This window comes from Chanos chanos, chromosome 9 (assembly GCF_902362185.1).
Source record: "Chanos chanos chromosome 9, fChaCha1.1, whole genome shotgun sequence".
Classification (NCBI taxonomy): Eukaryota; Metazoa; Chordata; class Actinopteri; order Gonorynchiformes; family Chanidae; genus Chanos; species Chanos chanos.
Genome location: NC_044503.1, coordinates 27,377,439 through 27,506,983, shown reverse-complemented (window position 1 = coordinate 27,506,983; position 129,545 = coordinate 27,377,439). Strand labels below are relative to the sequence as shown.

General features: G+C 41.7%; 15 protein-coding genes across 24 annotated transcripts; 7 read left to right on the top strand and 8 right to left on the bottom strand.

Moving 5' to 3' along the window:
• Window positions 1–15,189: 15,189 nt before the first annotated feature.
• Window positions 15,190–23,060, bottom strand: si:ch211-79k12.1 (carcinoembryonic antigen-related cell adhesion molecule 18). Its single transcript, XM_030784552.1, has 7 exons — window positions 22,983–23,060; window positions 21,483–21,604; window positions 20,239–20,461; window positions 19,346–19,500; window positions 17,075–17,219; window positions 16,212–16,353; window positions 15,190–15,528 (listed from the first exon to the last, which is right to left on the bottom strand). Exons 1-7 carry the CDS (start codon window positions 23,038–23,040, stop codon window positions 15,441–15,443), a joined length of 933 nt encoding a protein of 310 aa, XP_030640412.1. The 5' UTR covers window positions 23,041–23,060; the 3' UTR covers window positions 15,190–15,440.
• Window positions 23,061–26,213: 3,153 nt separating this feature from the next.
• Window positions 26,214–29,933, bottom strand: LOC115820849 (zinc finger protein 79). Of its 2 annotated transcripts, XM_030784546.1 has the most exons (4): window positions 29,794–29,933; window positions 28,910–29,195; window positions 26,829–28,041; window positions 26,214–26,729 (listed from the first exon to the last, which is right to left on the bottom strand). In XM_030784546.1, exons 1-4 carry the CDS (start codon window positions 29,812–29,814, stop codon window positions 26,483–26,485), a joined length of 1,767 nt encoding a protein of 588 aa, XP_030640406.1. In that variant the 5' UTR covers window positions 29,815–29,933; the 3' UTR covers window positions 26,214–26,482. The 2 variants fall into 2 exon arrangements, with proteins under 2 accessions (XP_030640406.1, XP_030640404.1); XM_030784544.1 differs by having other exon boundaries at window positions 26,214–28,041.
• A 2,943-nt stretch (window positions 29,934–32,876) lies between these two features.
• LOC115820509 (zinc finger protein 431) lies at window positions 32,877–36,426 on the bottom strand. The gene is made up of 4 exons (XM_030784119.1): window positions 36,209–36,426; window positions 34,533–35,252; window positions 33,325–34,295; window positions 32,877–32,965 (listed from the first exon to the last, which is right to left on the bottom strand). Exons 2-4 carry the CDS (start codon window positions 35,248–35,250, stop codon window positions 32,912–32,914), a joined length of 1,743 nt encoding a protein of 580 aa, XP_030639979.1. The 5' UTR covers window positions 35,251–35,252; window positions 36,209–36,426; the 3' UTR covers window positions 32,877–32,911.
• Window positions 36,427–39,912: 3,486 nt separating this feature from the next.
• On the bottom strand, window positions 39,913–42,672 carry znf576.2 (zinc finger protein 576, tandem duplicate 2). Its single transcript, XM_030784525.1, has 4 exons — window positions 42,498–42,672; window positions 42,107–42,222; window positions 41,677–41,820; window positions 39,913–41,337 (listed from the first exon to the last, which is right to left on the bottom strand). Exons 1-4 carry the CDS (start codon window positions 42,646–42,648, stop codon window positions 40,549–40,551), a joined length of 1,200 nt encoding a protein of 399 aa, XP_030640385.1. The 5' UTR covers window positions 42,649–42,672; the 3' UTR covers window positions 39,913–40,548.
• Window positions 42,673–56,612: 13,940 nt separating this feature from the next.
• Window positions 56,613–58,648, bottom strand: LOC115820701 (trypsin-2). 2 transcript variants are annotated; one of them, XM_030784349.1, is made up of 5 exons: window positions 58,595–58,648; window positions 58,282–58,430; window positions 57,433–57,704; window positions 57,105–57,226; window positions 56,613–56,762 (listed from the first exon to the last, which is right to left on the bottom strand). In XM_030784349.1, exons 1-5 carry the CDS (start codon window positions 58,646–58,648, stop codon window positions 56,613–56,615), a joined length of 747 nt encoding a protein of 248 aa, XP_030640209.1. The 2 variants fall into 2 exon arrangements, with proteins under 2 accessions (XP_030640209.1, XP_030640208.1); XM_030784348.1 differs by having other exon boundaries at window positions 57,105–57,241; window positions 57,445–57,704.
• Window positions 58,649–60,318: 1,670 nt separating this feature from the next.
• On the bottom strand, window positions 60,319–61,374 carry LOC115821544 (zinc finger protein 569-like). Its single transcript, XM_030785359.1, has one exon. It carries the CDS (start codon window positions 61,372–61,374, stop codon window positions 60,319–60,321), a length of 1,056 nt encoding a protein of 351 aa, XP_030641219.1.
• Window positions 61,375–64,387: 3,013 nt separating this feature from the next.
• On the bottom strand, window positions 64,388–80,017 carry LOC115821543 (uncharacterized). Its single transcript, XM_030785358.1, has 5 exons — window positions 79,627–80,017; window positions 77,018–79,030; window positions 76,094–76,369; window positions 70,130–70,522; window positions 64,388–68,679 (listed from the first exon to the last, which is right to left on the bottom strand). The coding sequence occupies exons 1-5, from the start codon at window positions 80,015–80,017 to the stop codon at window positions 64,388–64,390; spliced, it is 7,365 nt and encodes a 2,454-aa protein (XP_030641218.1).
• Window positions 80,018–80,568: 551 nt separating this feature from the next.
• Window positions 80,569–83,620, bottom strand: LOC115820700 (ataxin-2 homolog). Its single transcript, XM_030784346.1, has 3 exons — window positions 83,038–83,620; window positions 82,380–82,805; window positions 80,569–82,185 (listed from the first exon to the last, which is right to left on the bottom strand). The coding sequence occupies exons 1-3, from the start codon at window positions 83,291–83,293 to the stop codon at window positions 81,410–81,412; spliced, it is 1,458 nt and encodes a 485-aa protein (XP_030640206.1). The 5' UTR covers window positions 83,294–83,620; the 3' UTR covers window positions 80,569–81,409.
• Window positions 83,621–86,602: 2,982 nt separating this feature from the next.
• Window positions 86,603–88,137, top strand: LOC115820702 (trypsin-3-like). 2 transcript variants are annotated; one of them, XM_030784351.1, is made up of 5 exons: window positions 86,603–86,642; window positions 86,867–87,026; window positions 87,374–87,624; window positions 87,749–87,885; window positions 87,988–88,137. In XM_030784351.1, exons 1-5 carry the CDS (start codon window positions 86,603–86,605, stop codon window positions 88,135–88,137), a joined length of 738 nt encoding a protein of 245 aa, XP_030640211.1. The 2 variants fall into 2 exon arrangements, with proteins under 2 accessions (XP_030640211.1, XP_030640210.1); XM_030784350.1 differs by having other exon boundaries at window positions 87,374–87,627.
• Window positions 88,138–90,630: 2,493 nt separating this feature from the next.
• Window positions 90,631–92,162, top strand: LOC115820091 (trypsin-3-like). Of its 2 annotated transcripts, none has more exons than XM_030783559.1 (5): window positions 90,631–90,670; window positions 90,895–91,054; window positions 91,401–91,651; window positions 91,776–91,912; window positions 92,013–92,162. In XM_030783559.1, exons 1-5 carry the CDS (start codon window positions 90,631–90,633, stop codon window positions 92,160–92,162), a joined length of 738 nt encoding a protein of 245 aa, XP_030639419.1. The 2 variants fall into 2 exon arrangements, with proteins under 2 accessions (XP_030639419.1, XP_030639418.1); XM_030783558.1 differs by having other exon boundaries at window positions 91,401–91,654.
• Window positions 92,163–94,655: 2,493 nt separating this feature from the next.
• On the top strand, window positions 94,656–96,191 carry LOC115820096 (trypsin-3-like). Of its 2 annotated transcripts, none has more exons than XM_030783567.1 (5): window positions 94,656–94,695; window positions 94,920–95,079; window positions 95,428–95,678; window positions 95,803–95,939; window positions 96,042–96,191. In XM_030783567.1, the coding sequence occupies exons 1-5, from the start codon at window positions 94,656–94,658 to the stop codon at window positions 96,189–96,191; spliced, it is 738 nt and encodes a 245-aa protein (XP_030639427.1). The 2 variants fall into 2 exon arrangements, with proteins under 2 accessions (XP_030639427.1, XP_030639426.1); XM_030783566.1 differs by having other exon boundaries at window positions 95,428–95,681.
• A 2,486-nt stretch (window positions 96,192–98,677) lies between these two features.
• On the top strand, window positions 98,678–100,213 carry LOC115820095 (trypsin-3-like). Of its 2 annotated transcripts, none has more exons than XM_030783564.1 (5): window positions 98,678–98,717; window positions 98,942–99,101; window positions 99,450–99,700; window positions 99,825–99,961; window positions 100,064–100,213. In XM_030783564.1, exons 1-5 carry the CDS (start codon window positions 98,678–98,680, stop codon window positions 100,211–100,213), a joined length of 738 nt encoding a protein of 245 aa, XP_030639424.1. The 2 variants fall into 2 exon arrangements, with proteins under 2 accessions (XP_030639424.1, XP_030639423.1); XM_030783563.1 differs by having other exon boundaries at window positions 99,450–99,703.
• Window positions 100,214–102,699: 2,486 nt separating this feature from the next.
• On the top strand, window positions 102,700–104,236 carry LOC115820092 (trypsin-3-like). Of its 2 annotated transcripts, none has more exons than XM_030783561.1 (5): window positions 102,700–102,739; window positions 102,964–103,123; window positions 103,473–103,723; window positions 103,848–103,984; window positions 104,087–104,236. In XM_030783561.1, the coding sequence occupies exons 1-5, from the start codon at window positions 102,700–102,702 to the stop codon at window positions 104,234–104,236; spliced, it is 738 nt and encodes a 245-aa protein (XP_030639421.1). The 2 variants fall into 2 exon arrangements, with proteins under 2 accessions (XP_030639421.1, XP_030639420.1); XM_030783560.1 differs by having other exon boundaries at window positions 103,473–103,726.
• Window positions 104,237–106,719: 2,483 nt separating this feature from the next.
• Window positions 106,720–108,255, top strand: LOC115820088 (trypsin-3-like). Of its 2 annotated transcripts, none has more exons than XM_030783551.1 (5): window positions 106,720–106,759; window positions 106,984–107,143; window positions 107,492–107,742; window positions 107,867–108,003; window positions 108,106–108,255. In XM_030783551.1, exons 1-5 carry the CDS (start codon window positions 106,720–106,722, stop codon window positions 108,253–108,255), a joined length of 738 nt encoding a protein of 245 aa, XP_030639411.1. The 2 variants fall into 2 exon arrangements, with proteins under 2 accessions (XP_030639411.1, XP_030639410.1); XM_030783550.1 differs by having other exon boundaries at window positions 107,492–107,745.
• Window positions 108,256–121,494: 13,239 nt separating this feature from the next.
• On the top strand, window positions 121,495–123,048 carry LOC115820271 (trypsin-3-like). Of its 2 annotated transcripts, none has more exons than XM_030783783.1 (5): window positions 121,495–121,534; window positions 121,706–121,865; window positions 122,190–122,440; window positions 122,590–122,726; window positions 122,829–123,048. In XM_030783783.1, the coding sequence occupies exons 1-5, from the start codon at window positions 121,495–121,497 to the stop codon at window positions 122,976–122,978; spliced, it is 738 nt and encodes a 245-aa protein (XP_030639643.1). In that variant the 3' UTR covers window positions 122,979–123,048. The 2 variants fall into 2 exon arrangements, with proteins under 2 accessions (XP_030639643.1, XP_030639642.1); XM_030783782.1 differs by having other exon boundaries at window positions 122,190–122,443.
• The last annotated feature ends 6,497 nt before the right edge of the window (window positions 123,049–129,545 follow it).

The window sequence follows — 129,545 nt, the reverse complement described above, 5'->3', positions numbered from 1 at the left end:
GTGTGTGTACATGTGTATGTGTGTGTGTTTGTCTGTGTGTGTTTGTCTGTGTCCACTGAGCTTGTATGTGTTTGTGCATGTATATGAGGCATGTGTGTGCATGTGTGTGTCAGAGACTTGAGTGACCAGACCATGGTCATGAATGTGTCCTGCATGATAACAGCGTTGCAAGAATGGAGTATGTGTTTTTGTGTGTGTGTGTGTGTGTGTGTGTGTGTGTGTGTGTGAGGAGACTACTGCAGAGCAAGTGTCTAGTGTCCCCAACAACCCATGGGAACATAGCCACAAACACTCACACACACACACACACTAATACACACTCAATACCCTGCTGATATGCACGTAAGCCTGTGTGGTATATTATTCGACAGAGAGGGGTAGACAGCAATATATAATGGATAAAGAGATAAACAAGGCCTAAGGGAAAGAAAGAGAGAGATGAGAGAGGGAGAGAGAGAGAGACAGATGAGAGAGTGAGTATGAAGGAGAGATACAAGATGGGTTGGGTGAGAGGAGAGAGAGAGAGAGGACACAGAGAACTGATCTCTATCTCTCTCTCTCTCTCTCTCTACTCTCTTCTCGTGGTTTTGATAGCGACGCTAAATGAAGAAATTAAAAATGAATGCATGTAAACTGCTCTAAACTTCCCCTTTGCTGTAAATAAAAGCTCCCATTGGAATTCATACAAATTGCATGGTGACTTCTGATGGAAATGGGGGAGGGGAGAGGAGGAGAGGGAGAGGAGGAGAGAGAAGGAGGGAGGGAGAGAGAGAGAGGAGGAATGCAAAGGAAAGCAGAGGAAAAGGTGAAGGCTATTTGTGGGGGGAGGGGCGTGATAAGGGATGAGGGAAGAGGGAGAGAGAGAGGTGCAGAGACGGAGGAATGAGAAACAAGGAGGCAGAACGGATAGAACGGAGCAAGGAGAGAGAGAGAGAGAGAGAAAGAGAGAGAGAGAAGAGAAGCAGAGAGCAGAGACTGAGGAACTGAGATGGAATGGAGAGAATATTCCGTTCAAAAAAGTGCAGCACTGCACATAAGCAAAATGCACAGTTCAGCAAGCCCTGAGAGATGAGAAAAGATGGGGAAAGAAAGTGGGAAAGAAAGAGGGAGGAGGGAAAAGGGGAGAGAGAGAGAGAGAGAGAGAGAGAGAGAGAGAGAACCAGAAGAACTAAAAGCGAAGAAAAATATCAAGGGGAAAAAAAAAACAAGGGGAGAGACAGAGCACACAAACTGTGAGAGAAGAGTGAGACTCATTTTCCGTATGCAAATGAGGTATGGAGGGAAGCGGCTGGAGGCGTGAAAATCTGGACACCTGCATCCAATGAGATGTTTCCATAGCACACCTGGCCCCAGCATCCACTGGCCTGTTAGCCCGTAGGGCCTCCAAGCCCACACAGACACAGAGGTCACCCCCCCACCCCCCCCTAAACACAAACACATTCACACTCATACACACAGACACATACACAAACGGTCAGAGAGGCCTAAAGCTAACCACCACTGATGGTCCTTTCCATCAGAAGAGAGATCCGCCCACTCTGCCTGAGCTTGCGTCAGATTGGCTCATTGTGTGAGATGAGTGCGGCAGGATGGATGTGTTCAAGGATGTGTGCGTGTCAATGTGTGTGTGTGTGTGTGTGTGTGTGTGAAAGAGGTCATGCTTACTGAGTAGATAGACTAGAATTGAGACCGTACAGGAGCAATAAAACCATTCAAAAGGTGTCACCTGGTACACATAGATCTATTTAATGGTTTCACGCTGATTAAAACCACAGAGTGGTAGAGAGAGAGAGAGAGAGGGAGACAGAGAGAGAGAGCTGGTAATGACAAGTTGAAAAGGGCCAAAACAAGCAAAGAACAGTTGGTATTATGATTATATAGGCTATATATATAAATATATAAAAAGAAGAGCAATAGAAAAGAGAGGAAAAATGAGAAAAAAAAAACAACAACCAATGAAAAAGTCAGACAGAGAGAAAATGTTCTTGGTAGACTGCTGAAACATCCCTGAGGAAAGGGGAAAAGAGTGACTTTTATATGACCTGACATTTCCAATGCGCACAGACGAAGCTTGGCTGTATTTAAATAAATAAAACCTCAAAACCCAAAGGTCTCATAAACAAGATCAGCTCTTTTGTGTGTGTGTGCATGTGTGTGTGTGTGTGTGTGTGCGCGCGCGTGTGTTGCGTGTACATGCATAAGAGGTAATTAACTCAAACATACTGTGTGGCATAAACCCAGTCTTTCTATCACCAGTTTTACGTTTCTAATAAATAATCTTCTCTAATTTCAGGCACAAATATCCGGTGGTCTGGTGTGTCAAATAATCTTCTCTAATTTCAGACACAGATATCCGGCGGTCTGGTGTGTCGTTCCACCTGTAATCAGATAGACTAAGCGATGTACGGTTTCCAGACCTAGATCATTAAAGCGAGGACTGAATCAAAATTTAACTCCACGTCTTTCAAACCTCGGGTCCAGTGCCGAACCCTGTACATCCTAATCATCATGCCTCACAAGTTTTTGTGTTTAAATAAAAAGTTCAGTCAATACTACAACCGATCTGGCAAATCTGTCCTTTCAATCTATCCGAGAGGCACAAATAGACGTGGGCGGACTCCATCAGACGGTCTGTGGATGATGATAACTTTATTTCTGACCTAGATGAATAGAAGGACAGGTTTTGCTCTCTACGGAAAAGAAAACCAAGACAGCGAAGCCAAAAGTCTTCCGTCCTGCTTCAGAGACAGATATAGTCCTGCCTCTGCTTATGATCTTTTCCTCTTTCTTTTTGTCTTCCATTTTACGATTTTGACTAAAAATCCCGTAGAGATGGATTTCCGCAATAACTTGTCGTCAAGGTCAAGACGACTCTGCTCCGTGCATCTCGACCGGCAACAATTTCGGGAAAATAATCCCCTTGTTAGAGGAAGTAATCTCTTTCCATCTGAGCACGGATGCAATTTGGCCGCTCACTCGCTCGTCCTCAGCCGAAGCAGAACCGCAGAGCGCCTAAAACTCACGGAATAACGTCGGAACTGTACACTTTCATTCTTCTGAATCAGGGCCCCACACAATAACCGAGGCCTCTGTTTTAAATTAGGGGGACTCGGTATTCTGAGGATGTGGCATTTGAATGTGATACTATCATTTCTTGGGTGAATGACCGTAGAAAAAAACAGCAACTTGAAAAAGGGTAAAATTGGTTTGATTCGTGATACTCGCGAAACGTTGTGTGGCGGGAGAGTCTCTGTCTACTTACACTTTTTTATCGGCGTTGTAATGGTTTATATTTCTTCATCGCTTAGCTTTTTATGGCGTTTTCACAATTAGACTAGAATCAAAGTTAAAGCTCAAACAACAGAGGTTTTACACCCCCGCCGACTTAATCTTCCAGTAAAACGTTGAAAGTACCTGTAACTTGGTTTAATTGCGATCTTTTTCGTGTTTATTTTTTTTTCTAGCAGAGTAAATTCATTACAACCAGTGAAGGTTTATTTACGGTTTTGCTAATTAAATGGATCAAAGGCTCACTTGTAATCCCGGACTCATTGTTTTCACACTGACGTGTTGGGAAAAGGTATGGGCTCTGCTGATTCTGCAGACAGAAAAAAAAAGAGAGAGAGAGAGAGACGACGCTCCAGCGCAGTAGCTAGTCTGGCCACGATCCAGAGCAAAGTTGGCTATCAAAGCCGCATCTCATATTGCGCAATCTATTATCTCAGAAACCCACAGATCCGTTATCACTGCCCGCATCTTTTGTTCCAAAAAAAATCCGCCTTTCATCTAAGGCCTGAGTGGATTATGGTGCTGCTGACCCCCCCCCCCGAGTCTGTTTTCGTAATGTAACCAGAGATCCCGTGTTACTTCATTTTTTGACTCAGTTCAGGGAATTCCTGAACGGAGCAGAAAGTTGAATGTCGGTGCTTTTCTTTTTAATCGGCGTTTTTGTTGTTGTTTGTTTGTTTGTTTGTTTGTCTGTTTTCCAGCTGGATTCAAATCAGAGCCTCCATTAATATCGCAGTGAGTGAGGGCTTTCAGTTACCAGCGGGGCCAATGAATATGTGAGTAGGTGTTTTTGCAACCAGAGCACAATATTGCCTCTAGTGCCTGGATGAGAGTGGGTGACATGCCTCTGACCCAACACTCAGAGAGACAGACAGTAAAGGGGGTGGGCGGCGTATAGAAAAATGCCCCCCCCCCCTCCCCGATTTGATCATTTGGTCTTTTGTGTCACAGCCCTGTTCTCGTTGTTAGTGTGGTCACCTACACAGCCCTCCCACTCACCTCTCCAACTCTGTTGGTGTGTTTTGTCGCTCCGTTTTTTCTCTCTCTCTCTCTCTGTCTCTCTCCCTCCCTCTCGCTCTTTCTCCTCTCGCACTTCCTGCACTCTGTTGGACTGTTACTCTTTTTGTTCTGTCTGAGACTGTGATGCTGTTCCTAATCTCTCCCTCACTTTCTTTTGACACAGCAAACTCTTTCATGTCCCTTTTCTCTCTTCTTCCCAAAGCATGGCACATGCCATTTTCTCTCTCTCTCTCTGTATGCTGTTTTCTCTCCCCTTTTCCATGAAATCTTGCGATGATTTGGTTGTTTGTTTGCTCCCAACCCCCTCGTTCTTCAGCATCTCCCCCACACTCACACGGTTCGTTCGACTGTATCGTACACACAGAGATCTCCTTGACTTTCCTCTCTCCCCCTCTTTCTCGCACCATTGGTCAGTACTGTGGATGGGCTGTTTCTCACACAGTGATGGGCTCTAGCTTTTCTCTCTATCTTTCTCTCTCTCGCTCTCTCTTCCCTCGCTCTCTCTTTCTCTCTTTCCTTCTCTGCTTCAGCAGTCCTCTCTTCCGTGTGCTATTCATCGATTTAAAAAACAAACAAACAAACAAAATTGCACGTATATCTAATGGGGAAACAAAATCATGAACACCAAATGAGGATGACAATAATACTTTCCTAGCATTGGGAATTGTGAAAATAAACTGTCAAAGATACAATACAGCATATCGAACCCTCAGTACCTTCCCTTTATTCAGTACCTAGTACTTTATGCCTTTTATCTATTCATAGAGGTCTTTAAGGAAATTAACTGTTTATGACCTTTGGTCCCTCTTACACACGCACACGTGCACATGCGCGCGCACACACACACACGCACACACACACACACCTGAGGCAGAGACGGTCCACTCCTACCGCACGTTCACCTCTCCAGAGACCTTCATTACTAGCCATTCACTGGCTCTTATCTTAATGTGGCTTGGGCAGAATTAGCCTGCTGCTCAATAAGTCTCCACTCTTTCTCAGGCACTCCACTCAGGGCAGGGGCCTTGTCTCGGTTCAAATGGATCCTTCATCCAATCAAGATTGGACAAGGCTTTAACGGTGCTTGAGTTTGTGTAATTATTATTGCCAAAGCCTTTAGAAAGGCTCTGAGGTTGTTGTGTGTCTTCTCCCTGGGATGAGTGTGTGTGTGTGTGTGGGTGTGTGGGTGTGGGTGTGGGTGTGTGGGTATTTTAACTGTAAAAGTGGGGACCGAAGGAATGGAGGGTACCACAAGTACAGAAAGTTGTGACAAATTCTCTGTTTTTGAGGACTGACTGCTGGTCCTAAAAAGATAAGGCATTTCTCTTTATAAAAGACATTGTTGTTACTGGTAAAGTGAACAGTGTGAAAATGTTTCTGGCCAGGGTTAGGGTTAGGTTCTTATTCTTTACTTTTACTAAAATGGATGTCAGTGGTCGGTTCCCAGTTCTATAGTATGACAAACATATGTGTGTGTGTATGTGTGTGCTCAGCTGTGTGACTTGTGCAGACTGATTCCCGACAAAGCCAGCAAAGCTTCCTTTGATATTACGCTTGACAATAGAGTGTGCAGGGGTTGATTTAAGGAAGAGAAAAAATGGGTTAGGTACAAATAAAAGGAAGAGAAAGAAGAAAACAAATACACGGGGGTGGAGAACAAATTTGTAGGTGTGTGTATATGACTGAGAGAGAGCTAAAGTGAGAGAGCAAGCGAGAGAGAGATCAGAAAATAATCATAGACTGAGATTATGAAAGAGGAGAGAGAGAGAGAGAGAGAGAGAGGGTGAGTGGAGTTAAGAGGATGTCAGTGTTGAAGAGGTTTGAATGCCACCGAGGTGAACATTCCGGACTATTGGGAGCTTTGTTGCCATGACTGTGATGTGAACTCCATTCGTTTTCATTTGATGCATTGTGCTGCTTGCTTAACACCCCCTCACACCCTGCTCACCATGCCACCTGTCTCCAGACGAGACCCCCGCCACACACACACATCCACACATACAGAGAGAGAATGTGAGTTGTATCATCTAGTCTTACAGTCCCTAAACAAATAGTGAATAGACCAGACATATCATAAATACTGAAAAAAAAACACTGAAGAGGATTTGACAAGAACATGGAGAAGCAAAAGAAAAAAAAACAAAAATTGAAAAGGACATTATGATTCCTGTAAGCAAACAGGGTGACAAACTACTATAGGGTCTTCTTTAGAAAAATGACCCTTGACGTCTGCCGAACAATAGAGACATATGATTCTGTTGGATGGAGGCGGCGTTATATGAGAATGTTCGTCATTACATGACAGAGAGCTATCGGAATAATCACCACTGATAGCACGCGCGCACCGGGCAGGGCGAAATAGAGCCATGGTTACGTGAAATGGCTGCGCTTTCACAGCTGAAGTGAAACCGTGGTAAACAGGATGTGAGGCCTGGAGAATAACTGGAAAAGTTATTTTTGTGAAACAAAAACAGCGAGAAAAGAGAGAATGACTGAGCCGTCTAATGGGCTGCGGTCAGACGAGAGCTTCATTAGAGTGAAATACTGTCAGAGAGCGCTAACACCTACACTAAACGAGAATGACTTACCCTCCCGTGAATAATGGCACCATAAAATACACGTAGATGGATAAAATTTACCACTGTTATGCTCTCTCTTTTTCTTTTCCTTCTCTGTCTGTCCACTAGCAATGGCTATTTGAGAAGCAAATCCGATCTTACGTGTCCATGCCAGCGTTACCACAGTTTCACATCACCCCCTGACACGCAGAACAAAGACACTGCCAACTTGATACAAGCACTGTTTGCACTCTCCTCAACTACAACAGCGCCACAATTCAGCGAGTTCTTTGTACGAGTTCTTTATAATCGAAACAGTACAGAATAAAGGTGATCTAGCCCCCCCCCCCCCCCCCCCCCCCAGTTCAGACGGTATGTTACTTTCGTTTCTCCACAATGCCCGGGAAAAGGGGTAAGCCAGGAAGTTAGTGTAACAGTAAGTGCCAAAATCCTGCCTGTGCCAGAGAAATTTACCGCGGTTTGAGGCTGAATATGCGTGTAGGAGGCGGTTTCGCTTATTTTAATGAAATGTCAACATCTTTATTTCACTAGGGGAATTACTTCCATGGGTTTAGATCAAAGGATAAAGCTTGGCTTATGCTAAAGGTTTCCTCTGCGAATTCCAAAGCCAAGTGTCAAGCTGAAATATTAATTTCGGCACGACGTACAATAGAACAGAAGAAAGGTAATGCTTCTCGTAGCCTGCTCCTCCGTGACACAAACCTTAGCTGACAAGCATCTCAGAAGGCAATTGGGGCTTAGCGAGGTTTCGCATCAGCATTAGTGGTTTTGCATTGGAAATTTCTAGTCTCGTGAAAGTAAAGTTGGGCAAACAGTGTCAGCTATCTAACAAGGCTTCCAAATTAAACTTGTCATTGATATATGTGTGTGTGTGTGTGTGTGTGTGTGTGTGTGTGTATGTGGGTGTTGCGCGTGTGTGTTCATACACAGCAGAATAGCACAAGGCACAAAAGTGTTGTTGTAATATGTTTCACTTTTACAGTTGGAAGGTATTTTCACAAGATTGCAGAAATAAAAAGAAAGAAAAAAAAAAAACAACCATGGCACCCAAGAAAGATTAAAAAACTGACTCGAATAGCTTGCATAATAACTCATAAAATAGCTCTGATCACACGGACGAAGCAGAGGAGAGTGGGGTAATGGAAGAAGCTTCAGAGAGAGAGAGAGAGAGAGAGAGAGAGAGTGAGAGAGTGACAGAGAGAGAGAGAGTGAGAGAGAGAGAGAGAGAGAGAGAGAGAGAGAGAGAGAATGTGCCAGCCACCCCCTCACAGCAGAGGCTTTAAACACAGTCTTCAGTGTGTGTGTGTGTGTGTGGGTGTGTGTGTGTCCCTCAGGCCAGTGCTACAGACACGATACACTAAATCTCTCTCCCTCTCTCTCTGACTGTGTCTCACCATCCATTACTCTTCCTCCATTCCATTTCTCCTCTCTCTCTCTCTCTCTCAAGCTCTCTCTTTTTCTGTCAGTCAGCTTTTCCCCATATCCTTTAAACCCCCCCTTTCACTCTTAATCTCAGTCTTTCTATTCCTAACATTGCCTATGTTCTTTGTTTCTATACCTCATTCTTTTCTCATTCTCCATCACCTCCTTCCTTCTTGTTGTGAGGTAGACACATAGTCTCTGTTTCCCTTTCTCCTTTTTTCCTCCTCACCCACTCACTCACTCACCCACTCACTCACACTCCTCCTCCCTCTCTTCTTCTCCTTCATCTCAGAAAATGAGCTTTTCTTTGGCAGTGAGAATGAAGATGTATAAATCTGTTATACAAAGTCTCTCCCAATTTTCTTGATAAAAGGGTCTGATAATCAGACGTCTCTACCCATCCATTTCTCTTCTTCATCTGCCATACGCTTTCCCCATCGTTCTCTCTCTCTCTCTTTCTCCTCCTTCTCCCACCTCTTCGCACACTCACTTCTCCTCCCCCTCCCTCTCTCGCTACCTCCTGACACATTGTAAGATTAATGATAGTGATCACCACACTGCTCCCAGTCCAGTACGACCAAAGAGAAGGAAAAACCCTAAACTGTAAGCACTCATCATGCGTGAACACACACACACACATACACACGCACACACACAAACACACACACACACACACACATACCCCTATGCATAATGCACACACACTCACACACATATACCTACATGAGCATTTGCTCATGAATGCAAACTATCCTCTGCATACAGAAAAGGGTACACAAGATGTCTGATATCCACACCACATCGTCAAGGTTGCATTTTCACACAAGTACACACACTCACAGTTAACACTTGTTCTGCTTTTCTTTCACGTCGTACATGTTCTCACATAACCAAAGCCGATATTTCAGCAATCAACTGGACATAACCTTAGGCAGTATACTGGATGTGTGGTGAGTGGTGACACAGTGAATAGCAATTCAGTGAGTCTATAATTTGGTAGACAGAGGTTAAACAGACAAATAATAAATGGATCACACTTTGCATATCTGACTATGTGTGAGTACTTTACATTCACTACTTCACTAAACATTCACTACTGTTATTTGGAATGATCTAAAATGATTAAGTTAACTCAGTTCTTTGAATATAAGTGAGCTTGTGGTTACGATTTGAGCAAAAATGAAAGAAAATGAAGGACTCATATACTGTCAATCGAAGGAGGGAAATCACATTGTTTATAATATAGTAATTGTTTTAAAGGGGATATGAGTATACCACACTGTAATGTACAAGGTTGCCAGTGAGTAAAATAGGTAAAATATAGTAAAACAGGTTCTCTCCAAATCAGGACACATCGGATTCTCCTGTTTCAGCTGCACTTTGGTTTAATGGATCGGCTTACGTAGCAGGTAGTACTCACTCACCCAGCGAATATATTTTAATTCTTAGCATTCCTGTCAAGAGCATTACACGGTTTGATTTAACAGAGAAATGAGCAAATGCAGTCTCGCGTATGCAGAAATCAATCCGAATGCCTTGACGACGACAGATGCTCTTATCATGGGATGGCAAGCATAAAATACGTTGCCCCTGTTGGGGATTGTATGGGACAGCGAGCGCTAGCGCGGAGAATGCAAAGAGGGACCTCAGAAGAGGTCCTGAACCGAGTGCTCGACTATTTTATAAGTATAAAGCATTCGGTTTATATCAGTTTCACTTCCGACCGCATTTTAAAACGTATTTAAGACAGCCAAACAAAGCCTCATGATTAATTACGTAGCCTGTTCGAATAAATTACCAACCACGGATTCGAGAAGGACCTCTGCCAAATATGAACAGAATACAGTGGAGAGCGTTTCTTTCGGGCTACGCGTAGCTTGGATACCCTGGAGACGATTTTTAAGAATTTCAACTGTTCAACTCGTACTTCTACAAATGAATAAATCTACTGTATTTGATCCCATGCAGCTCGGGCATCCGCTACGTTCATCTGAGATCATTCAATCAATAGTGTCTAGTGTTAAATTCAGCGGAAGCATATGAATGTGGTGTTGGTCATGATGAAAGACGTGAAACGTGGGGGTGAGATGTCCACTGTGTCAAAAAACTCGTAAAATATCAGTGAAACGGAAATTTTAGGGACTTTCTGCATGTCTGACAAAGAGAGTCCTTCCGTCGTATTTTCACTTTCGCTAAGCATTCTTTCTTGGCTAACGGCCAAATACAAAGACAGGTTCTTTACCTTAACGGTAGTCCAAGAACACCTCCTTCAATATTTGCATATAACCACTGAAAGTTTTGTAAATCACGGCGTTGGGAAGTAGGGAAAATGTTATAACGCATGACAAACGCCAAACCGCAAAGTACGCGCATAAACACAAATGCACCTCTACACACTATGGCGCGTTGACACGCGCTGCTTCAACATGCTCTCTCGCAAAACCAGTGAGAAATACCCTGAGGTACGGATTTTCAGTTCTGAACAACTGTCGTCCACACTTTCAAATCTGAAACGTCAGACATTTGACATGTCTTGAATACTTTGAGCAGGTGTTTTCAACGTATTCTACATGGTAAACACACGAACGTTATGCACTGCATAACACTATCTTACCTGTACGCACGAAGGACAAGAGGAGTATGATGGAGAAAGGAACGCAGTACTTCCAAGAAGACGTTAATGCCATCGCTGTTGATATTCCCTTTTCTTTACCTTCCTTGTTAATTCCTCTTCCGTACGCAGGTGACAATAACATGTGCTACGGATTATGTCAACGGCTTTCTCTCAGTCCAGCTTTAGTTGAGTTTGTTGTGTATTACATACTAATGATTGCTGTCACACACCCACTTCTGAAGGGAGAACTGAATGAAACGTTGGTGGATGGTCCGGTTTTCTTGGTTAGTTCACGAAAACGCCAATACTCTAAACGATGACTTGGTAGGTGGGACAAATCTGAGCGTCGACCAATAGAACGTAGCAATGGGTGTCCGGAATCCTGCGCTAATTTATGGGTGGGGTTTAGAATGCAATTTAAAGAGAAAAGGCTATCGGCTCTGGGGGAAAAAAACAACTTTTTAAAATAACCAAAGTCAGTGTGCCATAAATGTGATCAGCTGTTAACGTTAGGTATATTGCAAGCGGGTCAGAGGAATGCACTGTGCGCGATAATGAACGCTTATCATTTATTGACCAAAGTCATAATGGAAACTGTTGTGTATTTTAATAACTGAATCAATGTAACAGTAGGTTAGTCTGGTTTTACGCAATTATGACGCCACACCATTTTTGGCCACGTGTAAGACTGGGAAATATTTTAATTGCCTGTGTAGATGCCTATAGATTCCCTAAAATGTGAAATACTGGCATTTGACATATGAACAAACAGAAAATCAGACAATTTAACACCAAGGTAAAATGATGAGGGGGAGACTCACCCTAATTCATCATTTGGAAATGAGTTTAGTCAGACTTTTTACATTATCAACCACCGAGTAATTAACCATCTTAGAGCTATTTAAATGCTGTGTAACACTCAAGATACTGGGAAATCACTCACTGAACAAATTAAGAGAGCGAAAATTGGATAGGATGAGAATTGGTTCTGACACCAGATAGGAAGCACCTGGCTCGGATGTATCCGATGCCAACGGCGCTGAAGTCTCCAGTGCCACTGCACGCTCCGTCAAATCGCTATCTTCCTCGGGAGCTCTCTCACTTTGTAGTTACCGTAGCTGACGCGCTTTTATCGTGCATAACCAAGGGGCCTTGAGTATATGCTTACAGAGTTCGTAAATCCTTACTTCGCCGTTTATTTGGCGACACCATTTGGTAAATGAGAGAACAGCAAGATGTGAGATGAGCGGCAGTTCATATTGTTGGCCCTGTTTCCACTAACCAGATGAGACGCTCGACGGGTAGGCCAGTAACGGAAAACCGACATGAACAGGATGTCTCTGTCTCACTACATTCCTGATCATCTTTTCAAATATCAGTGTAATAAATACACACCCCATGTTTAATTCAAAAGCATAAAACACAGAGGAAAACGCCTTTTACGGGTCATGTTTTTCGGTGTTAATTTTTTCAGATACGAAAGGTACACATATAATAGACTAGTAGGCAACTGTCACACTCAGGTTCATCAGACGGGAAGTATCTGTTAAGCAATAGCCTTCTCATTTCTCAAACGAGCGTTTCCATTGCTAAACTATCCCACCGCGGGCTATCAAAGCACACTGCTATCACTGTTATGGCATCTCGATGCCTTCGTTGCTGTGCCTTTTATCTATAAATGCCAATGTAAGGCACTGTCTGTGTAATTTGTGTGCCCCTTTGTTTGAACAAAAACCTGGACTGCAATAGTCCACTGTGTCCTTGAGGTATTTTCAGTTCCATGACATGGCAGTAAAACGTTGCTGCAACAATAAACAACGAAGACTGTTGGCAGAGTCAGCTATTGTAAGCCTAGCCCTCAAGCTGTTGTGCTTGGTGGTTGCAACATAATTGTTAGTGTCATGAATATTCAAGCCGGCTGACCTTTGTACCTGTGAAAATGCGGAGCAGCCGGGTTGAGAGTTAGAATTTGGCTGAATGCCAGAGTATGACATTATGGACTTTTGTCTCTGTTGTCTCGCTTTCAGCTCTTCACTAAACACGACTGCAGTGTAAGAGGAACCGGTTTAGTCAATGGTTAGCTGCAGACAAATTATTTCAAAGGTTTTCATGTCTGAAAATGAAAACGTTTAATCAAGGCACTATAGGCTATATTCTGTTCCGTCAAAACTCACCTGCTTCCACCTCGGCTGCGAGCCTGTTTTGCAATTTAGAAGTCATGTGAGCAATGGCTACAAGAAGAGAAAATGGGAAACCTGAACGGTGTGTTTAATGCCTCTGCTTACGTTGCGCACCGTGGCTCGTGCCTCCGTTAATGGGGTGTCATTGTTAAACCACAGTGTCTCACCCGTTATTAACGCCGGTGTCTGGTCACACACACACTGGTAATAAAATAGACATATAATATCAGACATAAAGTCGTAATGAAGTGAGTGGCTATGATAACGGTTGCAGTAATGAATTGTCGCGCTCTGATAAGGTACGGGCAACAGAGAATAAAATTAGGAAATGAAGTGCAGTGAAGTGCAAATTAAGAATGGATTGAGCGAAGGCTATACGAGGCCATGATATCTGTAAACAACCTCAGAAAAGAAACTACCGTCGAATTCTCTAGAGAAAAGGCCGAGAGGAAAGCGTTGGAGTAGACTTTCCAGTTACAGTACACTGAGATGCCAGGTCTCCGTGGTTGGTTCTCTCGCATTTGTAACAGTATGGGGAGACAGCGACGAAATCTATCAAATAAAATAAAAAGCTATATTTAAAAAAAGCGATAAAATCATTTTAAAAATCTTATTATTCAAGCTCATGTATTATTGTTGTTGTTGTTATTATTATTATTATTGTTGTTGGCAATTCCAAAATTTGAACATTTTTATGAACATACTGGATTTTTTTCTACTAACAATTATAACAAAATATGTAACTAATGACATTAACTCAACACAGGTTTTGTTTAGCCTTGTCTAGAAATCACCGGTCATGTGACTTTATAGTGTGGTTATGTTTGTAACTGTGTCCTCTGATGTTTCTTTCTTCTGTGTGAATGGTGAACACTTAGGATCTTATTGATCAGTGCTGGTAACATCTGGATGGAAATGGCAAAATGGCCAATGTGTGTACGCACGAGCGCATACAAATGGCACCGACATTCAAATTGTTCATATACCTGTTCTTTGGTGAGGCGAACAATCTGTTTCTAGGCCCAATGCTGTTGTATTGTTTACAGATTTACGAACCGGCACAAGTAAATATTTTTTAACGAGGTGTCCACAATTTTACGACAGTTGGCAACCCTTGGCCTTGGCGAGAACATCAAATAGTTTAGTATTACAAATGTTCTTGTATTTCAACACTTACATATGTAAATCAAACCAGAAAGAGAATAACTGTTGTTAATCAGAGTTTTTACGTCTGCCAATGCTAGACCAAAAGAAAGCCCCTGTAGGAATAGCGCGAGGAATACTATCAGGAATACTATCAGTGGTTTATATTTCTGAAAGTATCCAAAAAGAAAAGGAAAAACCGTCGTAATGCAGCTGACTTTAGTGAGGATTTTGGGTGTACACACACACTCACACACACACACACAACCGCTTGGCCTTAGAGCGCTACGCCCCAGAACTCTTATCTGTGAATATGACAGTTTATCTAAATTAAATCTGCGACAACACCCGAGGTAGGGATTCCGTTTTGTAAAGCAGTTTATTAACGGCATGTATATCAAAAGTACAGACAGAGGATCAATCTTAGTGCAATAGTTACAAAGTGCATCCATATTTCATCAATACAGCTTAGATGTCTATGTCGTTTTTTTTTTTGTTTGTTTGTTTGTTTGTTTTTTTTTACTATATTTATTTTATTTTTTGCTGTGCTTTTAAGTGCAAGAGAAAGGCGCTTCCAGTAACACAATAAAACCCTCAACATGTCAACATCTGGTCTGAAGATCTCAGAGGATGAATGGTTCATAACAAAGAAACAGAAGTATAATATTACTGGAAAAAGAAAGCTTTTTTTGGTTTTACAGATCAAGGCCATGAGAGAAGTCGGTGGACTCTGGTGTATTCAAGGTTGCTTCACACAGACAAAAAAAAAAAAAAAACCCACACACAATTCAAAGCCTACTCTGACGAGTCCACACAAGCACAAACATAGCCCTTTCTGTCTATGAAAGAAAACGTGAGTCTTGCCTCTCAAATCAATACAGAGAAAATTACACCCTTTTTTTTTTTTTTTTTTTGGAGAGCTCATCATGTAACCTCGCCAGAAAGGAACGGCCTCAGAAACACAATCATTTATACCAATCATGTATACAACCCATTTTTTTTACAGATATAATATATTTAATCTCACTGCTCATCCAAGACTCCCTGTGTACGTGTTCCATTCCCACCTGTCCGCCTCCATCCATAATCAAAACCACCACTTATCCTCTTCTGGTGACCTCTTCCTCCCTCAACTCCGCACCAACCCACAACTCCCTCATCTTCTCCACTGCTCTCCGCCATCCATCTCACTTCCTACACCAGGGGTTGTTTGTCTCCGGTGGTGGAGGGCAGAGACTCCACACTGGCCGTATAGATAGGTTTCTTCTGGGAGCGGTCATCACTGTAAGTGAAAGAGAGAGAGATAGAGAGAGAGGGAGAGAGAGAGAGAAAAGAAGAGAAATATATTAGGTGAGGTTTACAAAGCGATGCAGCGAGAGAGAGAGAGGGAGAGAGAGAGAGAGTGTGTTTTAGGGAGAGATAAAAATGAAAGAAAGAGGAAGCGCAGAAGAAAAAGAGAGAACGTGAGAGACGCAATTATTGGCAGATAGACCGGCTTGTCGACAGCCCACGGCGGGTGTGAAAAAGTAAAAGGGGGAGAAAAAAAAGATCATAGACCACACGATACACTCAGCGTGTACGCAGCATAACGTGCCCCTGACACGTGTTCTACAGTTCTACAGAGACTGTGTCACTTTCCAGGTCATTTCCATAACCCTACATTAAAATCATTTTAGCAACAGCCATTGACACCAATAATTGTATCAGTGATAAGTGGCTTGGGTCATTTTCCATGTACATGTTTGTAAAACAAACAAACAAACAAAAAAAAAAGGTTACACGCTACAAGTAAAGGTCAAACTTGGCCTTTACTAACAACTCGCAATGAGAGCAAACAGAAAGCAATTAACGGCCTACCGCTAATAAGGGAAATTCGATCAATTGCGCCCAGCCGCTGCGTGGATAGAGTTGGACTCCGTCCGACGCGTGCAGGCCCGCGGCGCGGGCGTTTTACATCGTACTCACATAGGGCCCTTGCTCTTTCTCCTCTTCGCCCGGCGACAAAGGAAGGCCGTCATAGACAAGACGGTAACCAGTAGCATCAGGCCCGCGGCAGAAGTCATGAGGATGATTTTGCCGTTGGTGGATTCGTACCATGGAGCGTCCTCTGTAAAGCCACACAGACACACACAGTCAATAAATAAAGACGCAATTTCATAAGCACATCTTACGTTTTATGCGTCTTTTTTGTCTGGACCCAGATTTTGTCTAGTCCACATTCTTGTGCTGCCAGTGATTTAGCTTTAGCGCCTAACTCGTTATAATAAATATGATTTCACAGATTATAATTAATATGAAGAGGCGTGATAACTCATCGAGGATATGGACATTAAGGAGGGAGGGGGGGTCATTTTTCCACAAGTCATTGAGTGCCGTAAATTGAACTGGCAGTAATGTAATTAGTGGACTCTCCGCAGTGACGGTCTCCTGCTTTGTCCGTGGTCATCCAGACAATTCGCTTTTGTAGCCGTAATGTCCTCTCCTATTTTTAAGTCTTTTCAAGATCCATTCATTCCTACAATTTCTTTCCTTGTGTTCTTGTTCCATGCGCTGATGTTTCACGCTCCTTCACTTCACCCGAATACATTGTTCCAAAAACAATGTACGCTCAGTGGCCCAGTTCACGTTATGCCTCTCATCTTTTTAATTACACTTTATTACGACACGCCACGGCTCAGTACTTTTACTGTCTGTAACCCTTTACTGGAATTTCCATAAAACCAATAGTCCCTCTAACATCTCCCTTACGGTGGCATTCCTATACGTTTAACACTACACACATGTCATCGCTGAAAATTGGTTTTGCGCCCCCTTGTGGCAGTTCTGACCTGGCAGCACAGTGATGCTGATGGTGTGGCTTTTGAGGAGGGACTTCACATTCGGATGGCGGGCTGTGCAGGTGTACTTTCCTCCATCCAGTTCTCTCACCTGGTCCAGTTTCAGCTTGTTGGAAGGCAGAATCCAGTCTCCTCCCTAGAGAAGCACAAAATGGAAAAAAAAAAAAGAGAGAGAGAGATAATCCACAATTTGAGCCTGTCACGTGAATGTGTGTCTGCATAAGAGGTGCGTGTGTGCGTGTTTGTGTGTGTGTGCGTGTGTGTACATGTGGACAGAGTATGTGGCTAAAGTATGAAAAAAAGTTGGAGACAGAGAGAGCTGCACAAGAACAATGTGTGGGAGACAGGATAGAATAAGAGTTTCCAAAAAAGGTCATTCTTCTAGAAACAATGCTGAATGTCACATGCGGTCACCATTCAGCCTTAAAACTATGGAAAAACCCCGTTAAATCTCAGCATGAAGAAGCTCGAGTTTTGGCAATTAACCTTGATAATATTATCAGCTGCCGAATAATTCTGCAATGTACGGTTTAAAATGAAAAGTAATGAGCGTGAGAGAGAAATGAGGAAAACTAAAATAACCATAGCACACAAAAGAAGGCAAGAATTAGAGTCCACGTAACAATGCTAGAGAAATGAGAGTAACTGCAAAAAAAAAAAAGGCAACAAAAAAAAAAAAAAAAGATGGAACACATAAGAACCATACAAATGATTTGGCACACAAGGAGAGGACGGATTTATGCCGCTTGCCAACAAAGTCCATTTCCGTTTGAATGGGGGGGGAATTCAGAAGATTCCCTCTTCGCTGCCAAGCCGAAGCCAGCACAGCACTGCCTATGCTAATTCACTAACTCCTTCCAGCATTCCCAAACTTTTGTTTTTGGACATTAACGCTGACTGATATGGAGGTAGCTGTTGCCGCTCAAATTATTTTTGAAAATTTAGAGATCACAATGGAATTGTTTTGTTTGTTTGTTTTTTCCATTGTACACAATGGAAAGCATTTTCTGTCTAACCTCAATGTGTATGTGTGCGTGTGTGTGTGTGTGTGTCTTGCGTGTTGAAGTGAGAGAGAAGGATTGAGAGAGAGAGAGAGAGAGACAAAGAGAAGAGAAGAGAGAGAGGAAGAGGGAAGTGGGGAGGGGGATAGATAGACAGATAGACAGATAGAGAAAGAGAGAGACTGACAAAGACAGAGGGAGAGGGGAGTTTCAGAACATTTGAATCAAAACAAATCATTCCATGAGACAGAACAGCGCACTGGAGTGGAATCTCGGGAAAGAGATCCGCTGATTACGTGACGAGTGAGAATGATGAAGTTCTATAGAGATTATACATTCAATCACTCTTCAACACAAAACCACTCGCGAGAGCAAATCTGATTGGTCATCTCTCCCGTCTTAAGCATTGTTAAGCATGGTGAAGTGGCTGTAATTCAAGCAGCTGATATCAGCACAATCCAAAACCGTAATTACAGCTTTAAGACAAAACAGATTTACATAATTATGCTTGAGGACTCAACAATTTATCTGGCAGACTGCTAGGCGAAATGTTCACAGGGAGGATCAGACTTCTCAGCTTGGCATAACATAACTCACCAAGGAACGAAAACGCTTGCCACTTATAATTTAGAATATGAATTATATGAATCTGATGCAACTATAGATCAACAAACCCAAAAAAGTATTTTGTTGTTTTGTTTGTTTTTTGTTTGTTCGTTTACTTTACTCTAAAAAGTCCTGATGCGTGTTTCCAACTCTGATTCCAAGGTACGGTTTCGTGTTGCGTAAGCAAGTTTTCTATTGCCTAGACTTAACTAAGCAAAGACAAATCTCAGTTACTCATTGAATATGTATGAGAAATAATGCAGCTGGGGTGTAAAATAAATTGCACAGGCCTTTCTAACCTATTTGGGGTTAAACGTGTGCTCCTAAATTTGTATGCATTTTATTACAGCCTAGTCTATGAGAAAATAAGAGAGCAGATTCACTCAGCCATTACAAATCATATTAAATCAGTTCCAGCGACGTTTAAGCATTCTCCTCACGCCCTGAAACAGTATCCAGTTTTTAAGAACTCTTCCCCAGCGTTCTGGGGACACATGGACAAATGGCGGTGTCCAAAGCAATGTGAGTTCATTTGAGTATAAAAAAGACTGGCGTCGTTTTTGCTGTCAGAACGGGAAGAGGAGAGGAAAGGAGAAAGAAGGGAGATGACAAAAAAAAAACAGAACAGAGCATTTTTGTTTTCTCTGCTGCTTACCTCCTTCATCCAGGTGTACTCTGGAGTCTCTGAGGAGGAGGCGGAGCACTCCACCTCCACGTTTTCACCTAGAGACACTCGGAGGTCTTCCAGGGAGGTTAAGTAACGGTTGTAGGAGCTAACACCCTCCCTACGCACGGAAATCTCTCGCATATCTGAGAGAGAGTGAGAGACAGAGAGAAAGAGAGAGAGAGAGAGCAAGAGAGAGAGCTGGATTAGACAAGCAGGTAGGTTCAGGGTTTTCAGGTTAATCCCCGTTGATTTCTCTAGGCAGCAGGTGGGAACACACACCTCATGCGTGACCTTGAATAAATGACTACAGCATCTTGAGCACACTCAGAGAAATCCGACCACGACACGTCCTAGACACATCACCTCCCAGAAAGAAATCAATAGTTCCAGTAATGGGTTATTTAGTATCGGGGGGGGGGGGGGGGGGGGGGGGGCTTCTCATATAATGAAGTGATGTGCAGTGATGATGTTATTATTTTTTTCCCTCCTTTTTGTGTCTTTCCCATGTTCCCTGGTCAGTCGTTTTCAATCTTTCGCTATTATTGATTTGGCTCAAGGCTTAATGTGGATCCAATCTCAAGATCGTACTCAACTGTGTCATAGCTCCAGTGAGGATGAAGTTTCCTCCTCTTCTGTTTGTGCAGTCTATAAAAGCTATCTTCTCTAGTTCAAAAATCACACGGAAACTTTACCCTATGTTATATCTTACGCTAAAAAGAAACAGCTAGAGTCACTAAGGAAAGACCGAGATCAGACTTGCATATTCGTTTTAAATTCTTTGACGGGACAAATTAGAAATTGTGTCTCTGTGACACAAAAAATGTGAATCAAGAATCCGGTTTTTAACTAAAGACTGCCCTTCACAATGAGTTCACACTTACAGTGCACCGGGATAAAGAGAGGCTCGGAGGAGTTCAGGGTTGCCATGGCGACATCGGGGGTGCAGCGGTATGGGCCGGAGTAACGGGTCTGCATGCTGCTTATCAACAAAGTCAGTTTCCCATCCTCACGTCTCACATTAGTACTATACCAGTAAGAGCACCAGCGGCGGAAGGAGTACCCTAGTTCATCCTCTTCTTCCAGTTTGTACCACTTCTCCATGTACTGTGTGAGAGAGAGAGAGAAAAGATGACAAGTGGTTATTAGTCATTTTTTCATCATCATTCATTGTTTGTTTCTGCCTTCAATTAGGCTCAGTTTTGACATTTTTCGGCAACAAAATAATTAAACACCTTGAAGCTATTTGAGTAATTAGTTCCGCACACTTTAGAATTCCTAACTGGACGTGGAACTGAGAATAGGTGCGAAAAAAAATCAGTGATTGAACTAATTTAGAGATGGGGAGGAGAGGGGGACCATTATTAGTTTCCCCCATGAGAGTAATAAAACGGAAATCATATCAGACAGACAAAGTGAAGTAGGGAGGAGAAAATAAATAAAAAACATCTGCTGGTCACTTTTTTCCAAAGCATCCCAATTAATCCATAAAATCTACTTCTCCCAACCACCAGACAGACAGAATTCTGTGTAGTAGCAGATGTTCTCAAATCTCACAAGCCCTTTCACTGCCATGTACTAATTAAAACCAACAATTATGATCCTCCGAGGCCCCATAAAAAATACACACACGCACACACACTGCCTCCTGGTAAGTGAAAAGTCTCCTTCTCTTATTCCTATCAGTATAAAGAAAGAAACATCTTAGGTTTTCTAATGCAATTTACGGAGAGAAAAGAAGTGATGCTAAACATGGATTTCAAAAATATTCCTTTTTAATTTGCTAAAATTAAAAGCTTAATTTGTAAAACATTTGAAAGTTACAGGCGCGCAACCTAAAATTAAGGGAGAATTCGCAAGTCATTGTTGATAGCAAACGGCAGCGCTGTTCTGGAACTATCTACGGGGGGGTGGAGCAAAGTGGCACAACAAAGGCATAGCGCGCGTTCCGACTTCTGCTGCGTTAGCAAACACATAACAAAGTCGGCCCTTCTTCCTTGTTTCCACACTTAGCAAACACAAAACATTGTGCAAGTTGAAATTCGAAGAATGTGTTTTCATCTCAAGCGTGTATAACCCAACACACGGAGAGCGTTTGTTTTTCTTTGGCGCGTGAAAGTCAGCTCACCTTGGAGTACATCTCAAAGTGGACCATGCTCATGTTGTACTCATTCTCTGTGTCCACACACTCTAGAGACACAACCTCTCCCTCCAGAACGGGGTCTGCTGGACCTTTCAGAACCAGAGCACCTAAAAAACACACAGAACACAAAAACTATGGTAAACCAACTGTTTTCATGGCCCTTGTTTCATCGAATGGACATTCTTTTAGTGTAAATGCAGATGATTTCGTGAGTCATGCATGACATTAAAAAAGTTTATTTTAAGGAAGGAGTCTAAAGACTTAACAGTCTGATAAAGGTTTCTAGATTGTTTGCACATTGATAAAACCTTGTGCATTTGGAAAAACAAACATTCTAGAGTCTAGTTTGCACTACAATAACATTTCCTTGATTCCTTTGTTGCTGGTAGTGTTCTTTTTCCAACATGCAGGCAAAACAGGCATTCAAGTCGCAACAAATATGGTCACATGGAAAACAGGTTATTCAGCTTTGAGGTGATCTGTGACAGCAATAGGTCTTTGGTTGAGTCTTGCTCATTGAGACGGTCAGAAATCCAAGACACACACCAACATACACACAAACCATCTTGTTTACAAAGTTTTCCCACGCAACTAAAACACAACACATGTCAACAGTGTAATATTCTCTTGTTTAAAACACCCCCTCATATGAATCAATATGTAATCTATGCATTTACACTCATTTTTCTTGTGTTTGTACTTGTTCTAAAGTATAAAATATATTTAAGATACACTTCTCAGATTTCATACTTAGATCCGTAATAACGTTTTACACATTTTCATAGCAAGAACTGCTTTAATGCTACTTGTATGTTTGTTATTACAGCGGACCTTTTCGTGTTTAACTACACCTGGTGAAACTAAGGGAATTTTTGAAGTCTGAAAGGTTACCAAACAGGATGTAGCCGCAGGAAGGCGGACTGAAAACAAGAACTGGTCAGATGACCTACAGTTACCTTTTCATAAACATTGTATGACGACACATCACTACTTTCATTTCTTTTGTCATATGAAAAAGAACTGGCTTTCCCTTTCGATGAAAATTCCAAGTCGCGACAAGACTTTTTTTTAAAGGATTATAATACGATAGCTTATAAATCCAGTCACATGCACTGTTTTATATTTTAAAACAGAAAATGACAAGAAACTATATGCTTTGTTAGTGAACATGAAATGACATAAACAGTTCTGTTATATGTCATGCGAGCTATTAAATGTCAAAAGGGACTCTGAGTTCCAGGTTGAAAAGAATACAGCTGATAAAATTAAGCTTTCTGTATCGAGCAAGGTCAACGTGAACTATTTATTAGATTCTTATTTATTACAACATAATTACTTAAACCTGAAAGGAACGCACAGGCCATTCGTTTCATGTAAACATGTTGTGTCGAGGTGTGAAGCAGGAAGAAGGATTCAATTCAAGGACTCAGTTAATTCAGTGCAAGCCATGAATTAAAGATAATATTAAAACAATAACATATTTACCAAAGCCAGGCCGAAGGCATGCCAGAACCACAACTGCAAGAACGATGAGTGCCTTCATTTTGACTGGAGTTACCTCTTCTCTTGCACTAACAATCAACTTCTGCTGAACTAAAACTTCGTTAGAGTTATTTATTTAAGCGGAGGTGGGCGGAGCTTACCTTCCTGCATATTAAAATATGTGCGCACTCTTGGGTGCTTACAAGTTTTTAAAACTAACGCTAACGTTTTCGTTTGATTGTTTTTCCTTTGTATGTGGTTTGTCATTTGAATGCATAGTACGACCGAGAACCATTTCGCAGTTTTTCTTTTCAAAGATAAACATACAGTAACTCGAGATGGCGTGGGCTATTGTTATGAGGAAGAGTAGCCTGGCACGACTTTGCTTTTAAAATCCTGGGTAAATTGCAGTAATACAGATGCAGACGAGTAGTTACAATTTGAGGAATGTATTTGTAAAGTTACAAATCTCATACATGGGGGGAATAAATATGTTAGAATATTATAGAAGCTTAGGTTTTAGATACATCGCACACTTGAAGTTCAAGGACCAGTTGTAATCTTCATTTCCGCGCGTCACTTGTTTCCAGGCGCAATTCAGGTCCTCAAGTCTCTGCTTTTAAATACCGCAGTAGGCAACTTTGACTGAGGTCAACGGTCATGCCACAATCACGCAGTTCAATTAAATGGTCCTTACTGGTAAATAAACTCGCAGTTAGAAAGGAAATGATATTGCTGCTGCACAGCTAGGGGTGGTGTCTTGGAAAACACCATCAATTATTGAAATGACTATAAGTGCTCATTTACTAGGGGATCGAATTCATTTGTATGGTTCATGCATCTTTATTTCATTTTAGCAGTGAGAGGTAGCTGTTGGACATATCGTTCCTCAGTAAGGCTGACTGAAAAACTGTTTTATCTACGTAAACATACAAGGAGAGCTGAAGATGGAGCACCTTAAACTTTCCCAGTTGTAACTTGCTCAGGTAACCAAGCAAACGAAACAAATAGCTAATAAATGCTGTCTAAGCGTCAGTCTACTTCTTTTCCGCTACATTTGTGTGCGTTACAGCGAGACCAGACAGACACATATTCATTTTTGTGAATGAGCCGTAGCATGACTCTGCACAGCGTTGAGGTTTCAGTTCCCATCAGTGTCATTTCAAAGGTAGTTGAAGAGAGAACCAAATCCATTTTCTCAATTCATGACGGGAAACTCGTCTGACAGACACAAATACAATAGAAATTTAACCTTTCTATAATTCATTTTATTGTCTCTTGCAGTGACCGTTGAAAACCAGTAGAGAAAGGTGCATTCTAGGGAATTTCCATATATTGCTTTACAGCTGTTTGGCAACAACGTGGCGTTGCTGTCGGACAATGGCACATCTTCAAATTCTATGCACTCTTCCTTTGGGAAGAGAAAGGCAAGAGGAGGAATAAACGGTTTAATTATCACCAGCGTCTGTGCACAGTGCATTACCCAAGCCTTTACGAATCGTTAAAAGTAAAATGTATGCTGCTACACTCGTTATATTCTGTAGTGGAGATCAGTGGTATCAAAACGTTGACTTAAACGTAAAATAAAAATGAAGTTTGGGTAATTGCCAAGAGTCTTCCACTCCAAAAGTGAAAATGTAAACTATTTCAAATACCGCATGCACATATCAGTTAAGTGTGAAAACCCTTAATATGTTTCAACACTTCGGTTCAAGCGTGAAAAGTGATAATAGAGTGTATTGAATTTCGGACACTGGCAGATTCAGTGCTGATCGAGTCTTTTGCACTTTCTCTGACCGCCTCTAGCATATGTCCAGGAGAAAATGAGTCCGAAAACGATGAATGCAATATTTGTGTGTTTGCATGATAGCAAGATCAATCGAATTGTTCCAAGGAGAAAGAAAGAAGAAAGACGTTCTTTTAAACGTTCTCAAAATGTGTGGCAAATGAAGGTCAACTTACAGTGTAGGATATTATGTGGTCAACACTTTTTAATACATTTGCTGTTACTTGCCATTTAAAGGTTTGAAATGTGCTCGTACTCGCCTTCCAGACCATTCACTATAAATACGACACTCTCTAAAAACATCATGATAAAAACGACAGTTTCCCCAAGACGTGAGACGTGTTTTATTTCCAGAAATTCAGCAGGAAATGAAAGGAGGGCAGTTTAAAAGGAAAGCTGAGGGACTACACAGCCACTGTAACATGGACAGAGACAAAAAAAAAAGGTAATAACGGTTGTACAAAGAATGAGATACAATGACGTATTAACGGAGCACACAATCATGTATTATGCTGTTTTGATCATTTCATATATAAAAACCTGACAGATTTTTGTAGGAAAACACAGAGAGAAGAGTACTTGGGAAAAAAACGCTGTTGTATGGCGTTGTAAAGTCGATTACACGGACTAGTTTTACAGGTAAAAAAAAAAAAAAAAGTCTTTTGCAGCTTTTAAGTTAACTGTTGACCACTGGGTGGCAGTGTTACACAGACGAAGCAACGCAACAATTCAAAAAATAAAACGGATATTGAAGGATATGTAACAATAAGGAGTATTTTGGCCATTCTACATTTTAACATATACACATCTCCCTAATTGTGCTTTCAATTCTCATTGAATATGATACACACGAGGGCACGTCATTTATTTTCACATCCAAATTAGTCCTGACGTTCACTATGTATTTTTTATGCCCCGACACCGCCTACTATGCAAATTAAGATCACTTGTTTCATTTAAAAGTACACTGGCACAACTCTGAGTAATATTCGTATTACATAACCAAAATTATTAGTTCCTCACATGGGTGCAACCCCGGTTTCTGTATTTCAGAAACGGTCGGAGATGAAATCAGTCTGTTCATAGCCCAGATTGATTTAAAAATTGTGATTACTGATTAAAAGTCATGTGTGATTTGGGAGGCACTGGTTCCGTGCTATGGCTTTCATCAGGACTTTGCCTGTCATAATTACCAGCCTACAGGCACTAATGAGCTAATATATGGTTCACCTAATATAAATATAAGATAAATACAGTTTGTATTACAGGCTTTTTGGCAATATGGACCGCATATTTAAAAAAAAACAATGTACTGGTGAATACTGGAAATACATATATATATAAAGATTTTCATGACCAAATATAAATGCCAGTGGTGCAGTTACTACAAGAGCAAATTAAAAGGACTTGATTTTGATATTCAATTTTGTTTTTAACCTTTCTGACAATGCTCTTTGTTGTTTGCTGTAGTGATTAAAGTGCAATTTCAAGTACAATAGCTTTGTAACAAAAACGCATTAAAGGCCAGATTCGGGGATTTTAGACTTAAACTTTGCTTGAGCAAAAGCAGTGGCAGTTTAAACATTCTTACACATCTCAGAGAGTAAGCTGGACCATTCAAAACAGACATAATGGACATTCAGGTACCCTCATCCCTTTCTTTTGTTTCTTGTCCCCTATTGTTAGGCCAGCAACCTTTTCCTGCAGTCTGCTCTACCTAAGCCCTGTCCTTACTGTGTCCTCCTCCTCCTCCTCCTCTTCTTTCTTCCCTCTCTGCCTCCTCCGTGGAGTAGTGCTCCAGCATTTGGTGTCGGTTTCTGGAGAGGGCGTCCCGAAAGCGCAGGCCACAGTCCTCGCATGCGTAAGGCAGAGCCCCCTTCTCCGTTTCCCTACCAGAGCCCTCTTCTTTATTGGCGCTGTTCTTTTCCTCCACGGGTTTGGACCGGGCCTGGTGTTCAGGGCCTCTGCTAAAGCCGGACTGGAGAGTGCTCGAGGTCGCCGTGGAGGCGGCACCGGAACCAGAACCGGAACCGGAACTGCCACGGCGACTCAGGTCGTCGGGCAGATGGATAGACAAAGAGTCAGAGGCGGAGGACGCGTTGGCTCCGGCCAGGCTGGGCCGTCCGACCGAGTTGGGCTCGGAGACGATCCCGTGCACGGTGCGGTGATGAAAGCGAATCCCCGATCGGTTGGAGAAGCTCTTACCGCAGAGGCCGCAGATGAAAGGTCTTTCGCCTGTGTGTATGCGCATGTGGATCTTCAGCGCACCTGACTGGGTGAAGCACTTGCCACACTGCGAGCAGCGGTATGGTTTCTCTCCGGTGTGGGTACGCTCGTGCGCCCTAACCCCAGCCAGGTGGGGGAATCCCCTCCCACAGAACCCACATGTATAGGGCCTTTCACCGGTGTGGATCCGCTGGTGGATTTTCAGCGCCCCCGACTGGCTGAAGCTCTTGCCGCAATCGCTGCAGATGTAAGGTCGGGCGCCGGTGTGCACGTTCAGGTGAATGCGCAGGTTGCTGTGAGAGTTGAACGCGCGGCCGCACTCCGCGCACATGAAGCCGCCGGCCTTGGAGGCGTGATGGGCACGCTGGTGCTGGAGCAGCTGGGACGGACGAGGGAACGAGGCCGTGCAGTGCATGCACGGGTGCTGCTGCAGGCCCTCTTGCTGGGCGTGGCCCTGCTGGTGACGCAAGAGCTGAGCGCAGGTGGGGAAAGTCCGCTGACAGGTCAGACACGGGAAGGGCGGAGGCGACTGGGCGGAGCGATGCAGCTGCGTACACGGGAGGCAGGACGCGAGCGGGCAGTGATGGTGGTGGTAGTGATGGTGGGCGTGGGTGTGGGTGTAGCGAGAATCCGTGCCCTGTTGGTGCTGCAGCAGCTGGGCGCAGGTTTGAAAACCCTGGTGACAGCAGAGACAGGGGAAGGTGGTAAGGGGGTGCGGGCACCTCTGAGCGGTTTCCGAGCTCGGCTGTGCTGCAGGGCTGTGGGTGCTGGTGCCTTTGTCCTGCTGTTGTGGATGCGGCTGTCTCTGCGAGGCCTCTGGGTTGGACGTGCTGCTCGGCTCTCCGGGCTCCTCCTCCAGAGACAGACCCAGACCCAGACACAGGCCCAGGCTGACGGAGGCGGCGGCCGCCTCCTTAGACTGACGCATTGAGGCTGACAGCGGGGATGAGGGACGCTCTCTGGTCTTCAGTGTGTGCAGAGAGGAAGGCGACGTGAAGGAAGAGGAGGAAGAGAATGGGCAGCTGGGACAGGTGCAGGTACGATGCTGAACTGAGAGAGGACAGAAAATGGGAGAAGAGGTAAGAACTAATAGAAAAATCAATAGGCAGTTTAATGAGGATCTCATAAATCTGTCAAAAACAAAAATGAATGAGTTAGGTGGTATACGTATTGAAATAATGATGAGACAGTAACAACTTCAGATCATTACAGATGTGTCCTTCATGTTGAACTATTCAACCAGGAGCTTTCACAGTCAGTGTGTGAAGTATGGCATGCCTCAGACTACGACTTTTCCATTCCTACTCATTATGTCACATAAAAACCTTTCAACTTAATTTTAGTTCTAGGGATCCAATGAACAGACATGCACAGCTAATCAAGATCTTGACAATCAGGTAGATCTGGGGGGTATTCCAGAAAGCAGGTTTAGTGAAAACCCTGAGTTAGTCAACTCAGAGCAAGTAGTAAAGCTCCTAACAGAAGAGCCCTATGGCTTTGTTTTGCTAGGAGAATGAAGCCATAGGGCTCTTCTATTAGGAGGTTTACTACTTACTCTGAGTTAACTAACTCAGAGTTTTCACTAAACCCGCTTTCTGGAACACTCCCCTGGTGTCACTCACGTTAGGGGGAGGGTTTTAGTTTTCACCATCCAGCTCATGGAGGCTCACTCAGCTCTGTAAATTTTAGGTCTCTTCCCGGTCTAACACACCTACACCAGTGAATAAAGGGCTCGATAATTACCAAATGAGTTATGCCAGTTGTATTAGAGCGGTAGAGCGATCTAACATTGGCAGAGCTGTGGGCTTCCCAACAGCAGAATTGGGAAACACTATTTAAGGGAGACAAAGGCCTTATCCAGTGGGTCCCCAGGACAGTAATCGAGAAACATTGTCATAATACTGCACCACTGACTCACAATGTTGGCCACTGGTCTTCCCAGACTCTCTTGTCCTCTCTCCTGCGTCGGGGAGCGCCTGCAAAACAAGCCCAACTGGGCCTTTCTCTTGAATCTGTCTGGATGGATTCATATAAGGCAAAGGGGGCACCTTCAGACCGAGGCCGTCGTGTTCCGCGTTCTCCCAAGCAACGCGTAGTGCCTCCTGCTGGCTGGGATCTTTTGGCGGCTGGACAGTGCCGGAAGTGCTAGAGGCCATAAGGTCTCCAATGAACTGATTCATGTCCAGCCATGAGCAAGGTCCATGCTGTGTGAAAAGAAGTGTGTGGTTTGAAATAGACATATTAACTAAATACACAAGACGACGAAACTGGGTGTATTAGGGTGAGTAATTCATCTTATTTCAGATATAATGATAACAAATAACGTGTAATTAACACGCGCCTTCATTTACGCACAATTAAAAACTAATGTGAGGAGACGGTCAAGGCACCGACAGCCACCGCCCGACTCATCTAAAAAGCCAAAACAAACTCGACACTATTCGTCGATTCGTTAAACTGTCATTCAAAATGCGTACATTGTACGTGCCAAAAAAAGACACGTTTAGACAGGTGCGGTACCATGATTTGTTTACACTGACGTCCATGCATCATTGATTATTATATATTATCAGTTACAGGCAACCTGTGCAAGTAGAACAGGGAATGGACTTTCTGTACCTACTTGTTGTGACGAATTATTTGCTTGATTTTAGGGCGCACGAGCATGTTGTTAAAGCTTTCAAGTTCTAACTAGCTATAAAGAATTTCAGGTGTAGGAGGCGTTATAAAGGTGCATTTCTGAAAGTGAAATTGCGTATTGTTTTAAAAGTAAGAGTGCATTTTGAAAAAGTGTTTACTCACCGGAATTCTGTCTTTGTCCATTTAGTTGGTTTTGGGCACACATGAGTGGGTTCTGTCGCCTTCGACTGAGTTCTCCGTCATATCTCGTTTACCGAGACATGTAAATCCGTGTATTTCCTCAGATCGACATCTCACGAATAATACTGACAGCAAGAAGGTCGTGTGTCTATCTTCCGCTATTAGCTTATTTCTTTTTCGTTGTTTTTGTAATCTTTTTCTTCCTCAACCTACAGTTTATTTCCGGGCCCCCCCTGTCACGTGACTATATTTGTAGTCCCTTCGTTCACCGTTCTGACTAGCGCCGTTATACAGACAGAAAAAAATATTTCAGTCATTTCTGGACGGAGGCAGAAGTATAAATTTACAATTTAAACAATCGTTTACATGCTTAGCAAATGGGGGGAAATGTGGGAAACAGTTTGGTTAGGAACTGACAAAAAAAACCCTTTGTCCTTCATTGTCATTCTCAGGTTCCTGTTTTTGAAAAGAGTACACCATATAGTGAGGTAAAAACAGTGCCAGGCGATGTTCATTTCACCGTCTTATCTTTGCTTTTAAATGACATTATTTTATTGTAATGTGCCATAACAATTTATTTCCATCTCCCTGTTTACAAGAGCTTACACAAGACACACAAGACAGCAAAAGGAAGTAATAAATGCTACAAAACTAGAAATTCATTGTTTTGTCACTCAAAAAAAAAAAAGATTTTTTTTTTAATTTTCTCAACAACAGGCCATACATTCACCATGTGTATGGTCAAGAACATGAAACAAAAAAGTTCCCTGATTCTCCCCCCCCAAAAAAAATTTTACATCCTGAGAAAGAAACAGGTTCAGTAGCCAGGATCAGAAACAGAATTACAATGTAGACAGTGCCACAAAATTCAGACATTATTTAACATTTAGACCATTCGTGTACAACTCAAGTCCTGTTATAAAAGTTTGTTTCCACCGACAACTACACGTCTCTATTGAGGTGAGGAATATATGCACCTGTCTGATAGATACACACCACCCTTAACATTAAAGCCTCTCATAATGGCAATACAAATGATTTGGAAAACTATGGGATGTCTGAGTGGGACCAACCCCATTGGAATGAAGCACTACCTGTGCTGTTTTGGCCATCTGTCATACGATTCCGGTTCCAAGACATTACTTTGGTGGATGAACAATCAAGCCATTCATGATAAACCAAAGGAGGATTTCCGTTAGCATCATTCTGTTAGCCGAACAGGAAAGTAAACAAGCCAGTTCCAACATCTCCCACAAATGGTTAGCATCCCGCATGCTACAACGCAGTGGAATGATGTGGCTTTTGTTTTATTTACGCGCTTAATGTTTCTCTAATTGGTATTTCCCCGATACTGGCTTAGGTTTCATCAAAAAAGCCAAAAAGAACTTTTGGCCCGTTTTCTATAACTATTTTATTCAGTGTACCAACGTTTACTGATCATTTGACAGAATGCACTAGGTGAAATAATAAGAGATGCAGAAATTGGTATCACATGTAACAATGAAGAAATGAACCGATTAAAAAAAATACTGTGATTATTGTAGTGTTTTGTGGTGTGGTTTTCGTCTTCGAAGATCAATGATTGTACTCTGCAATACAATCACTCTGAGGAACAAAAGAAATTAAATGAAACATACAGATCAAGCGTAACTTGCCGACGCAAATTTAGGCAGGTCAAGTCAACTTTTGGCCATCGGGGATGTTCATGTTGATAATACACAGAGACACATAAAGTCCTGCTTTTTCACTGATTCTAAACAAGTTCCACTGACTGAAGCGTCAAAACCTGGTCCCTGACCTCAGTCTCTTACTCGGAGGACTGGGGGGAGGGGAGGGTCGAGGTAGTTTTTTGGAGGTAGGGCGCATGGAGGTGCGGCGTTTTGAGGTCCGGTCCACCACAGGGCAGTCCGATTCCACCGCGTGCTGCATGTAGTGCTGAACCATGTCGCTTTCTAGAAGGATCTTTCCACATGTCACGCATTCATGCAGCTCCTCCTCACACGCCTCCGGTTCTTCGATGTGTTCCTCTCCGAGTTCTACCTCGACGCTGTCAAAACTCAAGTCCTCCTCTGCCTCTGTCCCTGCTCTCTGCACAGCTACACACGACTGACTCCCAAACTCGGTTTGCATACCAGTTTTTAGACTTAGATCCATATCTGTCTTAAGTTTGGAGTGAGGCAAAATCTCTGCTTGGTCACGCTCCTCCTTAACGGCGTTCCAAGGAGCAGGTTCATTTTTCACCCCTAAACTTTCAAGTGTCACATCAGTGGGATCCTGAGGTCCTTTCATCTCACGTTCTTCTTCTTTCTTCATCTTGATTTTGGTATCAATTTCAGTCACTCTTGAGTCAACGTCTGATGGGCATTTCGAGCCGTCCCGCTTTCCACACTCTTCAACCCCTTCTTTCTTTATCTGCAAAGTACTCATTGCTGGTCGAGGGCTGCCTACCGCATTCTGATGAACCAAATCAGTGTCTTTGTCATCCTTCAAAGCCTTTGTCCGTTTAACATCTATCAACGAGTCCGTTTCTGGCGGGACCTCTTTCTTTCGCTCAGTCTCCATACTTGTCTCTAAGGTAACCGCTTTCATGTCTCTTTTCTCCTCCTGGGCTATGACTTCGTTATCAACCGCGGATTTGCGCGGTCCTTCGCTTCCTAATACTGTCCACCTCTTCTTATCACTACTCTCATTTTTCAGTGGTATTAGTACATTTCCACTGGGGTTTCCTATGGCTGACTTAGTGTTGTCTATGAGTGACACAGGATTTACACACTGATTTGAAGCTGACTTTTCAGTTGGACTGGTAGGTGGTATGCTGGCTGGATCGGCACTGCAAATCAGTTTTTGAGGTTGTGATGGATTCTGCTGAGTTTCAGTCACCAGACCAGAACTTTGGACCGATGAGTCTGAAAACACGGTGGTGGGAACAGGAAGAAACATGATTAACGGCACACCAGGAGGAGGCTGCTTATTGAGGGTGAGTTTCCACACACCCTCCGAAGGCTCCTGGGGTTGGTTGGCGGAAAGTATCTGTCCCCCATCGTAATTTGTACCCACGGAAGTGCCCGGAAACGACAAGGACCTTGGCGCAATGGGAATTTTATTTGTCACCTGAGCTGAGCGGGTCTTCTGCTTTTTTTTTCTGTGTTTCAGCCTGTAAATAAAATTATTGAGCTGTTACTGACTTTTCCCCATTTTCTCCACAACTGACTTACTTAATATAGCTACAATATGATAATAATATAAAATATAATAGCATAATATACAGTACAGCACACAGTACAATTACAGGTAAGCATGACTCACAGAAAATATCTTTGTCATGAGTTGCATACTATGAAATAAGCCTATGAAAAACAGGTGACGTGTTGTTTTGTGAATTATTTTGAAAAGTACTAATGTTCCTGAATGAAATTCCTCTCCCGCTATCTATCAGACAATCCATCTCCGATTTCTATTTCATTTGAGTGCTCGCTCTCTCTCTCTTTACATACGACTGGGTGTTTTACTCACCACTGGATGGGGCTTAGTACCACAGTCCTTGAGGTGACTATCGTAAGCCTGCTGATGTGGGAAGCCCAGTCCGCAGTCCTGACAGAGGCACGGACGCTGGCCCGCATGGCCGCCCATGTGCGACATCAGCATCAGCTTCGAGCGAAACCCCATCCCGCATTCAGCACACTTCAGCACTCTCTGGTGGGTCCCGGCATGCTTCTTCAGCTCCTCCGGGTTGTTGAAGGCCTGACCGCACTCCATGCACCGAATTTCGTCTCTGTTGCCCGTTGGCCGAGCGCCCTGGTAACCCCAGCAACCCGTGTCCTTTTTATGTTTGTCGAAGTCATTTTGACTCTGGAAGACACCCAGGCAAGCGACGCACTGGATGCGCTCGGGCTTGCACTTGTGCTTGCGGTAGAGCGACGCCAAGCGAAAGTGGCACTTGCAGACGACACAGGTGTACGGAAGCAGACCCAGGTGGGTGAAGCTGTGTCGCAGAAGGGCGTCCTTCCTGCCGAAGCTCTGGCCGCAGTCCGTGCAAGAGTAAGTGAGGTAGCACCTCCGGTGCTTCACGTGCCGTCGCAGGGACCGCCTCAGGCGGAAATGGCGGCGGCACTTTGGGCACTGGTGCTCCGCTTCTCGTTTGTGCTTCTCCACATGCAGCTCGCACTGTATTATGCAAGTGAAGATTCGTTTGCAAAAGTCACACTGGTAGAACTCTTTTTCGAAGTGGTTGTTCTCCAGGTGGACCTGCAAGTGCTCCTCCGTATCAAAGCTTGCCTGGCAAACCAGGCAGCGTATGGCAGGTGATACAGCATGGGTGCGCAGGTGCGCTCGGTAGTTGGCGAGATGGCAGAACTGCTTGTTGCATTCAGCGCAGCAGTACGGGCGCACCCCGTTGTGCACGTGCATGTGTTCTTGGAGCAGAAACATTGAGGGAAAGGTGACATCACAGACGTAGCAACGATGCTCTCCAGATGCGTCCATTTCTAAAGGTAAAAAAAAAAAAAAAACCTGTTTCAGTATTCATACCATGGTTGTCTCAGATTAATGTTGTGGAATATATATAAGCATACATTAATAGAAATGTACTCAATATTGATAAATATACAGTAAACAATGGGACATTTGTCTCAATCTTGGCACAATGTCCAGGGTTGCGTCTGTTCTAAGTGTGGGTTCACACCTACTGGTGCACATGTACAGATGTGTACCCCATTCCATACCTGAGGAAACAACATCTTCCTCGTCATCATTATCTTCGTCGTCCTCATCATCATCGTCCTCTTCCTCCGAAACTTCACTGTCGTCGGATTCGTCCCCATCTTTTTGCAGCTCATCCGTGCCGTTCCATTCCGTACCTGCGCTTTCCTGTCGCCCCTCAACATCATCCTGCCGGTTTCCTCCATCCCGCCCCTCTTTACTCCCTTCATCTTGTACCTCATCGTTCTGTGTTGCAAACGCTTTTGAACTGTGAGAAGTAGCGACACTAGACTGGAGGACGGAGGTCTTTATGTCAATACCAAAGTCATTTCTGATGGTGGTGACATGTTTGCTGGATTGAGACTGAGGAGTTTTACAGGTTTTACCACTTCCAGAATGAGCCTGAACGGGAATTTTGGAATGTCTGGGTACCTGAGCACCAGAACTGGAATCCTTTCCAAGTGTTCGCTGCTGCTTTATCTGTACAGCTTTTTCCTGTGCTGAATTAGCAGGCCTGGTGCGATACTGATGAGCACAACCGACCGTTCCTCTGTCCTCATCGTTGTTTGGGCGAGGGGAGGGGCTTTCTGATGTAGGAGTGGTTTCACTGACGGAGGCGGGACTCTCTGTGGGTGGAGGCGAGGATGTCTCCTTTCCACTGGGCGGCTGACAGAGAGGGAGGTCCCAGCTTGTGAATCCCAGTTCAGTTAACTGAATATCAATAGTGAACTCTGAGGACATTTCTATCAAAACAGCAGGAGAAGAAAAAAATCAATTTGCAGGATGTATGACATGTTATAATGGGACAGCAAGATTAAACAGTCAAAAGAGTGCCTCTAGATTTCTAAACAAGAATTTGTTCCCTCAGCTATTGCTGTTAAAGACCTGTGTGGGTTTGCAGCGTGTACTAAAAAAAAACCCCACAAAGCCCAGGAAAAAAAAACTAACAGCCGTGGGGTCTGAGTTGAAAGCTAATCATGCATGCATTTCTGACGAGCGCAGGTATCGAGTTCTAAGGAACTTGACGCTCTCACCTTGTCAGAGCTCTTATTCAGGACTCTGTATGCCTACTATGGCTTTATCAAAAATAAATTAGTTCTCTTAAAACGACGTCAAGTTGACAAATGTTGGTTCGGTGCATTACAGAATTCTAAACTAGTAACTCCGCTGTTATGGATTAAATTAGTCTATTACTCCCGTATGGACTTCAGCAGGCAAACCGATGAAGCCCCACAAATGACACTCCACTTTCTCTAATAGTGAGCGTCGATTTCTCTTTTCTTTTCTCAAACAAACAGGCTAACGTGTGGGTGTTCATTTTTAACTGTTCGCGTAACAGAATCAAAATGTAATCGCAGACTAAGCCAAACCCTGAAAACACTACACGTTAACTCATTTACTCTTGTTTTGGTAATCTAGAGGCGACTTGAACAGTTTAGACTGTTGTGCACTGATAATGATCGTTTGACGTTTAACCAACTTTTTAGGAGGCAGAATCTGCTGTCTTTGCAGAAAACCGAGCGATGTGCTTATGCCTCGAGAACACAAACAGGAGAGTAAATTAGCTAGCATTAGCTAATTACGTAGCCTTCCTGCAAACACAAAAGGCTACTGTGCTTGTCTGTAGTTCATCGTGTGTAACTGACAGTTATTTATATAACCGGATTTATATGACGCTTGGACGGTTCGGCCGGCTTACCTTTAGAAACGTTCTAGACGGAGATAGGATATTTTTTCAGATGTCCAGAATTCAAGAAGATTATGCCACACTACCTTTGAGCACATCACATGCTGATTACCGTCATGTTTCAAATTTCATCGACCAACGGCGAGATAGCAGTGGCGCTTGCAGCGTGACGTTTGCTCAGCAGCAAACCGATCGAAGACTTTCATCCAGTAAATAACTTTAAATGTGCTTTGATTTACTTTGTCCTCTTTTGACTCCCCTGTGCAAACACACTCACGGAAAATAAACCCATAATAAGTACACCCCTCTTGTTATGTTACACGAGAGGAGGAGCGAAGACCAATACGGTCCTTACTGACTTCTACAGGACTGGGGTGGCATTACAATAGATTTCACAGCGAGATCAAGGAATTGTTGTTCTTTTTTGTTTGTTTGTTTGTTTTTTGAAAGCTTTATTCTCTGTCCTTTAAAACATCTTTTGATATGCACACATAATTACATGCTTTTAAATTCTTCGTAATTTCCCATTTTATATATATTTTAAAAACAAATATAGAAATGTTGTTGTGGCTCGCAGCTACTGTGGACTGTGAAGAACTTCTGTCTGTCCCTGATCCTTGCCCCTCCTCCTCAAACTGCTTGGTGTATGAAGAGCCAATCAAAACAGGTCCAGGGACTGTGACCACCACCATATTATAAATAACTGTGTTTAAATCACCAGTCATATCACTGAGACAAACAGGTTCTGCTTTTGCCCGATCTTCCTTGGTGACCGTGCACTGGTCCAGCCTCTGTCCGCACGTGTCTTCAGAGGTCAGAGAGTGTTTGGAAGCTCTGAGAAACATGAGTTGCAAATGATTCTGTCTGCCTTAGGCAGCCTGAATTTAAGCCTGTTGCGAAGTGTGTGTGTGTGGGGGGAGGGGGGGGGCACCTCGTTATCGTGTTTATTGGGGGCTTGTTTTCTCCTCAGGCTTTGTCCCGCTGGGAGGCCAATCAAAGTTTTCTCTGCAGTCTTCCCATGGAGAGGGACAGTGAATCATACAGTGATATGTCAGCTGCCGTTTTGAAGCAAATGAACATGGGCAGAACAAGCACTGGTGCTCGCCAGGGAAGCCTCGGCCATCAAATCTGCCCCAGAGGATGTAGAGGCTTGGGGAGAGCTCACCGTGTGCAGTTTACAGGTGACACTTTAACACTATAGGGTTCTGAGCTGAATTAATGGTATCTGTGAATGGTGGTGGAGGTGAAGGGGACTAGAGGTGATGCCAAAAGTTAAGGGTTCTGCCTGGACTTTGGCCGACGTGGAGAAGCCTCCGGCGAGGGCGATGAGCAGAGATCTATTATGGGAGGGGTTGCTGATAATTCGTGAGTCTGGCTGGACTTTGTTTGATTGAGTAAGATACCAGAGAAGGAGACAGCTGGTAAGTCTGCAGATCTGAATTGTCCAAGTCAGGAACTGTACTTAATTGGTTAAAGGTCAGCTGACTGTGGGTTTGATTTGGGAGATTTGCTCACGACCTCCAGTCACCATTTGCGAAACCACCTTACGATGAGAGGCTAAGAATTCAGAAAACTGCCTGGCACATCTCTTGTTGAGGGAAAAGAATCTGAATATGAATGAATAAATATTTAAAGAAGAGTTTAATATTAACAAATCTGGAATGCCTTAATTATTTTTGGCTGTTAAATACAAAAATTAGTGCAATCTAGCACATATAATTAAACAGAACCATGTGATCGAAACAGAGAAACACCCATGGGCATATTTCCTTTCAAATAAAGAGCCTCAGTCTTATCCCCATGAGTGAACTGAGGGCAGTTCGACATCCTGTAAGCCTCAGAAAAAAGAAAACAAGAGCGAAACAATGGCACAGTTCCAAGCAACCAGAGGATCAAGTTTCAAGTAAGTTGTAAAGCAACACATGCAATAAATATCAGTTTTGAGTTTACTTACAAATTAGCTATCACCTATATACTGAAACTATCAGAAATATCAGAAGTTTTTTTTTCAGAAATTGGGAGGTGTATTTCTCTGTGTTTTTCTTTTTAATCATACGTAATAAATGTTTCATTCTGGGAGTGCTTCAGTATGTAGTGGCTCAAGCATTTAAATGTCAGATATCTTTACAAAAAAAATAATATAATAATAATGAAAAATGACAACACAAGAAAACAAGAACTAGAAAAAGTAAGATTACCATAAGACTTTCCCATAAAAAAAACTGTTAGGGATAAAGTGAGATATTTTGCGTAGTTTATCTATTTCAGCAATTTCTTTATGAGTTCAGTTACACGAACCCACGTGGTGCTCAATGGAGGCTCCTGATAGTTCAACATTTAGAGAACTAGGTGGTGAGGCGTGCAAGGAACTATGGTTTAGTTTAAGTGTTTACAAATACTGATGAACTACAGTCTCGTGAACTTTGCAATCATAAACCAGTTTGCATAAGAGTGTGTCTCCTTGTTTAAATATGATTTAAGCGGCTTCGGAGCAACCCCAAAAAGGAAAGAAAACTTTCTGTATATTTGTCTTGAAGGATTAAAAACTTGATATTTAACCCAAATGTGTTTGCTAGCAATGTTGTCACCATCAACAAGCTTTATTAATAACTTGAAGACGTCGACCTTTATCCTTCTACCCCCTCCATCAGCCAAAACTCTGAACCACTTTAGAAACGAATGACTGGCGCCTCAGAAAGCTAGCCGAGAAAGATGCTATTTTTAAAAATCTTACCTCCAGCTCATTGACAGTGGATATGAGAGTGGACAGTGTAACTTGGCTGCACTACTTCTTTTGAGATCCTCATAAAATAACAATGTAGCAATCAAAACATGTTCTCATTTAAAGTTGTCTTGTTGCTACTGTACGTGACAATACAATGTTTGAAAGTTGAAAACCTAGTAAGCGATGAGGTGAGGGCCGAGACTGTCATAAGAATCACTTAACAAAATGAGCACGCAGACATTTTTTTTCTGTAGCAGCCCATAAGGCAAGTTTCTTTAATGATTTAACTTAACTCAGTGTGTCTAGAGACCCATGTCAAATAAAATGGGCCAAATTACAATAATTAAACAAGGGGAGAAAGGAACATTTTTTTATGATGAATATTACAAGACATCATTCAAAATAAAACATTGTAAAGAAATATGTAAGATTTAAGGTTAGTTCATTAAAGGTTGTCTTACTATAAATAAAACATAAATTAAATATTTTTGAGACTCATAAGAATGGAAAGGGTTGTTGATATGGAAGTTCATTTCATAAGCTTACTGATAAACCAGAGTGAAATTTAAGGAAACTGGCAGGATTTACATTTACAAAGTCCCTCAACCAATCAATACCTCAATTAGGAATATTAGTCGTCATTCAAACTTTTATATTCTGAACCATTTCAATTACACAGTGCCATGAAAATGAATTATATTTACACGAGCAAGTTCATGTGTAAAAAACCGTGAAAGACAACTCAGTTCCTTTCAATTCAATCAGTTAAAAAACGTTTTAAACCATATCTCGAAATCTTTTTTGTTGTTTTTTTAGTGGTACTGCACAGCATTTAAGACAGGAGTCACTCCCCCCCCCCCCCCCCCCCCCCCCCCCAAAAGGCCATTCTTTTACGCTACTACAGAAAATGACAATTTACATAATTTTTTTAATCTTTTTTTTTTTTTGTTTCTTTTAAATCAACCGAGTCAAGACTAATGTCATCTGAAAACAAGAATGCCATAATGTAAATCTCACCCACCCGCCCACACACTTACATCTAAAAATAATGTAAAAACAATAACACTCAACCATGATATTCATAAAAAAAGACATTAAAATATTCCAATAAAAACAGAGTCAAAGCCACTACCTATAGTATGGGCTCATATGTAGGGTCGTGCCCTGCAAGATACTGGTGTGAGATGGTTGGTGGTAGTAATGACTTGGCTGTCCGATCCTGCTGTGGGTAAATTACAATGCATTATTTTGTCTGGTTTTGCACAGATATTGTGACCACATTTTTAAAAAAAAAAAGAAAAGAAGAAAATGCTCCAACGCCTAGCTAATGGCCCTCTTTTTCAGCTCTCGAAAGCAAATTCATTAGTGATTTCCAGTTTCAATATAAAACCGTCCATTAACCATACATCATCAGTCTTACATTCTTTAAAAACGAACCCAAAAAAAAACCAAATAAAAAAAGGCGGTCAATTTTTGGATCTTACCCAAATCACAACCAAAATCTGAACTGAAGCAAATTGCTATTTTTTCCCCACCCCCCTCAAAACTAAGCCCACCTTGGAAAAACAACAACAACAACAAAAAAATCTGCCCCATCATCCCTTTTCCTTCCCTTCCTTCTGACGAATTATCTCTTCCCCCTGCCTGCTGGCTTCTCCTCTTCTTTGCCATGGGTCTGCTGGTGAGACTTCAGGTTGCTCTCTCTGCCGAAGCTCTTGCCACAGGTGGGGCAGGCGTATCTGCCGGCGCTGTGGGCCCTGGTCATGTGTGTCTGGAGCTGCTCGGGACGATTGAAGCTCTCCTCGCACTCTCCGCAGGGGTGCGCTTTGCGCTGGGTGTGCTTCTCCTTCTTGTGGGCGCGGAGCTGTGCTAAAGCCTGGAAAGTGAGGTCACATTCAGAGCAGGGGTGCTGACGAGGAGGTGGAGGAGCAGCCTTGGGCTTTTTCTCCTCCTTCTCGTCTTTCTCCTCCTCCGCCACCTCCTCCGCTTTGGGCTTTGGGGGTCGACCCCGCCTGCCACCCCCTGCTTTGGGCTTTTCGGCGTTGTTCTCCGCGGGCTCGTCTCCCTCTTCGGCCTCCTCTTTCTTCTTCCTCCGCTTCGCTTTCTTGTCCGTGACGGCTGCGTCCTCTGCTTTTGGGGGCCTCCCGCGCCTCTTGGCTGGGGCGCTCCCGTTGCAGTTCTGGTCGCCGGCGTGGTTTTCCTGATGCTGGAGGAGCTCCGCCTCTGTCTCGAACCCTCGGCCACATTTGCCACAGCGGTGGGTCTTAGTGGGGTCATCCTGGTCCTCCCCTTCCTGTCGCACCGGGTGCTGGGCAAGACGATGATTACGCAGAAGAGCTGGGCTTCGGAAAGTTTCGCCACACTCTTTACAGGCAAACTGCCGCTCTGGACATACATGCCGCCGGTGTGTCGTCAACTACGGGTAGAAATGACACGAGGGCAAACAAGACTGTAAATAACATGTCAAAAATTAAATAAAGTCAGGAGAGGAAAACAAGGTCGGGAATTCGAATCTGGCACATACCATGAATTCACAGGATTTCTCAATTTTATACCTTGGTTCTAAGATGGGCACTGGAGAAAAGGACACAGCAAATCTAACACTACTGCTTATTTTCTCCTACAGAAATCTTTGGAGGCAGGTCAACGTTACGACAGAAAAATACTTCCCTTACAAATGAAAACTAATTAGCATCCTCTTTCAAACACCTCAGTCAGTCTTCTCTTGGATTACTTGTGCTTTCCCCTCACTGACCTCAGAAAATGTGCGGAAGCTCTCCTGGCAGTGTGGACATTTGAAAGGTTTGTCCTCCTTGTTGTGAGTTGATTGGTGCTGGGTCAGCTCCTCTGAAGACGGGAACGTGCGGTCGCAGACGTAGCACGTGAAAAGTGTATCACACTGTTTGTCAAAAGAACAGAAGCAGGCGCTGTGATTCAGATGTGTTCACCCCAATCTCAACGGACAACACTATACACCCTCACAAATTCCTACTGACATTCCTGTTTGTTTGTCTGGATTCTAAACTGTTCTGCTAGAACTGTATCAAAACCACTCATATGGATTCCAGAACTGAATTAGAACTTGCATTCTAAATGACACTGTAACATGCAGCTTGGCACGAACCTTTGTTCTGATGAAGGAAATGAAAAATAGATTTGAGTAAGTGAGAAGGACCCTGTCTAACCTGCTGGAGCTGCTGCTTGTATTCTTCACGGTGACTCTTTTTCATGTGTCTTTCCTTGGCTTTGGAATTACAGAAGGTGATGAAACACTGGAAACACTGCAGGCTCTCATGCTGATCTGTTAACAACAACAACAACAAAAAAAGTGTAAGAGACCAAAGATTAATGGAGTATATGCAAGCTCAAGCAAGAGATTTTTATAGTAAATAATTTTGGTGGCAACACAAGTTCCTAGAATTATACAGGAGACGACTATTTTTAAAATAACTTCAACACTCTAAACAGTCAACTTATAGCCAACAATGTAAAGTATGGGAAGGCAAACAGGTCTAACATATCACCAAATACAACACAATATCAGTATGTACTCAGCAAAAGAACAGTTGCACTCACATGACTGCATGACAGGAGCAGCTGGAGGATCTTGAATGATAATTGTAGTGAACGCAGGCTCCTCTGTGTTTTCAGGAGCCAATTCAGCCGAAGCAGCAGTTTCCCCACCTCCCATAACAATTTCTTCAATCTTCAGTATATCTGAATCCATTGTAGGTGACGTGGGATCTAAGTGCTAAACCACTGTATTGGAGAGATGCAGTGAGGGAATGGTGACTTAGAAGAACACACAGACTACCTCAACAACAACAACAAGCACCAACTAGTTCTCAAGAGGACCAAGCAAAGAAAACTAACTGTATCACGAGCGGCAAACACGATTATTCAGATGAGCTCATTGTCCCAATGGTCTGTTCGAAGTTGTTTTGCTAAACACAGCGGCAACTGTATTACTATGATTAATTTATCTGATAATTATGCATAGGATAACTGACTAATAGGATCAAACTCTATGCTAGCCCTAAAATACACAGACTTGGGATTTCGTTTAATTAGTGCTATGAACGCTACACTAATTCGTGGTATGAGGGGGACTCGCTAAAAATATACACCTCGGAGGTACAGAGTGTATTTTCCTTTCGTTAACAGCAAGCGTTTTCTTATAGCTGCCTACTTATTAAACTGGACTAAGTAATTAGTTATCTATGCTAACCCACAGAGGCCCCAAATCTGAAATCGGGGCCTTCTAACGTTAACTGGCAGCTACATGACATTAGCTCACAGTGCTGACCAAAGGGGTGGACAGTTTAACGTTAACTAAACAAACCCTTTCGAGCGTTTAAATCGCCGCAAATATGTGTACTACAAGCACACGTAGCACAGTCTGTAAAAAAAACTCCAAAGGCATTACATTGGTGCATCAGACAAACGAGAAGTTTGCATATTGGAGCATAATCGGCTAACAAAACAGCTAACTAGCTTCTTGCTAGGTAGCTAGCGACCGTAGAGTACCACCTCCATCAAGTTCGAGGTGAAACTTGGAGCAAGCTAACCTGCTAGCTAGCAGGCTAAAAGTAAGCATTAATTCTTGAAAAAGGAACTTCATGGAAAAATAAGACGCATTGATGCAAGTAAAATCCTCAGCAAATTGCATGTATACATACCACATCTGTTTTTCGTGAAAAGAAAACAACACTAATTCTATAATTAAAAATAAAAGGCGCAAACGCCAGGCGGATGCTTACCTAGTCGGAGCCCTCCGTACAGTGGAGTCGAATGTAGATGGTATGCCCTTGTCACGTGACGACGCTTCTCCCTCTCATTAAGTTCAAGCGCAATTTCACTAACATTACTCTTTTCAGGATTGCTTTGCTCTAAATACAGTTTATGTTTAGTTTGACCTACATCCTCCTATTTAGACTCCATCTCTCGCAAGTGGCTAGCGGCAAAACGTGAAACATTTAATAAAGCGTTAAACTATTAGTCGTTGAACAGACATGTAAGCTCCCCTCTTGCTGAGGGCTTTCTTTATAATTTTTTATGGCATTAATGCGTTTATGGACAAGATGATATTCTTCTTTGTATTTACATTACAATTATACATTAAAATCATTAAAGAGGATAAGACTGCAAAACATGTTAGTACTCCATGTCTCCTACAAACAGCAAACCACAGAAAACAGTGTTTTTAAAGTTGTTTTTATTAATTTTAAATAAATAAAAAGTCAGTTTCACAGTCCACTGACAAATTCTTCATTCAGCTACGACATGTTCTACACATCCATTTCATTTGATAATCAATTTAACAAATAACAAAGCAACACATCACTGCCTAAATTTCACTACATGGCTTATGAAAATAATCAGTGGTCAACCTCAAAAAAACAAAACAAACAAACAAACAAAAACTCATCAGAAAAGGACTCAGAGTCTACAGCATGGTTTTCACGATATCTGCTTAGAAATAGCAACTACAGAAACCTGTGAAACAGTGTGAAAATGTTTTGTGTTCTACAGAATCGCAGAGCCTGGAACAGGGGAGGCAGAATGAAGGACAGGTAGAGAAATACTGCATCAAGGGGGAGACCACCGAAGCAATACAAGCTTGATTTAAACAGAACTTAAAAAATGAGCTAAAATAAATAACAAATGTAATTGCATCTTCAAAACTCATATGCTTCCCTGACTGTGGAACTTCAGGAAGCAGTTATGGTTGCGAGAAATGCAGAGGAACACGCAACACTTGAGACATCGGACACGAGACGTCCTCTCACAGCCTCCAAATCGACACCTGGCCTCTTCTCCCTCGGTCACTTGCTCAGGCCAGTGTCCCAGCCCATCGTAACGAATGGCTGCATCAGGCAGAGGGGTCTCAAATACTTGAGAAGCTCCTGGGGACGAATTAGGTCCAGGCCTTTTCGGATCAGGGGGATATGGAGGTACCGATTCCTGTGCGTCATAGCCGCTAGACAAGATCAGTGCTTTGGCCACCTCAAGTCGGAATGCCATGAGGGACAACGACTCTGGCTCATGGGTTTGGTCTTGCTTGTACTGCAACCAGGAGTTCACTAATGCCAAATCAGTGAGGTCCCACAGCACAGACTGTGGCCAAGCACTAGGCATGGGGCTTGTGCAGGGTGTGCGGTAAAGGTTTCGCAAGTCTCTGTTAAGATTTGCTGCCTTGAGCGCTCTCTCAAATCCACTGACAAGAGACGTTGAACGGGAGCGTCCTTTTGCTGCAGCCGAGAGGATGAAGCCGTGATGGCAACGGAATAATTTGAGTTTCCCGTCAGAACTCACAAACTCGTCTCCGACTTGGCCCCTTGCCCCACCAACCTTCCCTGCACTTTGCACTCCTGCCTCCAGGAGGTGCTCTAACATGGAAGGTGTCGAAAGCTCGGGTTTGCAGAGGAACACTGTCCCCTCATATCTGTCTTTATTTCTCGAGACCATTTTTTCTACAGTGTGTTCTCTGTTTGACTCATCTAGGCTCAGGCTGAAATCCATGATCAAACCGTTAACATTTACCATAACAGTGTGGTGTAATGAGTGGGCTGGGTGTCTCTGAAAGTTGAGGGGGTACTGGTCAACACCATGGTTCCCATTTCGTCTAAGTGCTTGACACCCTCGCTGCACTCTATTCACTACCCTCCTGACTTTCCACAGATGGTCCGTGTTTGATAAAGTACTGTCTGTGCAATTAGGTGCATCTCCAGTTCTGGGCAAGTTCGAGGATATTCTGGACTTGCTCTGTGACACATGCATGGTGCTTTTGGATGGCTCTTGACTTGGGTTGGGTCCCGATGTGCTATGGTTATGGTCACTTTCTCCTAAAACAGGCACAGATTTGTTCAGGCCATTTCCAGCACTATGTGATTCATGTCTATCCGAAGTACCACTAGTTCCTGGTTGTTCTCTACTTTTAATTTCCGGTGGTCCGTCCTTCCTCATTTCAAAAGAAACTCCACCAGACTGCGCCAACCTCAGTTTACAAGTGAGTTCAGAAAACCTGGTGGCTGACATTGCATCAGCAATCAAGGGTACTCTTGTGCAGTCTTCCCAGTAAAGCTTCTCACTGGGGTACTTTGGGACAAAACAAAAGAAAAAGACAAAAACAATGTAACGTCTTTTCATTTATATTCTAAAATGATCGTGCTGTGAAGTAAAATATTGGTGTTTATTCATCACAAATAAAAGACACTTAATGCAAAACTGTAGTGTTAGGTGGTGATAAGATTATTGATAGATAATGTCTGAGTCAGTTTGGATTCTGAAATTCTGTAATGCTATTACAAATTTAATTTTATTTTAATAGTTCTTTTCACAGTTGGACATTTTCATAAAGCAGCTTTTCAGGATACCAACCTTAAGGGTTCCCATTGCAATGTGAATTCCCACAAACTGTGCCACTTCTTTATCTGTCGCTGGGTTTGGCAGTTGAGAGACTTTGGCTGTACACTCTGCGATTTCTCTCCACGTGTCCCAACCAAAATACTGGGTGAAGTAATCAATGGGCTTCCAGGTGTTATTTCTGTGTTCTTCCACTTGAGGATACCCAGAGGTTCTTCAAAGAGCATAGGGGGAAAAAAATAAAACAAAACAAAATAAGCAGATTCTAAACATGAGTCATAGCCCTGGAGGTTTAAGGCCTCATGAAAAAAACATTAGGACTTTTCCCATTCTTAATGACTTTGTGTTACTTACTTTAACATACTATTAAGCCAAAATATTGACGGAACACAACAATTCTCCTTTATTTTTAGTATATGTCTTCTAAGAAAACCCCCAGTTCATTCTGAGGATAATCACTGTTTACTACAGATTGGGTATGTTTTTGTATTTTACAGCGTGTGGTGCTTACTTTGAACTTTGCCCTTGGGAGTTCTGGCCTGATTCTCTTTGCTGAGTTACAGAGCCACTACTTTGGATGCTATGGTAACAAGAAAGAATTAGAGCTTCTGCCTCTGGCTCTGAATGAAAACAGTTGGCATCCTCGCCATCAGAACTCTGAGAGAGGAATTCCAGGAGGTCTTCAGTGTTCTGTTGTTCAACGTCCATATCACCTGGAACAAAACCAGTTACACTTCAGTAATCCGATTAAAGGTCACAGAAGATAAGAGGTATCTTCAAACTTTTTGACCACATGCCATATTGTTATTGTATGTAATTATGGAACAAGATAAAATAATAAGAATATGTTTTCTCACCTTCTTCCATGCTGGGATATCCACTGGGTTCTATTCCCGTTTGTGCAGACTGCCCTTTAAGGTCTTGACATTCTTTTACACCAGAGACATCTTCTATGGGACACCCTGTTTGTAATCAAAACAAACCGTTAAAAGCCTCACCCCGGGTCTCAGCATTTTACAGCAACTTTCAACCGACTGCACCTCAACAACATTCCATATCACTTTTGTTAACTACTAAACAGTGTAAAAAACCCTTACACAATCCAGATCTGAAGGCACTTTCTTCTGACATTCCTTGTTCATTCTGTGGATGTCCAACCAGCATCTCCCTCTCTTCTTCTTTCACTGGATAGAATATGCACTGCTTAAGACTGGAATGGGGAACTAAGTGGTCATGAGAGGCAGCCCCATCCCCATTCTTGCCCATCCTGCTATCTTCTGTGTCTGTAATAGGTCATAAGTTGTATTAACTGACCGACATTCTGAATTCATGTTACAGATAAAGATAGTTTGATGCAATGACACTGAAATTTCACTGTCTTGATTTGACCACTTTATGGCATATAGTTAAAAATAACTGCGATCAATCTGCCAAACCTACTCAAATCTGAGAAAACCTACCGAGACCAGTGGCACGCTGAGTCTCTGTGACCTCCATGCTAATGTTCATATATCTTCCGTCTTGCACAACCTGAGGATCATTCAGCACAAGAGGGTCTTCTTCTTTCACCAAAAATATCTGGACCCTGTGCTGCTGCTCACAAGAGCTTGCCTGATGCACAAAAGCTCTTTCCTTGTTATTTGAGGAGACAGGATGGGGTGTTATATTTGAAATGGTGTCTTCGGTCTTGATCAGGCTTTTTAGAGTGTCTACGGCAACCATTCTGTTGTTACTGAAATGTTCGCTGCATTTAATTGCAGAATCATCGGCTGTGTCATCCTCCCTCTGTAAAGAAAATATAGATACAACCTTAAACACTTTGAAAGATCTCCACTGAAACATACCTATATATATTTCATAGTGGAGCCATTACAACAAAAAACTGAAATGTCTCCCAAACCTTAGACAAAACTATTTTGGACAAAACCAATAGCGTCTTACAGTCAGCTCTAGCAACAATCATAAACACTTACCTGTCTCTCACTGGTTTTCACCTCAGTCTGATTTTGCTCCACATCCCCCTCTTTCCTCTCTTGTGATACCTGGAATCTTTCTAGGACAATTCCTGGAGAGCTGCCATCTTTAGCCAGCTCACCAGATTTCTCAAACACCACTTCAGCTTCACACTTCTCAACCTCTACCACACTATTTGTAACTGATTCCTGTTCAACAATCACCTTCTCCTCTGGAGTACCCTCTAAGGACAGCGATGCACCAGCTCCAGGAGCAGCAGTAGCAGCAGCAGCAGCAGTGGGAGCTGCTCTCTGCTGGTGACTTCCTTCATTTTTATCTCCGGAATCATCTGTGAGTGAATATAGCTGATAGACTATCTGGCACTCTTCTGTCTCTTTACTGGCTTCTACTTCTTTTGGTCTCTTGCCCCTCCCCCCTCCTCTTTTTCTACCTCTTGCGACTTTATTCTTGGCCATCCATTTTTTTTGATCATCTACTCTATGAACCAACATATTGTCCTTCTGCTGACTGATTTCTAATTGGTCTTTGAGACAAGACGTTGCATCAAGAGGAGTCACCGCAGTCATGCCTTCTACAGACTGCCGGCACTGAGACTGGATAGAAAGTGCAGGAGTGCAATGTGATACGTTATGGCTTGATTCTGTTTCAATCTTATCACCATTGTTCCTTTGAGAGCCACTTGGCAGATTATCCACTTGGTCCCCAACTGTCACAACATTCATAACCTGAGGAAACTCGTCTTTGCCTTGGTCTTCCATGATCCCTTGAGTTCGGGAATTAGAAGTGGGGCTTCTAGACACTGCATCCATACCTTCCTTGTGATTAGGTTTCTGGTGCTTTATGTTCATAAAATGGTTCTCTGTCTCCATGTTATTTAACCGCTGAAGACTTTTTCCAGAAGTAGTAGACAAGTCAATCATACGCAGTTGATTAGCCGTACTGGGCTCCTCACACAATGGCATTTGTTGATGTGCTCCTGAAGCAAAATCAGAAGTAAATATTGGTAGATGCTGTGCAGTGTTGGCAATTCCTTTTTCACTAGTCCCTTTCTCTTCTTCTTTCTCACTGAAAGTAGGTGCAACTGGCAAAGATGGGGAAGGATTGAGGGCTGGAAATGAGACACCTTGGTCTTCTCTGTCTCCTAAACCAATTTCTCCAATTTCTATCTCCATATCCCAGTCTGTTGTTCCAAAGGGATCAGAATTAACAGCATTACCAAGATCCAACTCATCTGGTCTGGGAGTTGGTGGATTAGAGTTCTGAGAGTTGAGGAGAGCTCTGGTTTGAGCCGGGTGCTCAGATGCCATGTGCTCCTGTAATGCAGACACCTCTAAGAACTTCTGTCCACAGTCCTGACAAGTAAGACACTTTTGGGAATAAGGTTGAGTCATTGCTATTTCCTGGTCTATTTTAGTTGAGGCTTTCCGTTTTCTGAGAACCTTTGATTTTGGAGCAGAAGTGATGCCTGTGTCGGGGGAAGAATGAAGCAAAGGTGAAGCCACCTTTTTTCCCGATAGTTTTGTTTTCTTTTGATTTGTTTTTTCCAGGGTTTCATTTTGCGGCCCTTCTGGGCTCTGCACTGGCATAGTTTCTTGATCATTCAAGACCTTTTGGTGCTGTGTTTGCAGTGCTTGGTCTAATCCTGTAGTCTTTTCTGCATCCAATTTATGAACTTTCAGCTGGGGTTGTTTGTGGCCTTTCAACAAGAGTAGGGCTTGCTGTTTTATTTGATCTTTGACCTGAGGTTCTATTACCTGTGTTTCATCCTTTTCCTTATGTTTCTCCATTTTTGCTGACTTTTTCTTCATTTTTTTCACAGCAGTCTTTTTCCCCTTTGCCTTTTTGAGAGACTCTTCCTGTGCTAACTTTTCTTGCTTTTTCTTCTTAGCCATTGGTGGCAATACAGAATCCTGCCTGCCCTTTTGATTAGATTTCCCTTTGATCAACAGATCTTTCTGACGTTTCATTTTTCTCTTCCGCAGTTTGATTGATGGAGTTGACTCTGTCACCTGCAATACTTGTTGTACTTGTGGATCTTGTGTTTTACAGCGAGTGTCTTGTGGACTTTCATTTTTCTTTTCCTTTTTGTTATTCACATCTTTTTGATTTAGTGCTGCTTCTTTATTTTGCAACTTTACAGGCTGTGGTTCTTCTTCCTTGTCCTGATTGTTTTTACTTGGTTGTGTCTTGGATGCCTGTGATGGTCTTTGCAGTGTGGATTTTACCCTTTTTTCTCTGGGTCCAAAACGTACGACAAGATGACTTTTCTTTGCTCTTGAGCGTTTGTTGAATTTTTCCTCTGAAGGTACATTAGCTTGTCTGGGTTTAGATGAGCTTATTGACTTATCATGTTTCTTTACCTGTTCCTCGGCTTGAATCAATGGGCCATTCCCAGTTATTCGTTTCTTGGCTACTGGTTTCCTTGCAGGCACTTTACCCTTAACCAGGGAATGTTCTGTTGAACCTCCTGACACCTGGTCTTCCTTGGTTGTTCTAGATTGTTGTATCTCCTGTTCATTTCTTAGCGGCTGACTGAGCAAAGGTTTCTCTTGGTTACTGCGTAAATTATTATAGGATGAACGACCAGTGTGTGGCACATTGTTCTGTATGGAGTCTGCATGTGGTATTTCTTTTAATTCGTTCGTTTTGATCTGGGATTTCCCATTTTCAAATCCTTTAGCATTTTCAGCATTCTCCATGTTCAGCTGGTCCGTCTGTATGTGTGTCTCCATTTGTACTAATGGCTCTATTTGTTCCTGGATTTGTACAGAGCAGACAGGCTCCATTTGAAAAACAGTATCTTCTGGGATCTTAATGTCTTGCGGCCTTGTCACATTTTCCCCTAGTCTTGTGAGAGTCTGTCCTCTTGTAGATTCAGCAGAAGGAGTAGCAGAAGTAGTCTCCTCTAACTCTACTGCTACCCTTCCTGTTTCAACAGGAATCTGTTCCAACTCTATGGTGCTGATAAATTCACCACCAGCCTCTGTGAGAACTGCTCCAGCTAGGGATGAAGACTGTTCAGAAGAGTTTATTTCTTCTGACTGTACAGGCACAAGCTGAAGCTCAATTTCATCTAACTGTGTTTGTGTTCTTTCGGGTTCGATGCTTATCACCTGTTCCTCTGTGCTAAATGTTACCTGTTCTTGTATTTTTGAAAGTAAAGAAACCTCTGGTTGCTGAGCACCTCCCACTGATTCCTGTTTGTTTTGCTCAAGCACAAATGACCCCTCAACTTCTTTGGTCTGATTCACGTTCAGAGCCTGTATTGTAAGCTGCGGTAGTGTTTGGGTGACTGCTTGTGGCTGCTGTAATCCCACTGGTTGTGTTTGTAAAGGCATTTGGTCAAGCCCTAATATCACAACCTGATTTACCTTTTTAACATTCTCAAGACTTTCAATTAATCTCTTGATTTGTTCTGTCGCAAGTGTCTCTATCTGCTGTGGTCCTGGTCCAACTGCATCCACTCGAAGCACTGGTAACTGACCTATTTCAGCTGGGTTTATACTGGGTGGACCTTGTTTCAGTTGTTGGTCTGATGTAGCCACACTGGGAGGTGCCATGCTTTTGTTCTGGGAGTGTTTGTGTTTCATGTGATGAATCTGAGTTTTAGCGGTCTTGAAGGTGGCATTACACTGTGTGCATGTGAATTTTCGTTCAGATGCATCTGCAAAAGGACAGAAACCAATGCCCAATTATAAACAGAGTAAAATTATAACCTATCGGGCTCATTTACCAAAACTAATGTTATCTTCACAGAAGAAAGAGGAGCGGGGCTAATTTCCCAAAATGACAATAATTAAAAAATGAGCAAGGTATTGATACTCTTTGCTATATTTCCCTTATATGAGTCTAATAACAACGATAATAGACAATAATACACAGACAGAACACCACTTACCACTATCCCTCTTTTTCTTGGAGTTGGCTGAAGTGTTTGACTGCTCTCTAATGCCCTCAGTTTCATTTTGTGTGTGTAAATCCAAATGTTTCTGTAGAGCTTTTGGCATGCTGAACCTTTTTCCACATTCTTTGCAAACATATGGCCTGTCCCCTGTATGGGTACGGGTGTGATACTTCAGGAGAGTCAGGGTTTTGCAGGATTTGCCACAGTCCGAGCAAGTGTATCCATCCTTGCCAAAGTGGGCCTTCTTGTGAAGTGTAAGCTCAGACAACCGCCTGAACCCCTCCCCACAGATTGGACACCTATACGGCTGCTTTTCCTTGTGAGCTCGTTGGTGTGCCATGAGATCAGAGGAGCAGGTAAAATGTCGGTCACAGACATAGCAAGCAAAGAGTGCATCTCCCAGCATGCACTGTTCATACTCAGCTGGGTGGCTCATTTTGAGATGCCTTTGTTTAGTCTTGCTGTCACTGAAGATGATGTGACACTCAAGGCACTGTAGTGATAGTTGAGATGCTAGAGATGCACGGAGAATAAAACCAGAAAAAATACATTAATACACTTTCATTACCTTTTCACCCCACCATAGGTTGTCCAGTTACCTACTATCTCTCCTCCTGTTCCATAGCAGCTACCACAGTCTAGGTGAGCAGGACCTACACATCCTCTAATGTGTGTGAAGTACTCACTATATTATTCAACACACATGTACTAGGCACAGTGGCCAAGGGGTAAGGTGCTGGTCTTGTTATCTGAAGACAATGGGTTAGATCCCTATCTGTGTGTAATATTTCTGCTTAAACGTTGCATGATCTACACATGATAAGTGGAGTCTTTCCACTGAAAAATGGACAAGTAACTAAAGGTTGTAGGTTTGAATCTCAAACATGATGATTAAAATCATGGTGGCTCCAGAGGTACAGTACAGAGGTTAGGAACACCTAAACCAATAAAAACTGCCCAGCAATGTTAACCAACAGAATGAAACACACATCAAATAAAACATCTTTCTGGGTGATAAATGGCCCAGCCAAATTAACTGAGGGTTACTGGTTCAAACCCCTAGCATGGCGGCTCACTGCTGATTGGTCCCTTAGCAAGGTGCTTAACTGCAGTGATGCTCAAGATGTGTGTGACCTCTGGTAAACGATCGTCTGGATAAAATCATTAGCTCATTAGTGAAGTAAAATGTAATTGTTTAAGCTCTGCACCATTACTGCGCTGTGTAAATTGTTCAGAGGATTGCACTATGTGAGCACCGATGCCTGCATATACATAAGCAACTGGCAGTCAGTTACCATTGCTACGGAATGAGAGGGAAAATGACCCTGGCTGAAACACTCATCAAAGGGAATATGCCACGTTGCCTTCCAATGGAGCCCAAGCAAAAGTCAGCTAGTGTGGTGCACCTGGGATTCAAACCATGATTTCCACATATACAATAACATTACTTTGAAAAAGAAATTATTTAGGAAAGCAGTTAATTTTCTCTAATGAGTACAACTGCAACACTTAAGATAAAAACACAACACTGAAGAGGGCAATTTGATACATACATGTGAGAGGCATGACAGAGGTTTTGGACATGTCCAACTTCAGAGGATCCATTCTGTCTCGTTTTGGTGGAATGTTCTTCTTTGCATCTTTATCCTCTTTGGTTTGTCCTGGATTTCCAGGTCTACTGGATTCCAGTGTTGGGTCTCTTGAAGTTGTCTTTTCTCCTGTATCTTTAGTAGGTGTGGGACCGGATGTTTGCAGACTGGGCACAGTCATACCTGTTGTTGATGACTTCTCAACAGCTCCCTTGGTGTGGTTACTGGTCACAGAGGCTACCTTGTTGTGGGTATTATGTTCAGCTGTAGCCTGTAAACTGGTAGTGGTATTAAGTAGCTTCGAACAACTCTGAATGGGCTCATGTGAGATGTCCTTAGGGACATCTATACAAGATGATGCTTCTTTAAGACGTTTTGGTTCAATCTGTGCATCTTCAGGATCACCAGGATTGTCTGTAATATTTGCCACACAAAGTTCTGATGGGAAAGCACTCTGCTCTGCTGTTTCCTCTACAGGAGATATTGGCTCTATAATAAGATCGGGGAAGGCCTGGAAGTCCAGTTTTGCTTCTTTAAGGATACCACTATCTGATTTTGCCTCTTTCAAGTCTGCTGTGATTACTATAGGTACAGTCAGTGCTGACGTCATCTCAGAAGGCTCATTGGAATGCAATGGAACACCAATGGAATCATTCAGTTGAATATCCATTTCCACACTCCCATCTTCCACAACACTGACTGGCCTGTTCGCGAACTCCATGACAACTGGTCATTCCTTGAAAAGAAATGCATTTTTTGTAAATACTCAATATAAAATATACATATCAATCCCCTGTGGGGGGAAAAGAGTTAACTCGTTAATTATGAACTAACAAAAAGCAAATGGACAATTTATAGGACTCACTTTTTTTTGCAGCACGAAAAGATACATGATCAATATACTTCAACATTTGGTCATTTTCAATAAAAAAAGTAGTTAAGCCGTCGGATTGCAGTACGATCGATAAAGCCATTGGTAATCAAATGGTAGATATGGTAGACTTCAGTGGGCTCTGAGATACCATGCTGTCCTTAGCAGATCAAATTGATCGACATGGTTTATCAGCGGACACTATTTTGGCTCATACTGAAGACTTTTTGGAAATACTTGGGCGGATAAGTGCTCTTGAAGACACAGACATGGACGTCAAAGTTTTAAATTGTTTGAGACTGACTGAACACTGTGTTCATGTGGAAGATGTCCAAGACGTTACTGCAAGCACAGGTGTTAGACGCCTGCCTCTGGATAATCCAGGCGATATGCTTGCTAGTGCTGTTGCTTTGGTCTGAATCTGTGATATAACCACGCCTCATTTGTTTGAATATAACAGATGGAAATAAAAAGAGCCTGGAAGTAAATGTGGAAGTAGGAAATAAATGTCCCCTGAAATAAATAAACATGGAATTATGCATTAAAAGTCCCCTGAAATAAATAAAAGCAGACCTTTGAGAAACGTAATTTTGAAATAAAAGCCTATTTATCTATTTATTGAACTATACTGACTCACTAATATATTATATTTACATTTATTTATTTCAGGATTTATTTCATAGGCATATGTATGTATGTATGTATGTATGTATGTAATACTGACTTAAACAGCATTCCATATATTGAGGGCGAAATGAGGAAACATAATGACTTTCGGGTTTTAGGTCCAACCAAGTTGTCTGTCTCTCCCTGTGGCACATCTGCTGTCTCAAGGGTTTGACGTAGACTCGAGCATTATGAAGATGCAAGTGAATAGAAGCATCTGTCGCACATTAACAATGAGGCCACATGAAGGCGGAAACTCACCGGAACCGTCAATAAATTGCCAAATATACACTATGTCTTCACCCTGCCGCGAACAGTAAGCATAGTAAAATAAGCTGTCTAACACAGCATGCATACACGAGCGTGCAAGCAGGAGAACGTTACAGGGTACTCGGCCTGCGAACCACTACTCAAACTGGTTCCGGCTTTACGGACAGTTATTCATAGCGCCCATATATACGCGAGCTTCCCGTCAAAACGAACTAAATCCGTTTTTGTTATTTACATTTCCATAATCGACCTCGACCACCATAAAATGTATCTGCAACATTCCGGAAAGTCAGTTAGCTTTTGTCTATTGTTGAGCATACACAGTGCCACCAGGGCACTGCTTCCTTTTCAGTGCCTTGATTGCATATCAACACTTATCCTAAATCCTAAATCTTAACATGCATGCTGAAGCCACCGTATATGATATCAATGTGTGGCTGCAGCATCTTCCTGGGAATATACCTACCAACGTTCACCTCTTCCGCCCAGACATCTTCTTTGCCTTTCGTTATTGTGCACAAAGCGAGCATAGTCGGGATACAGCGTTTCTAACGTCATACACAAAGCTTCATGCAGTGTCGGGAAATGTAGTTCTAGTTCAGAAGAGCGGTCTTCAGAGCGCGGACATGAGTTAAGTAAAAGGTGTCCACGAAATTCAGTCCTTTAGGGATTTCCATTTGGGTAAACTATTGTTTGATAGTTAAGTATACTATTGTAAAGCAATGTAGCTTTGTATTAAAGAAATAAAATAAATTTTAACCCATTTTTTTAAACCTTCCATCAAACGTGCGCCATCACTCCGCGCTTTAACATTTGTGCGCTAACATTCGCACTCCGCGCAAAACATTCTTTCAGAGGGGCACATGTAGAACATAATGCATTTTCTGTTGACTAATCACAAATTCATAAGCACAAAGAAATTTAAGACTAGAAAATAATGAATGTTGCCCATGGTTTTTAATCAAATTTCCTCTTTTTTTCATGCATTGTCCTTTTATTGACGCACATGTCGCTAAGGGACTGAGCCCAGAGAAGTAACCCTATTCTCTCATTCAGTTGTTTGCCATAGTGAGGTCAAGCCAGCTGGTATAGCGGCAAACTTCAGCATACACTCCAGGGTAGCCAGCCACAGCACAGCCATATCCCCACGACACAACTCCTTGCAGCTTCCCGTTGCACACAACAGGGCCACCAGAGTCACCCTAAGACACATAGAGAGAGAGACCGTACATGAGAGGGAATTTATATCTAAGACATATAAACATAAACAGTAGGACATATAAATAGACAACAGAAATAGAAACATGGGTACCTCAAAGCATATATAGCATACAATTTCTGTTGGACAGAACCCCTTATGTTTCAATAGCTAAGTGACAAGATTATATTTTTTAAAAAGAAGAAGAAGAAGTAGAAGAAGAAGAAAGCACACTGAAGTTTTAGGCAAGAAATTGAGCCATCTCTGTTGTTTTTACTTTTCACCCTCACTGAGGGTGGCAAGTATAGACTAGTAGGTGCGTCTTTTAGCTGTGGTGAAGACATACCTGACAAGAGTCTTTACCTCCCTCAAGGAACCCAGCGCAGAACATGTTCTCAGTGATCAGGGAACCGTAAGCGTACTGGCAATCAGATCTTGAGATAACTGGCAAATCCAAGCACTGCAAGTCTGATGCATAGATGACTAGAAACCACATAAAACGATGATAAATTCTACTGCAAAACAACAGTCATTTGTTATATTACACCCCCCCCCCCCCCCCAAAAAAAAAAGCTAACAGCTTTCACCTGTGCTATAACGAGGTAAACATTGTCTCTGTTCACTTGTCATTTTCAATGCTACCTTCCTTATTCTTTTCTCTCTTTTTTAAACACACACACACACACCTCCTGTGGTGATCTGATTTCCCCATCCAGACACCAAACACTGAGTCCCTGCTTTGGAGCAGGTGGTTGGAAGAGCGATGGCCTGAACATACTTGTTGAAGACGGCAGGTTTACTCAGTTTGATGAGCATGATGTCATTATCATACCCACTGCTGCTGTAATAAGGGTGAGAAATGACCTTCTCAGCCAGGATCCTCTGCTCTGTCCCCTCGTCCTTATACACATTGTGTTCCCCTAGGTGGACTACGAGTCGGGGTGGTCTAAGGGCAAGAGAGAACGAGACAAGAAGACAAGGAGTCTCAGGTCACAAGCCAGTCTCATGGGTTTCATTCACACCATTACATGCATAACACTACAGTGGTCATGACTGAGAGCAGTTGAATCAGATGAAACAAGAAAGAGAGGTGTGATAACCGTTACCATACACATCGTGTAATAACCGTTACCATACACGCCGGCTCAAATGGCACAGCGATGGTTTTTTATACACATGAAGTGGAAAATGTGCCCATCATTCAGTCTCAACTCTTTAGTTGAAATTAACTCTGGAGAAAAGCTGTTGATATTGACCAAAAAAAAAAAAAAAATCATAATTTGTTGACTCACAAGAGTACCTACAAATATACATGTATATAGATACATGTAAACAGATATATGTATACAAAGATATACTAGACACAAATATATGTGCATAGATACACAGTGCGAGGCCATGATGAAACCGAAGTCTACTTTATATACATATACTAAAATCCCATATTCATTTTGCTTAATGCGCTAACTTAAATAAAAACATTCTCCGTTGGGCCCAAATGTGGCAGTTACACGGCTACTCACGGGATATAGCAGTGAGCGGCAGATACCGCCCATCTCTCATTGATCAGGGATGCCCCACACCAGCGTTGCCCGTCATCGTACGTAAGGTACACCTGCCAAGGCTGGGAGTGCGGAGAACATTCATATCCCCCAATGATCTTGTCGTCCTCCTCGCCTCTGCACACTGCCTCAGTTTAAAAACAAATTCATGTCAAACCAGCTTTTTTTTTCTAGGGGTTCACCGAGAGCTTAACCCTCGTTTTATGTATTTCACATGGCTTCTCAGATTTAGGGGCATCGTATTAAGAACAGCCGATAACAACTGAGGAACGACTGAGCTGAACTTACCGGCTGCCACAACCAAGAGAGCGAACACAATGGCTGTCATCATGACAGGACGCATAATTCTCAACTGAATATGTGCTGAGAACTACTGACAATGAAATGTCTGGGGCCACCTGGCTACAGAGTTTAGAAATACTTCATTAAATCTAATCTTATTGAAGATAAATCCCTAAAAATACCAGTAATGATAGGGCCATTAAACATTCAGAGTGAAAAATAACAGCTGTCCAAACCATTTTTATCATTTATATGTGAGCAATTCAAAGTCTAAGATAAGGATATTATTTAAAAAAAAAAAAAAAAATTGAAGCTTTTATTTTCATCTACAATACATGCATTTCTCCAAATTATCTGAAGGCTCAAATAGTGGGTGTCTTTAAATTATCTGTGAATTAAGAGTGAAAATACGATACCCTTCTTCATTACGTTTATTGGTCTCTTCTGCTCTGATCAATACAACATTGCAGTGTAGAGTCACAGAATGAAAATATGCAGTAGAAAAAGGTAACAGAAAACAAGCTTGAGTTATCTGCCATGTAGGTATACAAAAATACAATGTAATTAGATGATAGCAGCTTTCAGTTGTCTAAACAGTAACAAAATTACTTACATCTTTTATGCTTACAAAAAAAAGCATACTCAGAAAAAAAGTGGGGTAAAGGACTGTGGAATAAAAAGTTACAGAGTTATTGTAATGTCATACACGGACAATAAAAATACTGTCAGTTTAAGTTAGTGGTCTTTCAAAACAGGAAACTATGCAGCATCAAGTTTGTGGATACACAAAATCCACACAAGGTCACTTTACTCTTGTTGGACAAAGGCAGCCGTAAACAAACAAGTCAAGTCATTGGCAACAGAAGTGTAATTCTGAGGAGGCATCAAAGTGAACAAAACTTTCCAACATTCAGAACATTTTGGATAACATAAATATTTCAGTTTCTAGATTGGCACTCATCATTTAAGTTAGGCACAACTGTAAGAAGGCACAAAAGATATTTTTGGGAAAAGAAGAGAAGAGAAACACCCTGGAGACCTGATGAATTAGCTGTCTATTGATAAAGTTTTCTTCCCCCCCACTTCAATTAAAATTGTACATCAAGAAATAACTTTGTTAGCTATGTAATTGTAAAGCACATAGTCAAGAGAGAGCAGAATCAAAGAAAATAAAAAGAATTTGGCTTAAGAACAGGGAATAATAGAGACTGTCAAATTGGCACTGGATATACTCACCAACTACCTACTCTTATAAGTGCCCTACTTAACACTAAACAGACAGCAAACTTCAGATAGCTGTGTGTCAAACATGTTCTAAATACGTCCAGAGCACAAGTGGCCATATTAATTCAAAAACAGTTAACGGCCATTCAAAAATAAACTTTACACAAGTGACATATCGATATCTTATTGCAGTATCCCTTGCATTTCAGAAAAAAAAAAAACCTACAAAATGCCTAAGGGTGAAAACAAAAGCTAGGGAAATAAATTGTTACATTCATCAGCAGTTGTAAATCAGTACAGAACACATCTGCCACAAAATTATCACATCTCTCATACTTCACTGATATTTCGCCTCGATCTGTACTGCAATCTAGTCATTCACATAGAAGGACGTGGAGCTGGTGGAGTCAAGTGGGTGGAGCCAGGGGCATGCTGGCGCTGGACGTGTTGTGTATTTGTGTAGTGAGATCAGAGCGTCACAGAATCCAGTGATCACAGCTCCCCACTGGCATGTTTCATATAATGCCGATGAAGCTCAGGCTCCAAACTGAAACGAGAGCCGCATTCGAAACATTCCCAGTCTTCCTCCCCATCTGCATCCTGTCCTCCAGACACTTCTTCCTTTTCCTTGTTGGCGTCTCCCCCTACCTCGTTGTCCGCGGCAGACGAGTCCAATGAAGAGTCAGAGGAATCGGATGAATCAGATGAATCAGAGGAGCCGGATGAATCTGAGTCACTTTCTGAAGATTCAGAGGAATCGCTTGAGGGCGAATCACCTTCAGCATTGGTGACGTCATCGTCCTCTTCACCACTTTCCATCTCTTCCTTGATCATGCCGTCCACATATTCCTCCGCTTTCTCTACTGTTCCTGTCCCTCCAACAATCAGCTTTCTCATTAGAGTAACTCTCCTCTTCCCTGCATATGGTCTTGACCTATTGCCCAGTGGCACCTTTCCTCCAGACTTGAAGACGCCCAAGTGTTTTTTTCGATGGGTTATTAGGTTACCTAGCTGAGAGAAGTCCTTAGAACAGAGACCACACTTGTAAGGTTTGGCACCCGTGTGGACGTTGTAGTGGTAGCGAAGTTCGGCTGGAACCCGGAAAGACTTGGGACAGAGGTCGCACTTGTACTTTTTGTTGTTGTGGCTTTTCAAATGTTTTTCCAGCGACCCTATGTCAGCAAACCCTTTAGCACATGAAAGGCACCAGAAAGGCCTTTGCCTATGAATGTCCATATGGGAGGCATAGGTTAGAGAGGAGTTAAATGACTTGTTGCATTGCTCACAGTAAAGGCTAGTGCACTCATCTGGCAGTTTCTCTGGGCTAACGGGTAGTCTGTGCGATCTCATATGGATCGCTAGACTTGCTTGTCGGGCAAACGTCTTCCCACACACCTCGCAGCTGACATCCGTTTCGCTCTCAGGTGCCGTGTGCATCTTCTGGTGATTCCTGAAAGACTCGAGGTAAGAGTAGACTTTTCCGCAGATGGAACAGGCATAGACGCGGTGTTCGCTACTGTAGACCGGCTTCTCCTCCTCTGACAGCATAGCGACACGGGGCCTAACTCTGAAAATCTCGGAGGGTGTGATCTGACACGAGCTATCAAAGAACTCGTAGTCTTCCGGTAACTCTTCCTTTCGCACTTCTTCCTTCTGACTACCTTCACTATCATCATCATCATCATCACCAGCAGCAGCAGCAGCCGCTTTTTTCTTTTTCTGGTCCGACGCTACATCGTTCTCCCCTTCCTTGTTTCTTAATTCTAATGCTCTTTTCTTGCTTTGCCTCTCAAGCTCCACCTCTTCCTCTACATGTTTCCGTAGATGGATCTTAAAAGCTTCCCAACGAGTGAACTGCTGTCCACAGTCCTGACACCTCATACTCCGCAGCTTCACTACAATACAAAAAAAAAAAAAAAAAAATGGGGGGGGATATCATTAATCAGTGTCGGAAACAGTTAAGCAAAACATTTGGCAGTTAGCCAAAACCTGTTTTCTTAAGCTGCATGCCATGTTAAGTTCTGAATTCACTGTCCAGCAATTTTAGCTGTTACTTGATCCATTAGAACTGCAATTAGTACTGAATATAAAATAAAAGTGTTAAAAAAAAATAAAAAAAAAACAGGTCTGATTTTAGCAAAAGTTTATTTACACACATCAATACAGTAATTTAATGTTCCTCATTATTATAATACAGTGGTGTATTTAGAACATGTTATAATCAACACATCATTATTTCTTACTAAGATTCAATAGGAACTAATTACAGGTTAGTATTTATTTCTGTTAGCAGCTCCCCTTACATTTACAATCCTTCAAAACAGAGCGCCACAGAGCTTAATGCCTCAAAACCTAACACCCCCCCCCCCCTCCCCAAAAAGGTGTTTATATATAGGCTAACATTTCTTCTATTTGCATCTGGAATGCACTGTCTTTGTAAAATCAGGCGGCAAGCCGGTTTCTAATTAACCAAAGCACAGGCACTGGTAAAGAAATGAGAGATCATTTCCCAGCCAAGCACTACACAAAAAAAAGCATGCATTTACCATCAATATACAGATGCTAAAGAGTGGTCACCATTTTTTTTTGTACAGTTACCTTCCAATGGCAAGGTACAAGGTACAACTTGCACATAAATTTCATTCATTTCTGGTTTGCTTACAAATTGGAATAACTATGCAACCTAAATCTTTGAGGTTTAATGTGTGCAGAAACAAATCAGCTAGTGTATCTATACATATGAGAAAACAGGCATGGGAAGGCCTATGTAGATAAATTCTTATTTATACCCTAAAAGCAAACAACACTTTGCAAAATAAACTAGCTACAAAAGAAATTAAAGGGAGAGCAACAATCGTAATGAGATAATGCTTATTTAAGTGATCACTGAGGCAAATCAATTCCTTTAGGTTCTGGACAACTGCAACAGTTGCTGACGGATGAGCTCCAACAGAGATGATGCTGTTTTAAACAGATGACATTGTAAATATAAAGAGACTGTAAAAAAAAAAAAAAAAAAAAAAAAAAAGGGTCTAATTGAATGTGCCATTATTGAGAACTATAAAATACACCAAATAACATACTGTCATGAACCTGCAGTTAGTAGACGTTGATGTAAACCAATGCTGTGTTTTACTGAGCCTAAGTAACTGTCTCTAAGGCAATTTCAGTAATCTCTACAGAAACACATTAACATCTGACTAGTGGGAGTAGACCCCACGCGAATACAAGCTCACTATGCACATGAATTAAAACCTAGAGGTTTAGCGAGACAACTCAATAAGTTCAAAATTAATCACATCATTTTCCAAAAGAGTACACGCACAGTGTTCTCACAGTGTTACCATCAGATTGAACTTTGATTAATTACTCAAAGGAACACAGGCCACATTAGATATTGACTCTCGGAGACAAATGCATGTGCATTTCTGACACATTAGAGGGCACCATAGAAAAGAACAGAAAATAACTGAAAACTGCAGGCTGAGAGAATTAATGCAACAAAGGTTTACATTCACCTCATGTCTTGAGAGACTTAATGCAAGAGTAAAATTCAAACCTGGAAAATACAGCACGACCCAGTCACTACAACTGTGAGCAGACTTAACAAACCTTAGTTCAGCAGAGGAATTGTCATTTTAAAAAAACGATCCTTTGCAAGATGATGCATCTTACAAGCTCATATATCTTGGGATAAGCAAAGAGATTTAAAACATTTAGTAAAGAGTAAAATATACATTTTGAAATATTTACTTGAAACATATTTTAAAGAACAATTACAAAATGCATCAACAAAAAAAAAAATTATCTAGTTTGTAAGGAACAGCTGTCAAAGCAGAAAGTGTTTGGTTTAAACACACATTATGAACAGGAATACAAGTTTCACAAAGTCATAGTCTAAAAGGAGAGAACTTCAGTCACAATGAAGTTTGGTCACCCAATGCTTTCCAACTATTCTCTCTTCTGGGTTACCATTTCTGTTTTAGTGGTCTTACTTGTCCAAAGAGAATTAGAGAAACTATCCAGGCCTATTCTTTACGACGTAGCCACGCAAAGAGGATGCCACACGTGTTTTTTTGTCACCGCACATCTTCATCAAAATACACACAATCAAGTGCAAATAATTCCTACACTCTTTTCTACCCCTCTGTCACAATATATTATGTAATCTATTTAGGATGGAATTTTGGATATTACAGTACAGGGTATGGAAAACTGTGTACTTCTTTGTAAAAAACAAACAAACCAAAACCAAAACCAAACAATACTAATCACTTTTGCATTTTACAGACACATCATCACCATCAGCGTTTTCAAATTTAAAAGTAACAAATTGACATCGGGGTCATATAATTTCACTACATTGTCACATGAAATTAAAGATTCTTCAGCATAAGAGTTCGAGTAACTGTACAGAAAGAATGCTATAGGAAAACAGGTCATCTGTTGCATAACACTCAAGAAAGCAGCCTTTAGTGTCAAATTGTTTTGTATATAAAGGGTTAAACTAAAGCAGGCACTGTCCAATCTTTCCCCGTTTCAGTCGAATGTAAAGGATTACTTAGAAATCCCCACGTGCATGTTCAATATAATGCTGATGTAACTCCATTTCCTGACTGAAGGACACTCCACATTCAATACAGGTCAGACCTTCGACGTCTCTCGAGGACTGAGCCACACTGCTGTCCCTCTGCTCTTTCTCACCCAAACAGTCCTGGTGATGATCAATGAGATCTCGAATCTCACTGAAGGTCCTCGGGCAAAGGGAGCAATGGTAAGGCTCATCGCGCTTGTGGACGGCCTCGTGCTGCTGTAGTGCATGTGGGGAAAGGAATGCTTTGCCGCAGTGCTGACAGTTGTGGCTCTTGTGAGACTTTTTTGGGGGTGACGATTCAGCAGTAGGGTGACTAGGCGAACCTTCGGGTTTAGCCGTGGGCAGGGAGGAACCGAGTCGGTAGCGCAGCTCGGTGGGGAGGCGACGGCGTACCTCGTCGTGCCAAGCGAGGTGCTGCTGCAGCTGAGTTTCCGTCCAGTAGCCCCGACAGCAGAGAGCGCAACTGTGCGGCCGTGTTTTCGCCATTTCTTTATGAGCTTCCAATTGATCCTCTGAGGGAAAAGCTTTGCCACACTTGTGACATTTGAAGAAACATTTAACAGTGGGTTCTACAGGTTTACATGGTGATGAAGGTTCTTCTTCTATAGGGAGAGGCGGTTTTGATTCTTTCTTGACCACTCCACAGGTCTTCCGATGGTTATAAAGGGCCCCTTGAGAACTGTATCGTCTCTCACACCCAGGACAAGGAAAGGGTTTGAGGTTTTCTGACACAGGAGCTGCAGGTATCTTACTCTTCCTGTGTTTCTGCCACTTGTGTGCTCTCAGACCTCTGATCTTTAAGAAGCTCATGCTACAGTGTGGGCATTGATGAAGCTTCATCTTAAGCTTGCTTTTCTTTGCTGGGAGGGGTGTGGATGCAGAGGAGGTGGGTTTAACTACTTTATATGATGTGTTGTCTATCGAGTCCGTCTGAGCCTGATTTGTTTGAAAGCTGGAAGTCTCAGGCGTCTTGGCATGACAGGATTCAAAATGAGCTGCCAAAACAGAACCTCCTGAGAAAGTCTCCCCACATTCTGGACAGACCAAATTGTTCTTTGAGGGATTATCACTGGATTTGACAGAGGTATCCGTTTTGGATTTGGAGTCAGGCTGTGGGTCTACTGGAGGATGGTGACGTTGATGTCTACGAAGAACACACAGGTAAAAGAAACCCTTGCCACACAAGTTACACAAAAAAGGTCCTTCATTCAACGACTTCTGCAAAGAACTAGGTTTGCAGTCTTTAGACAAAAATCCAGCGAACTTTTTATCCGTGTGCCACCGTCTGTGAGTCCCGAGGGCTGAATTTGAGGTAAAACGTCGACCACACTCTAGGCATACGAACGGTGCTTTGGCCATTTTATCTTCAGTTTTGACTTTGGCCTCAATTTCGTCTGTAGGTTTTGGTTTGGTCTTACAAACATGACCTTTACGATGAATTCTTTTATGAAAATTAAGAGCTCCTACCACTGCAAAACTTCTCCCACAATCATTACATTTATACTTCAGTTCAGCTGAAGTGGTTTCAGGCATATTTTCCTTGAGAGAATCATTCAACTCTTTTGCCCCTTTGTCATGGTTTTCTGTGGGTTCCTCTACTTTGACTGACTCCAACGTCTCCCTCCCCTCTGAATGTCCATCAACATCCTCCTTTGTTTTTCCACAGTGTTTCCGATGACAGTCTAACATAGATTCATTAGTGAAATGAGAGAGACATGTCGGGCACTGAGGCCCATCTATGGATGAAGGCAATTTTGAGGATGTGGAACCTGGAAAACCAGTCTCATAGCCATGGCTCTTCATGTGGAACTGGAGGGCCATAGCTCGGGAGAAAAGCTTTCCACAGTCTGGACAACTGTACGTGTTCTTCTTGACTTGCTCGACCTGATGGTCAAAAGACTTGGCAGGAGGTGGGACGCCTTCAGTGTCATGCACAAGCTTGTGTTTGAGGAAGCAACTGAGGAAGTGATAAGACTTGCCACATACCTCACATTTGTGTTTTTCTTGTGTCTTTTTTGCTGTTTTGTGATGTTTCAACATGTGGAACGCTAAACCTCCCTTACGACCTAATTTAACCCCACAAATGGGACAACGGATTCTTTTATTCCTTTCATTTCTAGAACTGTTTTTTTGTTTGACGTCTGCACACTGTGGCTGGTATTGTTTATGATGAGAAAAGGCTCCCAGAGACCAGAATCCTTTCCCACATCGCTTACAATGGTGAACCTTGGGGCCTAAGAGTGTCTTCTTTGGGTTATAATTTTCTGTTTTGACTTTTTTCTCAGTCTCACATACAGGATTTCTACCAGTGCATGTCCTACGGTGGTTATATAGACTACCTGCATTCGAGTAGCTCTTGCCACACTGCAAACATGCAAAGGGTTTCTTAACATTGTTGTGATGTTGTTGGTGAGAATGCAAAGCAGAAACTCGTGAAAAGCGCATGCCGCACTCTTCACATTTGATACTGTTCTTCTCAAGACTTGCCAGTTGGTACATGATGGACTTGTACGGTTTTCTGTCTTCGTGTTTCCCCAAGTGGAAATAATGAGCTGTCTTTGTTGTGCTTTCATGACCGCAAATCTCACATTTTACCAGAGGTCTGACTGGCATGTTTGCTTTGTGAATATTATTCTTTAAACGTGGTTTTTTGCCCATTCCTCCTCTGTGCCACAGCCTGTGACAGCGTAGGGAGCCCGCTTTGACAAAGGTTCGATCACACTCAGGACACTGAAACTTCTTGACCTCCTGGGATGGGCTCTTCTCCTGTGGCTGCATTGCAGGCTGTCCTAATGCTTCTGCGCTGAAGGATTCATAGTTAATTTGCACGATTTTTACATCAACCTCAGGTTTGTAGTGTAGCGAGGAGGTAGATAATGCTGTTTGGTTCAAGCTAAAGTCAATGTCCTCTTTTTCCTCTTGGTCAGATTCACACACCAATTCTAGATCAGGATTTTGATCCTGCTGAAAGTCATTGTCCTCGTGTGAACTCTCAGACGCGGCTACACTGACCACCTCCACCTCAAAATCTATAGTTTCATCATCTTCTCCACCAACGCCTGCATCATCATGGTTGAAATCTTTCTCCAACATCAGAGCCGGTGAGGCGATTTGTGAATGGGCCCTGTCTGAAATGCTGTCAGCCTGTTCTTTGTTACAAAGGTTCAGCTTTGCTGGTGAGGCAGCAGGTGATGATTCAGAAACCTTTTCACTAATATCACCGTAAACGTCAGCGTGACAGAGCTGATGGGACTGCAATGCTGAGGCCCTCGAAAACCGACAACCGCAGTCCGAACACTGGAAGGCCTTCTTCTGGAGCTGACAGACCTGATGGAGAAAGGACTTAGCAGGTGCTTCTTCACTGTGAGCTAACCTCTGATGCTTATGGTAGAAGGTGAGTGAGGAGAACACTTTGCCACATTCCTCACACTTAAATGGCTGTCCGTTGCTATGAAGCTGGGCCCGTCTTCTGTGCCAACGCTGGTGACACGACAGAGCGACTGGACTGACAAAGCTCTTTCCACAATCTGTGCAATCAAACAACCGCTTTGTTGTTTCCTTGATCCTCCCTTTTGAGCAGGTGGCAGAGAACCGCTGATGTGCGCTCAAGCCACATGCAGTGCTAAACGATTTCCCACACGAGCACTCAAAGACCTTTTTCTCTTTTTCATCTGTTGGCTTTGAAATCTTCTCTGCCTCATCATTTTCAGCAGGAACAATCAGAGGTTTCTCCACGTCACTAGAGCGGGATTTTACTAACTTCACCTCGTGGCAACGACGGTGGGCATCCAGAGCAGACGCACGAGAGTAGCAGCGGCCACAGGTGGGGCATTGAAAAGATTTTTTCTTAAGGTGTGCGAGCTGATGAAAAACAGATTTGGAGGCCTGCTTGTGTGAGCGCTGATGGTTGAGGCATAGGCCAACAGTAGAGAATGTTTTACCACAATCTTTGCATTCGAAAAGTCTCTGCTTTACCATCCCCTGGCTGTTGTTTGACGCTGACCTCTGTCTGAGGCTTTCGTTACGATGTTTCAGCTGATGGGTGAAAAAGCCCCGAGAGCTCGAAAACCTCCGCCCACACAAAGCACAGCACAATGTTCGCTGTCCTCCATCCACTGAGACAAGCAGGTCATCCCATTGTGAGTCTGTGTCGAGGCAGACTATTGGGCCATCGTGGGTGTATTCCTGACGATGTTCCAGGTTAACCTCGTTGTTCTCAAAGGCCTCATTGCAATCCACAGAGCGAAATTGCCACTCCCCTAAAAATAGAAAGGGGAAAATGGGAGGTCAGGGCGACTCCTGTTGCCAAGAAGAGAGAAAAAAATAATAAAAATAAAAAAAAAGAAGCATAAAAACCAACACTGAATTAGTTTATTTTGCGTGTGAGAGACATGTAATGCCTTAGCTTGATTAAACAAAAGAAACACGCATTTCTTTATGGAGGCATAGTTTTTATTAGACACAGTTATAATTTTACAGAAGTATGAGAAAACAAATAAGTAATTTAGCAAATGTGTTGCTGTATACTTTAGCAATTTCATTCAAACAGTTAATCTTTGGGCAGCCTGAACACTGACCCCAAACATTAACAAATGCTAAATGTATGAGTAAAAATCACCTCCAGAATAGAAATAATTAAGAAGACGAGTTGGTGCAAAACAAGAGGGATGGGGACAAGACCTCTGTTTCCTTTCCTTGAATAAAGCTGCACCAAGCTTTTAGTTAATAAAGGATCTATGTTACTAAACAGATCAAGGTAGCAGCACTTTCAAGGAAATAAAAAAGTTCAGCAAAACAGTCTTTTAATTCACTAAACAGTATGGTGTGCACCATAGCTAAAACACAGCTTAGAGATTATGACTTAAAAAGACGTAGCTCACTAATAACTTATGTATTTACTTTTTTATTCACAGATTAATGTTACCGTTTTACTCACACCCACGCATTTAGAGCATCCTGCTAAAAAGTCAGTTCCTCCAATAACTCTAATTCGGATACGTTTTTAAGCTTCAGCCATATCAAGCTCAAAGGCTTTGTGGCGTTTTTAATAATAAAAACTGGCTAAATCAGAACAGTAATTTTTCAGTCCACCCTAAAATACTTATTACCATATCCTGCACCCTTTGCCACCGACGTCATCAAGCCCCAATTCACAATATCGCGGGATTACCGGATCAGTGGAATATATTGTTGCATGCAAATTTAAGGATAAATCGTGACTAAATGCCTGTTCATTTAAAAGCAGTCATTTTACATTACAATAAAATTATCAAAAATAACTCGAAGATGAGGGAGTGGGAAGAAAGTCCTGTTCAAAATGCATGCGAAACTAAGAAAACATTTGGTACCTCAATAACTTAGCTTGAAATTTCTCCATGACAACGGTAGTGGTCGAAACATTGCATAACGCTGGGGAGCAACAGTGGAATTACAGTGCATTGTATCGATCTTATTAATAAAGCATTGAAGAACACGGCAATAATGACAATGGTACAGATAAATAACCGGATTAACATGTGGCTACACTATGGGAGGCCAGCTTACCTAGCTTTTACAGGGTAGGTCGACGAAATCACCTAAATCGTCAGGTAGGCAAATCATTCTGCTACAGTTATATTGCAGTCAAGCTTTTAATGCAGTTGTTATTAAATCCAAGCTAGCCAACACAGTGAGCTAGCAAGGAGCAGATGCCGATATTAGCTTACTTACCATCAACGCTTTCATCAATGTCCGAAGAGGCGTCTTTGCTGGCAGTTCTCTCTTCAGAGCTGTCTTTCTCATCTTTGCCCACCTCTATCTCGACAAACTCATCGTCTTCAATTCGCTCCTCTTTGATTGTTATGGGTGGAAAAGCGCTTGTTGGTGCAACTTCGGCGTGGTGCTTGGTCGTTTGCTCTGGGCCATCGAGTCTTTGATCCTTGCTCCCGCAAGTGCCATCCACTCTTATTTCTTTATTACTGCTCAAGAAAGCTAACCCGGTACGCTTGTTCACCGTTTGTTCTGTTTCATATGAAAAACCAGTATCGTTTTCCTGCAAACTCCCTTCTTTTGCCGAAGAAACATCAGCCATGATGGCTCTATTCAGCTCCAGCCAAAGAGCCTCTACAGCACGAAACAACACACCAGCGGCGATACATGAACAGTGCAGTTAGCTTTTTCGCTCAAGGAAATATCGTAGAGGAGGACAACTTCCGGTGCCTGGAAAATGCCTTTTGGAAAATCTATAAGGTTAGAACTACGCTGGAGATTCTACGGTTGCAAGCCCACAGCCGAATGGATAGGAAATGACGCAACAACACACGAGACCAAAAGAGATGAGTGCTGAACCCAGCAATAAATAAACATTTAAATAAACAGGTAAATAAATTGACCAACCAAAAAAGAAGTGTGATATGGCATGTGTACAACACTGACCGAAAGTAGTACGAAAAATTTACTGTACATTCATCCAGCACAATCTGAGAAACAAGTGTTAAATCGAGTCGTGGACGAGGGTCTTTTCTTGTTTATTTGAGGTTGAAATCAAAAGTACACCTGCACAATAAATGACATCATTGTTAATAGACTACCCATGCACAATAAATGACATCAGTTTTAATAGATTATCCATAGAATTTAAAATAGATAAGCAAGTTAGGCCTTGGCGTTTAGTGTAGTTATAGACTTAATGGAGTTTATAGATAATGTTGTTTTGTACATTATGTGCTGTCTGTGCTTCATGATGACAAATATTTCACAAAATGTAAAGATTAAAAAATATAACTGTCTAATGACCTTTTGCAAAATTTACTTGTGTGTGCCACTTTGCTTAGTTACTGTTGCTATGCTCAGCAGGCTCTAATTACAGATGACTCCTATTATTATCCTCATGCGATTCTCACACTCCCTGTGAATTCCTGTTATTGTGAAATTTGTTCACTTCATATACAGGCAACCAAATCATCGCCCATCAAAACGATTTTCCAAGAGGGCACACTTGGAACCTCTGCTGCGGTCTCCTCTTGCAACCTGATCTGGCTTCTGCTGGACAACTTGTCAAGATGGCATATGTTGAGTGCTGAGTGCTCCCATAAGTGTCTCTATAGTGCCAGGAATACAACCATAGTGGGTGTGGGTGTTTCACATAAATCAGGGACATATACGAGTTCAAAAAGTGAAAAGAAATCACCATAGCAAAAGCGTACAGTTCCTAACTAGATCTAGAAGCACATCCTTACTGATGGACTTCATTTTTATGATTTAGTTTTGCGCACCGAAGACACCTTTTATTCAGAGAGTGTACAGAGACACTGATTTTTTTTTTTTTAACCACATGGCGAGTATATTCTCTTCCTACCACAAACCTTTTTTTTTTTTCTGCCCACAGTTTCAGTGATTAAGCATTCCAAGGCTGTTAATAAAGCCAGCATAGATATACAAGCTATGCACAAAGAATATTTTTTTTCTGTTATGATTCTTTTTCTAGTCTGTCCTCTTTGTACTCTCTACTGCCTAACTGAAACGGCTAAAATGTTGGAAAGGAACAAAGAGGAATAAATAAGTCGCTTTCTTTAGTTGTGTCTGACATTTCATGTGGATCCCACTATCATCCGCTTTGTCTTGTGTGGACTCAACTGTGCTGCTTTGCAAGTCCTCTGAGATGTGCGGTGACGGACTCAGCTTCGCTATTGGTCTGTGAAGAAAACATATACATACAACACCCATATTACGTTTCTTTTACAAATAATTAAAAATAGGTGATAACAATAGGTAACAGGAACAACATTTGTTGAGTGCACGGACATCAGAAATGAAGTTTTCTTTTTTTTTTTTTTTTCAGTTTTATGTCTGAGTCGCTCTGCTTGACCTTCAGTCTCATGACTTGCCCTAAAACGTTCAGTTAACTGCCAGAAACAAACAAAACATTTGATGACATGAGGGATAAAAAGTAAACTGAAAGCATGCGCCTCTTCACCGATGTGTTTCCTGTGCAATTACTGTTCCATTATGTGTAGAGTCAAGTATAAAAATACTGAACAGTGCGAGCTGATTTTTGGGTCATAACTGGTTAAAATCCTCATTGATGAACAAAACTCAGCTGTTTGATGGTTCATGAAAAACAGTGACTACGATGATGTTGTAAATGACTTCTGGAGGAAGAGACACCAGCTAATAGTTTCAGGTGTAGTGACAGAGGCCACAGCTGTGATATCTGCATGCTAGGTTGAAATGCAAGACACGGCAGCCAAGCAACTTCAAATCGGAATCAATCTAGGGTGTGATTCATTAAGAATGGTCTTCACAAAGGGATACTTTGATCAAGTTGCTGTGCGTAAAACTTTTATTCTGCACAAAAATACATGTCTGGAAAGTGACGCAAAGAACACATGCCGTGATCCACTGAGCGGGAGAAAAAGTCATATGATTATATGACTTTTTCTCCTGCTCAGTGGATCACGGCATGCGTGATGAGTCAATCCTTCAGCCTGCACCTAACAAGCAAATAAGCACATGTATGACCTGATTACTTCTTTCCAAAGGTGAATTGTTTTGGTAGTGCCCAGTTATTCCCACAGAGAGCAAGGTAAGCACCCATGAAATAATAAAACCAATCTGAACAACAATCTTCATCCTGCGGTGAAGTTTTCCTATCCTGAAGAGATCAGTCACTTTAATGATGGCAATGTCTACATCCACAGAATGGTTAGTGAATGGACTGATGAACAAGAAAATTGCCATCTTACCTGATCTCACCACATCTCAACCCAGATGAACACTTACGAAAGGTTCTGGAGCTCTGCCCAGGACAGCATTTCCTAACTCAGCCAACAAAGGAACAAATGAGTTCTTGTGAAAGAGCTGTTATTGCGTTTCTCCAGTACAATTCCAGATATTCTAAGAATCTATGCAAAGAAGCACTGAAATCATATGATGGCCCCCAGCTCTATTAAGACTCTTCCTGCTGTCGTTCATTTTGGGAGTTAAACATAACTGTAAAACAAACAGGCAAAACAAAAGGGCATACTAGTGCTGTGGAGGCTTGAAGTGTGATGTCCAATGTAAGCAACACAGTTTACTAAATGGCACAGCATACCACAAGGATAATCAAAAACAGCTGTGCAATCAGAGGGCTTTACATACATGAAGTCACATGACCCAACCAGAACACTCTAGCAAGACAAAGAACGCAGTGATCTGATACAACAGGTACTGCGTATTTCTGAACGCTAATGTGGTTGTGTTTATTGTTCTATGTGTTTTTCTATGTACACGATGAGTTGCTCAAAGCTGTACACTTACAGTCACTGGCACAAAACTGGCTGTCCTCTCTCTCCTGCGCAATAGATAGTTGTCTACCCGTGCGCATGTGTGTGGCTATGTGTGTGTGTGAGAGATTGGGAGATAAAGAGACCGTATGAGTGTCACTCGTTTGTGTGTGAAACATCAGCACTCTAAATCTCTGACGGTCGAGAGAAGAATGTCACTCACAGACCCCTAATAATTTTTAGTCACCTCTAATGACCAAATGAAACTGTTTATGATACATTTTGTATGCTTTATCTGTACACATGTATTTCAACTGAATGCAGGTGTTCTGCCATTATGCACTATTTAACTTTTTCTAAGGGGTTAACACGAATATTCAAACTAAGGCAAAATTATGTTTGTTATGCATTAAAAGCTGTGATGTCAGCATATATTACCTTCTATCTTGACCTTAATTACAGTAAAAACATACGAATAAAAAGCGCCTACCCAAAATAATTCACAAAGACTACAAACAGATGGAAAATGCAGAAACACATCTTACATGCATCTTAAAACACAATAGTATAAATACAATAGTATAACTATTCTCCTCTTCTTTTATATGTTAGCAGGTCACATTTGAGGCTCATTAGAAATCTCTTAAAAGTCGTCAATGTTTGCATTATCAGCTGGCTCACTTATCATAGAACTCCACATATTCAGAACAGAGTTCAGGAGATCTTACACATTTCTGCTTCCAGACTGTTAGGAGCTCCCAGTGTGTGCCAATAGAAAGCTGCGTAATACAGTACAACCATATAAGCATATTCATACTGCAGAGATAATAAAGTGCCAAACTCGTCAACATGGCTTCATGAAGTTGGCATAAGTGATGAGATGATTTTCAAATGAACAAAAAGTACGCTGTATAAGCCTATAAAGAGGAAAACACCGGAAAACACACTCACACAATGACTAGTACTAGAACTATTTAGTTAATACATAAGTGAGTTTGTAAAGATTTTTCTTAAATTTGACAAACTTTCTTTTGATCGTTACAGCTTTAATCTTTGACTCATCATTCACGTCTTACCATTTAGCCAGACCGTTTTAAGGTTCAGTTGTGAGAAACTCGCTAGTGTAAGGCAGGAAGACATTTATCACAAAATCAAATTTTATTCAGTCTACAGCTACAGCCAATTGACAAAACAGAGGTAGCAGAAAACCTTTTTATGTTTTTACCATCCACGAACCACAAGTTCCAATGCAGAATGTGACACTGTATTTTTGGGAAACAGTACATAGTGTAGAATGTATTGGCTGTCCATCTGTATTAAAAAAATAACACTGCCTTCTAACTGTATAAATTGAGGAAATTGTTGATACAGTAACAATATTGGTGCTTTTCAACTGAACCACACTGCCCAGAGAAATCTGGCGTGTCACTACTCCAAAGTGAGGCATGTCACAGGATTTTGAAACTGGCGAGTAAACCAAAAAGATAAGAATTGGCTGCGAGCATAGCATATCAACTAAGTACATAAATTAAGGACACATTTGTTTGAGATGACTATACAGATTCAATTATATCGTGATACTAAGTACAGAATCCATTCATAAACCATGCACTGACAGTGACATTTCCAAATAAGCCAACCGTTTTTACGGTGTTACTACTTTGTCATTCCAGAATTACAGCATATCTCAGACAATCCAATAAACTATCATCATCAGAGATTACTATGCTAATATAGTACTAACACTATAGTAAATAACACTTCGAAAGAGAAACATCCACATATACTTCATCCTACAAAGGGGACATTTTAGCAGCTAATCAGCTGTTCACACAAAGGTGGCAGAGAAACTGTGCATCCTTTCAAAAACAAAGTCAAAGTTCGTTTGTTGCCAGTCAAATCTCTCCTTGCGCATGCTGTAGGTAATGCACTTGTAAGTCTAGTTCCCGAGGTAAAGTGCACCCACAGATCATACACTGGAGCAGGCGATCGGAGGACAAAGGCATACGGTTCCCAAGTTTGTGCGGTTCGGTCTGACGTGCTAACTGAGGTAGCGGCACGTTCTGCGTTAAATGCATTCTATCGCCAACGAGTCCTCGTGGCGAGAAGAAAAGGTTCTGTGGTGAGGGACCAGTGAGCTGACCAACAGCAACCGAATGGATGGGAAGAGGAGCTGGTAGAGGAAAGGGAGGGAGTGACGGAATAGCAGGAGAGATAAAAGGACGGTTCTGATTGATGAGAATCTGGGAACCAGAGGTTACAGGCAGCTGCTGCTGTCCCTGTGCGTTCCCTTGCTGCACCTGTCCTGTTATCAGTGCCTGGGAACCAACTGGAGGAGCTCGAAAACCCCACATCGTGTTTGTGTCTCCACGAGGAAAATGTGCTGCTCTGTACTGAATGGCAATGGGTCCCATCTGAGTTGACGAACCTGCGCTGACCCAGGCAGGTGGCAACTGATTTTGCTGCTGCAGTGTTGCTTGTTGCTGCTTCTGCAATTGCTCTGGTTGCTGCAGATTCTGCATGGGTTGTGGCTGTTGCAGACGCAGAAGCTTAATTTGCTGGGGCTGCTGAAGGAGCTGAAGGTGCTGCGGTATTTGATGCCTTTGAAGTTGTTGCGGCAGCTGTTGTATTAGCTGCAGTTGTAGCTGTTGCTGTTCTGACCCCTTCCCGGCTTTTTCTGGTAGGCTCAATGACTTGGTGATACCTGGAGGTGTTTTCAAACCCAATAAGTTACTTTCTTGATTTTTCAAGGCATGAGCTGACTCTAAGGGAACTCTTGTCTGATTATCCATATTTGGAGACTGTCTTTCTTGTTGCTGTTCTCTACTATTACTGCATTTGTCTGATGAGCTGATGGTCTGTGCTGTGTCTGTCAGTGTTTTGGTATCCCTTACCTTACTGTCATCCTTTGGTGATGGAGGAGCCAATTCAGGATTAGTGTTTTGTGGTAGAGCAGAACCATTATGCTCTCCGCCATCCCGGAGTTTGATAGGGGAGCCCTGAGCCATTGATTCAGATAAAGGTATTCTCCCTCCAAATACTGGAGCTCCATCCATGCTGTTTGATGACTTGGGCAGTTCATGATGAATACGGTTTTGAGGGACTGGTTGGCTTGTAGATGTGGATGAGATCAACCAGAAAGAATGCTGTTGTTCTTGTGACGGGTGCCGCTCTGGAAGACGAACCAACGCTGCTGGTGGAGTCAGCGCAGAAACATTAGCCCATCCAGAACTCTGGTGGTGTTGTATCAGCTTTGGCTGTCCATCAGGTTGCCAATGCTGTAATATCCTTGGCAAATTTGACCTATGCTGTCCTTCTGCTGCACTTCTACCTCTGCCACCTCTTGGCCTACCTCTCTGAGAGGGAAACCCTAAGCGCTTACGCTCGTGAATCTTCTGGTGCACAACGAGGCTACTAAGCCACGGGAACGACTTATTGCACTCTTGGCAACGATGGGGCCTCTCACCGGTGTGGGTATTCAAATGGTCACGCAGCAAATACGCCAGACCGAAGCTCTTGTCACAGAGATGGCACTTATATGGTTTGTCACCTGTGTGCGAAAGCATGTGTCTCTGCAGCTGGTTCTCATCGCTGTAGCCCTTACAGCACTGTGTACAGCGGAACGGTTTTTGCTGGTGCAGTCTCTGGTGAGTCCTCATGTTCTGGAGGAATGCAAAGCCTTTTCCGCAGTCTGGACATTTGTATGGTTTTTTCCCCGTATGTATGATTAAATGCTGTTGCAAGTAGCTGCTAAATCTAAAGGTCTTAAAACACACATTGCACTGATAAGGCCTGTCTTTACTGTGTATACGCATGTGCAGCTGTAGGACCGAACGGTGACGAAAGCACTTGCCGCATTCTCTGCATTTCAGTGGCTTCTTCTCAGAATGGTCTACCCATTCTCCTCCCACTGATACATTCTCAATACCATCAGCCCTTACCACATTTAAATCCCTAACCTCCCTCTTTATAGGCACCGATGTAGGTTGATGAGTTAACACATGAGATTGTAGAGCAGCTTCATTTGAGAATCTGAGGGGACAACGGGGGCAGAAATAAGTCTGGTCAGAGCTTTTGGCATTGGTCATCCTTTCAAACTCTGCTTCGTGGATTAACATATGTGTCCTAAGGTCAACTGGTTTGTGAAAGATCTCTGGACAAAGGGGACATTTGAAATCACGTCTTTTCTCCACACCATAGTTTGTGTTCTCTTTACCCGTTGCTCCGGTGGTTTTCCCAAGAGGCTTTTTGTGGCTTGGAATGTGCATCTCTAGGCTGGCCGAGTCAGGGAAAGTCAACGGACACTGCGAGCAGATGAAAGGCTGCTTCTTGTGCTGCCGACAATGTGCCCGCATGTTCTGAGCAAAAGCAAACTTTTTACCGCAGTCCGGGCACTGGTAGGGTTTCTGTCCAGTGTGCAGATACTGGTGCTGATTTAAAAGGCTGCCGTACTTAAAGGACTTTCCACAGATGCTGCACTGGTACGGTCGCTCTTCTGTATGCTTGCGCCTGTGATCCTCCATGATGGAACGGTACCTGAACACCATACCACAGTCAGGGCATTCGAAAGGCTTCAAGGCAGCGTGGGACCGTTGATGAATGTGCAGTGTCGCGGCACACTGGAAACCTTTGTTGCACTCCAAGCAGCGGAAAGGGCTATCGAACGAGTGGCTCTGCATGTGGGTATTGATGGACACCCTGTACTGGAACTCCTTCCGGCACAAGGGGCAGCGATAAAGCTTCTCAAGGGAACGTTCGCAAGCGTGGAGCTTTAACTTGATCAGCGTCGGAAAGGTGCCGCCACACCGATCGCACTGGAGGTCGCTGTCCTCCCTACACTCCTTGTTCTGCTGCTTCCTCTCCGAGGTCGGTAACGGTGGCACGTTCTTTGCTTTGTGCTCGTTCCGGTGCTTTATTAAGCTGCTTCGGTGCTGGAACGTCAGACCACATTCCTTACAGGTGAGAGAGGCCTGCTCATCCTGATGCATGTGGAAGTGGCGATGCAGGTTGTACGTCTCCCTTCTGGTGAAGCGTTTTCCGCACTCTCGGCATTCCAGCCTGCTTCTCCTCTGTCTCACCACCGTGACTTCCTCTCCGTCCTCTCCATCTTCACCTCCACCTCTGCCCTCCTCTCCCTCTTCAACTTCATCCTCACCCTTCTCTCCTCCGCCAGCCTTTTCATCCTTGCTTTGTTTAGTTTCTCCAACACAATCCATTTCATTCTCCACATCTTTTGGAACAATCTCCTCACACTGCGTTTGTGATGTTTTCTCATTTTGAACACAATCTGATGGGAGCTCTTCCACTGTTTTGTCTCTCAATTCAGTGATTATGTCTTCTTCTTCATTATTGTTACCACCTTTCCCTTTACCAAAAAAGAGAATATAGGACACCTTGATTAGCACTTCAAACACTATCAGATGCATTAATATTCAGGTATACTTACATAAGAAACATACTGAACAAACCAACATTTTAGCATGCGTGCATGTATGTATGTATGTATGTATGTATAGAATTAGTACATATGGAACACATATTGACATCACATCCTAAATCAAGATTCAAGAGACTTATTTGTGACATGCTTGATTGTACAAGCACAACAGCACTGCAACAACTCCGACAACTGTGCAAAAGTAAAGCTACATATGAGTATAAAATTAAATAAATAAAAAGAAAAAATAGAAAGCTACGTACAGAGAAAGTAACGGAGAATCAATATAAAAAAATATATAAACTCCATATTACTCCATGTCTATAAAAAAAGGTTTATAATATTCACTCTAAGGTTGGCCAGCTGTAACAAACTACAATTACTAATAGACTACAGAGTTGTTTGGTTAGTCTTCGCCTGCTAAATATTATGCCAACAGTTATGCAAGCATGTGTTGTGTTTTAAAACCAGAACACTCGTAGCTAACAAACTACAGTAGCGTATTATTGGGTCGGTTTACGTACCATTGTTTTTGCTGGATACTTTGTTGACCACAGCTGCATCTTCTTCCGTCTCAGACCATACAAATTCACAACGGTTATTAGCTGAAATGTTAGTGTTTTGCTGATCGTCCACCTCGCTCCAAGTGGAAACCACCACGGCATTGGATGCCATTGAATTGTCAACACTTGAAGAGAGCAAAAGGCTGTTTTCAGTGGGACTGTCCGGAGGCACGGTGCTGATATTTATTTCTTTCGTTTCTTGAAAGTCGACATTTTCTGCATCGTCACCTTCAGTCACTATGTCAGCAGGTGCATTTGTTGTAGCTAGCAGTTCGACACTGTCTTTTACCTGCTCTGAGTTAATGGACTGGTTCTCTCCAGGTCTCTCTGATTCTCCTAGCTCAGAAGCCATGTTTCACTACCGTTGTTGTATAGACATAGCAACAAACCAATAGGACTGAGAGTTGCAAATGACGTCATCTTCACTCGCCCTAAAGACCTATGTGAAACTGTTGACAAACGCTCTGCCGTGAAACCAGCCAAACCAATCAGAACAACAATCAACTTTCCCCGACATTTTCAATTTTAGTTATTGACCACGGATTTTCCTACTTTAACGGAATTTGACTTTCTTTACTTTTACTGAATTTTAAAACCCATTCGCCCCATCAGACTCTGCTGTGATTGAGAGTTTGTGTAGTTAGTTATCTTGCGGGTTTTATATATGTACAAACAAGCCGCTTATTCTAATTAGCGTGGAAGGGTGCTGGAGGCTATCCCAGCGCTCACTGGGTGAAAGGCGGGGGAAACACCCTGGACAGGTCGCCAGTCAATCGCAGGATAGATAGATAGAACGATAGAACGATAGATAGAAAGATAGATTAAATCAAATACAGAAACAATAAAAACTTGTCGAATTGTGGTATTTATTAATACTTAGTTAAAATGTAACCAGTACCAGCCTTTTATTTTCTTTATGTACAAATTAAAAACTCTCCTGAAAGACTTTATCCTTTTAAACCTTTATATGCCTTGCTATCCTTTGTCTTAGAACCAGAAACTGCATGCAAGGTAATAGCGCATACATTATAACCAGCAAGTGCTCTTTTGGTAGACAGATCAGATGAAGAGAACAATCTGCAATTTGAAGAAAGTGCTTTTCAGAATAAGCAATGTATATAACTGCCAAAAATAGGCAACATGTTTTCATTCTGGGAAAATTTCCTAAGCATGTGGATTCATCCATTTGATACAACACATTTGCACTTACTGTCCACTCAGGCCAATGTGTGCTCTCCATATTGTATTGTGTGTATAAACCATCGCACAATAAAATGCATTGGTTAACAGAATAACCTGTGAACCTGTAATCTAATTTAATGATTACACTATGACCAAATGTTAACAGCTCTAACAATCATGAGACCAGTTTCTATTGATATTCCTAAATGAAGAGCAATGCTTTTAAGAGTGCCAATAAATGTCTGCACATAAAGAGAATCATGAAATGCTATATAGGTTAATTTGCTTAACAGCTGACTTTGGACAGACATGGTTCAGGGCATACAGAGAACCTGTAAAATTATCATTACTTTTCAGAGGGTCAATTATGAATTTATGTAGATAAATATAATTCTTATAGCTTTATCAGTTATACATATTTATAGTGCAACAGGCAAGAGATATGATGTGACTGCAAGCACAGTCTTAACAGTATCAATCAGTTTGAAATCCAATGGTAGAACACAGAGTGAAATAAATAAAGTGACCTGAATCAAAGTCATTATTGTCTACTGATCCGTGATCAGCGTCTTCGCCTTCGTCGATGGTCAACAGTCCTTCCGTGCCTAGGTCGCTGAGCTGTTTCATTTATTTCTGTAGGGGGACTGTGTTGAGTGGTACCATCCAGAATGTCTGGTGGCGGTGGTATGGAAGGGACTGATGTGAGTGGTTGATCCGGTTGTTGAGGCAGCTGCTGTTCTGGTTGTTGCTGTTGCTGTGGTAACTGTTGCTGTGGTGACTGTTGTGGCTGTGGTTGCTGTTGCTGTGGAAGCTGCTGCTGCTGCTGCTGTTGTTGTTGTTGTTGTTGCTGCTGCATCTCAAGAAGTCCCAGCAGCCTTTGCAGAAGCATGTTATTCTGCTGCAAGCTGATTGTAAGGGCCTCTTGTGAGGCCACCAGTGTCCGCATGTCCCGCCTGAAGCCCTCACCAAACTCCCTCAAACTCTGCTCCACACGGTCCCCTAGCTGTACTGCAGCTTCTCCCAACCCCCTAAGTTCATCCTCTAACCATGAGCTACGTGGAGGAGGGGCCTCCAATGGCCCCTGGTGGGGACCCAGAGAAGGTTCTGGGCTTGGCTGAGGAGTCCCATTAAGGAAAGGAGCACTGTAAAGGGGAGAGGGTGGTAACCAGTGCTCTGATGTTGGAGGTGGTCCTATACCCAACCCAAGGCCTAGTCCCAATTTATCTTCCATGCTGCTCTCAGCGCCATCACATTCTCCTTCTCCTTCAACTTCTTCTCGCTCACCAGCCTCATCCTCTTTGTCAAAACCATCTCTCTCAGAACCATCCGCTCCAGCAACTCAATGAAACAAGGCAGAATAAGAGAGAAAGGGTTGGTTGTTAGTTAAATAACACGAAAATATGGATTACTGATAAGTTATTTTAATCCAAGTTGATATTATCATTCCTTCATACCTAGCGGTCGTATAAGACACAAATCCATATTACAAAATTCAGCGCTGATAATCAGAGAGCGAGGAACTCTTCACTTACCACCATCAGCATCAGAAAAGCAGGAGAAACTGGCTTTCCCCCGAAAACTTTGCTTCTGCCGGGCTTGCTGAAGCCGTGGGCTCAGCTGGGATGGCCTCCCAAGCATAGCAGCACCACGACTGGATGGCAGGTAACAGCTACGATGCCTGGCATCCGCAAGCCTTCCCCCATTGCGTCTTTTCAAATCGTCCCAGCGTTTCTTGACCTCACGAAGAGTGCGTGGAACCCTGGAAACGGCGTTGACCCGCTCCAGGATCCCGGCCCAGATGCGCTCCCTCTCCCGCCGCCGGAGCCTTCCGGCTGGCCCAAAGAGTTCACCCTCGCACCGGGTGACCTCCGACACCAGCACCTCAAGTTCAGCTCCACTGAAACGGCTCTTGCGTTTCCCTGCACCACCAGCAGCAAGTGCTGAAGACACACCTCTATCTAGAGAGTATAAAAACAACATTTGGCATATAACTGTGATTCAACCTGGGGTATATTTGCACTTACCATTACATGCAGCACGACAAATAGATATTGACCGAACAAGACCATTCCTGCCTATTGTATCTAAAGCTGCCTTACACAATGCTCTACTATGTGTCTATGCTTTAGTAAGTCTCCCATTACACTGTTTTAAGAATTCAGTTTTGTTGAGGGGCAAGGGTCAGCTTACTTTGTTCAATGGGTACGAGATCATTTGATGAAACTCCAGGTGCCATGATGTTGGGATGCACCACCACTACGTTGAAGGGGAGACCTCCAGGGAGCCCTCCTGTGTGATCACAGCTACCCTCAGAATCATCATCCTCCTTGGGGAAGCCGTCCTCTGAGACACCCCCTCCGAAGGGTCCCTCTGGAGACTCGACTTTGATGTGCATTGGGGAAGACTGCTCGTACAGCAGCCCCCCCTCCTCGTAGTACTCAGTCATGGATCAGGCCTGGTTTGCAGACTTTCTGATCGGACTGGCAGACACAACGCCATTCACAGAGGCAGATTGGCTGGTATGCTGCTCCATGACAACATACTGATAGATTCACTGAACTGAGACAAGCCTCACTAATGTAACCACTTATTTATGTTCATGTACACATGTACTAAACTACCCTAAGGCAGCACAACATGCATTGCCTCACATAGACTGACGGTTCAGATACCCCAGTATATTCATACATGATCCTATGTTGTTTTAATCTCCTTACAGAATTCAGAAAATTCAAAAACCTTGAGGAGCTGCGCATAAAGGACGTAGATTACTAATAAATACACTCCTGTACAGATAGTGTTGTGAACGTGCTGTTACAAGCTATCGTAATACACGCAAAGCATAAACAACAGTCCGTTACATCATATTTAGTTATTGCCACTTCCGAAAGGTCAGTCCCGTTTAAGTCAGATAAATTCACGAGGAGGGGGCCAACACTTCTATAAAGAAAAGGAACAGAAAATAAAAATGAAAAAGTTTCTCTTAATATCGGTGGTCGTTCTTCGGGAAAAGTAGGTTAGTAGTGATGACTTGATCTACTCTGTCAGAATGAGAGCTGCCGTAGCAATGCGCAGTTATTCTGCACCATATCCGCAATGGATGCGCACTCCGCATAAATTACGTTAGCCAACACGGGCTACTCACAACTAGCAACTGCTTCTGGCTGGACAGAAACATGTTTATCATAGAGAATGTTTTCCAAAATCAAAGAGACACTAAAGGAAGTGTTTCATACTCACCTTAAGACGTTGTCATGTATCTGAAGAACTCAAAAACAGTGGACATGATTCATACCTCTGCCTTCAACGTAGAGGCTGGCCTGTCTCCCTCAAACCTTTACATGTACATAGACAGTGCTGCGTCGCCGAAATATGACGTTATGGGAGCTCTGCAGGTTCGGAGTTGGGTTTTGACAAAGTTCAACATTGTTGGAAATTGCTTTTCTTGTCCCCGCAGTGGGATGTAATAAGGATGCTTGTTATTGAATTAGCGATATAAGTTACATGAATAAGAAGAGCATGTTGATTTTCGGTTTCTTTTTACCCGCGTGACAGGGAATTGCAGTGAATAAAGATTAGTTGATAAATAGACCTCTTAAGGAATTTGGCTCTCTAAATTTTAGATTGCTTTAGATTATTTTACCGGACAAATTTGAAAACTTACCGGTCACGTTTCAATAACAGTCTGTGTTGCAAACGCAAATTTAATGACGAACGAATGACAACGACCTCAAATGACTATTTAATGCACAGTAACGATCAAGCAAAACGAACAGTAACGATAGAGCAACCTCAACATTAGCCGCTAAAATCTAGGGTATTACGAAATATCTGTAACCTGTAACATGTGAAAGTTCTTTGCTGCCGACTTGAAATAAAACGTGTCCAATGTGCAGCTTGCAATGCTGTTAATAGTCTGTTTCGCAGTCAAAAACACATGTCCTGTTTAGGGACAGCCCGCTTTATAGCTACGTTTTGTATGAGCGTTATTACAGGACATTTTGACCGGACATTATTGTCACTGAGCCACTTCAATTTTTTTTTGGTTGTAGCCAAAGGTCCACTTGGCCTTGTGCTTTGGATCACTGTCATGTTGGAAAGTCGAAGTGCATGCTTCCGGACTGATGAATGCAAAGTGGCCCCCAATATTTTCTGATAACATGCTGCATTCATCTTGCCATCCATTTTGACTGAATTCCTGAATTCCAAACATAGCGATAATGGTTGTGGCCAGAAGGTTCAACTTTGCCCTCCAAAGGACTTTGTTTCAGAAGTTTTCAGGCTTGTCTAGGTGCTGTTTGGCATACTGTAAGCAGGCTGTGTTGTGGCGTTGGCGCATTAATGGCTTTTTTTCTGGCAACTCGACTGTGCAGCCCATTTTTGTTCAAGTACCTCCTTATTGTGCACCTTGAAACAGCCACAACACTTTTTTTTCCCAGAGAAGCCTGTAGTTCAGCAGAAGTTGCTTGTTGAGTTTGCTGTGCATCCTGACCAAGTTTCCTGGCAGTTGTGGCTGAAATATTTTGTTGGTCTACCTGACCGTGGCTTGGTATCAACAGAACCCCCCAATTTTGCACTTCTTTGCCAGAGTTTGAACACGACTGATTGGCATTTTCAAATCTTTGGATATCTTTATATATCCTTTGTCTGATTTATAAAGTTCGGCTGCCTTTTCTCGTAGGTCCTTTGACAGGACCTTTCTGTTACAGTGAATGTCAAGGATATCTTACATATCTTACTTGGGAGATCATTTTTCCACAATAAATGATTAAACAAAGGACAATGTCTTCCCATCACAATGATGAATTTCCAATAAATGTGTTTCCAATTAACTGTGTACATTGGTTGCTAAAGACACAAAGCCAACAAAGGCATCCACAACTTTCTGCTACCGGATGTCTTCTCTCACACAAGCCAGGTCTTTGAGAGATCTTTTGGGAACATACCAGATGTAAGTACATGGGTAAGTTTTATTTTCCATGTAGCATTTTTGTCACTGTAACAGATGAGTGGTCTAAAACACACAAAAGATAAGAAAATGTCTGTTTCCATGGAATTACAATGTTTCGTGGTTGAGTCGTAAACTGAAATATGTGAAGACAGTTCTCAACTGATTGTGTTGGAACTATACATATGTGCATATTTATTTTAAATATGAGAGCCACACAAGTAAGGGAATGATGTTACAATGGAATAAACTAACCTAGTAAAAAGCATCACATTTAGTTCCGCTAAAGTTTCACCTTATAATCAGCTCAAGACATTTCATGAAAGAAATATTTCACAAAAATATGTTTTTGATAATATTATTGAAGTTAATTACAATCTGGAGTTTGTGAACAGTCCAACTCTTCAGCACACCCCATATCACATATTATGTCCTGTGCCGCTTCCCAAATGTTTGGGATTACTAGTAATAGTTATAGTAGTAGCAGTAGTAGTAGCAGGAGTAGTTGTAGTAGAAGTAGTAATTGTAGTAGTGTTATTATTATTATTAGCTGTAGTAGTAGTAGTAGTACTAGTATTATAGTAGTATTACTACTACTATTACTACTACATTTGGTACACTCTGTTATTCTTAATGATATATATATCCTCCAGTGCGTGGGCTTTCATGGCCATCTGTGTGTTCCCAAGTAAGCTTAATAATTAATCATCAAATTTATTGATAGATAAAGTTCCTGATATGTCAAAAAGGTATAAAAGAAAGGCTTAGGTCACATTTCAGTGCTCAGGATCCAAAACGTCCACGGACATGAAGTCTCTTATTCTCCTCGCTCTTTTCTCTGTGGCATGTATGTCTTCTTTTTTCTTTTGAATGTTCAAGAAACTATATGTATGTCATTACATACACAATTTTGATGATAATATACTCAGTTACCATGTAAATTAGCAGACATTTCATCTTTGGTCAGAATAGGAGATTGCAGTGATTTTATGATGTGAAGGTACAGTGACATTTTTTCCACTTCTAACCTATAATTCTGTGGCACCAACTCATTACTCTGCCCTCCCACAGTTGCCGCCCCTCTGGATGAAGACGACAAGATCGTCGGAGGGTATGAGTGCAGGAAGAATGGCGTACCCTACCAGGTGTCTCTGAACTCTGGGTACCACTTCTGCGGTGGTTCCCTGATCAGCAGCTTGTGGGTGGTGTCTGCTGCTCACTGCTACATGTCGTAAGTGCAAATCCATGTCAAAAATAAATGAAACCTAAGATTCTATGTGAATGATATCTGTTTTCGTATCTGTAAACTATTCTGTATTGAGTTGCTTGGATTCTGCGGAAACCAATACTGCAATATTTAAAAAAAGAATTTAGACATAACCAACATCATATTTGTGTAACTGAAGTGGGTTTCTTCATGGAGACCAATTCTGGATTTCTGCTCAGCCTAAAATTATTCAAACTGTGCATTATGACAGTTTTTTTTGTGATGCTTCCATGCACCACGATAGTTTATTAGAAAAGATTAGGAAGTATTTCTGAAGTCTATACCAACAAGGATTACTTTTCTGTAAACAGCCGTATCCAGGTGCGTCTGGGTGAGCACAACATTGCTGTCAATGAGGGCACCGAGCAGTTCATTGACTCTGCCAAGGTCATCAAACATCCCAATTACAACAGCTACACCCTGGACAATGACATCATGCTGATCAAGCTCAGCCGCGCTGCCTCCCTGAACAGCTACGTGTCAACTGTGTCTCTGCCTAGCAGCTGTGGCGGTGCTGGTACCTGGTGTCTGATCTCTGGATGGGGAAACACTCTTAGCAATGGCAGTAAGTACCATTAAAGGGAAATTGTTTTTTTCCCCTATCATATGCAATACTATGTGGAATTACTGCAGCACATTTACTATGTATAATGTTACCGAGTGTTGTGTACTTTTCTCCTTTAAAGCACACTACCCCGACCGTCTGATGTGCCTGGATGCCCCTATTCTCAGTGACACCACCTGCCGTAACTCCTACCCTGGTGAGATCACCCACAACATGTTCTGTGCTGGCTTCTTGGAGGGAGGCAAGGACTCTTGCCAGGTAATAAAAGCGCGTAACTTAAAACACGGGCATTCTTCTACATCGAAGCTGACTGTTTAGAAAGAAAGTCTCTGACCGTCTACCTCTCTCTTTCACTTTCAGAATGACTCTGGTGGCCCTCTTGTGTGCAATGGTCAGCTGCAGGGTGTTGTGTCCTGGGGGTACGGCTGTGCCCTGAAGAACCGTCCTGGTGTCTACGCCAAGGTCTGTGTCTACAACACCTGGATCAGGAACACCATGAACTCCAACTAGATCCTGGCCTTACTCACAGATACCTTACAATGCATATAAGTCAATAACATCTTTCTGACTCAATAAAATTATGCATTCAAGTCTTTGAAGCTTCCTTTTTATTCACTGTAGCCAGACTGACTAAATCTCTTTAATCAATGTTGTGCACTCAAATAGTTTCTCTACACGTGCTGCAGAAAACCTCATCAAGCCCAAGCATTCCCATCTGATTAAAAGTTTTCATTTTATGGAGTTCTTTGAGAGGGTTTCCCATACTGAAGTACACACAGGGATTCTTTTTTACCAGGCAACCCCCGGTAAATGTATATACACAGTTCTCTTCATAAGTTTACATACCCGGGCAGAATCTGTAAGATGTGTACCATTCTTTGAAGAAAACATGAGTGATCAGGCAAAACACATTTCTTTCATTTTTAATGGGATTCAAATTAAACTATAAGGCATCACAGAATAGCACAATCATTAAATGAAGCATAGCAATAAAGTAAAGTATGAAAATGAAGCATCAACGATGGCTTGAAGCCCTTTGTGATAATTGTGGATGAGGCCCTTTATTTCCTCAGCTGGTAAAGCTGCCCATTTTTCTTGGCAAAAAGCCTCCAGGTCCCTTAAATTCACCCCAAAGTGGCGCAGTGACATTGAGGTCAAGAGACTGTGATGGCCACTCCAGAACCTTCCATTTTTTTGGGCTGTAGCCACTGAACTTGGCCTTGTGCTTTGGATCACTGTCATGTTGGAAAGTCGAAGTGCATGCTTCCGGACTGATGAATGCAAAGTGGCCCCCAATATTTTCTGATAACATGCTGCATTCATCTTGCCATCCATTTTGACTGAATTCCGTGCCGCTGTAGCTCACACACCCCCAAAGCATCAGAGATCCACTTCCATGCTTCACAGTAGCTATGGTGTCTTTTTCGTCAGAGGCTTTGTTGACTCCTCTCCAAACATAGCGATAATGGTTGTGGCCATAAGGTTCAACTTTGCTCTCCAAAGGACTTTGTTTCAGAAGTTTTCAGGCTTGTCTAGGTGCTGTTTAGCATACTGTAAGCAGGCTGTTTTGTGGCGTTGGCGCATTAATGGCTTTTTTTCTGGCAACTCGACTGCAGCCCATTTTTGTTCAAGTACCTCCTTATTGTGCACCTTGAAACAGCCACAACACTTTTTTTTCCCAGAGAAGCCTGTAGTTCAGCAGAAGTTGCTTGTTGAGTTTGCTGTGCATCCTGACCAAGTTTCCTGGCAGTTGTGGCTGAAATATTTTGTTGGTCTACCTGACCGTGGCTTGGTATCAACAGAACCCCCCAATTTTGCACTTCTTTGCCAGAGTTTGAACACGACTGATTGGCATTTTCAAATCTTTGGATATCTTTATATATCCTTTGTCTGATTTATAAAGTTCGGCTGCCTTTTCTCGTAGGTCCTTTGACAGGACCTTTCTGTTACAGTGAATGTCAAGGATATCTTACATATCTTACTTGGGAGATCATTTTTCCACAATAAATGATTAAACATAGGACAATGTCTTCCCATCACGATGGTGGATTTCCAATAAATGCGTTTCCAATTTTAACTGTGGACATTGGTTGCTAAAGACACAAAGCCAACAAAGGCATCCACAACTTTCTGCTACCGGATGTCTTCTCTCACACAAGCCAGGTCTTTGAGAGATCTTTTGGGAACATACCAGATGTAAGTACATGGGTAAGTTTTATTTTCCATGTAGCATTTTTGTCACTGTAACAGATGAGTGGTCTAAAACACACAAAAGATAAGAAAATGTCTGTTTCCATGGAATTACAATGTTTTGTGGTTGAGTCATAAACTGAAGTATGTGAAGACAGTTCTCAAGTGATTGTGTTGGAACTATACATATGTGCATATTTATTTTAAATATGAGAGCCACACAAGTAAGGGAATGATGTTACAATGGAATAAACTAACCTAGTAAAAAGCATCACATTTAGTTCCACTAAAGTTTCACCTTATAATCAGCACAAGACATTTCATGAAAGAAATATTTCACAAAAATATGTTTTTGATAATATTATTGAAGTTAATTACAATCTGGAGTTTGTGAACAGTCCAACTCTTCAGCACACCCCATATCACATATTATCTCCTGTGCCGCTTCCCAAATGTTTGGGATTACTAGTAGTAGTTATAGTAGTAGCAGTAGTAGTAGTAGTAGCAGGAGTAGTTGTAGTAGAAGTAGTAATTGTAGTAGTGTTATTATTATTATTAGCTGTAGTAGTAGTAGTACTAGTATTATAGTAGTATTACTACTACTATTACTACTACATTTGGTACACTCTGTTATTCTTAATGATATATATATCCTCCAGTGCGTGGGCTTTCATGGCCATCTGTGTGTTCCCAAGTAAGCTTAATAATTAATCATCAAATTTATTGATAGATAAAGTTCCTGATATGTCAAAAAGGTATAAAAGAAAGGCTTAGGTCACATTTCAGTGCTCAGGATCCAAAACGTCCACGGACATGAAGTCTCTTATTCTCCTCGCTCTTTTCTCTGTGGCATGTATGTCTTCTTTTTTCTTTTGAATGTTCAAGAAACTATATGTATGTCATTACATATACAATTTTGATGATAATATACTCAGTTACCATGTAAATTAGCAGACATTTCATCTTTGGTCAGAATAGGAGATTGCAATGATTTTATGATGTGAAGGTACAGTGACATTTTTTCCACTTCTAACCTATAATTCTGTGGCACCAACTCATTACTCTGCCCTCCCACAGTTGCCGCCCCTCTGGATGAAGACGACAAGATCGTCGGAGGGTATGAGTGCAGGAAGAATGGCGTACCCTACCAGGTGTCTCTGAACTCTGGGTACCACTTCTGCGGTGGTTCCCTGATCAGCAGCTTGTGGGTGGTGTCTGCTGCTCACTGCTACATGTCGTAAGTGCAAATCCATGTCAAAAACAAATGAAACGTAAGGTTCTATGTGAATGATATCTGTTTTCGTATCTGTAAACTATTCTGTATTGAGTTGCTTGGATTCTGCGGAAACCAATACTACAATATTTAAAAAAAGAATTTAGACATAACCAACATCATATTTGTGTAACTGAAGTGGGTTTCTTCATGGAGACCAATTCTGGATTTCTGCTCAGCCTAAAATTATTCAAACTGTGCATTATGACAGTTTTTTTGTGATGCTTCCATGCACCACGATAGTTTATTAGAAAAGATTAGGAAGTATTTCTGAAGTCTATACCAACAAGGATTACTTTTCTGTAAACAGCCGTATCCAGGTGCGTCTGGGTGAGCACAACATTGCTGTCAATGAGGGCACCGAGCAGTTCATTGACTCTGCCAAGGTCATCAAACATCCCAATTACAACAGCTACACCCTGGACAATGACATCATGCTGATCAAGCTCAGCCGCGCTGCCTCCCTGAACAGCTACGTGTCAACTGTGTCTCTGCCTAGCAGCTGTGCCGGTGCTGGTACCTGGTGTCTGATCTCTGGATGGGGAAACACTCTTAGCAATGGCAGTAAGTACCATCGGAGGGAAATTGTTTTTTTCCCCTATCATATGCAATACTATGTGGAATTACTGCAGCACATTTACTATGTATAATGTTACCGAGTGTTGTGTACTTTTCTCCTTTAAAGCACACTACCCCGACCGTCTGATGTGCCTGGACGCCCCTATTCTCAGTGACACCACCTGCCGTAACTCCTACCCTGGTGAGATCACCAACAACATGTTCTGTGCTGGCTTCTTGGAGGGAGGCAAGGACTCTTGCCAGGTAATAAAAGCGCGTAACTTAAAACACGGGCATTCTTCTACATCGAAGCTGACTGTTTAGAAAGAAAGTCTCTGACCGTCTACCTCTCTTTCACTTTCAGAATGACTCTGGTGGCCCTCTTGTGTGCAATGGTCAGCTGCAGGGTGTTGTGTCCTGGGGGTACGGCTGTGCCCTGAAGAACCGTCCTGGTGTCTACGCCAAGGTCTGCGTCTACAACACCTGGATCAGGAACACCATGAACTCCAACTAGATCCTGGCCTTACTCACAGATACCTTACAATGCATATAAGTCAATAACATCTTTCTGACTCAATAAAATTATGCATTCAAGTCTTTGAAGCTTCCTTTTTATTCACTGTAGCCAGACTGACTAAATCTCTTTAATCAATGTTGTGCACTCAAATAGTTTTTCTACACGTGCTGCAGAAAACCTCATCAAGCCCAAGCATTCCCATCTGATTAAAAGTTTTCATTTTATGGAGTTCTTTGAGAGGGTTTCCCATACTGAAGTACACACAGGGATTCTTTTTTACCAGGCAACACCCGGTAAATGTATACACACAGTTCTCTTCATAAGTTTACATACCCGGGCAGAATCTGTAAGATGTGTACCATTCTTTGAAGAAAACATGAGTGATCAGGCAAAAACACATTTCTTTCATCTTTAATGGGATTCAAATTAAACTATAAGGCATCACAGAATAGCACAATCATTAAATGAAGCATAGCAATAAAGTAAAGTATGAAAATGAAGCATCAACGATGGCTTGAAGCCCTTTGTGATAATTGTGGATGAGGCCCTTTATTTCCTCAGCTGGTAAAGCTGCCCATTTTTCTTGGCAAAAAGCCTCCAGGTCCCTTAAATTCACCCCAAAGTGGCTCAGTGACATTGAGGTCAAGAGACTGTGATGGCCACTCCAGAACCTTCCATTTTTTTGGGCTGTAGCCACTGAACTTGGCCTTGTGCTTTGGATCACTGTCATGTTGGAAAGTCGAAGTGCATGCTTCCGGGCTGATGAATGCAAAGTGGCCCCCAATATTTTCTGATAACATGCTGCATTCATCTTGCCATCCATTTTGACTGAATTCCGTGCCGCTGTAGCTCACACACCCCCAAAGCATCAGAGATCCACTTCCATGCTTCACAGTAGCTATGGTGTCTTTTTCGTCAGAGGCTTTGTTGACTCCTCTCCAAACATAGCGATAATGGTTGTGGCCATAAGGTTCAACTTTGCTCTCCAAAGGACTTTGTTTCAGAAGTTTTCAGGCTTGTCTAGGTGCTGTTTAGCATACTGTAAGCAGGCTGTTTTGTGGCGTTGGCGAATTAATGGCTTTTTTTCTGGCAACTCGACTGCAGCCCATTTTTGTTCAAGTACCTCCTTATTGTGCACCTTGAAACAGCCACAACACTTTTTTTTCCCAGAGAAGCCTGTAGTTCAGCAGAAGTTGCTTGTTGAGTTTGCTGTGCATCCTGACCAAGTTTCCTGGCAGTTGTGGCTGAAATATTTTGTTGGTCTACCCGACTGTGGCTTGGTATCAACAGAATCCCCAATTCTGCACTTCTTTGCCAGAGTTTGAACACAACTGATTGGCATTTTCAAATCTTTGGATATCTTTATATATCCTTTGTCTGATTTATAAAGTTCGGCTGCCTTTTCTCATAGGTCCTTTGACAGGACCTTTCTGTTACAGTGAATGTCAAGGATATCTTAAATATCTTACTTGGGAGATCATTTTTCCACAATAAATGATTAAACATAGGACAATGTCTTCCCATCACGATGGTGGATTTCCAATAAATGTGTTTCCAATTTTAACTGTGTACACTGGTTGCTAAAGACACAAAGCCAACAAAGGCATCCACAACTTTCTGCTACCGGATGTCTTCTCTCACACAAGCCAGGTCTTTGAGAGATCTTTTGGGAACATACCAGATGTAAGTACATGGGTAAGTTTTATTTTCCATGTAGCATTTTTGTCACTGTAACAGATGAGTGGTCTAAAACACACAAAAGATAAGAAAATGTCTGTTTCCATGGAATTACAATGTTTTGTGGTTGAGTCGTAAACTGAAATATGTGAAGACAGTTCTCAAGTGATTGTGTTGGAACTATACATATGTGCATATTTATTTTAAATATGAGAGCCACACAAGTAAGGGAATGATGTTACAATGGAATAAACTAACCTAGTAAAAAGCATCACATTTAGTTCCACTAAAGTTTCACCTTATAATCAGCTCAAGACATTTCATGAAAGAAATATTTCACAAAAATATGTTTTTGATAATATTATTGAAGTTAATTACAATCTGGAGTTTGTGAACAGTCCAACTCTTCAGCACACCCCATATCACATATTATGTCCTGTGCCGCTTCCCAAATGTTTGGGATTACTAGTAGTAGTTATAGTAGTAGCAGTAGTAGTAGTAGTAGCAGGAGAAGTTGTAGTAGAAGTAGTAATTGTAGTAGTGTTATTATTATTATTAGCTGTAGTAGTAGTAGTACTAGTATTATAGTAGTATTACTACTACTATTACTACTACATTTGGTACACTCTGTTATTCTTAATGATATATATATCCTCCAGTGCGTGGGCTTTCATGGCCATCTGTGTGTTCCCAAGTAAGCTTAATAATTAATCATCAAATTTATTGATAGATAAAGTTCCTGATATGTCAAAAAGGTATAAAAGAAAGGCTTAGGTCACATTTCAGTGCTCAGGATCCAAAACGTCCACGGACATGAAGTCTCTTATTCTCCTCGCTCTTTTCTCTGTGGCATGTATGTCTTCTTTTTTCTTTTGAATGTTCAAGAAACTATATGTATGTCATTACATACACAATTTTGATGATAATATACTCAGTTACCATGTAAATTAGCAGACATTTCATCTTTGGTCAGAATAGGAGATTGCAGTGATTTTATGATGTGAAGGTACAGTGACATTTTTTCCACTTCTAACCTATAATTCTGCGGCACCAACTCATTACTCTGCCCTCCCACAGTTGCCGCCCCTCTGGATGAAGACGACAAGATCGTCGGAGGGTATGAGTGCAGGAAGAATGGCGTACCCTACCAGGTGTCTCTGAACTCTGGGTACCACTTCTGCGGTGGTTCCCTGATCAGCAGCTTGTGGGTGGTGTCTGCTGCTCACTGCTACATGTCGTAAGTGCAAATCCATGTCAAAAATAAATGAAACCTAAGATTCTATGTGAATGATATCTGTTTTCGTATCTGTAAACTATTCTGTATTGAGTTGCTTGGATTCTGCGGAAACCAATACTACAATATTTAAAAAAAGAATTTAGACATAACCAACATCATATTTGTGTAACTGAAGTGGGTTTCTTCATGGAGACCAATTCTGGATTTCTGCTCAGCCTAAAATTATTCAAACTGTGCATTATGACATTTTTTTTTTGTGATGCTTCCATGCACCACGATAGTTTATTAGAAAAGATTAGGAAGTATTTCTGAAGTCTATACCAACAAGGATTACTTTTCTGTAAACAGCCGTATCCAGGTGCGTCTGGGTGAGCACAACATTGCTGTCAATGAGGGCACCGAGCAGTTCATTGACTCTGCCAAGGTCATCAAACATCCCAATTACAACAGCTACACCCTGGACAATGACATCATGCTGATCAAGCTCAGCCGTGCTGCCTCCCTGAACAGCTACGTGTCAACTGTGTCTCTGCCTAGCAGCTGTGCCGGTGCTGGTACCTGGTGTCTGATCTCTGGATGGGGAAACACTCTTAGCAATGGCAGTAAGTACCATCAAAGGGAAATTGTTTTTTCCCCCTATCATATGCAATACTATGTGGAATTACTGCAGCACATTTACTATGTATAATGTTACCGAGTGTTGTGTACTTTTCTCCTTTAAAGCACACTACCCCGACCGTCTGATGTGCCTGGATGCCCCTATTCTCAGTGACACCACCTGCCGTAACTCCTACCCTGGAGAGATCACCAACAACATGTTCTGTGCTGGCTTCTTGGAGGGAGGCAAGGACTCTTGCCAGGTAATAAAAGCGCGTAACTTAAAACACGGGCATTCTTCTACATCGAAGCTGACTGTTTAGAAAGAAAGTCTCTGACCGTCTACCTCTCTCTTTCACTTTCAGAATGACTCTGGTGGCCCTCTTGTGTGCAATGGTCAGCTGCAGGGTGTTGTGTCCTGGGGGTACGGCTGTGCCCTGAAGAACCGTCCTGGTGTCTATGCCAAGGTCTGCGTCTACAACGCCTGGATCAGGAACACCATGAACTCCAACTAGATCCTGGCCTTACTCACAGATACCTTACAATGCATATAAGTCAATAACATCTTTCTGACTCAATAAAATTATGCATTCAAATCTTTGAAGCTTCCTTTTTATTCACTGTAGCCAGACTGACTAAATCTCTTTAATCAATGTTGTGCACTCAAATAGTTTCTCTACACGTGCTGCAGAAAACCTCATCAAGCCCAAGCATTCCCATCTGATTAAAAGTTTTCATTTTATGGAGTTCTTTGAGAGGGTTTCCCATACTGAAGTACACACAGGGATTCTTTTTTACCAGGCAACACCCGGTAAATGTATATACACAGTTCTCTTCATAAGTTTACATACCCGGCCGGAATCTGTAAGATGTGTACCATTCTTTGAAGAAAACATGAGTGATCAGGCAAAACACATTTCTTTCATCTTTAATGGGATTCAAATTAAACTATAAGGCATCACAGAATAGCACAATCATTAAATGAAGCATAGCAATAAAGTAAAGTATGAAAATGAAGCATCAACGATGGCTTGAAGCCCTTTGTGATAATTGTGGATGAGGCCCTTTATTTCCTCAGCTGGTAAAGCTGCCCATTTTTCTTGGCAAAAAGCCTCCAGGTCCCTTAAATTCACCCCAAAGTGGCTCAGTGACATTGAGGTCAAGAGACCGTGATGGCCACTCCAGAACCTTCCATTTTTTTGGGCTGTAGCCACTGAACTTGGCCTTGTGCTTTGGATCACTGTCATGTTGGAAAGTCGAAGTGCATGCTTCCGGGCTGATGAATGCAAAGTGGCCCCCAATATTTTCTGATAACATGCTGCATTCATCTTGCCATCCATTTTGACTGAATTCCGTGCCGCTGTAGCTCACACACCCCCAAAGCATCAGAGATCCACTTCCATGCTTCACAGTAGCTATGGTGTCTTTTTCGTCAGAGGCTTTGTTGACTCCTCTCCAAACATAGCGATAATGGTTGTGGCCATAAGGTTCAACTTTGCTCTCCAAAGGACTTTGTTTCAGAAGTTTTCAGGCTTGTCTTGGTGCTGTTTAGCATACTGTAAGCAGGCTGTTTTGTGGCGTTGGCGCATTAATGGCTTTTTTTCTGGCAACTCGACTGCAGCCCATTTTTGTTCAAGTACCTCCTTATTGTGCACCTTGAAACAGCCACAACACTTTTTTTTTTCCAGAGAAGCCTGTAGTTCAGCAGAAGTTGCTTGTTGAAGCTTTTTGCCTTCCAACCAAGTTTCCTGGCAGTTGTGGCTGAAATATTTTGTTGGTCTACCTGACCGTGGCTTGGTATCAACAGAATCCCCAATTTTGCACTTCTTTGCCAGAGTTTGAACACGACTTATTGGCATTTTCAAATCTTTGGATATCTTTATATATCCTTTGTCTGATTTATAAAGTTCGGCTGCCTTTTCTCATAGGTCCTTTGACAGGACCTTTCTGTTACAGTGAATGTCAAGGATATCTTACATATCTTACTTGGGAGATCATTTTTCCACAATAAATGATTAAACAAAGGACAATGTCTTCCCATCACAATGATGAATTTCCAATAAATGTGTTTCCAATTAACTGTGTACATTGGTTGCTAAAGACACAAAGCCAACAAAGGCATCCACAACTTTCTGCTACCGGATGTCTTCTCTCACACAAGCCAGGTCTTTGAGAGATCTTTTGGGAACATACCAGATGTAAGTACATGGGTAAGTTTTATTTTCCATGTAGCATTTTTGTCACTGTAACAGATGAGTGGTCTAAAACACACAAAAGATAAGAAAATGTCTGTTTCCATGGAATTACAATGTTTTTTGGTTGAGTTGTAAACTGAAATATGTGAAGACAGTTCTCAAGTGATTGTGTTGGAACTATACATATGTGCATATTTATTTTAAATATGAGAGCCACACAAGTAAGGGAATGATGTTACAATGGAATAAACTAACCTAGTAAAAAGCATCACATTTAGTTCCGCTAAAGTTTCACCTTATAATCAGCACAAGACATTTCATGAAAGAAATATTTCACAAAAATATGTTTTTGATAATATTATTGAAGTTAATTACAATCTGGAGTTTGTGAACAGTCCAACTCTTCAGCACACCCCATATCACATATTATGTCCTGTGCCGCTTCCCAAATTTTGGGATTACTAGTAATAGTTATAGTAGTAGCAGTAGTAGTAGCAGGAGTAGTTGTAGTAGAAGTAGTAATTGTAGTAGTGTTATTATTATTATTAGCTGTAGTAGTAGTAGTAGTACTAGTATTATAGTAGTATTACTACTACTATTACTACTACATTTGGTACACTCTGTTATTCTTAATGATATATATATCCTCCAGTGCGTGGGCTTTCATGGCCATCTGTGTGTTCCCAAGTAAGCTTAATAATTAATCATCAAATTTATTGATAGATAAAGTTCCTGATATGTCAAAAAGGTATAAAAGAAAGGCTTAGGTCACATTTCAGTGCTCAGGATCCAAAACGTCCACGGACATGAAGTCTCTTATTCTCCTCGCTCTTTTCTCTGTGGCATGTATGTCTTCTTTTTTCTTTTGAATGTTCAAGAAACTATATGTATGTCATTACATATACAATTTTGATGATAATATACTCAGTTACCATGTAAATTAGCAGACATTTCATCTTTGGTCAGAATAGGAGATTGCAATGATTTTATGATGTGAAGGTACAGTGACATTTTTTCCACTTCTAACCTATAATTCTGCGGCACCAACTCATTACTCTGCCCTCCCACAGTTGCCGCCCCTCTGGATGAAGACGACAAGATCGTCGGAGGGTATGAGTGCAGGAAGAATGGCGTACCCTACCAGGTGTCTCTGAACTCTGGGTACCACTTCTGCGGTGGTTCCCTGATCAGCAGCTTGTGGGTGGTGTCTGCTGCTCACTGCTACATGTCGTAAGTGCAAATCCATGTCAAAAATAAATGAAACCTAAGGTTCTATGTGAATGATATCTGTTTTCGTATCTGTAAACTATTCTGTATTGAGTTGCTTGGATTCTGCGGAAACCAATACTACAATATTTAAAAAAAGAATTTAGACATAACCAACATCATATTTGTGTAACTGAAGTGGGTTTCTTCATGGAGACCAATTCTGGATTTCTGCTCAGCCTAAAATTATTCAAACTGTGCATTATGACATTTTTTTTTTGTGATGCTTCCATGCACCACGATAGTTTATTAGAAAAGATTAGGAAGTATTTCTGAAGTCTATACCAACAAGGATTACTTTTCTGTAAACAGCCGTATCCAGGTGCGTCTGGGTGAGCACAACATTGCTGTCAATGAGGGCACCGAGCAGTTCATTGACTCTGCCAAGGTCATCAAACATCCCAATTACAACAGCTACACCCTGGACAATGACATCATGCTGATCAAGCTCAGCCGTGCTGCCTCCCTGAACAGCTACGTGTCAACTGTGTCTCTGCCTAGCAGCTGTGCCGGTGCTGGTACCTGGTGTCTGATCTCTGGATGGGGAAACACTCTTAGCAATGGCAGTAAGTACCATCAAAGGGAAATTGTTTTTTCCCCCTATCATATGCAATACTATGTGGAATTACTGCAGCACATTTACTATGTATAATGTTACCGAGTGTTGTGTACTTTTCTCCTTTAAAGCACACTACCCCGACCGTCTGATGTGCCTGGATGCCCCTATTCTCAGTGACACCACCTGCCGTAACTCCTACCCTGGAGAGATCACCAACAACATGTTCTGTGCTGGCTTCTTGGAGGGAGGCAAGGACTCTTGCCAGGTAATAAAAGCGCGTAACTTAAAACACGGGCATTCTTCTACATCGAAGCTGACTGTTTAGAAAGAAAGTCTCTGACCGTCTACCTCTCTCTTTCACTTTCAGAATGACTCTGGTGGCCCTCTTGTGTGCAATGGTCAGCTGCAGGGTGTTGTGTCCTGGGGGTACGGCTGTGCCCTGAAGAACCGTCCTGGTGTCTATGCCAAGGTCTGCGTCTACAACGCCTGGATCAGGAACACCATGAACTCCAACTAGATCCTGGCCTTACTCACAGATACCTTACAATGCATATAAGTCAATAACATCTTTCTGACTCAATAAAATTATGCATTCAAATCTTTGAAGCTTCCTTTTTATTCACTGTAGCCAGACTGACTAAATCTCTTTAATCAATGTTGTGCACTCAAATAGTTTCTCTACACGTGCTGCAGAAAACCTCATCAAGCCCAAGCATTCCCATCTGATTAAAAGTTTTCATTTTATGGAGTTCTTTGAGAGGGTTTCCCATACTGAAGTACACACAGGGATTCTTTTTTACCAGGCAACACCCGGTAAATGTATATACACAGTTCTCTTCATAAGTTTACATACCCGGCCGGAATCTGTAAGATGTGTACCATTCTTTGAAGAAAACATGAGTGATCAGGCAAAACACATTTCTTTCATCTTTAATGGGATTCAAATTAAACTATAAGGCATCACAGAATAGCACAATCATTAAATGAAGCATAGCAATAAAGTAAAGTATGAAAATGAAGCATCAACGATGGCTTGAAGCCCTTTGTGATAATTGTGGATGAGGCCCTTTATTTCCTCAGCTGGTAAAGCTGCCCATTTTTCTTGGCAAAAAGCCTCCAGGTCCCTTAAATTCACCCCAAAGTGGCTCAGTGACATTGAGGTCAAGAGACCGTGATGGCCACTCCAGAACCTTCCATTTTTTTGGGCTGTAGCCACTGAACTTGGCCTTGTGCTTTGGATCACTGTCATGTTGGAAAGTCGAAGTGCATGCTTCCGGGCTGATGAATGCAAAGTGGCCCCCAATATTTTCTGATAACATGCTGCATTCATCTTGCCATCCATTTTGACTGAATTCCGTGCCGCTGTAGCTCACACACCCCCAAAGCATCAGAGATCCACTTCCATGCTTCACAGTAGCTATGGTGTCTTTTTCGTCAGAGGCTTTGTTGACTCCTCTCCAAACATAGCGATAATGGTTGTGGCCATAAGGTTCAACTTTGCTCTCCAAAGGACTTTGTTTCAGAAGTTTTCAGGCTTGTCTTGGTGCTGTTTAGCATACTGTAAGCAGGCTGTTTTGTGGCGTTGGCGCATTAATGGCTTTTTTTCTGGCAACTCGACTGCAGCCCATTTTTGTTCAAGTACCTCCTTATTGTGCACCTTGAAACAGCCACAACACTTTTTTTTTTCCAGAGAAGCCTGTAGTTCAGCAGAAGTTGCTTGTTGAAGCTTTTTGCCTTCCAACCAAGTTTCCTGGCAGTTGTGGCTGAAATATTTTGTTGGTCTACCTGACCGTGGCTTGGTATCAACAGAATCCCCAATTTTGCACTTCTTTGCCAGAGTTTGAACACGACTTATTGGCATTTTCAAATCTTTGGATATCTTTATATATCCTTTGTCTGATTTATAAAGTTCGGCTGCCTTTTCTCATAGGTCCTTTGACAGGACCTTTCTGTTACAGTGAATGTCAAGGATATCTTACATATCTTACTTGGGAGATCATTTTTCCACAATAAATGATTAAACAAAGGACAATGTCTTCCCATCACAATGATGAATTTCCAATAAATGTGTTTCCAATTAACTGTGTACACTGGTTGCTAAAGACACAAAGCCAACAAAGGCATCCACAACTTTCTGCTACCGGATGTCTTCTCTCACACAAGCCAGGTCTTTGAGAGATCTTTTGGGAACATACCAGATGTAAGTACATGGGTAAGTTTTATTTTCCATGTAGCATTTTTGTCACTGTAACAGATGAGTGGTCTAAAACACACAAAAGATAAGAAAATGTCTGTTTCCATGGAATTACAATGTTTTTTGGTTGAGTTGTAAACTGAAATATGTGAAGACAGTTCTCAAGTGATTGTGTTGGAACTATACATATGTGCATATTTATTTTAAATATGAGAGCCACACAAGTAAGGGAATGATGTTACAATGGAATAAACTAACCTAGTAAAAAGCATCACATTTAGTTCCGCTAAAGTTTCACCTTATAATCAGCACAAGACATTTCATGAAAGAAATATTTCACAAAAATATGTTTTTGATAATATTATTGAAGTTAATTACAATCTGGAGTTTGTGAACAGTCCAACTCTTCAGCACACCCCATATCACATATTATGTCCTGTGCCGCTTCCCAAATTTTGGGATTACTAGTAATAGTTATAGTAGTAGCAGTAGTAGTAGCAGGAGTAGTTGTAGTAGAAGTAGTAATTGTAGTAGTGTTATTATTATTATTAGCTGTAGTAGTAGTAGTAGTACTAGTATTATAGTAGTATTACTACTACTATTACTACTACATTTGGTACACTCTGTTATTCTTAATGATATATATATCCTCCAGTGCGTGGGCTTTCATGGCCATCTGTGTGTTCCCAAGTAAGCTTAATAATTAATCATCAAATTTATTGATAGATAAAGTTCCTGATATGTCAAAAAGGTATAAAAGAAAGGCTTAGGTCACATTTCAGTGCTCAGGATCCAAAACGTCCACGGACATGAAGTCTCTTATTCTCCTCGCTCTTTTCTCTGTGGCATGTATGTCTTCTTTTTTCTTTTGAATGTTCAAGAAACTATATGTATGTCATTACATATACAATTTTGATGATAATATACTCAGTTACCATGTAAATTAGCAGACATTTCATCTTTGGTCAGAATAGGAGATTGCAATGATTTTATGATGTGAAGGTACAGTGACATTTTTTCCACTTCTAAGCTATAATTCTGTGGCACCAACTCATTACTCTGCCCTCCCACAGTTGCCGCCCCTCTGGATGAAGACGACAAGATCGTCGGAGGGTATGAGTGCAGGAAGAATGGCGTACCCTACCAGGTGTCTCTGAACTCTGGGTACCACTTCTGCGGTGGTTCCCTGATCAGCAGCTTGTGGGTGGTGTCTGCTGCTCACTGCTACATGTCGTAAGTGCAAATCCATGTCAAAAATAAATGAAACGTAAGGTTCTATGTGAATGATATCTGTTTTCGTATCTGTAAACTATTTTGTATTGAGTTGCTTGGATTCTGCGGAAACCAATACTGCAATATTTAAAAAAAAGAATTTAGACATAACCAACGTCATATTTGTGTAACTGAAGTGGGTTTCTTCATGGAGACCAATTCTGGATTTCTGCTCAGCCTAAAATTATTCAAACTGTGCATTATGACATTTTTTTTTTGTGATGCTTCCATGCACCACGATAGTTTATTAGAAAAGATTAGGAAGTATTTCTGAAGTCTATACCAACAAGGATTACTTTTCTGTAAACAGCCGTATCCAGGTGCGTCTGGGTGAGCACAACATTGCTGTCAATGAGGGCACCGAGCAGTTCATTGACTCTGCCAAGGTCATCAAACATCCCAACTACAACAGCTACACCCTGGACAATGACATCATGCTGATCAAGCTCAGCCGTGCTGCCTCCCTGAACAGCTACGTGTCAACTGTGTCTCTGCCTAGCAGCTGTGCCGGTGCTGGTACCTGGTGTCTGATCTCTGGATGGGGAAACACTCTTAGCAATGGCAGTAAGTACCATCAAAGGGAAATTGTTTTTTCCCCCTATCATATGCAATACTATGTGGAATTACTGCAGCACATTTACTATGTATAATGTTACCGAGTGTTGTGTACTTTTCTCCTTTAAAGCACACTACCCCGACCGTCTGATGTGCCTGGATGCCCCTATTCTCAGTGACACCACCTGCCGTAACTCCTACCCTGGAGAGATCACCAACAACATGTTCTGTGCTGGCTTCTTGGAGGGAGGCAAGGACTCTTGCCAGGTAATAAAAGCGCGTAACTTAAAACACGGGCATTCTTCTACATCGAAGCTGACTGTTTAGAAAGAAAGTCTCTGACCGTCTACCTCTCTCTTTCACTTTCAGAATGACTCTGGTGGCCCTCTTGTGTGCAATGGTCAGCTGCAGGGTGTTGTGTCCTGGGGGTACGGCTGTGCCCTGAAGAACCGTCCTGGTGTCTATGCCAAGGTCTGCGTCTACAACGCCTGGATCAGGAACACCATGAACTCCAACTAGATCCTGGCCTTACTCACAGATACCTTACAATGCATATAAGTCAATAACATCTTTCTGACTCAATAAAATTATGCATTCAAATCTTTGAAGCTTCCTTTTTATTCACTGTAGCCAGACTGACTAAATCTCTTTAATCAATGTTGTGCACTCAAATAGTTTCTCTACACGTGCTGCAGAAAACCTCATCAAGCCCAAGCATTCCCATCTGATTAAAAGTTTTCATTTTATGGAGTTCTTTGAGAGGGTTTCCCATACTGAAGTACACACAGGGATTCTTTTTTACCAGGCAACACCCGGTAAATGTATATACACAGTTCTCTTCATAAGTTTACATACCCGGCCGGAATCTGTAAGATGTGTACCATTCTTTGAAGAAAACATGAGTGATCAGGCAAAACACATTTCTTTCATCTTTAATGGGATTCAAATTAAACTATAAGGCATCACAGAATAGCACAATCATTAAATGAAGCATAGCAATAAAGTAAAGTATGAAAATGAAGCATCAACGATGGCTTGAAGCCCTTTGTGATAATTGTGGATGAGGCCCTTTATTTCCTCAGCTGGTAAAGCTGCCCATTTTTCTTGGCAAAAAGCCTCCAGGTCCCTTAAATTCACCCCAAAGTGGCTCAGTGACATTGAGGTCAAGAGACCGTGATGGCCACTCCAGAACCTTCCATTTTTTTGGGCTGTAGCCACTGAACTTGGCCTTGTGCTTTGGATCACTGTCATGTTGGAAAGTCGAAGTGCATGCTTCCGGGCTGATGAATGCAAAGTGGCCCCCAATATTTTCTGATAACATGCTGCATTCATCTTGCCATCCATTTTGACTGAATTCCGTGCCGCTGTAGCTCACACACCCCCAAAGCATCAGAGATCCACTTCCATGCTTCACAGTAGCTATGGTGTCTTTTTCGTCAGAGGCTTTGTTGACTCCTCTCCAAACATAGCGATAATGGTTGTGGCCATAAGGTTCAACTTTGCTCTCCAAAGGACTTTGTTTCAGAAGTTTTCAGGCTTGTCTAGGTGCTGTTTAGCATACTGTAAGCAGGCTGTTTTGTGGCGTTGGCGAATTAATGGCTTTTTTTCTGGCAACTCGACTGCAGCCCATTTTTGTTCAAGTACCTCCTTATTGTGCACCTTGAAACAGCCACAACACTTTTTTTTCCCAGAGAAGCCTGTAGTTCAGCAGAAGTTGCTTGTTGAAGCTTTTTGCGATCCAAGCAAGTTTCCTGGCAGTTGTGGCTGAAATATTTTGTTGGTCTACCCGACCGTGGCTTGGTATCAACAGAATCCCCAATTCTGCACTTCTTTGCCAGAGTTTGAACACAACTGATTGGCATTTTCAAATCTTTGGATATCTTTATATATCCTTTGTCTGATTTATAAAGTTCGGCTGCCTTTTCTCATAGGTCCTTTGACAGGACCTTTCTGTTACAGTGAATGTCAAGGATATCTTACATATCTTACTTGGGAGATCATTTTTCCACAATAAATGATTAAACAAAGGACAATGTCTTCCCATCACAATGATGAATTTCCAATAAATGTGTTTCCAATTAACTGTGTACATTGGTTGCTAAAGACACAAAGCCAACAAAGGCATCCACAACTTTCTGCTACCGGATGTCTTCTCTCACACAAGCCAGGTCTTTGAGAGATCTTTTGGGAACATACCAGATGTAAGTACATGGGTAAGTTTTATTTTCCATGTAGCATTTTTGTCACTGTAATAGATGAGTGGTCTAAAACACACAAAAGATAAGAAAATGTCTGTTTCCATGGAATTACAATGTTTCGTGGTTGAGTCGTAAACTGAAATATGTGAAGACAGTTCTCAAGTGATTGTGTTGGAACTATACATATGTGCATATTTATTTTAAATATGAGAGCCACACAAGTAAGGGAATGATGTTACAATGGAATAAACTAACCTAGTAAAAAGCATCACATTTAGTTCCACTAAAGTTTCACCTTATAATCAGCACAAGACATTTCATGAAAGAAATATTTCACAAAAATATGTTTTTGATAATATTATTGAAGTTAATTACAATCTGGAGTTTGTGAACAGTCCAACTCTTCAGCACACCCCATATCACATATTATGTCCTGTGCCGCTTCCCAAATGTTTGGGATTACTAGTAATAGTTATAGTAGTAGCAGTAGTAGTAGCAGGAGTAGTTGTAGTAGAAGTAGTAATTGTAGTAGTGTTATTATTATTATTAGCTGTAGTAGTAGTAGTACTAGTATTATAGTAGTATTACTACTACTATTACTACTACATTTGGTACACTCTGTTATTCTTAATGATATAGATATCCTCCAGTGCGTGGGCTTTCATGGCCATCTGTGTGTTCCCAAGTAAGCTTAATAATTAATCATCAAATTTATTGATAGATAAAGTTCCTGATATGTCAAAAAGGTATAAAAGAAAGGCTTAGGTCACATTTCAGTGCTCAGGATCCAAAACGTCCACGGACATGAAGTCTCTTATTCTCCTCGCTCTTTTCTCTGTGGCATGTATGTCTTCTTTTTTCTTTTGAATGTTCAAGAAACTATATGTATGTCATTACATGTACAATTTTGATGATAATATACTCAGTTACCATGTAAATTAGCAGACATTTCATCTTTGGTCAGAATAGGAGATTGCAATGATTTTATGATGTGAAGGTACAGTGACATTTTTTCCACTTCTAACCTATAATTCTGCGGCACCAACTCATTACTCTGCCCTCCCACAGTTGCCGCCCCTCTGGATGAAGACGACAAGATCGTCGGAGGGTATGAGTGCAGGAAGAATGGCATACCCTACCAGGTGTCTCTGAACTCTGGGTACCACTTCTGCGGTGGTTCCCTGATCAGCAGCTTGTGGGTGGTGTCTGCTGCTCACTGCTACATGTCGTAAGTGCAAATCCATGTCAAAAATAAATGAAACCTAAGATTCTATGTGAATGATATCTGTTTTCGTATCTGTAAACTATTCTGTATTGAGTTGCTTGGATTCTGCGGAAACCAATACTACAATATTTAAAAAAAGAATTTAGACATAACCAACATCATATTTGTGTAACTGAAGTGGGTTTCTTCATGGAGACCAATTCTGGATTTCTGCTCAGCCTAAAATTATTCAAACTGTGCATTATGACATTTTTTTTTTGTGATGCTTCCATGCACCACGATAGTTTATTAGAAAAGATTAGGAAGTATTTCTTAAGTCTATACCAACAAGGATTACTTTTCTGTAAACAGCCGTATCCAGGTGCGTCTGGGTGAGCACAACATTGCTGTCAATGAGGGCACCGAGCAGTTCATTGACTCTGCCAAGGTCATCAAACATCCCAACTACAACAGCTACACCCTGGACAATGACATCATGCTGATCAAGCTCAGCCGTGCTGCCTCCCTGAACAGCTACGTGTCAACTGTGTCTCTGCCTAGCAGCTGTGCCGGTGCTGGTACCTGGTGTCTGATCTCTGGATGGGGAAACACTCTTAGCAATGGCAGTAAGTACCATCAAAGGGAAATTGTTTTTTCCCCCTATCATATGCAATACTATGTGGAATTACTGCAGCACATTTACTATGTATAATGTTACCGAGTGTTGTGTACTTTTCTCCTTTAAAGCACACTACCCCGACCGTCTGATGTGCCTGGATGCCCCTATTCTCAGTGACACCACCTGCCGTAACTCCTACCCTGGTGAGATCACCAACAACATGTTCTGTGCTGGCTTCTTGGAGGGAGGCAAGGACTCTTGCCAGGTAATAAAAGCACGTAACTTAAAACACGGGCATTCTTCTACATCGAAGCTGACTGTTTAGAAAGAAAGTCTCTGACCGTCTACCTCTCTCTTTCACTTTCAGAATGACTCTGGTGGCCCTCTTGTATGCAATGGTCAGCTGCAGGGTGTTGTGTCCTGGGGGTACGGCTGTGCCCTGAAGAACCGTCCTGGCGTCTATGCCAAGGTCTGCGTCTACAACACCTGGATCAGGAACACCATGAACTCCAACTAGATCCTGGCCTAACTCACTGATACTATACTATGCATTAGGGATGGAGCCACATCCGAATATGGTATTTGGCCAAGCACAAATAGTGGGTTTTTATGAATATTTATTTTGTACAAATATGTTAAAAATGATTTGTTCTCAGGAAAGAAAAAAATATGTCAAATAGCTGGTGTTCCTCATTATGACGGAGTATTACTCCCACATTGAGGGAAAAAATTCTGAGATTTCAAGAATAAAGTCATAATATTACGAGAATATAGTCGTAATATTATGAGAATAAAGTCATAATTTCAGAAGAGCACAGGAGGATCAGCCTGCCGCAATGTGGCGCTGATGTGCCAAAAGGTATAATTTAACATGATGCTCCACGTAGGAGATTAGCCTACGTTCGATCTGGCAGTGTAGCTACTAGTTAGTTCACCTACATGCTGTGCTCACTACTCAGTCAGCCTGTGTGGTGGGGTTCACAGTGTTCATACAGGCATTTATTAGTTTAGATTTCAGTTTATTGGTTTGAGTGTGGATTAGGAACTGAATGCTAATTTTAAAATTATTTTCTTTTCATTGATGTTTATGGTTATACATAGTTATTGCTGGGTTTATGAAAACCATAAACCAATATTACATTTAAGTGTTCATGATTATTATAATAGTTCATTGAAGAACACTTATATTGATATTTTAATATCCTAAAATTAGAAGTGTAATAAAAACAAAACAGGATTGCTATGCCTATTTCCACTTTTATTTGAATACAAATACAAATATAAATCATTTTGCTGCCTTAACAAATACAGATACAAATACAAATACCGGGCTCTCTGTACATCCCTACTATGCATGTAAGTCCAGAACATCTTTCATGACTCAATAAAATTATGCATTCAAATCTTTGAAGCTTCCTTTTTTATTCGCTGTAGCCAGATTAACTAACTCTTTTTAATGAATGTTGTGCACTCAAATAGTTTCTCTACACGTGCTGCAGAAAACCTCATCAAGCTCAAGCATTCCCATCTGATTAAAAGTTTTAATTTTGTGGAATTCTTTGAGAGGGTTCCCAATACTGAGGCACACACAGGGATTTTTTTCTTTTTGTCCTCTGCTTCCAGTTTGTGGATTAGTTGAAACTAATCCATCGGTCCAGTGTTGATATTGTTATCCCATATAAATTACTGACAGATTTGAATTAAGCACACTTACTTGGTTATTTAAGTCAAACTTGATAAAAACAGTATTAGCTCTGTATTCGACCTCACAGAACTCTTTTTTTTTTACCTGCATTCACATTTTAAAGTTATTCAAATAAGTAGGACATGGCGATGCCATGTAAAGGCAGAATTTTGCTGAGCTCCTCACGGAAACTAATAATTTCAGAATATTGCTCTTTTTCATTACATAAATCAACTCCACACGCTTAGATAAACAAATTAAGCTGATAACCTTTTAAATACAAAGAGAAAAATGCAAAGGAAATTCTGTGTAGGAAACGTGTTGGAGCCAGAGGAGAAGGCCTCTGAGGCTGGCGCTGATGCTGATGCTAACGTTAACCCAACAGAAGACGTTCACATTACCGTCGATGACCAACATGCAGTGCTGCGGGCCACTGAGTTTCTAAAACAAGACGTGATGGTGAAATTGGAAGAAAAGGCAACAGCCCAGTCTGCAGCACTTTGGAGCAAAGTTACCTAGATTCTGACAGAATTACAACGTGCGGTGGAACAAGTTAATAAAAGAATCAAGGCAGCCGAGGGTCGAGTATCTGAGCTGGAAACTGAGATTAGCAGCTACTCGGACTCAGTCACCTCCTTGGAATCAGATGTCAGCGGCATGACAAAAGAACTCACCACACTGAGAGATCGATGCGAAGATTTGGAGGCAAGATCTTGGCGTTGCAATATCCGCATCATGGGGTGAAGGAAGGACATGAGGATGGTAAGCACCCATCTCAGTTTGTGACTAATATGCTAAAGCTCTGGTTCTTGAGAGGCCTCCAACCATAGATCGAGCGCATTACACTCTCTGCAGTAAACCGGTACAAGACAGCCTTAAACTGTGTCTTAGATTTTTCACTAGGTTGTTCCAGTACGAAGGTCACCACACTTAAGGAATCTGCGTGCTGCATTAATGCATTTCTTCAGGCTTATGGAGTGACTGACCCCTGGAGACAGCCAATAGGCCAGAAGTTCACTGTTCATAGCTCAAACATGTCTTTCATTTGTATACACTTTGTATTATTATCAACAGTTGATCATCAAATCTGATTTGCTCTTGAACTCAGCACACAAACAAAACTGGGGGGTATTCCAGAAAGTAGAGGGTTGTACTATGAAGTGCGGTAACTGGCTTATCCAGGTAACTTCTGGTTAGGTTAACTCAGAGTAACCTCCTAATAGAAGAGACCAATGGCCTCATTCTCCTAGCAAAACAAAACTTAAAAGCTCTTCTATTAGGAGGTTTACTACTTACTCTGAGTTAACTTAACCAGAAGTTACCTTTACCTCGCCTCGTAGTACAGCCCTCCAGTTTAGAGAAAACTGAAGTTAGTTAACTAAGAGTAAGTAGTAAACCTCCTAATAGAAGAGCCCTATGGCTTCATTCTCCTAGCAAAACAAAATACTGTACAGTCCGGGGCGGTCTTGCCTGTCTGGAAAATTACAATAACAATACCAAACTCATTCTGTCATCTTATATGTCAGGTTTTATTTGTCAGATCTATTAAAAACTGTTGAAGGTCACTACACATTTAACTGTTGTGCGGTGTTTGTGTTTTTGTTACTCACCCAATGTTTGTGGGACTGGTGGACCCACAACATTATTGGGTTTTTAAAACAATACAGCCATAACAAATTATGTAAAAGTACTTAACAGCAATATAGACAGCATATATGGTTAATTTTTGCCATTTATCAGTACAAGTACTATTCATTTTTTGTGATAAAATGCGATTTTTTGAAAAATACAAAAAACAAAAAACAAAAACAAACAAACAAACAAAAAAAAAACCAATTATAATCAAGACGTAGGTGGAATAAATCATGTTTATCTTGAACAAATAAAAATGTAACAAGATTTTCATTAGTGATGAGACGTTGAAGCTCATTTCACTTTCGCAAAGCATACTGGTTTGAAACAGTGTGTTGAAACTTGGATCAAATTGTCATTTCCCTGTGACTGATGACGTCTGAAGCTTCGTACGTCAGTGAAACACCGGAAAGGGTTTGACTAATTCGAAGTTTTGGCGCCATCCTGTACCCCATAAGCTACAAGGAAACGTGAAAAAAACAGTCATTATTATTTATTCAGTCTTTCTCTTTGAACTGTTACACAAGCACATTCTCCAAGCCTCCTTATGATTCTCTTTGCCCCTTTTTTCTCTTTGCACAATTATTCCCCAAACACTGATAATGAAATGCTCTTCTTTCACCTCTCAGCAAAATCTTGTCACATAAATCTGAATCATGGTTATAGACCAGTCACGGAAGTAGTCACAAGAGTAAATTGTGGGACATACTAGGATGCATATCATGTTTTCTGTGGTATTGAGATCAAAAGTGATGCACATGTCACTCACACAAAGCATAAATAACTGTTTGCCTTTGTACATACAAAATCTTCCTTACAGCGCTGTCGCCTCACAGTAAGAAGGGTCCCGGGTTCGATTCCCGGCTGGGCGGCCAGGGTCCTTTCTGTGTGGAGTTTGCATGTTCTCCCTGTGTCTGTGCAGGTTTCCTGCGGGAGCTCCAGTTTCCTCCCACAGTCCAAAGACATGCAGGTCAGGTGAACTGGAGATACTAAATTGCCCCTAGGTGTGAATATGTTTGTCTGTGTGTCTGCCCTGCGATTAACTGGCGGCTTGTCCAGAACCCCCACAACCCTAATTAGGATGAGCGACTTAGATAATGAGTCAGTGAGTGAGTAAATCTGAGGGTCCAGATGAAAAACCAGAAAGTACTTGTTTTTCTCTCAGACATACAAGACAATATCATGACTCAGTCTGGGTAACATCGTGTGCACAATGCCCAGGAGTGTCCTCTTCTCTTCTCTCCTCTCCACTCCTGCTTTGCCTGTATCATCTTTTGAATGTCAATAAAGCAGAATACTGCCAAAAACCATCTCTGCATCTTTTTATTATTTTTAACATCAAACCACAAATGCCCAACAAAACGTAATTATAAGTAGTCATCACAAGTGTCATCACAAGTATCAATTGGCAGTTAATTACAGCTTAAGGACAACACATTTTATTAATTGTAGCAAACTGAGACATGTAAATTTCTTGCAGCACTTTAACGAGTGAACAACAATTATCAGAAGATCAAAATGAACACACATAGCATTCTTAGGCTTTTAGAGTACATATCGTATTGAAACTGAAATCAATGTTGTATGCATTCTTTCTCCGCAGTCTTGAGTTCATGGCTTCTATAATTTCTGCAAACCATCAGAACCACCAGATGTCACTGTGCTGTCTGTGTTCGATGCGTCAAGGTTTTGGATCTTTTTTTCAGCACAATCAGGAAGAAGCTTCAAAAGCTTCATAATTTAAATGTGCTTAAGTTACCAGTATAACAAAGTTCCTTTTTTTAAAAGATCACCGCAGTGTGTCAAAAATACGGTCATTGAAATGCATTCCAGAACAGTGTGCTAAACTAATATTTGAAATGTATTAATTTAAAACATGCTTTTTGAAAACACATTAAAGTACACTTAAAGTGCTTGTCATTAAAATACATTAAATTGAAAACACACTTTTATTACTCTTTGGATATTTCAAATATACCACTAGCATATTTAAGTATACTTCTTTTTCACAAGGGTAGTGTTGTCAAACGATTGCCAAATTAGTCTAAAAGACTGCGACAATGATATGAAAACAAAACAAACAGCCTACTCATTGCAGTGCTTTTTCAAAGTAGCACGGTCACGCGCATTATTGAGCTGACACTTCACTGAGCCACAGTGTAAACAAAGGTTTTTATTAATAAAGTAAGTAATTGATTAATACAAAATATAGGGTTCCTCATGGCTGTATACATTATATATGCAGCCATAATCAGGCTATGCGACGGATAAAAAAATGCGCAAGAATATTTTCCATAGACATATAATTATCTATTTTCCAATCTGAAACGGCCCCGGCCCCGCACCGGAATTCTGGCACAGTGCTGGAGAACTTCAGGGTGTAGACAACTGGGGCGGCATGGAAAGTTTCTGGTAGCAGTAGGCTGAACTCAGAAATCCAAAGGAAGCGTTTCATACTCACCTTCAGACGTTGTCGCGTATCCGATGAACTTGAAAACAGTGGACGTGATTCATACCTCTGCCTTCAACGTAGAGGCTGGCCTGTCTCTCTCAAACCTTTACATGTACATAGACAGTGCTGCGTCGCCGAACTATGACGTTGTAGGAGCTCTGTGGGTCTGGATTTCAGATTTTGTGATGAAGTTTGGCAATGCTGGCATCTGCTTTTGTCATAACTTTGTTATAAAGTAAAATAAAATAAAATAAAATAAAGGTTAATGTAATAAAATATTTGTTAGTATGTTAACCAGAAAAATCTGCGCGTGAATGAGCTTGGTGATCGATAGCGTATGCATTTATTTTTTAGTATACTGACAATATTTGTACCTTAGGGGAGCTCCATGCACTTAATTTTTGTTATATAATGTTCAAACATTCAGTGTTTTTCTCGGTACATAAAACACATGCTCATTTAAAGGAATCTTTGAGTTGGAGTTGGTGTGAGTTTGTGTCAAAGGTATATTTTGATACAAGGAAAATTGTCATATTTACTGCAGTTGAATATCCATCCCAAATGTTGGTTATCAGCCCCTTTTGTTACTAGTAATTGGTATTGGTATTGGCCATTGAAACACCTACGTCAACTACGTGAGTATTGCTCACGAGGAGGCACGCTTAACCAAAAGAAACTATCCAAGTGATGTTCTAGTGGAGTTACTTACACTCAAAAGGGTACTGGGGGAGGGAGAGGAAAAGGAAGTAGAAGAGCAGACCCAGCCTCACTCAGATATGAGAGACCAGAGTTACTGAGGTTGCCTGTAGGAGATCGTGAGCGAGGGATGAACTAATTGAACTGATCTCTGAGGTGTTATGACATCTGAGTTTTTGCATTGTCTCTGAACGCAGGGGGACTAGATCAAAGGGACAGGGACAGAGAGAGAGAGAGAGAGGAGGAATGAGAGTAAGGAGAGGTGTCAAAGAAGGGTGAGAAGAAGGGGGGTAGGGGAAAGTTTATGCAATTTCTAATATACAGACAAGCAAACTTTTATATGCCCATGTATTGCACTGTAAAAAGTCTCTCCTCCAATAGCCGGCCAAACTGGCAGAACCAAATATGTCTCAGGTATATCCTCTGGATATAGGAAGAGATTTAAACCTTGGGTCTAAGTCTGAGGGGAAGTGCAGCTTTCATTTCCCCTCTGTAGACTCACATTTCTCAAATAGGTCTTGATGTTTTTTTTAATGTCTCTGACAGTGTTGCTGACTATGTCAGCTGGGCAGAAAGCAGAGCAGTGATAGAAACTGTTGGGCTGTTCTCCTTGCACATGCTATTTGTTGCAAGCAGCACTGCATTGAGGGCTTGCGTAATCTCTGTGGCATTTGAGATGTCCATTTTAGGGTGCAGCTTCCAGGGACTCTCTTTCTCAATAGAGAAGAATAGAATTTTCATTGAAAAACACAACTGATTTGACTGACATCCGCATCAATAAAATTCCATGTGCCTCAATGGCAATGCAAGAACTGCAGCATAGCACATTCATTAAAGTTATGAATTAGCATTTTGTATCATTCACAACCTCATTATTAAAACAGAACGATATGCACACATCATACATATGAATATTTTAATTCACATCAGTGACGATGTGTGATAAACTTACCTAGGGAGATAAGTGATAGATATCAGGCTGCTGCTAGAGAAGCTGAGAAAGCATCTCATAGGCACTGCTCCACAGCAACACCTGGCTAGCATCCTCCAGTTTCTCTCCAGTGCTTCTGTGGCTGTGGTGCTCCTGTGGGAGAAGATGGAAATCCCCTGAATCTTTGCAAGCAGTCAGGCAACAACTGTCAGTTTCAGGGCACACTGTGATGTGGGGTTGAGTACATGCACAAATCACAGTGATGTGAGCGCACGCACAAATCACAGAATGTGTTGAAATGCTGTCAGATCAACAGCCAAAGTCATACTTGATGTGTTGTCAGTAATGACTACTGGGTCTTTTTCAGTAAGTTTCCATTTCTCTGTAGCCACCCTGCAACACTTCTGCCATGTGAACAGCTGTGTGACTCTTGTGGCTCACCCTTGTTTGCAGAACGTAAGCTTGTATTTCCCACTCTGTGTCAATAAAATAAGACTCTCACATGCCTGTGAAATCCACCCCCTGGCAGGTGAATGTGACTCTTTAAGCAGATTCAAGTGCATCCTCCAACTTTGCTCTTGCCTGTATACAACGGGGGAATAGCTTTTTCAGTTAAATATTTTCAGCTGGATATTTCACATTGGTTCCAGGGATGGAAGTAACAAATTACAATTACTCTCATTACTGTAACAAATTTGATTTTTTGTGTACTTACACTTTTTTGAGAATTTTTCAAAAACTTTTACTTTTACTTAAGTATGTTTATTTTGAGGTATATTACTTTGCTACAATTCAAATTGCCTCTGTTACAGAGTAAAAAAAAAAGTCTCCATGAACAACGTGCCACGAAATGATGTGATCTCCTATGCCAAGACAGCACGTCAGTGGCTGTTTTTCAATGTGCATTGTAAGTACATGATCCGTCCCGGATGCCCGATCCGTTCTGCACATGTGGTCAACTAACCCTATCCCTAATCCTATCCCTAACCGTCAGTGCGCCCATGTGCAGAACAGTTCATCCTTCCGTGGACGGATCGTGCACTTACATGTGTTCTTCTCTGTACCTGCGTTCTCATGGACTTGTGACATGTCATCAGTTATGGCCTAAGTACTGTTCCATTTCAAAGTTCACATCTAGCAAAGAACAGATCAAATACCTGGATGTGTTCCTGCTTTATGGTTTTATCAAGGATGCATCAGGAAGTGACTTGTGTGGACTTGGGAGTAAAGTTTCCCAGAATGCATTTCACTCAAATTTCACAAAAATAATGGCAATGGCAGCAGGCGAGCTACCACATAACTGTAAGTTCCATATTATGACTGTTGCTCTGTCACCAAATGTAGTTTTTAAGATTTTTCAGGCGAGAAATTAATGTGACATCTACTAGTGGACTGAGATAGCCAGCTCTAGCCAGGAAGAACACTGCTGTTTCAAATGCAGTTTCAGCGTACTGCATCCTCTTGTATCATAGGGAGTCCAGACTGCCGAGTTGAACTTGTGAGTTGAACTCCAAAGAATGGGAGCATGTACTTGGTGTACTTCTTATTGAGAAACGGCTTTGTACTTGACCGACTCTGTATTGAGAAACGGCTAGTTGCTCATTCCATGCCAGACGGTCAAGATGAATTGTATGGAACCCTGTTTCCACCACATTAAAAAAAAAGTTTGCTTAATTGTGACTTTATTTCTTGCAATTCTGACTTTTTTCTCACAATTCTGACTTTATTTCTCGGAGTGCTGACTTTATTTCTCGCAATTCTGACTTTTTCCCCCCTCACAATTCTGACTTTATTTCTTGTAGTTCCGACTTCATTCCTTGTATTCCTGAGTTCTTCTCTAACAACCAACAAGTAGCTTGAGCAACCGCTTCTGAACCCAGTGAAATTACAGTTATTCCGAAAAACTCTATTTATAGCTCATATATATAGGAGTTGTATGTTTGTATTTTGTGAAAGGCAGGCCTATTAATATATCGCCCAATATATGTGTGAACAAATCAGGTGCATTCCACAAAAATATGTTTTGGAGGAAATTTATTTTCTTATAAATAGTGTGATCTTGCTTCAGACACTACTGTTTCATCACGGACCGCAAGTAGCATTCGCAATCACCACTATCCATGCACAGAGACAACGTTGGGAACCAAAATGCTAATACAGGAGCTAAACTTTAAGAAAAAGTCTCACAGCGGAGGAATGTAAGAGGAACACATCTGCCCTCTGATTGGCAGTCACTCAACTCTGTCACTGCTCATTTGCATAAAGTTGAACGTTGCTGAACTTTCTTTTGTCACCAAGTCATGGTGATTTTGTCACCAGGCGACTTGTCACGCTGTGTCGTCCAGCGACCATTGGAAATGAATGACTTCCTGTCACTTTGTCTCTTGTTGCTACTGCCAGTGTGAGTGCAGGGTTAGAACAGCTACTGTCAAATTCAGCGTTAGCAACCGTAACTAGTAGCAAGAGGCCTGTCAAGCTTTCAGAACAAGCCAAAGTGGTGTGCATATGGAACCTGCAAGTCCAACAGCAGATATCCACAAAGTTTAGAGGAGGGTGTCATATTTTTCGCTTTTCCAAAGCCAGAAACGCTAGAGGGATGTCGGATATGGATTAAATAGCGTGGAAGACTGCTGTGAGTGAAGTCTTCCACTCTGTTTAATCCAGGTTTCCACTGTTATGGATTTTTGATATAGGCAAGGACTTTAAGCAGATGTACTCATGTCACCCTTCTAAACGTTTTTTTCTTCAAGTCACTCAGTCCTCACATTCAGTATTTAGTACTACATACTTGTGTAGGGTTACATATTGTAACAGTTGTACCTCTTTTAGTTATATGGGGCACCAGTGTTTTCCTCATTCTATGTTCTGACTTACACTGAGAAGGGAAATGTTTAAATTGCTTTTGATCCAGTTACCCTTTTTTGAGCCTTTCATTGCTAGTGCTTGTAAAAACTTTAGGCTATTAATGTGGTCACACATTCACATGTTTGATTTTAATTCGGTATACTTTATTTTACATCATGTTTATTTTTTATTTTAGTTTTTAATATTATTTATTTCTTGTTTATTTATTTAATTTAACTTTATTAATGCACTTCATATTTTATATAATTTTTATAATTCCATTTAAAATATTTATGCAATGTTTATTTCATGTTTTCATTTAATTTGTTAATGCACTTTATTTTATAAAGGTGATCTGAAATTAAAAGTAACATGTTATATACATGCTCTTGCCCTATCTGCATTGCCTGAGAAGGGTCCTAGAGCACAATCTTTCTGCACCTCGCCAACCACACAGTTTAAAAAAAAAAAAAGTAACTAACTTTAACTCAAAGTAAATTCAGTAGATTTTTACACAAGCAATTTTACTTTTACTTTAGTACAATTTCACCATAGTAACAGTATTATTCCTCAAGTAAAATAATTTAGTACTCTTCACAGCTTCGACTGGTTCCAGTGTTTGAGGCATTTTGAGGCAAAATCCTATGTTTTTCACCACATTATAAGGACGAAAGCCCCTGTAAATGAACCCAGTGACAGACTTAGTAGTGCTCATAGCCATCATGAGCGTAAAAGGATGCTTACCTTTAGATATCACATTCAGCGTAGGCTGGCTTAAGGTTGTGGTATTAGGTGATTTTCCCAGAAGATCAAAAAAAAGAAATGTATACAATTATACCGTTCAAAAACCTTGAGCAGCTGAGGATAGGGGACATAGATTATTACTTAATACATTCCCTTAAAAATGTTTTGAATGTTGTTGTTGCATGTTATCCTAAAACACACACAAATCATAAACAACAGTTGATTAAATCATGATAAGTTACTGACCCTTCCAAAAGGCCACAGTTGTTTAAGTCAGATAAATTCCCAAGGAGGGGGCCAACACTACTACAAAGAAAAGGAACAGAACAAAATGATAAAGTTTCTATTTTGATCGGTGGTCATTCTTCAGGAACAGTAGGTAAGTAGTGAGGCCTTGATCTACTCTGTAAGAATGGGAGCTGCCGTAGCAATGCGCTGTTATTCTGCACCATATCCGCAATGGATGCACACTCCGCATAAATTACCGTACGTTAGCCAACACGGGCTACTCACAACTAGCAACTGCTTCTGGCTGGACAGAAAAATGTTTTTCGTAGATAATGTTTTCCAAAATCAAAGAGACACCAAAGGAGGCGTTTCATACTCACCTTAAGATGTTGTTATGCAGGCTATTTAAAAAAAGTCAAAAACAGTGGACATGATTCATACCTCTGCCTTCAACGTAGAGGCTGGCCTGTCTCCCTCAAACCTTTACATGTACAAAGTCAGTGTGTAACAGTTATAATGTGCTGTGCCTTTAAGAGCATATTGCCTATTGGTCCTAGCAGCTGCGCCTGCGTAGATTGGTGGGATTGGAGAAAGTTAGTCGGTCTCTCTATTGTGTGGAACAGGTGCAGTGCTCCGCATCTGTCTCTACCAATGCAAACCATAACGCGACAACTTACTATGCCCTTGTGCTTTATTTTCACTAATCTGAAGTGCATGTATGTCCAGGGTAGTGTGCCGTGGAGACCCGGCATGATATGGTTAAAGATGTAATGGGATGTAATATGGATGCAGTGGGATGTAATTAGGATGTTTCTTATTGAAATAGCGGGAGTTCTGTGGGTTTGGAGTTCGGTTTTGACAAAGTTCAACAGTGTTGGAAACTGCTTTTCGTGTCCCCGCAGTGGGATGAAATAAGGACTCTTGTTATTGAATTAGCGATGTAGGTTACATGAATAAGAGGAACATGTAGAAACATTTTCGGTTTCTTTTCACATGCGTAACTGGGAATAGCAGTAAATAAAGCTTAGTAGATAAATAGATAACCTAGAAGGAATTTGGCTCTCTAAATTTTAGATTGCTAGAACAGTCTCCCTCTCTCTCTCTCTCTCTTTCTCTGTAGATATATGTAGAGCAGTCTAATTTTTCTTGCAGTGAATATCAAGGATATCTTACATACCTTACTTGAGAGAACATTTTTCCACAATAAATGATTAAACAAAGGACAGTGTCTACATCACAATGGTGGATTTCCAATGAATGTGTTTCCAACTAACTGTGTACAGTGGTCACTAAAGGCACTAAACCAATGATTCAGTCAAAGTCTTTACTCAGACTTTTGGCAGCCACAACTTTCTACTACCAAATGTCCTCTCTCACACAAGCCATGTCCCTGAGAGATCTTGTGGGAACATGCCAGATGTAAATACACCAGATAAGTTTTATTTTCCATGTAGCACTTTTGTCACTGTAACAGATGAGTGGTCTAAAACACACAAAAGATAAGAAAGTGTCTGTTTTGTTGGAATTACAGTGTTTTCTAGTTGATGCATGAATTGAAATATTTGAAGACAGTTCTTAAGTGTTTGTGTTGGAACTGTACATATGTGCATATTTATTTTAAATATGAGAGCTGCACAAGTAAGGGAATGATGTTACAATGTAGTAAACTAACCTTGTAAAAAGCATCACATTTAGTTTTGCTCAAGTTTCGCCTTCATAATCTGCACAAGACATTTCATGAAAGAAATATGTTATAAAAATATGTCTTTGATAATATTATTGAAGTTAATTACAATGTGAAGTTTGGAAATAGCTCTTCAGCACACCAATATGTGCTGTATAACTATATAACATATAACATATTATGTCCTGGGTTGCTTTCCAAATGATGATGATGATGATGATGATTATTATTATTATTATTATTATTGTTGTTGTTGTTGTTGTTATTGCTGTTGTTGTTCTTCTTGTTGTTCTTAAATTTGGTACACTCTGGTACTCTTAGTTATGTTTTCAACAATTTTACAGTCTGTTTGTTTCAGTGGAGTGTTTTCACATTTATGTATGTTTGTATGCTTATCTAAGGGCTATTTTCCTAGAGTTCTAAAGTCAAAATGTAACTTAATCCAAGTTAGTCTTTATCACTGTCTGGGGAACTGAAATAAAAATGTTATCGCTGTCAACTCATCTTATCATTTCATATGTTTGCTTTTATTTGTCAGAACTGTAGAAGTAGACCACAGAATTACACTGTGAAGAAAGAAATTTGCTGTTGTTATACAGTAATGAAAGTCAGTTTATGAATCAGTTGGCAAAATTCACCTTTTTCTCAGTAAATGTTACATTTTATCTGACAGATAAGGTAAAGTAAAGATTACATATATCCTCCAGTGCATGGCCTTTCATGGCCATCTGTGTATTCCCGAGTAAGCTTAATAATTAATCATCAAATTTATTGATATATAAAGTTCCTGATATGTCAAAAAGGTATAAAAGAAAGGCTTAGGTCACATTTCAGTGCTCAGGATCCAAAAAGTCCACAAACATGAAGTCTCTTATTCTCCTCGCTCTTTTCTCTGTGGCATGTATGTCCTCTTTTTTCTTTTGAATGTTCAAGAAACTATATGTATGTCATTACATACACAATTCTGACCGTAATGTATTCAGTTACCATGTAAATTAGCAGACATTTCATCTTTGGTCAGAATAAGACCTATAATTCTGTGGCACCAACTCATTACTCTGCCCTCCCACAGTTGCCGCCCCTCTGGATGAAGACGACAAGATCGTCGGAGGGTATGAGTGCAGGAAGAATGGCGTACCCTACCAGGTGTCCCTGAACTCTGGGTACCACTTCTGCGGTGGTTCCCTGATCAGCAACCTGTGGGTGGTGTCTGCTGCTCACTGCTACAAGTCGTAAGTACAAATCCATGTCAAAAATAAATGAAAAAGGAGGTTCTATGCAAATGATGTCTGTTCATGTATATGTAAACTATTTTGTATTAAGTTACTTTGATTCTGCAAAAACCAATACTGCAATATTAAAAACGAGAATTTAGAAATAACCAATAACACATTTGTGTAACTGAAGTGGGTTTCTTCATGGAGACCAATTTTGGATTTCTGATCAGCTTAAGATTATTCACATCGTGCATGATGACAGTTTATTATCAAATATTAGAATGTATTTCCGAAGTCAACTGACAAACGACCCAACAAATATTACTTTTCTGTAAACAGCCGTATCCAGGTGCGTCTGGGTGAGCACAACATTGCTGTCAGTGAGGGCACCGAGCAGTTCATTGACTCTTCCAAGGTCATCAGACATCCCAGCTACAACAGCTACACCCTGGACAATGACATCATGCTGATCAAGCTCAGCCGCGCTGCCTCCCTGAACAGCTACGTGTCAACTGTGTCTCTGCCTAGCAGCTGTGCCGGTGCTGGTACCTGGTGTCTGATCTCTGGATGGGGCAACACCCTTAGCAGTGGCAGTAAGTACCATCTTCTCTAGTGTTTTACCCTGAAAAGGGAAATTGTTTTTGTTTTTTCCCTACCATGTAGAATACTATGCAGAATTACCTCAGAACATTTAGTAAGTGTAATGTTACTGAGTGTTGTGTACTTTTCTCCTTTAAAGCATACTACCCCGACCGTCTGATGTGCCTGGATGCTCCCATCCTCAGCGACACCACCTGCCGTAACTCCTACCCTGGTGAGATCACCAACAACATGTTCTGTGCTGGCTTCGTGGAGGGAGGCAAGGACTCTTGCCAGGTAATAAGAGCGCATAAATTAAAGCACACTCATTCTTCTACATTGAAGCTGACTGTTTGGAAACAAGGTCTCTGACCCTCTACCTCTCTCTTTCACTCTCAGGGTGACTCTGGTGGCCCTGTTGTGTGCAATGGTCAGCTGCAGGGTGTTGTGTCCTGGGGATACGGCTGTGCCCAGAAGAACCGCCCTGGTGTCTATGCCAAGGTCTGCAACTACAACACCTGGATCAGGAACACCATGAACTCCAACTAGATCCTGGGCTGGCTCGCAGATACTATACTATAGGAATGTGCAGAGAGCCCAGTATTTGTATCTGTATTTTCTGTAATTGTCAAGGCAGCAAAATTATTTGCATTTGTATTTGTATTCCAATAAAAGTGGAAATATGCATAACAATCCTGTATTTGTTTTTATTACACTTCTAATTTTAGGATATTTTGTCACTTGTCATATGACCACTGCATATTCTCATTGTAGGAACGACTGAATCGACACATAACTATGGGTCTTCAGGTCTGAGTTTTTTGTTCATTATTCACATGGTTACGGCAGTAATATGACCATGCTATTATTACTGGTGAGGAGAGCTTGCTAATGTTAGCTGGTCAACCAGAGCATTTTCATAGCTAGCTGTGTGTAATGTGGATGCTGAATGGACTTTTAATTTGCCTATCCGTTAGAACGAGTTCATACACTACAGGTCTTCAATGACCAGGTAGGCTAAAGTGAATAGCTATCATACAATGATACACTGCGTGAAAAGAGGTGTATCCGGACTGGAGTACTCCTGTATATTCCCGGATACTCCACAGATAATCAGCTGTATCCGGCAGTTTGCAGGTCTGTTACGCGGCATGGAATACTCCTGAATATATACCAGGTTTGGGGGTCTGCCTAGAGCCCTTAGTTGCCATGGTGAATAATCCCTTGGGGGTGCTTGCAAGGGAACATTTGCACTTTACACCTTGGGCCACCAGGTACCCTGCAATTGGTCAAAAGTCTTACTTTGGATTGGTCGAGCAATGTTTTGCCCCTCCTCTAAAACCCTTCCCCAGTGGTCCATTGTGTGTCCCCAGACATGATTTCATATGGTTTATATTATTATTATTATTATTACTATTATTATTATTATTATTATTGGTGGTGTTGTTTGATTTTCATAGGTAGATTGTATAGATAGTGGTCGATGTCTGCGCCTACTTCCTGGATGTGGCGCCTTCCCTTGGCTGGCTGACTGACTTTGTGCCCTGCTGTCCCTGGCCCTGCTGTCCCCGCGTGGCCCTGCTCCTCCTGCACCCTCCACAGCCACTAGTCTTGCAACATTCACGCTTCTATAAAATTATTTTCCTTATTTCATTTGTTAAGTGCCGATACTCCAATAATGCTCTCCTTCCCTCTCTCATCTCCTGCATGGCTGTGGCTCATCTGTTCGAGCATGAGTGTCTGGCTTGAATGTGGCTACTTTCTTCTTAGGTGTGCCCCTCCCTCCCCCCCTGTCATCTCTCTCATCGTCATCCCGATGGTTGCTGTGGCTTCCTGTGCTGCTGTGGCTGTGTCGTCCACCCCAACTGAGCCCCATGCTGTCTTGTCATTCTTTATACTGTCTACTAGTTGTGTTTTCATTGTCATTATCACTGTGCTGTTTGTAATTTGCCCACTGGGTTGGCACCTTTTGCACACCTGGCTGGCCTAGAAGGGGTCTCGTCTCTCTGTGATCCTTCTCAATATTTCTCCTATTTTTTCCTAGCATCTGGGTTTTTTTTTAGTTTTTTCTTGCCCGCTATGAGGATCAAGTCAGGGGGTGCCACCCTGCTCTGTTTGTTGTAATCCTGTGGACATGTAAAGCCCTTGAGACTGTAAACAGTGATATTGGGCTTTAAATAAACTTAAACTTGAAACTAGATAGTCCGGCAAACAAAAATGAATTAAACAAATTTTATTAAAAATAAAGGAAATACAGTATAATATAAATTATAAGGCATAGAAATTGACAATTATATATATATATCAATGTACAACATATAACAGAATAGAATACATTAGAACAGAATATACTGTAATATCATAGTATATAATATAAATGCTTTTTGGGAACATAAATGAAACTCTAAATGTTGAGCACTCCCAAGAACAACCCAGCTTCCGTGGTCTCCATTGTGAATCTATCCGCACCAACTCGTGCATGGTGATTCACATATTTTTGGTCTTTGTCCAGTCTATTCTGTAGCACCCCACACAGTGCAGACAGCTCTGTGCTAGGCAGGAGGACCCACGCTGGTCTTCCATCCAAGATGGTGCCCTCTTCTTCAGAAATTACATCTACTGATGCGGTCCTCCATATGGCAGCCTCTTCCTCAGTTTAAAGAACACTAGCTCTAGCCTTGTGCAGCTGCAAAACACTGTGAAAACAGAAATTTGATAACTGAAAATAGCAAATGGAGAAAAAGTCTAAGAACTACTGGGGAAATGATGTTTTGACTTACTCTTCTCCTCCTTTGCCTCGTTCAGTGGCGATCTTGCCCCCCCTCTTTGTTCTCTAGATTCCCTTCTTGGTTCATCCTGTAACTCTTTCAAATAGTCTCAGTAGGTCTTGCAGGATGCTAGAGAGAGAGAGAAAAAAAATGGAGACAGGAAGATTGATTAAAAGTTTGTTAAGAAATCCAGGCACTGCTATGAAACAATCGCGATGATATAGCCTACCAACAAAACACGTTGTCTTACCTTGTCTGTGGATCATATCTGTGCGTGTTGTTTTCAGCATTATGCATTCTCCGCACAGCTTCCTGCAGAAGCAAAAGAGTTAAATGCAACCACATTAAGGGATGAAGCAGATAAAGAAATGCGAACGTAGCAGAATGTGCGGCAGTCAAAGACAAAAGCCAGAAGGCTACAGAAATAAACTTACCGAAACACAGTTATTTCCCGCTCGTCTTCTTTTTTGGGCAGACTCCTCTTGCGCCTCTTTGATGGGACTCCATCCTGTCCAACCGCCGAATAACATTCTCCATGAACGTTTATTGCTGTTCAGACATCTTCTTCAAAAAATGCATTTAACGGGGACACCAGTTGTTTGTTTTCATTCGGACTCCGCGTTGGAAAAATTGGATATTCCCGGCGCACGAGTAGCCTCTCCACTCCGCTGTCCGTTCGAAAACGCAAGTGTTCTTTTGCAAGTCATCTTCAAAATGCGCACTATCAACAGAATACGGAGTACAAATTCTGTAATCATTCAGTGACTTGCTTCTCCTACATACAGGTAACCCCTTCCCCAAAGCAAATTTCGCGCTGCAGTTGCACACAATGCTATTGGTTACTGTCACGCTACGCCACGCACGCACAGAAAACTGACTGGACAGGACTAAACCTTAGATTCTGAGTGGGTGGTTTGAAAATGGGGCGCGTCCTCGTACTGAGGAGAAACATTTCAAACAAACAACAACAACAACAACAAAAACTCCTGTACCCTGTAAACTTAAAAAAAAAAAAAACAACAACTCCTGTACCCTTTGTCCCGCATCCCTCATATTGAGATAATGTCCCGCATTTTCGCTGGTCGTTTGGTTTTTAACTGTCAGAAATAAAAATAAATGGATCCATTATTTTACCCGCCCGGCACATGAGCCGCTTATGCCATTGCGGCATAGTTTCTAATCTATTTAATAGCGCTGTGTCAAAAGCAGTAAAAATGCAACATAGCCGAGTTTTTTTTAAAAGCCTTGCTTTCACCCAATGGCTGAGAGGAGAGCATTGAGGGTGGTCATCAAGAGGCTGTGGCGGCCGTCAATCAAACTGTGTAGTAAAACTTTACAGAAATGAAGGTAAACGCTGTCAGCCGACATCATGGTCAAAAAGAAAGGAAAAAGTTCTTTTATCCCTTCTGACCATGCTACTCATCCAATAGAGATTTTGGCTTGACATAAAGATTTGCATTGAATTTGTTTTATTTTATGTAATATTTTATTCTGGGCCTTATTTATTCTTATAGTTGGATTTGGTCAGGGGTTTAACTTGAAAGACTTGAGCTGTATGATGCCTGCTGCTTTGCTTAAGTACAGTTGCCTTTGATGGGCCTGCAATGGCTAATGCATGTTGGATGTCTATCAATACAAGTGTATACAAGTGTTTCTTATTCAGTTAGACTGACATTATATCTAAGTTTTATGTTATCTCTCAGCGTTGGTAACATGTCCCACATTGTCCCACACAAACTTACTACTTGTCCCCTATTTGGTCTGTTTGCATCTGGTTACCCTATACCTTTGACCCAAAGTAAAGGACAGTTGCATAACCATCAAATATGTAATTAATGAACCTCTCATTTAGACTTTCTTTTTAAATTATGTTTTCAGTGTGTTTTTGTCCATCTTAATTTAGCAGCTCGACAGTGCAATGACATTAAAGGCTATGTGGACCTACCACTGCTGTATTATACACCATGCAACACCTAACAAGTTTTTGTGGTTATCAAAATATAGCCTAAATATTACATATAGGCTAACTGATAGAAAGTTACAGCGAGGAAGGGGGGCAGGCTTCTGTACCCAGTCCCACCCAGACCACTGACTGTTATTAGCATTTGAAAGGCCAAGCCATCAGCTAACGACTGTGGTCACGCAGATGCCTGAAAACCTCCGTCTAACAGCTGTATTTGGACATTTAGGGGAGTTTTCAGGTCCGCATAACAAAGTTCTGTGGGCATCTGAATACCTGCTGTTTGCCGGAGGTTTACTTTGTCCGGATATTTCCGAATACACCAATTTTCACGCAGTGATATTTTTTATTGATAGGCGCAGCACTCTCGTATGGGCAGTTGAACATATTGTACATAGAGCTCCTTGGATACTTTTATATATTTTTTATTGTTTTCCTTTATTTCTACTTTCTAATACCTTGTGTTTATTTGATAAATGTTAAGAGTGGAAGGCAAAGTAAGAATTTCATTGTAAACCTGTCTTAACTGTGCATATGAAAATAATCGACTGACATTTCTGACATTTGAATTGAAGTAATCAGTGGTGATTCCATATGTGGCGGGAGTGTTGGAACAGTTGAGAAGCATACTTGTCAAACACTGCGTCTCAGTTGCTTTCAAGCCCCAAAACACGCCGCACCAGAAATTGGTCCACCCCAAGGATCGGGTCCCACGGCACAAACAGAGCAATATAGCGTATACTGTTAAGTGCTGGGAGGACTGCTGTGAATTGTACATTGGGGAAACCAAACAGACTCTGGCAAAGCAGATGACACAACACAGAAGAGCTACCTTGTCAGGCCAAGACTCTGTGGTCTACACCCATCTACAGGCCAGTGGCCACTTGTTCAAGGATGAAGATGTGCAGACAAATTCATGACGAGGGGGCCAACACTTCTATAAAGAAAAGGAACAGGATATAAAAAATGATAAAGTTTCTCTTTAGATCAGTGGTCGCTCTTCAGGAACAGTAGGTAAGTAGTGATGCCTTGATCTACTCTGTAAGAATGAAAGCTGCCATAGCAATGCAATGTTATTCTGCACCATATCCGCAATGGATGCGCACTCCGCATAAATTACCGTACGTTAGTCAACATGGGATACTCACAATTAGCAACTGCTTCTGGCTGGACAGAAAAATGTTTTTCGTAGATAATGTTTTCCAAAATCAAAGAGACACCAAAGGAGGCATTTCATACTCACCTTAAGATGTTGTTATGTAGGCTATTTAAAAAAAAGTCAAAAACAGTGGACATGATTCATACCTCTGCCTTCAACATAGAGGCTGGCCTGTCTCCCTCAAACCTTTACATGAACAGAGACAGTGTGTAACGGTTAAAATGTGCTGTGCCTTTAAGAGCACATTACCTATTAGTCCTAGCAGATATGCCTGCGTATATTGATGGAACTGGAGAAAGTTCGTCAGTCTCTTTCTTGTGTGGAACGAGTGCAGTGCTCCCTATCTGTTCCTACCAATGCAAACCATAACGCAGTGCTTGTGGTGCTTGTGGAAGTGGAAGGGCATCCAGGCCCTCATTGACACAAGCCTCCACTTTAGTCCTGTGGAGAGAGTCAGCAGTGCTAAGTTCTCTGGAGTGCACATCACAGAGGGCCTCTTCTGGTCCTCACATGTCACTGCACTCTCCAAGAAGGCCCAGCTGCGTCTCCACTTCCTGCAGTGCCTGAAGAGGTCGAGTCTCCCCCTACTCATCCTCACCTCATTCCACAGAGGCACGATAGAGAGCATTCTGACCAGCTGTATCACTGTCTGGCCTGGGAACTGCAAGGCCTCCGACCGCAGGTCCCTACAGCAGATAGTCAGCTGGAGGACAGCTGGAAAGATCACAGAAACTGCTCTCCCATCCATCCAGGCCATCTACACTGCATGGTGCACCCTCAGCATCGTGAAGGACCTTCCCACCCTTACCACATCCACTTCACCCTCCTACCCTCTGACAGGAGGTACCTCCACCAGACTCTGCCTCCACCAGACTAACAGTTTCACTCCTCAGGCTGCGAGGTTCCTCAACAGTCTGAACACTCAGAACTTCCACACAATGACTTTCTGACCTTCTTCCTTTTGCACAATAAACTGCACTGTTATCCCAAACAACTCACCTACCTGCACAACTGTTTGCTGATAGTAACTCACTGTCTGTGTCAGGTGTGCTTGTTATGTCTATGTTTGTGAAAATAATGTTTAATGTGTACAGTAGCATTTGTTGTACAGTGTGTATGTACAGGGTTTTTATATATTTTCTATATTGTTCACCATATTGTATTGCAGTTTTATACTGTATTGCATTGTAGTGTATTGTATATTGCATGTTGTACAGGGTTTTACTCAG

Coding starts and splice junctions, on each gene's coding strand:
- si:ch211-79k12.1 (XM_030784552.1), bottom strand. CDS start 23,040: ATGAAGGCACTCATCGTTCTTGCAGTTGTGGTTCTGGCATGCCTTCGG. Junction 20,462..21,482: donor ACTTTGAGATGTACTCCAAG/GTGAGCTGACTT, acceptor TCTCTCACACAG/TACATGGAGAAGTGGTACAA. Junction 16,354..17,074: donor CAGCATCACTGTGCTGCCAG/GTCAGAACTGCC, acceptor GTGGCTTTACAG/AGGACGCTCCATGGTACGAA.
- LOC115820849 (XM_030784544.1), bottom strand. CDS start 29,814: ATGGACAAAGACAGAATTCCG. Junction 29,196..29,793: donor TGGACAAAGACAGAATTCCG/GTGAGTAAACAC, acceptor CTTTTCACACAG/CATGGACCTTGCTCATGGCT. Junction 28,042..28,909: donor GAAGACCAGTGGCCAACATT/GTGAGTCAGTGG, acceptor GTCCTCTCTCAG/TTCAGCATCGTACCTGCACC.
- LOC115820509 (XM_030784119.1), bottom strand. CDS start 35,250: ATGTCCTCAGAGTTCACTATTGATATTCAGTTAACTGAACTGGGATTC. Junction 34,296..34,532: donor GGAAGATGTTGTTTCCTCAG/GTATGGAATGGG, acceptor TTTTACCTTTAG/AAATGGACGCATCTGGAGAG. Junction 32,966..33,324: donor GTACTAAGCCCCATCCAGTG/GTGAGTAAAACA, acceptor TTTTATTTACAG/GCTGAAACACAGAAAAAAAA.
- znf576.2 (XM_030784525.1), bottom strand. CDS start 42,648: ATGGATTCAGATATACTGAAGATTGAAGAAATTGTTATGGGAGGTGGG. Junction 41,821..42,106: donor ACAAGCAGCAGCTCCAGCAG/GTTAGACAGGGT, acceptor TTTGACAAACAG/TGTGATACACTTTTCACGTG. Junction 41,338..41,676: donor GCTTCCGCACATTTTCTGAG/GTCAGTGAGGGG, acceptor TTCTACCCGTAG/TTGACGACACACCGGCGGCA.
- LOC115820701 (XM_030784348.1), bottom strand. CDS start 58,648: ATGACAGCCATTGTGTTCGCTCTCTTGGTTGTGGCAGCCGGTAAGTTC. Junction 58,431..58,594: donor CAGCCGGTAAGTTCAGCTCA/GTCGTTCCTCAG, acceptor TGCAGAGGCGAG/GAGGACGACAAGATCATTGG. Junction 57,705..58,281: donor GCCGCTCACTGCTATATCCC/GTGAGTAGCCGT, acceptor TCTTGCCCTTAG/ACCACCCCGACTCGTAGTCC.
- LOC115821544 (XM_030785359.1), bottom strand. CDS start 61,374: ATGCTGTCAGAGGAGGAGAAGCCGGTCTACAGTAGCGAACACCGCGTC.
- LOC115821543 (XM_030785358.1), bottom strand. CDS start 80,017: ATGGCTTCTGAGCTAGGAGAATCAGAGAGACCTGGAGAGAACCAGTCC. Junction 79,031..79,626: donor AGTATCCAGCAAAAACAATG/GTACGTAAACCG, acceptor TTTTTGGTAAAG/GGAAAGGTGGTAACAATAAT. Junction 68,680..70,129: donor CATTGATGAAAGCGTTGATG/GTAAGTAAGCTA, acceptor TTCTATTTTTAG/GGGAGTGGCAATTTCGCTCT.
- LOC115820700 (XM_030784346.1), bottom strand. CDS start 83,293: ATGACTGAGTACTACGAGGAGGGGGGGCTGCTGTACGAGCAGTCTTCC. Junction 82,806..83,037: donor TCTCGTACCCATTGAACAAA/GTAAGCTGACCC, acceptor TATACTCTCTAG/ATAGAGGTGTGTCTTCAGCA. Junction 82,186..82,379: donor CTTTTCTGATGCTGATGGTG/GTAAGTGAAGAG, acceptor TGTTTCATTGAG/TTGCTGGAGCGGATGGTTCT.
- LOC115820702 (XM_030784350.1), top strand. CDS start 86,603: ATGAAGTCTCTTATTCTCCTCGCTCTTTTCTCTGTGGCAT. Junction 86,643..86,866: donor CGCTCTTTTCTCTGTGGCAT/GTATGTCTTCTT, acceptor GCCCTCCCACAG/TTGCCGCCCCTCTGGATGAA. Junction 87,628..87,748: donor AAACACTCTTAGCAATGGCA/GTAAGTACCATT, acceptor TCTCCTTTAAAG/CACACTACCCCGACCGTCTG.
- LOC115820091 (XM_030783558.1), top strand. CDS start 90,631: ATGAAGTCTCTTATTCTCCTCGCTCTTTTCTCTGTGGCAT. Junction 90,671..90,894: donor CGCTCTTTTCTCTGTGGCAT/GTATGTCTTCTT, acceptor GCCCTCCCACAG/TTGCCGCCCCTCTGGATGAA. Junction 91,913..92,012: donor GAGGCAAGGACTCTTGCCAG/GTAATAAAAGCG, acceptor TTTCACTTTCAG/AATGACTCTGGTGGCCCTCT.
- LOC115820096 (XM_030783566.1), top strand. CDS start 94,656: ATGAAGTCTCTTATTCTCCTCGCTCTTTTCTCTGTGGCAT. Junction 95,080..95,427: donor GCTGCTCACTGCTACATGTC/GTAAGTGCAAAT, acceptor TTCTGTAAACAG/CCGTATCCAGGTGCGTCTGG. Junction 95,940..96,041: donor GAGGCAAGGACTCTTGCCAG/GTAATAAAAGCG, acceptor TTTCACTTTCAG/AATGACTCTGGTGGCCCTCT.
- LOC115820095 (XM_030783563.1), top strand. CDS start 98,678: ATGAAGTCTCTTATTCTCCTCGCTCTTTTCTCTGTGGCAT. Junction 99,704..99,824: donor AAACACTCTTAGCAATGGCA/GTAAGTACCATC, acceptor TCTCCTTTAAAG/CACACTACCCCGACCGTCTG. Junction 99,962..100,063: donor GAGGCAAGGACTCTTGCCAG/GTAATAAAAGCG, acceptor TTTCACTTTCAG/AATGACTCTGGTGGCCCTCT.
- LOC115820092 (XM_030783560.1), top strand. CDS start 102,700: ATGAAGTCTCTTATTCTCCTCGCTCTTTTCTCTGTGGCAT. Junction 102,740..102,963: donor CGCTCTTTTCTCTGTGGCAT/GTATGTCTTCTT, acceptor GCCCTCCCACAG/TTGCCGCCCCTCTGGATGAA. Junction 103,124..103,472: donor GCTGCTCACTGCTACATGTC/GTAAGTGCAAAT, acceptor TTCTGTAAACAG/CCGTATCCAGGTGCGTCTGG.
- LOC115820088 (XM_030783550.1), top strand. CDS start 106,720: ATGAAGTCTCTTATTCTCCTCGCTCTTTTCTCTGTGGCAT. Junction 107,144..107,491: donor GCTGCTCACTGCTACATGTC/GTAAGTGCAAAT, acceptor TTCTGTAAACAG/CCGTATCCAGGTGCGTCTGG. Junction 107,746..107,866: donor AAACACTCTTAGCAATGGCA/GTAAGTACCATC, acceptor TCTCCTTTAAAG/CACACTACCCCGACCGTCTG.
- LOC115820271 (XM_030783782.1), top strand. CDS start 121,495: ATGAAGTCTCTTATTCTCCTCGCTCTTTTCTCTGTGGCAT. Junction 121,866..122,189: donor GCTGCTCACTGCTACAAGTC/GTAAGTACAAAT, acceptor TTCTGTAAACAG/CCGTATCCAGGTGCGTCTGG. Junction 122,444..122,589: donor CAACACCCTTAGCAGTGGCA/GTAAGTACCATC, acceptor TCTCCTTTAAAG/CATACTACCCCGACCGTCTG.